We start from the raw sequence: 142,818 nt of genomic DNA on the forward strand, positions 1-142,818 counted from the left end.
TCTGAACAATTTTGTATCATCTGCAAATTTGATTATCTCACTCATCGTATTTCTTTCCAGATCATTTATAAATATATTGAAAAGTAAGGGTCCCAATACAGATCTCTGAGACACTCCACTGTCCACTCTCTTCCACTGAGAAAATTGCCCATTTAATCCTACTCTCTGTTTTCTTTTAGCCAGTTTGTAATCCACGAAAGGACATCGCCACCTATCCCATGACTTTTTACTCTTCCTAGAAGCCTCTCATGAGGAACTTTATCAAACACCTTCTGAAAATCCAAATACACTACATCTACCGGTTCACCTTTATCTACATGTTTATTAACTCCTTATTACCGCACTACCAATTTGGTTAGCTTCCCTAATTTCTCTTAGCATTTCATTGTCAGTCTCACCATCTTGACCAGGTGGACGGTAGTATACCCCTATCACTGTAGTCTTCCCCGACACACAAGGGATTTCTACCCATAAGTATTCAATTGTATATTTAGTCTCATGCAGGATGTTTATCCTGTTGGACTCTATGCCATCCCGGACATAAAGCGCCACACCTCCTCCCGACTGCTCCTCTCTGTCATTGCGATATAATTTGTACCCCGGTATAGCACTGTCCCATTGGTTATCCTCTTTCCACCATGTCTCTGAGATGCCAATTAAGTCTATGTCATCATTCACTGCTCTACACTCTAATTCTCCCATCTTACTTCTTAGACTTCTGGCATTAGCATACACACATTTCAAAGTTTGTTTTTTGATTGTATTTTTATTCTGCTTTTTAATTGATAGGGATAAGTTAGAATTTTTTAGCTCAGGTGAGTTTTTAGTTACAGGCACTTGGACTACTTTTCTAATTATTGGAACCTCACTGTCGGGATGCCCTAATTCTAATGCATCATTAGTATCCTTTAAAGATACATCTCTCCGAACCATGCGCTGCTGAGCGACTGTCGGCTTTCCCCTTTGTTCTAGTTTAAAAGCTGCTCTATCTCCTTTTTAAAGGTTAGCGCCAGCAGTCTGGTTCCACCCTGGTTAAGGTGCAGCCCATCCCTTCGGAAGAGACTCCCCCTTCCCCAAAAGGTTCCCCAGTTCCTAACAAAACTGAATCCCTCTTCCTTGCACCATCGTCTCATCCACGCATTGAGACTCCGGAGCTCTGCCTGCCTCTGGTGACCTGCGCGTGGAACAGGGAGCATTTCAGAGAATGCTACCCTGGAGGTTCTGGATCTAATCTTTCTACCTAAGAGCCTAAATTTGGCTTCCAGAACCTCCCTCCCACATTTTCCTATGTCGTTGGTGCCCACATGTACCATGACAGCCGGCTCCTCCCCAGGACTGTCTAAAATCCTATCTAGGTGACGCATGAGGTCCGCCACCTTCGCACCAGGTAGGCAAGTTACCAGGCGATCCTCACGCCCACCAGCCACCCAGCTATCTACATTCCTAATAATCGAATCACCAACTATGACGGCCGACCTAACCCTTCCCTCCTGGGCAGTAGGCCTTGGGGAGATATCCTCAGTGCGAAAGGACAATGCATCACCTGGAGAGCAGGTCCTTGCTACAGGATCCTTTCCTGCTACACCAGGTTGATGCTTTCTGATCATGAGACCTTCTTCCTCCAAGGCAGCACCAGGGCTGCCAGTCTGAAGTTGGGACTTGACTACTATGTCCCTGAAGGTCTCATCTATATACCTCTCTGTCTGCCTCAGCTCCTCCAGGTCTGCCACTCTAGCCTCCAGAGATCGGACTCGTTCTCTGAGAGCCAGGAGCTCTTTGCATCGCATGCACATGTACAACTTCTCACCGGCGGGTAAAAAATCATACATGTGACACTCGATGCAAAAGACTGGGAAGCCCCCCTCTTGCTGCTGGACTGCTGCCTTCATCTTAAATTTGTTCAGTTCCTAGTTAAGTTTTAGGTTGCTATGGGTGTAGGATTGCGTATGATTAGGGTCCTTTAAATGTAGTACTGTATTCACTATATATAGATCTGGGACCTACAAGGGAATGATCAATCTCTTGATAAGGTTTGTAAATAAATTTCATTTTATTAAACTTTCTGAATTGCTTTCCAGGCAAAATTGCCCAAACTAATGTATATCAAACACCAACAAACAAACACTAATGAAACAATATTGTAGAACATCCAATAAAAACTTTAAAAAAAATTATTTACACTAAAGAATTATTCTTTTTTTTTATATATCAAAAAAAAACCTGGTTACTGACAAAAATACATAAACTGTTCCAGTGCAATAAAGACAGAAGTAATCACAAAATATATTTCTACTGTTATGGAGTCTCAGTTTAGTGGACCCTTGGGCCGACCTGCAGGAGACTGGGAAAGGTATTCAATGTCTCTGCTGCACCGCAGGCTGGGAGGCAGATGTTCAGGCAGGACGTAGATGCTCTTCACCCTGGAAGCTGGTACTCCCCCGGGAGGAGCCCGTAGGAGCCCGGCCGCTGGGACTTAGGCGAGCTGATAAACTAGAGACTGGAATGAGCAGGCTGAACAGGACTGGGAACTGGAACCAGACTAGGACAGTAGACAGGAACTGTAGCAAGACTCGGGTACTGGAACCAGGCAGGAACTGTGGCAGGCAAGCAGTAACCAAGCAGGTACTGTAGCAGGCAAGCAGGAACTGTGGCAGTCAAGCAGTAACCAAGCAGGTACTGTAGCAGGCAAGCAGGAACTGTGGCAGTCAAGCAGTAACCAAGCAGGTACTGTAGCAGGCAATCAGGAACTGTGGCAGGCAAGCAGGAACCAAGCAGGTACTGTAGCAGGCAAGCAGTAACCAAGCAGGAACTGTGGCAGGCAAGCAGGAACCAAGCAGGTACTGTAGCAGGCAAGCAGTAACCAAGCAGGAACTGTGGCAGGCAAGCAGGAACCAAGCAGGTACTGTAGCAGGCAAGCAGGAACTGTGGCAGGCAAGCAGGAACCAAGCAGGTACTGTAGCAGGCAAGCAGGAACTGTGGCAGGCAAGCAGTAACCAAGCAGGTACTGTAGCAGGCAAGCAGGAACTGTGGCAGGCAAGCAGGAACCAAGCAGGTACTGTAGCAGGCAAGCAGGAACTGTGGCAGGCAAGCAGGAACCAAGCAGGTACTGTAGCAGGCAAGCAGGAACTGTGGCAGGCAAGCAGGAACCAAGCAGGTACTGTAGCAGGCAAGCAGGAACTGTGGCAGGCAAGCAGGAACCAAGCAGGTACTGTAGCAGGCAAGCAGTAACCAAGCAGGAACTGTGGCAGGCAAGCAGGAACCAAGCAGGTACTGTAGCAGGCAAGCAGGAACTGTGGCAGGCAAGCAGGAACCAAGCAGGTACTGTAGCAGGCAAGCAGGAACTGTGGCAGGCAAGCAGGAACCAAGCAGGTACTGTAGCAGGCAAGCAGTAACCAAGCAGGAACTGTGGCAGGCAAGCAGAAACCAAGCAGGTACTGTAGCAGGCAAGCAGGAACTGTGGCAGGCAAGCAGTAACCAAGCAGGTACTGTGGCAGGCAAGCAGGAACTGTGGCAGGCAAGCAGGAACCAAGCAGGTACTGTGGCAGGCAAGCAGGAACTGTGGCAGGCAAGCAGTAACCAAGCAGGAACTGTGGCAGGCAAGCAGGAACCAAGCAGGTACTGTGGCAGGCAAGCAGGAACTGTGGCAGGCAAGCAGGAACCAAGCAGGTACTGTGGCAGGCAAGCAGGAACTGTGGCAGGCAAGCAGTAACCAAGCAGGTACTGTGGCAGGCAAGCAGGAACTGTGGCAGGCAAGCAGGAACCAAGCAGGTACTGTGGCAGGCAAGCAGGAACTGTGGCAGGCAAGCAGTAACCAAGCAGGAACTGTGGCAGGCAAGCAGGAACAGAGCGAGTTCCAAGGCAGCTCCCTCTGGGGCACGGAGCAACAGGGGACCAGTAGGTAAGCCCGTTGCAAGGCAAAGACTGAGTGTCCGCGGCCGGCTTATCAAGGCCGCGGTGTCTGACGTCAGGAACTGTGTGGAGTCAAAGTGGCGGGAAATGGCCTAGAAAAGTGCCCAAGTGGCGCACACGCCTAGAGGCAGGGCATCCATGGGGAGGCGTCCCAATGGCATGGGCGCCACGGGGACGCCGCCAAACAGGCCACGAACCAGGCCACCCGAAGCGGGAACAGGTCCAGGAGCACGGAGGTAAGGGTCTGGTCGCAGCGCTCGCGGCCAGAACCGTAACATCTACAACAGAATCAAAACAAATATATAATAAAATACTTTTTAGTTATTTTTTATTTATATTCTGCCTTTCAGACACTTCAAAGCGGATTACTTTCAGGTACTCTAGGATGTTAGAACAAATAACATCATACAACAAAACAAATAAAACTAAAACATAATAAAATAATAAGACAGACATTACAATGTTAAAACACATCCATACCCAGGACTGAATGAATTTTACTCTGATCCACAACCATCATTCTCAATCAATTTTACACGAGATTAACCATAAATAAATAAATGTAGAAATTAAGGGGAAGATTTTAATTGGTACTCGCACGGCGTACATTTGTGCGTGCTTCCCGGCGTGCACAAATGTACGCCCGATTTTATAGCATGTGTGCGCAGCCGCGCACACATGCTATAAAATCAGGGGTTGGCGCGCGCAAGGGGGATGCACGCTAGTGCATCTTGCGCACACTGAGCCCTCGGGGAGACCAGCTGGGTTTTCCCATTCCCTCCCCCACCTTCCCCTCCCTTCCCGTACCTGTCCTGCCCCCCAGCACGAAAAAAACCCACCCCTGTACCTTTATCCCACAAGATACGCCTGCCAACTGCCAGCATGGGATCCCCCGGCCCAGCAGCCGTGTGGAGTCCTTGGCCACGCCTCCCGCCCCGCCCCCAGGACTCACACGCATCCCAGAGCTTTAGGCCCGGCACACGTAGGCCTTCTAGAATCTGCCCCTAAGATTGCAGCATTGGTATTGGCTAATAGATTGAGTCTTGTAATCACAGATTTAATTCTACCAGAACAGGAGATATTTGTTTGTAGTCATCATGATCACTGTAATCTTTGCAAGTTAATTTATGCTCTGTGGGACAAGTCCTCATTGCATACATGTGGTCTAATCATTATTTTAGATACAGAAAAGGCCTTGATAAGATACAGTGAAGTATATGTTTGGGTTATTGGGGAAATATAGCTTTGGTGAGCCTTTCTTGCAGTGGATAACACTCCTATATTCTGATCCCCAGGTGAGAGTGTTATTTAATGGTTGGATATTTAACCCATTCAGGGTATTGAATGGCACCAGACAAGGCTGCTCTTCATCTCTACTTATGTGTGATAACAGCAGAACCCTTGGCAACTAAACCGATGATTTGTTTGTTCACCGATATTTTCTTATTTGTAGGAAACCCATCTGACTTGCTTAAAATTATTTTCTCTTTTCCAAGATTATGGTTTGTTTGCTGGGCTTTCTATTAATTTTACCAAAGCTGAAGCACTATCTCTAGACAAAGAAATGAAGGATCAGTCGCAGGGTTTTTTTTGCCTTTGAAATGGTCTTTTTCAGGTTTGACGTATTTAGAGTTAAGATTTTCTTCCTGCCTTAATGATATTTATGATCTTAATATTTCACCAGTTTTAGATATCTTGCAGCAACAGTTACAAGCATGGCTGGAATTGTCGCTTTCTGTTAGGTAGATGTACCCCCTTCAAAATGATGTTATTGCCCAAATTTCTCTACAGGATCCAGATGCTTCCTTGTTGGCTGTTATGTAAAGACCTCGTTAGTTGAAGCCTATGGTTTCTAATTTCTTGTGGAGAGCTAAATCCAAGAGAATTAGATATTCCACCCTAATGTCAGATTTTACATATTAGAATGCAGCTTGTCAAGTGAGATTTGGATAGTGATGGATTACTGAATGCTATCAATTCTGTATCTCGGGCTTGGTGAGCACCATCATGTTTCCACTTTCATCTTGGGGTATGTTGCATTCTCCTGACTCAAAAGTGCCTGTAGCTTTGAGATCTGCTATTTAAAAAAAACCATGGAAATATTTTTGCACTTGGTGGGGTCTGCTTAAACTACTTCGAGTTTTTTTGCCACAAGTGGGGAATCTACAGTTCCTTCCCGGCCATGATAATACCCGTTTTATGTTTCCTGGCGTACAAGGGGAATAAGGAATATTTCACATCGGTATTGTTTATTCTTTTGAGCAACTGCAATCGGCTTTTTCTATTCCCAGACAGCATTTTTATGTTTACTTGGCCCGTCACTCTCTTTCGAGGCTCCTGCCACATTGTCCTGTGCTTTTCCATTCTAATTTGAGTTAGTGGGACATAAATCTAATCAGATTTCTGTCTGGTAGAAGATGTGGTCTGAAAGATCTAGTAATGCTGCTCTTTCTAGACTTGCCTAGCAATGGAGGATGGAAATGGGAACTGAAGTTACTACTGAGAAACTCATTTAATAGTTTTACTATTGCCAATGATGTTAAGATATGAGAAATGTAACTTAAAATCTTGCATAGAATTTATTTTTCAGCAAATAAAAGACATGAAATGGGTTGGATTGACCTAATTTGTGTATTAAATGTAACATGGTCAAAGGTACATTACCTGATAATTTCTTATTCTGAATTAAGTTATATGATTTCTGGGACATGGTTCTCACTAGTATAGAGAAACTGATTTTGGTTAAATCAATCTTTTTTAGAGGAGGTATTATTGAGTTCAATGTCTTGGACAGCTTTAATTCTAAAAGGATTCCCCAAATTTGTCTGTGTTGCTATTTTGCAAGCGAAATTATATATCTTGTTCTGGATTCACAGTTCTCCTGCATCAATTCAACTTTGATACATGCAAATGCTTGATTCAATACTGTTTGAGAGATTTCTGATAAATGTTTTCATCCAATTTTTCAATTTTATTTGGTAGCATGGGATACATTTTGTGATATTGTACCAGACTGATTTAAAGATTAGTTATAAGAGATTGTAAGGTTCCTGAAAATATTGCATTTTGCTTGCATTAGTTGTGTGTATAGTTAGTCTTCTTGTGTCTATGTGGCTGTCTTATTATTATGAGTGAAGAAAAGTGGAAAACAAATGTGACCAGTATAATGTAAGCTTTATGGCTGTGATTCTGTATTGATTATACTTATTGCATTTAATCAGTATTAAAAAAAAAAAAAAGAGAAAACATGTCAATTGAAATCCAATTTGGACTTCTCTCTAAACTAATATTTTAAATAAAGTAGAATTGCTTACCTGTAACATACATACATAAGTGACAGACACTTCAAGGTAAAAATTGAAAACCACGAATCTGAACTAATCGATATCACAAGGGGCGTACCCCAAGGCTCCTCCTTATCATCCACCCTCTTTAACATATACCTCCTCCCCCTTTGCCAGCTACTCTCAAATCTCAACCTCCCACACTTTGTCTACGCAGACGACGTGCAGGTTCTTATACCTATAACCGATTCCATCACCAATGCCCTAAAAAGATGGGATAGTGCCCTCGCATCCATCAACTGTCTCCTTACTCAACTCAACCTAGCCCTAAACACTAATAAAACTGAAGTCATGATCATCTCACCCCAATCCATCAGCCAATTCACCCCCTCGCTCCCTACCTTCTCCCAAACCGTAAGAGACCTAGGCATCACACTTGACCCCCATTTCAGCCTTCAGAAATTTATCTCCTCCCCCATCAAAGACTGTTACTACAAACTACACACCCTCAAAAAACTTAAACCCATCCTGCATTTCAACGACTTTAGAACTGTCCTACAAGCCCTTATATTATCCAAAATAGACTACTCAAACGCTTTACTCCTAGGTCTCCCGAAGAACAGCCTTGCCCCCCTTCAGCTACTTCAAAATGCAGCCGCACGTGTATTAACCGGCTCCCGTAGAAAAGAACACATTACACCTGTTCTCAAACAACTTCACTGGCTTCCCATCACTGCCAGAATTCAATTTAAAACTCTCACCCTCATACATAAAGCCGTCCACAATCCTGACATGCTCTGGTTCTCAGACAGTTTACACATCCACGTCTCCCCCAGACCTACCAGAACACCCTACACTGCAAATATTCACACTCCCTCTCCCAAACTCTTCCACCTAACAACCACCAAACAACATGCGATATCACTAGCTGGACCCTCTCTATGGAACTCTATGCCCACCCACCTACGCCTTGAGACTTGCTCCAAAAAATTCAGACAAAATCTCAAGACTTGGCTTTTTACACGAGTCTACACATGAACCCCCCTTCTATTCACCCCTTTCTCCTTCACCCTTCCCCCCCGCCCCCCAAGCATATGACCGAATTCCCTTCCTTACTTAACTCTCTCCCCCTAATATTTTATTGTAAATAATATACTTGTATTTAATTATTTTATTGCGTTTATCTTTTTGTACAGCATTACCTTTGTCTCTCCCCCCCTACCAAATTCTCTTATCAGTTTCATTGTAAAGCCCCGTTGGCTAATTTTTTGTTCCATGGAAACCGATGTGATGTTTTCTTAACGAATGTCGGTATACAAAAACTTGAAATAAATAAATAAATAAATAAATAAATAAATAAATAAAATAAATAAACAGGTTGTTGTGGGTTCTTTTGGGATCTGCTAGTATTTGTATTTGCCCTGTGGTCTGTATTATTGAACTGACTAAGAAAAATGACATGACTCACTGTGTCTTTTTTGTGAAATGAGAAACTAATTTTAATGTACATGTGTAAAACAAAACTAATACTTATGAGAGCGAACCAGAACCTTTCCTGCTAAAGTTAAGTCCATTTTGGTTGTTATCTGTTGTTATCTGTGCTTAGAAGTAGGGCATTATATCTGCCAAAACTTGTGCACTGTCTTTAAAAAAAAAAAAAAAAAAGCACAACTGTAATAGATATTTGGGAGGGCTGTTAGTCTGCTTTACCTGTTTCAGCCATTAGTTCAAAAGCAGCCCCTTCCTCCTTAGCCTGGGTTTGTAAGGCGGGGCAGTAATTGGATTAAGTTGCCAGAGCCTCAAGTGCATTGGGAACTGAATTCACTTTGGAGCTGGGATCTCAAACGAACCAGAACCTTTCCTGCTAAAGTTAAGTCCATTTTGGTTGTTATCTGTTGTTATCTGTGCTTAGAAGTAGGGCATTATATCTGCCAAAACTTGTGCACTGTCTTAAAAAAAAAAAAAAAAAAAGCACAACTGTAATAGATATTTGGGAGGGCTGTTAGTCTGCTTTACCTGTTTAATACCCTCCCACCCTACCCCTATACCCACCCACCCCTAGGTTTGTGTTTCTTATATAACCTGCCTAGATTCATAAATGGCAACAAGGTAAATTAGTATTTCCATAATTGCTATTCATCAAACGTCAAAACTTACCAAAATGAGGACTATCCAATGTAACTGCTGTGGAGCCTTTATTCTGAGGGAAAGCATCTGGAAACTTAGAGCTTGCCCAATTTGTGCACAACTCTCTTCCTTGAAAAAGGAGCTGAATGAGGTTAAAGCTCAATTAGCTTCAATTACAAGAATTACACCCACATTGCATTACTCAGAAAATAATTCCCCAACATCACAGAAAAACCAAGAGTCAAGAAAAGGAGATTCATTAGGCTCAGGTAGGAACCACAGTCACCCATTCTTGACATATGGACAGCCAACAGGTACACCCCCCCACTCAAACAGGTCATTAAGAAATTCTTTAATATCCAGGATTACAGTGGGCTCTGGTAGAATTAGACCTGTGATGAGGAGACACACAATGTACCAAATGCAAAAAGAACAACAAGCCTTCTCTATATTAAAAACTGAAGAAGTTCTTGAGAAAAACCTTGAAGTGTTACCAGAAAAGAGAAAACAAACACAATGCATGCAGAATTTCAAGATCCATAAACAAAAGAAAAATCTAATTGAGATGGATAACTCTGTCAACAGTGGCACAACTGCAAAAGGAAAGAGTGAAGTGAATAACAAATCTCAAATAAAATCTCATAAGGAGTCCAGGAAAAGCAATAACCTTAAAGAGAGTACCTGGAAGGCTATGACCACAAATGCTCATAGTTTGGGAAATAAAATCCCAGATCTGCAGGCCCTAATGGCTGAGGCAGAATTGGACATTGTTGCTATCACAGAGACATGGTTCACAGAATCTCATGATTGGGATACAACAATACCAGGCTATAATTTGTTAAGGAAGGACAGAGAGGATAGAAAAGGGGGAGGTGTGGCTCTTTATATCAGAAACAACATCCAAGCATCTGAGCTGCAAGGAAGTTGGGGCAAGGAAGAAGCAATATGGGTCGACCTAAAAAAAGATGACGGAGCATCCATTTATATTGGAGTGGTTTACAGGCCTCCAAACCAAAAGGAAGAGCTGGACAGAGATCTGGTTGAAGACATCCATAAGATAGGTAAGAAGGGAGAAGTGGTGATCGTGGGTGACTTTAATATGCCAGATGTAGACTGGAAAATCCCATCTGCAGAAACTAAAAATAGTAGAGCAATAGTGGATGCCATGCAAGTATCTTTGTTCAAACAAATGGTATTGGAACCCACGAGAGAAGGAACTATACTCGACTTAGTGCTCACTAATGGAGATAATGTCTCCGATGTCCAGGTGGGCACCCACCTCAGCACCAGTGATCATCAAACGGTATGGTTTAATATCACTAAAAGAATAGGGAAAAGAACCACAAAGACCCGAGTTTTACAGTTCAAAAACACGGACTTTGAGGAAATGGGTAAGTACCTGGAGGAAGAACTAAAAGGATGGGAGAACGAGAGAGATGTGGAGCAGCAGTGGACCAATCTAAAACGAGCAATCACCAAGGCAACTACTCTATATGTTAGAAATGTAAAGAAAAGCAAAAGAAAATTGAAACCTATCTGGTTCTCAAAGGAGGTGGCTGACAAAATTAAAGCTAAAAGAACAGCATTCAAGAAATATAAAAGATCCCAAAGGGAGGAACACAAAGAAGAATATTTGATTCAACTGAGGGAGACAAAGAAATTAATCAAGTTGGCAAAAAGTCAAGCGGAAGAGAGGATTGCCAAGGAGATAAAAAATGGTGACAAAACATTTTTCAGATACATCAGCAAAAAGAGAAAGGTCCAAAGTGGTATAGTGAAATTGAAAGGTGATAATGATCAATTTGTGGAGAGAGACGAAGAAATGGCAGAAATATTAAATGAATACTTCAGCTCTGTGTTCACTAAAGAAGACCCTGGAGAAGGACCATCTCTACACAACAAGAAACTGGAAGGAAATGGAATAGATGAAAATCCTTTTACAGTAGAAAATGTGTGGGAAGAGCTAAAGAACCTGAAAGTGGACAAAGCCATGGGGCCTGATGGGATTCATCCAAGGATATTGAGGGAGCTCAGAGATGTTCTGGCGGGTCCGCTGTGTGACCTGTTCAATAGATCCCTTGAAACGGGAGTGGTGCCGAGTGATTGGAGAAGAGCGGTGGTGGTCCCGCTTCACAAGAGTGGGAACAGGGAGGAGGCTGGCAACTACAGACCGGTTAGCCTCACTTCGGTGGTGGGAAAAGTAATGGAGTCACTGCTGAAAGAGAGAATAGTGAACTATCTACAGTCCGGAGAATTGATGGACCAGAGGCAACATGGATTCACCAGGGGAAGATCCTGTCAAACAAATCTGATTGACTTTTTTGACTGGGTAACCAAGGAATTGGATCAAGGAAGAGCACTCGATATCATATACTTGGATTTCAGCAAAGCCTTTGATACGGTTCCGCACAGGAGACTGGTGAATAAAACGAGAAGCTTAGGAGTGAGTGCCGAGGTGGTGACCTGGATTGCAAATTGGTTGACGGACAGAAGACAATGTGTGATGGTAAATGGAACCTTCTCTGAAGAGAGAGCGGTTTTAAGTGGTGTACCGCAAGGATCGGTGTTGGGACCGGTCCTGTTCAATATCTTTGTGAGCAACATTGCGGACGGGATAGAAGGTAAGGTTTGTCTTTTTGCGGATGACACTAAGATCTGCAACAGAGTGGACACGCCGGAAGGAGTGGAGAGAATGAGACGGGATCTAAGGAAACTGGAAGAGTGGTCGAAGATATGGCAGCTGAGATTCAATGCCAAGAAGTGCAAAGTCATGCATATGGGGAGTGGAAATCCGAATGAACTGTATTCGATGGGGGGGGAAAGGCTGATGTGCACGGAGCAGGAGAGGGACCTTGGGGTGATAGTGTCTAATGATATGAAGTCTGCGAAACAATGCGACAAGGCGATAGCAAAAGCCAGAAGAATGCTGGGCTGCATAGAGAGAGGAATATCGAGTAAGAAAAGGGAAGTGATTATTCCCTTGTACAGGTCCTTGGTGAGGCCTCACCTGGAGTACTGTGTTCAGTTCTGGAGACCGTATCTACAAAAAGACAAAGACAAGATGGAAGCAGTACAGAGAAGGGCGACCAGGAAGGTGGAGGATCTTCATCGGATGACGTACGAGGAGAGATTGAAGAATCTAAATATGTACACCCTGGAGGAAAGGAGGAGCAGAGGAGATATGATACAGACTTTCAGATACTTGAAAGGTTTTAATGATCCAAAGGCAATGACAAACCTTTACCATAAGAAAAAAATCAGCAGAACCAGGGGTCACGATTTGAAGCTCCAGGGAGGAAGATTCAGAACCAATGTCAGGAAGTATTTCTTCACGGAGAGGGTGGTGGATGCCTGGAATGCCCTTCCGGAGGAAGTGGTGAAGACCAGAACTGTGAAGGACTTCAAAGGGGCATGGGATAAACACTGTGGATCCATAAAGTCAAGAGGCCGCCAATGAAGAGTGGGTAACTCGCCAGAATGATGGCTACTGCCTGGACACAATACCCTTATTCAATAAACATACACATGGTTACTGTGACTCCAACATCAATCTAAGCTTCAACAGCAAGAGGAAATGTGGAAAAAAGGATTTGCACTCACAAAGCCGGGAGTAGCTGGCTTGATACGGCGGTTACTACCCCAAACCAAATGTGCCTGATACTTCACTTTCGATGCACATCCAGCATAGCTCTCTGCTCCAACGGCAGGGGAGAAGAAAAACTGATACTTCACGCATATCCAGCATAGCTCTCTGCTTCAACGGCAGGGGAAAAGAAAAACTGATACTTCACGCATATCCAGCATAGCTTCAACGGCAGGGGAGAAGAAAAAAGGATTCGCACTCACAAAGCGGGGAGTAGCTGGCTTGTTACGGCGGTTACTACCCCAAACCAAATGTGCCTGATACTTCACTTTCGATGCATATCCAGCATAGCTCTCTGCTTCAACGGCAGGGGAGAAGAAAAACAACCAATAAGGGCTGAATAACATAGTCTGGGTTAAAACAAATAAGCATGGGTGTAGCTTGCTTATTGCGGCGGTTACTACCCCTATTACCCCTAACTAATCAAGCTTGATATTTCACTTGGATGCAGCTCCATCACTGCTCTCTACATTAATGGTGGGGGAGGAAGGGAAATAGAACCAAAGAGCTAAGAGAAACAGATAAGTATGGGAGAAAAAATGTGTGAAGCTTGCTGGGCAGACTGGATGGGCCGCTTGGTCTTCTTCTGCCGTCATTTCTATGTTTCTATGTTCTATGTTAAGCAGTAGTGAAAATACAGCAAATTATTATATATACACAACAGGTGTTTATGAGAACACCTGAGACAAAATGATAAAACACAATATGCAAAAGTAATTTCCCCAACTAATAGTTTGTAATTTATTTAATTTATTTATTTATTTAACTTTTTATATACCGTCGCTCAAAAGCCATCGAAACGGTTCACAATAAGTAAAATTAAAACATCATATATAGTAAAAATAAAACTTAAAACTTAAAAAACTATCCCTCTTACATAAAATTACTATTATACCTAAAATATTCCTAAAAACTTAACTCTTATCATGTTCTTCATCACTCCAGATTCTCCTTCAGTGAGTAAAAACATATCTAAAATCCTAATATACTCTTTAAAACATAGTTCTGAACATATCCTACATCTTTCCAATATCCTTCTTCAGAGGGTCAGGCATGTCTAAAATTTATATCTACTTCTATTAAAGTGGAATCTTTGTATTATCTCGTAAAGCCTTACAGGCTGTTACTATATTCTAAAACATAGGAAACAACTTTAGTCTGAATATCTTGAATTAAACTGTGTAGGCCTTGGTAAAGAACCAGGTCTTAAGCTCCCGCTTGAACTTCTTAAAGTTTGATTCCAACCTCAGTGTAGCTGGGAGCGAGTTCCAAATTCCCGGGCCAGCCAGAGATAATGCTCTTTCTCTAACCTGATTCAGATGTGCTGACTGGACTGATGGTAAAGAAAGCAAGCCCTTATTTGCTGAGCGCAAATTCCTTTGGGGGACGTGCAATTTAATGGCTGCGTTCAGCCAGTCTACCTGGTCTGCAAAAATTAATCTATGTAAGATACACATAGCCTTGAATTTAATTCGATGCTCTATTGGCAGCCAGTGCAATTTAGTTAATATAGGTGTAATGTGTTCATTCTTCCTACCCCTGTCAAGATTCTGGCTGCCGCATTCTGCAATACCTGCAATGGGCGAATCAAAGATGTCGGTAGCCCCAACAAGAGGGAGTTACAGTAGTCCAGGCTCCCAAATATAAGGGCCTGTACTACTGTTCGAAAATCACTAGCCTCCAACAATGGACAGTGGTATAGGGCATGCCCAGCAAAAACTGTCACTGTTATCTGAAGGGCATCTCCTTACCCCCAGACCGGTGAATCAGCAAAGTGAGTTCTTGTTTTGGATACAAAATCAGCACTGGAGACCTCCCCAACCTTAGTTCTCAGCAGGGAATCTGCCTGGGGTTTTATACCTCTTAGGACTACTCATGCTCAGAAGGATTCTCTTTGTTCCCTTCTTCTGAAACACTGCCACGCTAGGACTTCTCACTGCGTATGTACCTTTGTGATCACCGTATTGTCTGCCCTGGGTAGTTGCCAGTAGAGATGCGAATCGTGTCCTCGATCGTCTTAACGATCGATTTCGGCTGGGAGGGGGAGGGAATCGTATCGTTGCCGTTTGGGTGTTTAGAGTATCGTGAAAATCGTTAAAATCGTGAACCGGCACACTAAAACCCCCTAAAACCCACCCCGACCCTTTAAATTAAATCCCCCACCCTCCCGAACCCCCCCCCAAATGCCTTAAATTACCTGAGGGTCCAGCGGCAGTCCGGAACGGTCTCCTGCAATTGAATCATGTTGTCTTCAGCCGGCGCCATTCTGCGCCGCCATTTTGCAAAATGGCGGCACAAAATGGCGGCGGCCATAGACCAACACAATTCGACTGCAGGAGGTCGTTCCGGAACCCCGCTGGACTTTTGGCAAGTCTTGTGGGGGTCAGGAGGCCCCCCCAAGCTGGCCAAAAGTCCCTGGGGGTCCAGCGGGGGTCCGGGAGCGATCTCCTGCTGCGAATCGTTTTCCGTACGGAAAATGGCGCCGGCCGTATGCGTATGGCCGGCGCCATTTTCCGTACGGAAAATGGCGCCGGCCATACGCGTACGGCCGCCGCCATTTTGCAAAATGGTGGCACAGAATGACGCCGGCTGAAGACAACACGATTCAATTGCAGGAGACCGTTCCGGACCGCTGCTGGACCCCCAGGTAATTTAAGGCATTTGGGGGGGGGGGTTCGGGAGGGTGGGGGATTTAATTTAAAGGGTCGGGGATGGGTTTTAGGGTGTTTTAGTGTGCCGGTTTTCCTGCCCTCCCCCTTCCCCCAATTTAGCTACGGACCGCCGCTGGACCCCCAGGTAATTTAAGGCATTGGGGGGGGGGTTTCGGGAGGGTGGGGGATTTAATTTAAAGGGTCGGGGGTGGGTTTTAGGGTGTTTTACTGTGCCGGTTTTCCTGCCCTCCCCCTTCCCCCGATTTACGATTTTTTGACGATAAATCAGGGGAATTGGTATTGTATCGTGGCCCTAACGATTTTTGACGATTTAAAATATATCGGACGATATTTTAAATCGTCAAAAAACGATTCACATCCCTAGTTGCCAGAGGTGACCTTGACTGGGCCAGAGAAAGGGAAAAGAATCTGTGGGTGAAGGATGGGGAACTGTGTGTCCAGGCTACTTCTAGCAAAGGGAGAGAAGAGAGGGAGATAAAAAAGAGCAGGGAGGGGGCTGCTTATAGCCCACAAGCTTGTGTGTTATCTTCTGCTATGCAGCGCTCCCTACTAGCCAAGTGCTGGCCTGGTGCACAGCAATGGAGTCTGAACTATACTTTCTGTAACAAGATGGACAGAGGTGGGGGCCAGAGGAGACTCACAGCACAAAGCAAGAACTGCCTCACAGTGACACAAAACTATATGCAATCATTATATAAACTATATGACTGTACTTTCTCTCAAAAAGACAGAAAATTATTATACATTAATACATAGATGTTTTCTGAGGTGTTGGTCGTCACACATGGGCGACATCATCAGATGGAGCCCCGATGTGGAAAACGTATCTCAAAGTTTCTAGAACTTTCACTGGGCACACTGAGCATGCTCTATACCACTGTCCACGCAGGGTCCCTCCTTCAGTCTTGTAACACAGTATTAGAATTTAAACAAAAAATAGGAGAAACCCTACTCCATGGGGTGATGAGCAGGTTTTGTGAGGACTGACATCCTGCTGTTCTCAGAGAACACCTGTTACAGGTAAGAAACTCTGCTTTCTCAGAGAATAAGCCAGATGGCAGAGCTCACACATTGGTGAATCCCTACCCACAGGCTAATCCCCAATACAAAAGAGAACCAATACTCAACAAGGTGCTAACTGGCACAACGACAGTGCTGTTGGTAACAGAGGGGGCCTGAACCCAAACACTGGGCCCTAGGCAGAGAGAGTTGGGTTCTACACCTCAAAAAGATTCTAGAGGACAGACTGGCTGAATCTACTGTCATGTCAGCCACCCCTGTCTAAACAAGAGTGCGATGTGAATGTGTGGAGAGAACTCCACGTCGCAGCCTTGCAAATCTCCTCCTCAGGAGCTGCTCACAAGTGGGCCACAGACCACAGACCAGCTGCTATGGCTCTGAGCCTTGACATGACCCCCAAGATTCAGTCCCACCTGGGCATAACAGAAGGAGATGCAATCTGCTAGCCAAATGGATAGCATCTATTTGACAATGCCCAACCTATTCTTATCAAAAGAAATAAAAAGTTGGGTAGATTATCTATGGGCTTCTGTCCCCTCCAGATAGAAGGCTAAGGCTTGCTTGCAGTTCAAACTGTGCAGTGCTTGATCACCTTGGTGCGAATGGGGTCTGGGAAAGAATGCTGGCATAATGGTTGACTGGTTAAGATGGACGTTTGTCACTACCTTAGGCAGCAACTTAGGGTATGTACTCGACAACCTGTTATGATCAAACAGTATAAGGTGGATAGGTCACTAAGGCCTGGAGCTCACTGACCCTTCGCACTCAGGTGACCACCAAAAATAGGACTTTCTAGGTCAGGGACTTCACAAGTATGTAGTGGCTCAAAAAGAGCATTCATCAGCTGAGCTAACACCACACTGAGGTCCCAGGACACAGCACACAGCACAAGGCCTTAGGATAGGCTTCAACTGAAGTAGGCCTCACATGGAAGTATAACCATAGGCTGTACAGAGATGAGCATCTACACCCTGGTGGTATGCGCCAATTACAGTCAGGTAAACTCTAATGGAACTGGTGTAGAAGGTAAATTAGCAGATTTTATGTGGGGCAGGAGAACGGATCTAGGGCCTTCTGCTCATACCACAAGGAAAACCTCCTCTACTTCATTCCATACGGACTTTCTAGTGAAAGGCTTTCTATAAGCCACCAAGAGACTTGAGACACATCCTCTGAAAGATAATAAGAACATAAGAAATTGCCATACTGAGTCAGACCAAGGGTCCATCAAGCCCAGCATCCTGTTTCCAACAGTGGCCAATCCAGGCCATAAGAACCTGGCAATTACCCAAACACTAAGAAGATCCCATGCTACTGATGCAATTAATAGCAGTGGCTATTCCCTAAGTAAACTTGATTAATAGCCGTTAATGGACTTCTCCTCCAAGAACTTATCCAAACCTTTTTTGAACCCAGCTACACTAACTGCACTAACCACATCCTCTGGCAACAAATTCCAGAGCTTTATTGTGCGTTGAGTGAAAAAGAATTTTCTCCGATTAGTCTTAAACGTGTTACTTGCTAACTTCATGGAGTGCCCCCTAGTCCTTCTATTATCCGAAAGAGTAAATAACCGAGTCACATCTACTCGTTCTAGACTTCTCATGATCTTAAAGACCTCTATCATATCCCCCCTCAGCCGTCTCTTCTCCAAGCTGAACAGCCCTAATCTCTTCAGCCTTTCCTCATAGGGGAGCTTTTCCATCCCCTTTATCATTTTGGTAGCCCTTTTCTGTACCTTCTCCATCGCAGCTATATCTTTTAGCACCCTCTTCAGTCTACATAACCGGCACCCTCTTCAGTCTACATAACCGTGCTACATAACCACGGCATGTATATATATATAATCCTTGTATATAATCCTTGGCATACAAGCCTGGTGTATAAACCTTGTATATAATCACTTTTGTAATATAATCACTGTATAAAAATCCACTGTATATTGAAACCAACAGTTGAACTGACCTCCTTCTCCCTCTAAGTAACCAAACTATGTCCGAGCGCGTCATCCCCTACCGCTATACCTCTTTATCTCAACCTCTGATTCCTTCCACCTCCAAGTTATTTCCCCCTGTTTTATTGTAACTTTGCCTCTGCTTCCGTGTTAAGTTATCAAAGTTCCATTGTAAACCGATTTGATATTTTTATGAATGTCGGCATAGAAAAGTTTTTTAATTAAATAAATAAATCTTTTTTGAGATGCGGTGACCAGAATTTATTTATTTATTTATTTATAGGTTCTTTTATACCGAGGTACGTAAAGGAATACATCACCTCGGTTTACAGTGAAACAATAATTTAGCAACCAGCTTTACATATAACAGATAAAACAGTAAAACAATTAACAGAAAAGAATTGTACACAGTATTCAAGGTGGGGTCTCACCATGGAGCGATACAGAGGCATTATTTATTTATTTATTTAAGGTTTTTATATACCGGCAATCATGAAAAACATATCTTGCTGGTTTACATAAAACAGGAGTACAGTAGATACATCAAACTGTGGCAGAAGGTACAGTTACAATTAACAAGGGTAGCAGAACTTGGAGAAGGAGGAAAAGAGAGGTTAGATTAGTAACAATTAAACAATATACAATTATGACATTTTCCGTTTTATTCACCATTCCCTTTCTAATAATTCCTAACATTCTGTTTGCTTTTTTGACTGCCGCAGCACACTGAGCAAGAGCATAAACATGGGCAAGAGCATAGAAGGGTCTTTCCAAACAGTCGGGTTATGAAGTGGTCCATACCAACATTCACACATACTGCTCTGCACAAGGTACCCGGTTCCAGGATGGGATTTTAGGCCAGGCCTGGACTGCTGCCATCCCCATCCTGATGCCTTATGCAACCTGTAGCCCTGATTACAATGGGTAGAATCAGGGACTGCACTGGGATGTACATTAAGAACCAGGACTGGTCTAAGCTCTCCCTCCTGGAACTGGGTAACCTGGCAGCTCTGCACATCAGAACAGATCAACCTTCCTGTGCTTTTCAGTTCCCTGACTCACAGTGAAGCTGCTTCTGCTACCAAAAAATAAACCATTCCATATTATACCCTCAAATACCACATCTGGAGCTGCCTCTCATTTCAGGATAGGCTGATCCAGTCCTGGTTTTACCCATAGCCTGCAAGGAGATGTAGATTTTGGTTTTCCTTGTAAAAGCAGGCTGACAGGTCCCTGCATGCCACAGTGGGGCTAAAACCAGGACTGGATCAGCCTGTTTGGGTTGACTTGAAGCCAGTTGGCAACCCAAAGTGCAGGGTCTCCTTTCCCTGGGTTTCTGCACAGACACTGAGGAAGCAGCAGTGTGTTTCAGATGCCACTGGATCCATCTGGTGACCCAGTCTGAAATGGGACCTCTCTCCACCGTGTGATTAACAGGAGCTAAAATCTGCCTTGGTAGCCATCCAAAGGCTGAAACCATTTACAAATGCAAACAGGGTCACCACTTCAGTAACTATGATGCTCCCAAAAAAAAATAAGACAACAGCTCCATGCATGTGGATGTGGATGGCGTCATCTCTAGGAGAGGTGTTAATCCATGCTACATGGAGTGAAGAAATAGCAAGGCAATTTTGGGTTTTGTTCACTCACATTTCGACCTGGTTTCCCCCATCAGTGCAGCGCAGCCCTTGGGCTGGAGTATTTTGCCTTTCTGGCTGTGTTTTGAGAGTCACTTTAAAGGCAGCACAGCAGCCTGGAAAGACAGCAAAGGCAGCTACAGATGTGCATTTGCAAAGACCCTTCCATGCCATTAAAAAGGTGAATGCCCTGATTCAGTGCAGATCCATTTTCTGTGCATCTGGCAGCTGGCACTTTTGGGTCCGGCATCGTTCAGGTAAGCGCAATCTGATTCTGCCAAAATGGTAAACCTGCAACACATACAGAGAGAAAAGTCACTGCAAGGGAACGCTGAACACACTTTAAAGACAAAAAAATAAAGAACCAAATAATGAGAGATAGCGAAGACTTTAAGGGACCTAAAAACGTGAAAATGTAAAACTCTGAAGTTGCTGGCAGAATTCAATCAAAAAATAGTCTTTGGTTAATGTTGGCTGGCAGCGGTGGGATTGTAGGGAGCTGACCCCACTAGAAGGACCGGACCACTTACACTGGTTGGACAGAAAGGCTCTTGCTGCTTTACCACCCAGAAATTATTGCACCCCCACTGTCCCCACCCCCCATCAGCTGCCTCGACCCGTAAGCTTTTCCTTCCCTGAGTCTGCAGGGCTGGAAGGAGCGACCATCAAATCATAGGGGAGGAAGGCATTACTGGCGACGATCAGTCACTCAGAAAGCTCCCTCACGTCCCTCCCACCTTCTGCATTTAGAGGGGAATTTTGTAGCAAGCTGCATACACTTTGGAAGGACCGGGGGAGCCTGTCTCGCTGGGCCCATGATAATGTGGGCGCCAGCCGGGCTCCTCCGGTCGTATGCGCGGGCAGGGGGGGGAGGGGGGTGGGCCAGGACGCGCGTCCTGGCCCGCCCCCTCCCCCTGCGCTGACTCGTCCGTGGCGTCATGGGGCCGACCATATGATTTTGGATTGGTCGGCCGCGCCGCATCATGGTAGTTTAAATCTGGTTTTAAAAGGAGCGGAGCTGTTGGGCCCGCCCCTTTTGATGCGAGCAGCCGGCCTGATCCCCGCCCTCCCTCCCTCCCTCCCCTGTTTTTTTTTAGGTGTTATGGGGCTGGTTTGTCGCAGCTTGGGGGGATTATGCGGAGTGACCAGAGCCAGGACTCAGTTGGGGTGGGGTTCAGAGCAAGGAACTCGCTAGGTGGCGGGCTTTCTTGTCTCTGGCTTCAGCTGCGTGTGACTGGGTTCAGTCTCATGCTGGGGACCCCTTGCTGGGGGCTGTAGTGGGGGTCCCGGTTAGCGGCGGGATGCTGCTGGTTTGTGCAGGTTTGGTGGCCTGCGGAGGGGTCATTGTGCTGGGATGTGGTAGATGACCCCGGGATGGGAATTTGGAGTGTTAAGTTGGCTCTGGTGGTTATTGTATCAATAAAGCTGCGGCCTTGTTTGAATTCCAGACGGTTGTTTGTGTGTTATTTATATAATAAGGTTGTAAGGAGCTGAGGGGAGGGGACCATCAGTGCTGGCTGCCCATATTATCAGGCTGTAACTGGAGGTCCCATTTCCTGTGGCAGAATTTTCAAGAATCTGCAGCAATTAAGTGGCTCGTTTGCATAATTTTGCATATATTTCCAATTTAAATAATGTTTTTACTTTCTAACAATAAAGTTGTTTTGTGACGTTTCTGTCCAGCTAATTTATTTGTTTCTTTATTAGATGAGAACAAGATCTCAGTGATGGGGGCTGGAAGGGGGTAAGGAACCTGGGAATAGGAGGAGAAGAGGCTGAAGAGAAGGAATCTTAGGTAGGAGTAATGGGACAGAGGAGGGAGAGGATGGAGGGGGAGAGCATGGAGGAGGGAGAGGAAGGAGGAGCAACGGGACGAAGGGGGGAGAGGATGGAGGACGAAAAAGATGGGGCATTCTGGGAGATGAATGGGAAGAAAAGAGGAAGAGGAGAGATGAGGGGTCAGGAGTGGGATGGAGGAGGATGGAGGAGGAAGGATCAGTGATGAGAAGCAGGAGGGTTGAGAATGGAAGAGGAGGGGAGAGGGAAGGAATCCACAACCCCCACAATCCTACCTCCACCCCCTCCTTTCCCTTCTCTCCCCTCACTCTCCCCCCACCCAATCCCCTCACTCATCCTGATTCCCTTTCTCCATCCCCAGTTCATGTCCTCCCTTCCCCACCCCTAGTTCTCACCGTCCCTCCCTCTCCCTGACACCATTTCTGGTTCACTCTGTCCCTCCCTTCTTCCCAATCCCCGGTAGATTCTCCTCCTTCCTTTCCCCCCACCTCCTGCCGAGTCACACCTCGGCCCCCCAGGATCCCCTCATTCAGTTAAACAGGAGCCGGGGCCGGCCGTCCCTGCAGCCCCTCAGGCGTCTCCCTCTCCTCCCCCGTCAGGCCCGGGCGTCTCACTGTGAATCAGTGGTTCGAGGCTCAGGCCCAGCAGGATAGGAGAATCAGGAGCACCAGAGGCGATGCAAGGCTGCCGTCCCCTCCTCCTGATTACCTGAACGAGGGGGTGAGTGAGGGGATCCTGGGGGCGCAGGGGCCTCTCACACTCCCAACCAATGATTCTCTGCTCATTTCCTGCCCAGCAGCCTGGGAAATGTGGCTTTTTTTTTTTTAAGAAGATCTTTGGTCTCCCATAGCAATTTTCTGTGCTAAGTTTTGTAGAGAGAATTGATGCAGATGCTTTATAAAAGAAGAAATTAGACGTGCGAGTCCCAGCCCCACCCAGGCTCCATCCCCTACTCTCGCATACAGTGTGGCTCGCACGTAACTTAGCGCCCGCATTGCTCGCAGCTCTCTAATGACCGATGTGACTGTGGATAAAGCAGCGCCCGAGCTGCTGAAGTCCCTTTGAAAATGACTCTCTGTGACTTACAGGTTATTGAACTGCGATCCATCCGGCCATCTCCACGGCTGCCCTTGCTCTCTTCTCAGGCCGATCCAGTGATCGGAGCGACCTTTATAGCGCATGGTGAAATTCTGGAGGAAATAAAAACAGGACTCAGAGCATCTCCTTCATGTGAGCGTTTATTATCAGAGGGAGGGGCTCCATGCAGCCTGCACTTTCATATTAAAGGTACAGCTGTGTTTCCCCATAGGGGACAGAAGTAACTCAGACTGCTCATTCCAGCCTCAACAACCTCTCTCCATGCTCCCTCCCCCTCTGGCTCTCATCAGGAGTCAGAATGCACACCTGACTTCCTTATTCAGCTCCTATCATGTACTGCCCACCTCCTCACGCCTTCCCCATCCACTTCTCATAAGAAATCATCCTGCTTGGAGGCGAAAAAGGATGGAGCAAGACCTTCTGCAACAGAGTGATTCCGGGGGTCAGACGAGTATCTGGCCCCGACGGCACTCTGCCGCGCTCCCTGTGACGTCATCGAGGAGGGACCGACAGGAACTTTAAAAGTCAGCCCACCTGCGGCACGCAGCCAACGCCGGCGCGCCACCCAAGCCGAGCACGCCTAAGGGGTGCACAGCTTTGTTTGGGAGATCCGCTTTGTACCGTGACTAACATGAAAATTCGCCTCAGGTAGGCTATTTTTTACACGTCTTTTCTTTTTTCATATAACCTCGAGTAACCTCCAATTACTTCTACTGATTTAAGTAATTGTAAAGCAGATTATGTGCTACCTTTAATGATTTATTCTGAGAAATATAATGCCTCATACCGCCCGCAAAAGAAGAGCAAAAGAAAGGATGGAGCTTGCCAATCCCTCGGTAGCCTCAGTTTGCGGGCCAATGGATGCACATGTGCAGCAGAGCAATAAATCGGATGGGTCGCTGTTGGTCAAGGGGGGATGTATGTATTCAATCATCCCCCTCACAAGACCTCTTGACATCATTATCCCCAATTTATAGGTAACCACCAATGAACCCTGTAACCTTCAGGACCCGGGATATACTGTTGGAGGGTTTACAAGCGGAAAGCGCTGAATTAAGGCCACGTGTAGGTCCAGTTAATCCTGATGGTAAGAACATAAGAACATAAGAAAATGCCATACTGGGTCAGACCAAGAGTCCATCAAGCCCAGCATCCTGTTTCCAACAGTGGCCAATCCAGGCCATAAGAACCTGGCAAGTACCCAAAAACTAAGTCTATTCCATGTAACCATTGCTAATGGCAGTGGCTATTCTCTAAGTGAACTTAATAGCAGGTAATGGACTTCTCCTCCAAGAACTTATCCAATCCTTTTTTAAACCCAGCTACACTAACTGCACTAACCACATCCTCTGGTAACAAATTCCAGGGTTTAATTGTGCGTTGAGTAAAAAAGAACTTTCTCCGATTAGTTTTAAATGTGCCCCATGCTAACTTCATGGAGTGCCCCCTAGTCTTTCTATTATCTGAAAGTGTAAATAACCGATTCACATCTACCCATTCTAGACCTCTCATGATTTTAAACACCTCTATCATATCCCCCCTCAGTCGTCTCTTCTCCAAGCTGAAAAGTCCTAACCTCTTTAGTCTTTCCTCATAGGGGAGTTGTTCCATTCCCCTTATCATTTTGGTCGCCCTTCTCTGTACCTTCTCCATCGCAATGATATCTTTTTTGAGATGCAGCGACCAGAATTGTACACAGTATTCAAGGTGCGGTCTCACCATGGAGAGGAGGAGCAGATAAGCCCCACAGAGGGACTATTAAGCCTGCCCATAGGAGGGAATGGATTGCGACTTCAGAAACAAAGTACTAATGGTGAAGAGTTTTTCTTAAGAGAATATGATCCACCAGTCTTGAAGAAGCCTGAGACTGTTACTTTGGATACTATCTGGAAAGCGATTTTGAGTATGAATAACTCAATGGTTATACAGATTAATCCAATTGTTAATAAAATAAATAAGATACAGGAAAGAGTAATTAACTTAGAAAAATTCAGGAAAGTAATATTGACTGAAGTTGAACAAGTGAAATCAAAAAGTGTTAAATGGAAACCTGTACAGGATGCAATGTTAATTGAAAATCAGATGTTGCAAATGAAAATAGAAAATTTGGAAAATACCAACAGGAAAAAGAATTTAAGATTTATAAATTTCCCAATGTTACCATATATGACTCCCAAAGACATGTTTAAGAAATATTTAATAGAGGTCTTAAAAATCTCTGAGGAAACGATTCCTCCAATTGCAAAAATTTATTACTTAAAACCTTATGAAAAAACAAGAAGGACCCATTACAGGCCAAGAAGGTAAACAATCTATGGATAGAATATCTGTAAATGTAGATATTTCGCAATTGCTAGAGACATCTGATACAGAGTTAGTGCAAGCGACAACTTTAATAGTCTCATTTGCTTTGGAAGTAGATAGAGACTGGATACTTAAGTTATTTTTCAAACATCGTCTTGCTGAATTTTTCAAATTAAAAGTTAGAGTGTACCCAGATGTGTCCAAACAGACACAAAGAAGGGGACAGCAATTCTTATTACAAAGATCAAAGGTTAATCAAACTGGAGGAACATTTTTAGTGAGATTTCCATGCAAGTGTTGTATCAAGTATAAAGGCGAATCATATGTTTTTTTTACTCCATCATAATTATCTTTATTCTTAAGTGATAAATCACCTTTGGAGTAAAAAAAATAATTTTGTCCTTTTTTCCTTGGCGTAGTATCCCCCCCGTCCAACTATGGGATTTAGGCATCCCAAGTAATATATATTAAATCTGCTATAATTCCTGCTCTTACAACTATGTCTGAGTTGAAAATGACTAAGTTAAAATATTATTTGATCTTAAATCAGTATGCATTATTGTGGACTACCAGAAAAAAAGAAGTGTTGTAATTGAGGTATAAATCAAGAATAATGGAATTGTATAATTCTTTTTTTCTATTTTATACAAGAGTTTCTTGTAATTGTTGAATTTAAAACTGATAAATAATTAAAAAAAAAAAGAAATCATCCTGCTTAACTTTTCTGCATGCTCCATCCAGGCTGCCCTGCCCTTCAGTCCAATAAACCACCAGATCCCACCTACTCCTTATTAAGCAGCCTACTTTTCAAATAAATTATCTACAGACACAGGAACAAGATGAGGGTGAAGAGCAGGATGGACTGCACAGCCCAGGAGCCGCAGCTGGAAAGGAGGATACAGGAGACACAAAAACCTCCCGCACCAAAAGTAATGATGCATTAGAATTAGGGCATCCCGACAGTGAGGTTCCAATAATTAGAAAAGTAGTCCAAGTGCCTGTAACTAAAAACTCACCTGAGCTAAAAAATTCTAACATCCCTATCAATTAAAAAGCAGAATGAAAATACAAACAAAAAACAAACTTTGAAATGTTTGTATGCTAATGCCAGAAGTCTAAGAAGTAAGATGGGAGAATTAGAATGTATAGCAGTGAATGATGACATAGACTTAATTGGCATCTCAGAGACATGGTGGAAGGAGGATAACCAATGGGACAGTGCTATACCGGGGTACAAATTATATCGCAATGACAGAGAGGAGCAGTCGGGAGGAGGTGTGGCGCTTTATGTCCGGGATGGCATAAGAGTCCAACAGGATAAACATCCTGCATGAGACTAAATACAAAATTGAATCTTTATGGGTAGAAATCCCTTGTGTGTCGGGGAAGACTACAGTGATAGGGGTATACTACCGTCCACCTGGTCAAGATGGTGAGATGGACAGTGAAATGCTAAGAGAAATTCGGGAAGCTAACCAAATTGGTAGTGCAGTAATAATGGGAGATTTCAATTATTCCAATATTGACTGGGTAATATCAGGACATACTAGAGAGAAAATTCCTGGATGGAATAAATGACATTTTTATAGAGCAATTGGTTCAGGAACCGACGAGAGAGGGAGCAATTTTAGATCTAATTCTCAGTGGAGCACAGGACTTGGTGAGAGAGGTAACGGTGGTGGGGCCGCTTGGCAATAGTGATCATAATATGATCAAATTTGAATTAATGACTGGAAGGGGGACAGTAAGCAAATCCACAGCTCTCGTGCTAAACTTTCAAAAGGGAAACTTTGATAAAATGAGAAAAATTGTTAGAAAAAAACTGAAAGGAGCAGCTACAAAAGTAAAAAATGTCCAAGAGGCGTGGTCATTGTTAAAAAATACCATTCTATAAGCACAGTCCAGACGTATTCCACACATTAAGAAAGGTGGAAAGAAGGCAAAACGATTACCGGCTGTTGTGATCCTGCCCGCAAGGAGCGTGAGCAGGCTCTTACCTTCTCACAGCCAGTCGGGCTGCTGACGCTGCTGCTTGCTTTCTCCCTGAATCAGCTGGGGCTGCCCCCGCAGCTGTTCCCATGCGGTTGGCTCCTTTGTTCCTGCCTTCTCCCGACCTGCTGCTGCGATCCCGGGCCCTTCAGTCAGCAGGCCGTCTCTGCTGGTGCCTGCTACAGCCTGGGTCCTTGCCTGGCTGGGAAGCAGTCCCTGCCGGTGCTTGCAGCCTGCTACAGCTTTCCACTCTGCCTGCAGTCTTACCTCTCCTCCTGGGGCTGTCCTCACGGCATGGAGCCGTTCCTGCAGTCAGCCCTTCCCCCGTTTCCTCTGCAGCCAGCCTTACCTCTTCCTGCTTCAGTCCTTGCAGCTGGGAGCTGCTCCACTGACCTGCCTTCACCCAGCTCCAGCCCAGGGCTGCTCCACTTCTTCCCTGGCCTTCCACGTGGCTGAGGACACCACCAGCTTCCAGCTCTTCTCTCCAGCTCCCTAGGGCGCGGGCACGCGCCTCTCTGCTCCTCTTCAAGGGCCAGCCAGGTGTGGCCCCCTGCTGACCCCTCCCTGGGCATTGTCCACCTCAGCCCTACTAAAGGGCTCAGCTTTCAGTCTGTCTTTGCCTTCGCAAGGAGTTGGTCACTCCTGAGATCCTTCGTTCCAGGAAGTCGTCCATGTTCCAGCACTTCTGCAAGGTCCTGTGTTGCTTGTTACCTGTCGGAGCTCCTCGTCCAGTCCTGATGTCTGCTTGCAGTTCCAGTCCCAAGGTCTGTCTTTTGATCCAGTACTTGTGTTCCAGTCCTGATGTTCCTGCTGTTTCAGATGTCCATGTTCCAGCCCTGAGGTGTGTCTCCTGTTCCAGTATCCGTGTTCCAGTCCTGTTGTTCCTGCTGTTCCAGATGTCCTTGTTCCAGCACTGAGGTCTGTCTTAATCCTTGTTCCTGATCCTGATGCTTTAACCTGCCTTGAAGCTGCCAGGAGTGCAGCGTATCCTTGCCTTGAAGCTGCCAGGAGTGCAGCAACCTGCTCTTCCCTGTGCTCTCCCGATCACAGGGTGGTCCGCGACTCAGTCCCGCGGGTGGTCTGAGTAGGGCGCCCTGAGGGACAGTGCTCTTGTCTTCCTTCAGCCCTCATTCCTGACTCCACCTTGTGCATCCAGTACCTCGTCCTGAGTCCACGTCTGTGCCTGTCCACGTCTTTGCATCCTGCACCTCGTTCCCGAAGTCCACGTCTATGCCTGAGTCTACCTCGTTCCTGAGTCTCGTCTGAATCCATGTTCCAGTCTTCACTGCCCTGGCCTCCATCCGGCCTGCCGCTTCGTGCCCTACCCTGCGGCAGGTCCAAAAGGGCTAGGAACGGTCGGAGGACTGTTCACAAGACCAACATTGCGTTGTTGGGTCTTCCGAAGCGTGCAGGTCCGGAGGAGGGCCTGTCTTCCATGTCACTCCAGCCCTGCTCCCGTCCAGCCCATGCTTGGGCATGCCACGCCTCCCGCGGCACCTCTTCAGAGCCCTCTGGGGTCGAGCCGTGGCCCAAGGACACACATCACCCAGGAGTGGGATCGCTCTCCTAGCGCTCCACAACACCGGCATGGTTAAAAGGGGAGGTGAAAGAAGCTATTTTAGCCAAAAGACCTTCATTCAAAAATTGGAAGAAGGATCCAACAGAAGAAAATAGGATAAAGCATAAACATTGGCAAGTTAAATGTAAGACATTGATAAGACAGGCTAAGAGAGAATTTGAAAAGAAGTTGGCTGTAGAGGCAAAAACTCACAGTAAAAACTTTAAAAAATATATCCAAAGCAGAAAGCCTGTGAGGGAGCCAGTTGGACCGTTAGATGATCAAGGGGTTAAAGGGGCACTTAGAGAAGATAAGGCCATCGTGGAAAGATTAAATGATTTCTTTGCTTCGGTGTTTACTGAAGAGGATGTTGGGGAGGTACCCGTAATGGAGAAGGTTTTCATGGGTAATGATTCAGATGGACTGAATCAAATCACGGTGAACCTAGAAGATGTGATAGACCTGATTGACAAACTGAAGAGAGTAAATCACCTGGACCGGATGGTATACACCCCAGAGTTCTGAAGGAACTAAAAAATGAAATTTCAGACCTATTAGTAAAAATTTGTAACTTATCATTAAAATCATCCATTGTACCTGAAGACTGGAGGATAGCAAATGTAACCCCAATATTTAAAAAGGGCTCCAGGGGTGATCCGGGAAACTACAGACCGGTTAGCCTGACTTCAGTGCCAGGAAAAATAGTGGAAAGTGTTCTAAACATCAAAATCACAGAACATATAGAAAGACATGGTTTAATGGAACAAAGTCAGCATGGCTTTACCCAGGGCAAGTCTTGCCTCACAAATCTGCTTCACTTTTTTGAAGGAGTTAATAAACATGTGGATAAAGGTGAACCGGTAGATATAGTATACTTGGATTTTCAGAAGGCGTTTGACAAAGTTCCTCATGAGAGGCTTCTAGGAAAAGTAAAAAGTCATGGGATAGGTGGCGATGTCCTTTCGTGGACTGCAAACTGGCTAAAAGACAGGAAACAGAGAGTAGGATTAAATGGACAATTTTCTCAGTGGAAGGGAGTGGGCATTGGAGTGCCTCAGGGATCTGTATTGGGACCCTTACTGTTCAATATATTTATAAATGATCTGGAAAGAAATACGACGAGTGAGATAATCAAATTTGCAGATGACACAAAATTGTTCAGAGTAGTTAAATCACAAGCAGATTGTGATAAATTGCAGGAAGACCTTGTGAGACTGGAAAATTGGGCATCCAAATGGCAGATGAAATTTAATGTGGATAAGTGCAAGGTGATGCATATAGGGAAAAATAACCCATGCTATAGTTACACAATGTTGGGTTCCATATTAGGTGCTACAACCCAGGAAAGAGATCTAGGTGTCATAGTGGATAACACATTGAAATCGTCGGTGCAGTGTGCTGCGGCAGTCAAAAAAGCAAACAGAATGTTGGGAATTATTAGGAAGGGAATGGTGAATAAAACGGAAAATGTCATAATGCCTCTGTATCGCTCCATGGTGAGACCGCACCTTGAATACTGTGTACAATTCTGGTCGCCGCATCTCAAAAAAGATATAATTGCGATGGAGAAGGTACAGAGAAGGGCTACCAAAATGATAAAGGGGATGAAACAGCTCCCCTATGAGGAAAGACTAAAGAGGTTAGGACTTTTCAGCTTGGAGAAGAGACGGCTGAGGGGGGATATGATAGAGGTGTTTAAAATCATGAGAGATCTAGAACGGGTAGATGTGAATTGGTTATTTACTCTTTCAGATAATAGAAGGACTAGGGGGCACTCCATGAAGTTAGCATGGGGCACATTTAAAACTAATCGGAGAAAGTTCTTTTTTACTCAACGCACAATTAAACTCTGGAATTTGTTGCCAGAGGATGTGGTTAGTGCAGTTAGTGTAGCTGTGTTTAAAAAAGGATTGGATAAGTTCTTGGAGGAGAAGTCCATTACCTGCTATTGAATTCACTGAGGGGTAGATTTTTAAAAAAAGCGCGTTCGCGTACTTTTGTTTGCGCACCAGGCGCAAACAAAAGTACGCTGGATTTTATAAGATATGTGCGTAGCCGCGCGTATCTTCTAAAATCCTGGATCGGCGCGCGCAAGGCTGCCGATTTTGGGCAGCCGGTGCGCGCCGAGCTGCGCAGCCTGTCTCCGTTCCCTCCGAGGCCGCTCCGAAATCGGAGCGGCCTCGGAGGGAACTCTCTTTCGCCCTCCCCTCACCTTCCCTTCCCTTCCTCTACCTAACCCACCCCCCCCCCCCGGCCCTATCTAAACCCCTCCTTACCTTTGTCCGTAGATTTACGCCTGCGAGAAGCAGACGTAAATCTACGTGCGCCAGCGGAGTGCTGGCGCGCCATGCTCCGACCCGGGGGCTGGTCCGAAGGCCTGGACCATGCCCCCGGGGACGGCGCCACGCCCCCGGTCCTGCCCCCGAAACACCGAGTCATCGGGTCCCGCCCCCCGACACGCCCCTTCCGAAAACCCCGGGACCTACGCGCATCCCGGGGTTCTGCGCGCGCCGGCGGCCTATGGAAAATAGGCCGCCGGCGCGCAAGGCCCTGCTCGCGTAAATCCGGGCGGATTCACGCGAGCATGGCTTTGAAAATCCGCCCGTTAGAGAATAGCCACTGCCATTAGCAAGGGTTACATGGAATAGACTTAGTGTTTGGGTACTTGCCAGGTTCTTGTGGCCTGGATTGGCCTCTGTTGGACACAGGATGCTGGGCTTGATGGACCCTTGGTCTGACTCAGTATGGCATGTTCTTATGTTCTTCTTATGTTCTTATAAATACCAAGGAGCACTGCCATTGCCCTGGAAATGAATGCACCTCCTCCCCAGGCTGCTGTGGGAGGGACCCCTCACACTCACCAGTTCCTGCCGGGTCTCGATGTGAGCGAGGGAGGCGCTGTGAGAGGTGCAGAAGCTCTGGGCCTTGTCCCAGTCTGTGCTGTTCTCAGAGAAAAAGTAACATTTCCCTCTGTACCAGATCCAGCCGTCTGCACAGTGATCCGCAGGAAGATGGACTGAGGAATCAACAGAAACTTCACTTAGTTTAGCTAAAAATAAGAGAATAATTCCAGCACAGACAAGTTAGGGAACACAAGCACTGAAGCAAATTAAACAAACATCTCGCTTTCCCCTCGAAAAAAAGAAAAGCTTTTGTTATGTTTAATTATATTACTTTAAGTGTACATTCATCCTTTTGCTATGTATTTTGGGAGGGAAAGCAGTGCAAGGCAAACTATGAGAGTAAACCATAGGACATAGTAATGAAGACAGAAAAAGACCAAACGGTCCATCCAGTCTGCCCAGCGAGCTTCACAATGGTAGTAACTGTTTCTCCCTGCCGGTTACCCCCAAGCATTATGTTAAGGGTCGCAATATTTACACTGTAAACCCAGCACCTCTCAAACCCATTGCATAATTCCTGCTAGCAACTCTTATACAGGGGGAGCAGCCCTCATTACAATTCAGACGGTGCTGCTGCTGGAACGGGCTTTGCTTATGGACTTGCCTGTAGGAGCAGTCGTGCGCTTCCTCCCTAATGTCTGCCTATCAGTATCCCAGAGCATAAAAGTCAGGGCCCAGGATTGGCCGTCCTCTGAATCCAAGTCCCCTTTTACCCTGCACATCATTACAGCCTTACAATCCCCAACAACCACTAAGATCCCAAAATAAGGGTTTACTGTCTGTCCCCAACATACCAAGCACACACCTGACACAGGTAAGAGACCAAATCTGTGCCACTCCCTACCTGGAAGCTACGTCTGACCCCTGACAAAAAGAAATTTAAACGGACGTCGTCCTCATGTTTCTCACAAATCCCGAACAATCTCTTGGGGCTTCACTGAGTCTCTCATTACAGTTTGGGCAGTTTGAAGGCCTCGAGATTAATGAAGGAAAATCAGGAGCCACAGCAGCTGCATTGGCAGGGCCTTTTCCCTTTGAAGTGGAAGGACTTTGGAAGAAAAATCAGGGATACCATCTATTCAGCAAATATCCAAGCATTGCTCGCAGGCACCGCTGCCCCCCTGGATAGCCGGATACCATCTATTCAGCAAATATCCAAGCACTGCTCGCAGGCACCGCTGCCCCCCTGGATAGCTGGATACCATCTATTCAGCAAACATCCAAGCACTGCTCGCAGGCACCGCTGCCACCCTGGATAGCTGGATACCATCTATTCAGCAAATATCCAAGCACTGCTCGCAGGCACCGCTGCCCCCTGGATAGCTGGATACCATCTATTCAGCAAATATCCAAGCACTGCTCGCAGGCACCGCTGCCACCCTGGATAGCTGGATACCATCTATTCAGCAAATATCCAAGCATTGCTCGCAGGCACTGCTGCCACCCTGGATAGCTGGATACCATCTATTCAGCAAACATCCAAGCACTGCTCACAGGCACCGCTGCCACCCTGGATAGCTGGATACCATCTATTCAGCAAATATCCAAGCATTGCTCGCAGGCACCGCTGCCCCCCTGGATAGCTGGATACCATCTATTCAGCAAATACCCAAGCACTGCTCACAGGCACCGCTGCCACCCTGGATAGCTGGATACCATCTATTCAGCAAATACCCAAGCACTGCTCACAGGCACCGCTGCCACCCTGGATAGCTGGATACCATCTATTCAGCAAATACCCAAGCACTGCTCACAGGCACCGCTGCCACCCTGGATAGCTGGATACCATCTATTCAGCAAATATCCAAGCACTGCTCGCAGGCACCGCTGCCACCCTGGATAGCTGGATACCATCTATTCAGCAAATACCCAAGCACTGCTCACAGGCACCACTGCCACCCTGGATAGCCGGATACCATCTATTCAGCAAATATCCAAGCATTGCTCACAGGCACTGCTGCCACCCTGGATACCATCTATTCAGCAAACATCCAAGCATTGCTCACAGGCACCGCTGCCCCACTGGATAGCCGGATACCATCTATTCAGCAAATATCCAAGCATTGCTCACAGGCACTGCTGCCACCCTGGATACCATCTATTCAGCAAACATCCAAGCATTGCTCGCAGGCACCGCTGCCACCCTGGATAGCTGGATACCATCTATTCAGCAAGTATCCAAGCACTGCTCGCAGGCACCGCTGCCACCCTGGATAGCCGGATACCATCTATTCAGCAAACATCCAAGCATTGCTCACAGGCACCGCTGCCCCACTGGATAGCCGGATACCATCTATTCAGCAAACATCCAAGCACTGCTCGCAGGCACCGCTGCCACCCTGGATAGCCGGATACCATCTATTCAGCAAACATCCAAGCACTGCTCGCAGGCACCGCTGCCACCCTGGATAGCCGGATACCATCTATTCAGCAAACATCCAAGCATTGCTCGCAGGCACCACTGCCACCCTGGATAGCCGGATACCATCTATTCAGCAAACATCCAAGCACTGCTCACAGGCACCGCTGCCACCCTGGATAGCCGGATACCATCTATTCAGCAAACATCCAAGCATTGCTCACAGGCACCGCTGCCCCACTGGATAGCCGGATACCATCTATTCAGCAAATATCCAAGCATTGCTCACAGGCACCGCTGCCCCCCCTGGATAGCCGGATACCATCTATTCAGCAAATATCCAAGCACTGCTCACAGGCACCGCTGCCCCCCTGGATAGCCGGATACCATCTATTCAGCAAATATCCAAGCACTGCTCACAGGCACCGCTGCCCCCCTGGATAGCCGGATACCATCTATTCAGCAAATATCCAAGCATTGCTCTCAGGCACTGCTGCCACCCTGGATACCATCTATTCAGCAAACATCCAAGCATTGCTCGCAGGCACCGCTGCCACCCTGGATAGCTGGATACCATCTATTCAGCAAGTATCCAAGCACTGCTCGCAGGCACCGCTGCCACCCTGGATAGCCGGATACCATCTATTCAGCAAACATCCAAGCATTGCTCACAGGCACCGCTGCCCCACTGGATAGCCGGATACCATCTATTCAGCAAACATCCAAGCACTGCTCGCAGGCACCGCTGCCACCCTGGATAGCCGGATACCATCTATTCAGCAAACATCCAAGCACTGCTCGCAGGCACCGCTGCCACCCTGGATAGCCGGATACCATCTATTCAGCAAACATCCAAGCATTGCTCGCAGGCACCACTGCCACCCTGGATAGCCGGATACCATCTATTCAGCAAACATCCAAGCACTGCTCACAGGCACCGCTGCCACCCTGGATAGCCGGATACCATCTATTCAGCAAACATCCAAGCATTGCTCACAGGCACCGCTGCCCCACTGGATAGCCGGATACCATCTATTCAGCAAATATCCAAGCATTGCTCACAGGCACCGCTGCCCCCCTGGATAGCCGGATACCATCTATTCAGCAAATATCCAAGCACTGCTCACAGGCACCGCTGCCCCCCTGGATAGCCGGATACCATCTATTCAGCAAATATCCAAGCACTGCTCACAGGCACCGCTGCCCCCCCTGGATAGCCGGATACCATCTATTCAGCAAATATCCAAGCACTGCTCGCAGGCACCGCTGCCACCCTGGATAGCCAGATACCATCTATTCAGCAAACATCCAAGCACTGCTCACAGGCACCGCTGCCACCCTGGATAACCGGATACCATCTATTCAGCAAATATCCAAGCATTGCTCACAGGCACCGCTGCCCCCCTGGATAGCCGGATACCATCTATTCAGCAAATATCCAAGCACTGCTCACAGGCACCGCTGCCCCCCTGGATAGCTGGATACCATCTATTCAGCAAATATCCAAGCACTGCTCACAGGCACCGCTGCCACCCTGGATAGCCGGATACCATCTAATCAGCAAATATCCAAGCACTGCTCACAGGCACCGCTGCCACCCTGGATAGCCGGATACCATCTAATCAGCAAACATCCAAGCATTGCTTCCAGGCACCGCTGCCACCCTGGATAGCTGGATACCATCTATTCAGCAAACATCCAAGCACTGCACACAGTCACTGCTGCCATCCTGGATAGCCGGATACCATCTATTCAGCAAACATCCAAGCACTGCTCACAGGCACCGCTGCCACCCTGGATAGCCGGATACCATCTATTCAGCAAACATCCAAGCACTGCTCACAGTCACTGCTGCCACCCTGGATAGCTGGATACCATCTATTCAGCAAACATCCAAGCGCTGCTCGCAGGCACCGCTGCCACCCTGGATAGCCGGATACCATCTATTCAGCAAACATCCAAGCACTGCTCACAGACACTGCTGCCACCCTGGATAGCTGGATACCATCTATTCAGCAAATATCCAAGCATTGCTCACAGGCACTGCTGCCACCCTGGATAGCTGGATACCATCTATTCAGCAAACATCCAAGCGCTGCTCGCAGGCACCGCTGCCACCCTGGATAGCCGGATACCATCTATTCAGCAAACATCCAAGCACTGCTCACAGACACTGCTGCCACCCTGGATAGCTGGATACCATCTATTCAGCAAATATCCAAGCATTGCTCACAGGCACTGCTGCCACCCTGGATAGCTGGATACGATCTATTCAGCAAACATCCAAGCACTGCTCGCAGGCACCGCTGCCACCCTGGATACCATCTATTCAGCAAACATCCAAGCACTGCTCACAGGCACTGCTGCCACCCTGGATAGCTGGATACCATCTATTCAGCAAACATCCAAGCACTGCTCACAGGCACTGCTGCCACCCTGGATAGCTGGATCCCATCTATTCAGCAAACATCCAAGCACTGCTCACAGGCACCGCTGCCACCCTGGATAGATGGATACCATCTATTCAGCAAACATCCAAGCACTGCTCGCAGGCACCGCTGCCACCCTAGATAGCTGGATACCATCTATTCAGCAAATACCCAAGCGCTGCTCGCAGGCACCGCTGCCACCCTGGATAGCCGGATACCATCTATTCAGCAAACATCCAAGCACTGCTCTCAGGCACTGCTGCCACCCTGGATAGCTGGATACCATCTATTCAGCAAACATCCAAGCACTGCTCTCAGGCACTGCTGCCACCCTGGATAGCTGGATACCATCTATTCAGCAAACATCCAAGCACTGCTCTCAGGCACTGCTGCCACCCTGGATAGCCGGATACCATCTATTCAGCAAACATCCAAGCGCTGCTCGTAGGCACCGCTGCCACCCTGGACAGCCGGATACCATCTATTCAGCAAACATCCAAGCGCTGCTCGCAGGCACCGCTGCCACCCTGGATAGCCGGATACCATCTATTCAGCAAACATCCAAGCACTACTCGCAGGCACCGCTGCCACCCTGGATAGCCGGATACCATCTATTCAGCAAACATCCAAGCACTGCTCGCAGGCACCGCTGCCACCCTGGATAGCTGGATACCATCTATTCAGCAAACATCCAAGCACTGCTCACAGGCACCGCTGCCACCCTGGATAGCTGGATACCATCTATTCAGCAAACATCCAAGCACCGCTCACAGGCACTGCTGCCACCCTGGATAGCCGGATACCATCTATTCAGCAAATATCCAGGCACTGCTCACAGGCACCGCTGCCACCCTGGATAGCTGGATACCATTTATTCAGCAAATATCCAAGCACTGCTCACAGGCACCGCTGCCACCCTGGATAGCTGGATACCATCTATTCAGCAAATACCCAAGCACTGCTCACAGGCACCGCTGCCACCCTGGATAGCCGGATACCATCTATTCAGCAAATATCCAAGCACTGCTCGCAGGCACCGCTGCCACCCTGGATAGCCGGATACCATCTATTCAGCAAATATCCAGGCACTGCTCACAGGCACCGCTGCCACCCTGGATAGCTGGATACCATCTATTCAGCAAATATCCAAGCACTGCTCACAGGCACCGCTGCCACCCTGGATAGCTGGATACCATCTATTCAGCAAATATCCAAGCACTGCTCACAGGCACCGCTGCCACCCTGGATAGCTGGATACCATCTATTCAGCAAATATCCAGGCACTGCTCACAGGCACCGCTGCCACCCTGGATAGCTGGATACCATCTATTCAGCAAATATCCAAGCACTGCTCACAGGCACCGCTGCCACCCTGGATAGCTGGATACCATCTATTCAGCAAATATCCAAGCACTGCTCACAGGCACCGCTGCCCCCCTGGATAGCCGGATACCATCTATTCAGCAAACATCCAAGCACTGCTCACAGGCACCGCTGCCACCCTGGATAGCTGGATACCATCTATTCAGCAAACATCCAAGCACTGCTCGCAGGCACCGCTGCCACCCTGGATAGCTGGATACCATCTATTCAGCAAATATCCAGGCACTGCTCACAGGCACCGCTGCCACCCTGGATAGCCGGATACCATCTATTCAGCAAATATCCAAGCATTGCTCGCAGGCACCGCTGCCACCCTGGATAGCTGGATACCATCTATTCAGCAAATATCCAAGCACTGCTCTCAGGCACCGCTGCCCCCCTGGATAGCCGGATACCATCTATTCAGCAAATATCCAAGCACTGCTCGCAGGCACCGCTGCCACCCTGGATAGCCGGATACCATCTATTCAGCAAATATCCAGGCACTGCTCACAGGCACCGCTGCCACCCTGGATAGCTGGATACCATCTATTCAGCAAATATCCAAGCACTGCTCACAGGCACCGCTGCCACCCTGGATAGCCGGATACCATCTATTCAGCAAATATCCAAGCACTGCTCGCAGGCACCGCTGCCACCCTGGATAGCCGGATACCATCTATTCAGCAAATATCCAGGCACTGCTCACAGGCACCGCTGCCACCCTGGATAGCTGGATACCATCTATTCAGCAAATATCCAAGCACTGCTCACAGGCACCGCTGCCACCCTGGATAGCCGGATACCATCTATTCAGCAAATATCCAGGCACTGCTCACAGGCACCGCTGCCACCCTGGATAGCCGGATACCATCTATTCAGCAAATATCCAAGCACTGCTCACAGGCACCGCTGCCACCCTGGATAGCTGGATACCATCTATTCAGCAAATATCCAAGCACTGCTCACAGGCACCGCTGCCACCCTGGATAGCTGGATACCATCTATTCAGCAAATATCCAAGCACTGCTCACAGGCACCGCTGCCACCCTGGATAGCCGGATACCATCTATTCAGCAAATATCCAAGCACTGCTCACAGGCACCGCTGCCACCCTGGATAGCCGGATACCATCTATTCAGCAAACATCCAAGGACTGCTCACAGGCACCGCTGCCCCCCTGGATAGCCGGATACCATCTATTCAGCAAATATCCAAGCACTGCTCGCAGGCACCGCTGCCACCCTGGATAGCTGGATACCATCTATTCAGCAAATATCCAGGCACTGCTCACAGGCACCGCTGCCACCCTGGATAGCTGGATACCATCTATTCAGCAAATATCCAAGCACTGCTCACAGGCACCGCTGCCACCCTGGATAGCTGGATACCATCTATTCAGCAAATACCCAAGCACTGCTCACAGGCACCGCTGCCACCCTGGATAGCTGGATACCATCTATTCAGCAAATATCCAAGCACTGCTCACAGGCACCGCTGCCACCCTGGATAGCTGGATACCATCTATTCAGCAAATATCCAAGCACTGCTCACAGGCACCGCTGCCACCCTGGATAGCCGGATACCATCTATTCAGCAAACATCCAAGGACTGCTCACAGGCACCGCTGCCCCCCTGGATAGCCGGATACCATCTATTCAGCAAATATCCAAGCACTGCTCACAGGCACCGCTGCCACCCTCGATAGCTGGATACCATCTATTCAGCAAACATCCAAGCACTGCTCGCAGGAACCGCTGCCACCCTGGATAGCTGGATACCATCTATTCAGCAAATATCCAAGCACTGCTCACAGGCACCGCTGCCACCCTGGATAGCTGGATACCATCTATTCAGCAAATATCCAAGCACTGATCACAGGCACCGCTGCCACCCTGGATAGCTGGATACCATCTATTCAGCAAATATCCAAGCACTGCTCACAGGCACCGCTGCCACCCTGGATAGCTGGATACCATCTATTCAGCAAATATCCAAGCACTGCTCACAGGCACCGCTGCCACCCTGGATAGCCGGATACCATCTATTCAGCAAACATCCAAGGACTGCTCACAGGCACCGCTGCCCCCCTGGATAGCCGGATACCATCTATTCAGCAAATATCCAAGCACTGCTCGCAGGCACCGCTGCCACCCTGGATAGCCGGATACCATCTATTCAGCAAATATCCAGGCACTGCTCACAGGCACCGCTGCCACCCTGGATAGCTGGATACCATCTATTCAGCAAATATCCAAGCACTGCTCACAGGCACCGCTGCCACCCTGGATAGCTGGATACCATCTATTCAGCAAATATCCAAGCACTGCTCACAGGCACCGCTGCCACCCTGGATAGCTGGATACCATCTATTCAGCAAACATCCAAGCACTGCTCGCAGGCACCGCTGCCACCCTGGATAGCTGGATACCATCTATTCAGCAAATATCCAAGCACTGCTCACAGGCACCGCTGCCACCCTGGATACCATCTATTCAGCAAACATCCAAGGACTGCTCACAGGCACCGCTGCCCCCCTGGATAGCCGGATACCATCTATTCAGCAAATATCCAAGCACTGCTCACAGGCACCGCTGCCACCCTGGATAGCTGGATACCATCTATTCAGCAAACATCCAAGCACTGCTCGCAGGAACCGCTGCCACCCTGGATAGCTGGATACCATCTATTCAGCAAATATCCAAGCACTGCTCACAGGCACCGCTGCCACCCTGGATAGCTGGATACCATCTATTCAGCAAATATCCAAGCACTGCTCACAGGCACCGCTGCCACCCTGGATAGCTGGATACCATCTATTCAGCAAATATCCAAGCACTGCTCACAGGCACCGCTGCCACCCTGGATAGCTGGATACCATCTATTCAGCAAATATCCAAGCACTGCTCACAGGCACCGCTGCCACCCTCGATAGCTGGAGGTCCTTATTGCTTTCCATGCTGTGCAGGATACTTCTTTTCAAGATGGCAACGTCTTCCCAAATGGCTTTCCATCCCTCTGGGTTAATAAATATGATCAGAAACGTTTTGGAAAGGACGCGTAGTCTTTGTATTTGGAGGGGATCCCTATGGATGTCTGAATCAAACTTTTGGATAAAGGAGACCTGGGGTGCCTGAGTATCCAGCTTTATAACTTAGCGAGTGCACTGTGACGTGGGGGCTGGGTATTTGCTACTTCTCACTTTACCCCAGTCATCAGTCTCTTGGACTGGTTGAAGTACTTTCCTTAAATCCCCTACTGCAACTGGACACCCAATACATCCCACCTCCTCTGAGCTCCCACCTACTTGCGGGAAGGCCTGGTTATTACCGTATAAGAAGGTCACCACACGGGCAGATCATCATCCTTACTGCCTGTAGCAGATAATGCATTATTTCAACCGGGGATGGGAGCTTCAGTTATTAAAAGTTGGCACAGGCTTGGTCTCATTAATATATCTCAACTGTTTGCTGCCTCTTCCGGCGTAATCTTCAGCTATCAGGAATTGAGACAGCAATTCTCATTACCTCAGTCAGATTATTTTGCCTTCCTGCAGCTACGACGTTTTGTTCTCAGTCGGCGGGATGATTTCCCACAGTCTGGATCTTCTAAGTCCCTTCCAGAGATGGCCCAGCTGGGACAGCACCAGCGTCCTTCAATCGTCAGCTTTTCTAAACTTCTCTTTTCTCTGGGAAGGTTCAGACGTCATCTCCACTCTTTACCAGAAAGTGGTCAGAGTGGCACCTTTAAGCTTTCCTTCTCTGAATTTCAGAGCAGCTTTCCCTGTATTCATGAACGGGAAATATTCTTTTACAGCAGACACAGGATAAATTCTTAGGGCAAGTCTATCTTACATCTCCTTATGGCGTTTCTGTCCCCGTCCAATCTGTCTAAATTATGTCCCAAATCTCAAACTGATCTTGGCACATTTTACCACTGTTTTTGGGATTGCCCAACAATCTCTACCTTTCAGGGGCCAGTTGATCATAAATGTACTTTTATCTGGGGGGGAGGGGGAGGGGGAAGTAGCTTTAGATCCAAATTGTTGGTTATTTGGGATCCCTAAAATGGTGCATTCTGTGGGAGTACGGAGACGATGTTATTCATTTGCAAAGCAGGTTTGATGGCTGAGAAAGTGATAGTAATGCACAGTCCTAGCGTGGAACATTGGTTTCAGAAAATGGTGAATCTCTTTTTGCACGAATACTTAATTGCCCGAGACATTCTAAAACGAGATTTGTAGGTATGTCACGTATCTGGTCGGGCTTCCAGGAGTATCCCCTACTGCGAGAAATATGCTAAGTATTCTGTAAAGCCGGTAAACACTTTCTCTTACTTGATTCTTAAGAACATAAGAATATGCCATACTGGGTCAGACCAAGGATCCATCAAGCCCAGCATCCTGTTTCCAACAGAGTCCAAAACCAGGCCACAAGAACCTAGCAAGTACCCAAAAACTAAGTCTATTCCATGTAACCATTGCTAATGGCAGTGGCTATTCTCTAAGTGAACTTAATAGCAGATAATGGACTTCTCCTCCAAGAACTTATCCAATCCTTTTTTAAACAGAGCTACACTAACTGCACTAACCACATCCTCTGGCAACAAATTCCAGAGTTTAATTGTGCATTGAGTGAAAAAGAACTTTCTCCGATTAGTTTTAAATGTGCCCCATGCTAACTTCATGGAGTGTCCCCTAGTCCTTCTATTATCCGAAAGAGTAAATAACCGATTCACATCTACCCGTTCTAGACCTCTCATGATTTTAAACACCTCTATCATATCCCCCCCTCAGCCGTCTCTTCTCCAAGCTGAACAGCCCTAACCTCTTTAGTCTTTCCTCATAGGGGAGCTGTTCCATTCCCCTTATCATTTTGGTCCCCCTTTTCTGTACCTTCTCCATTGCAATTATATCTTTTTTTGAGATGTGGCGACCAGAATTGTACACAGATTCAAGTGCGGTCTCACCATGGAGCGATAGAGGCATTATGACATTTTCCGTTTTATTCACCATTCCCTTTCTAATAATTCCCAACATTCTGTTTGCTTTTTTGACTGCTGCAGCACTGCACCGACGATTTCAATGTGTTATCCACTATGACACCTAGATCTCTTTCTTGGGTTGTAGCACCTAATATGGAACCCAACATTGTGTAATTATAGCATGGGTTATTTTTCCCTATATGCATCACCTTGCACTTATCCACATTAAATGTCATTAATTAAAATGTCATTAATTATCCACATTAAATGTCATTAAATGACAAAGAATCTCACTCCATTCCATCAAACCAAGGCGTACCTCAGGGTTCGTCACTTTCCCCTACCCTGTTCAATATATATCTACTCCCTTTATGCCAGCTACTCAATAGTCTCAATCTCACCCACTTTATATACGCGGACGATGTTCAAATCATAATCCCCATCTCGGACCCCATCTCTACTCTAAATTTCTGGAACAACTGCTTACAAGCCATCAACCTTCTGCTCTCTAGTCTCAACCTGGTCCTAAATATTTCCAAAACGGAACTACTGGTTATCTCCCCTAGTGACAACAACCCCCTCGCAAATAATGCTTGCACCCCATTAGCAAACCAGGTCAGAGATCTTGGGGCCACCCTTGACTCTAGAATGAATTTCAAAAAATTCATTAACGCCACAACCAAAGAATGCTTCTTCAAGCTACAGGTCCTGAAGCAACTTAGACCGCTCTTACACTTCAAGGATTTCCGTTCGGTGCTTCAAGCCATACTGTTTTCAAAGATCGACTATTGTAACGCTCTATTACTTGGTCTCCCCGCTTCGTCCACCAAACCTCTTCAGATGCTGCAAAACGCAGCGGCTAGGATCCTTACAAACACTCGTCGCAAGGACCATATCACACCAATCCTAAAAATCCTACACTGGCTGCCCATCCAATATAGAATACTTTTCAAGGCTCTCACCATCATCCACAAATCCGTCTACCAGCAATCCACTCTCCAACTCACCTTCCCACTCGAATTACATACTTCAGCAAGACCGATCAGAACTGCCTACAAAGGTTCGCTCAAGGCCCCCCCCAACAAATCATCTGTCCACAACTCTATTCACAAGCGAGCTCTTTCAACAGCAGGTCCACTACATTGGAATTCACTTCCCCAAGACTTACGCCAAGAACAATGCCATTCAACATTCAGAAAGAAATTGAAAACCTGGCTGTTCGCAGAAGCCTACCGCTGAAGGATCTCCTCAACCATCACTGTCTCTCATTCTCCCACCCCTCCTTAATCCCTAACCCCCCACCCAACCTCACCCTTTCCTTCTCCCACTGGACATACCATGCTAATAACTGCCTAGGATAAATCTATGTTTACGTATCTTATAGTTTTGGTTGATTATATATATATATTTATCTCTCTCTAATTGTTTCTTAGTTTAAATTCTGTACTGTCTTCCATTGCCCAGGTTTTACGCTCCCTGTTTAATGTAACTTTACTTTCTACCTTGATGTTAATTGGTTTCCCCTCAGTTACATTGTAAACCGGTACGATAAGACCTAGTCTTGAGCATCGGTATAGTAAAAGAAATTAAATAAATAAATAAAATAAAATAAATGTCATCTGCCATTTGGATGCCCAATTTTCCAGTCTCACAAGGTCTTCCTGCAATTTATCACAATCTGCTTGTGATTTAACTACCCTGAACAATTTTGTGTCATCTGCAAATTTGATTATCTCACTCGTCGTGTTTCTTTCCAGATCATTTATAAATATATTAAAAAGTAAGAGTCCCAATACAGATCCCTGAGGCACTCCACTGTCCACTCCCTTCCACTGAGAAAATTGCCCATTTAATCCTACTCTCTGTTTCCTGTCTTTTAGCCAGTTTGTAATCCACGAAAGGACATCGCCACCTATCCCATGACTTTTTACTTTTCCTAGAAGCCTCTCATGAGGAACTTTGTCAAACGCTTTCTGAAAATCCAAGTATACTATATCTACCGGTTCACCTTTATCCACATGTTTATTAACTCCTTCAAAAAAGTGAAGCAGATTTGTGAGGCAAGACTTGCCTTGGGTAAAGCCATGCTGACTTTGTTCCATTAAACCAGAGCTTTCCAAACTGTGTGTCGGGACACGTTAGTGTGTCGCCTGCAGTGTGCAGGTGTGTCGCGCAAGCCCGGTCAACTCTGATGCGAGTTTGGGCTTTTTTTTTTTCTAGAGATTCACTTTTATTTTTCAGTTTATGGGTTGCTTATTATTGGGTGATTTTTGCTGTCAATTGCGTTTTTTTGGGGGGCTTGGTGGGTGGAACGAGCCCAGCCATCCTTGCATTGGCTGCTGCTGCCAATGAGGCCTGGCCATGAGGAGTACTGACTGCAAGCAGCAGTGTCTGGTGATCATGGAAGGGAGTGAAGCACTTAACTGGCAACAATCAAAAAGACGAGGTACATGAGTGTGGGGGCCAGACATGTGCTGGGGGGAGAGAGATGAGTGAGTGGGGGGCAAATGTGCTGGGGGGACAGACATGTGCTTGAGGGGGAGAGATATGAGTGTGTGGGGGCCAGACATGTGCTGGGGGGAGAGAAATGAGTGTGTGGGGGACAGACAATTTGTTTTATTATTGTTTCTCATAAATTATAACAATAACATGAATCTTGGAATATATATTTTTAATATAAATTTAAGGTTTTCATGAGATAGGTTGTGTCGTGAAACATTTTATTTATGTATATATTTAAGGAAACATACATAAATTGTCGAAATATGTTTCGTTCGTTTAACCTTTAACCTCTGGTTTACTAGTAGACTGAATTACCGTGTCGTGAAATTATGTTTGTCTAAAAAGTGTGTCACCAACATGAAAAGTTTGGAAAGCTCTGCATTAAACCATGTCTTTCTATATGTTCTCCGATTTTGATGTTTAGAACACTTTCCACTATTTTTCCTGGCACTGAAGTCAGGCTAACCGGTCTGTAGTTTCCCAGATCGCCCCTGGAGCCCTTTTTAAATATTGGGGTTACATTTGCTATCCTCCAGTCTTCAGGGACAATGGATGATTTTAATGATAGGTTACAAATTTTTACTAATAGGTCTGAAATTTCATTTTTTAGTTCCTTCAGAACTCTGGGGTGTATACCATCTGGTCCAGGTGATTTACTACTCTTCAGTTTGTCAATCAGGTGTACCACATCTTCTAGGTTCACCGTGATTTGATTCAGTCCATCTGAATCATTACCCATGAAAACCTTCTCCATCATGGGTATCTTCCCAACATCCTCTTTAGTAAACACCGAAGCAAAGAAATCATTTAATCTTTCCGCGATGGCCTTATCTTCTCTAAGTGCCCCTTTAACCCCTTGATCATCTAACGGTCCAACTGATTCCCTCACAGGCTTTCTGCTTCGGATATATTTTAAAAAGTTTTTACTGTGAGTTTTTGCCTCTACAGCCAACTTCTTTACAAATTCTCTCTTAGCCTGTCTTATCAATGTCTTACAATTAACTTGCCAACATTTATGCTTTATCCTATTTTCTTCTGTTGGATCTTTCTTCCAATTTTTGAACGAAGATCTTTTTGCTAAAATAGCTTTTTTCACCTCCTCTTTTAACCATGCCGGTAATCGTTTTGCCTTCTTTCCACCTTTCTTAATGTGTGGAATACATCTGGACTGTGCTTCTAGAATGGTATTTTTTAACAATGACCACGCCTCTTGGACATTTTTTACTTTTGTAGCTGCTCCTTTCAGTTCTTTTCTAACAATTTTTCTCATTTTATCAAAGTTTCCCTTTTGAAAGTTTAGCACGAGAGCCTTGGATTTGCACACTGTTCCTTTTCCAGTCATTAAATCAAATTTGATCATATTATGATCACTATTGCCAAGCAGCCCCACCACCGTTACCTCTCTCACCAAATCCTGTGCTCCACTGAAAATTAGATCTAAAATTGCTCCCTCTCTCGTCGGTTCCTGAACCAATTGCTCCATAAAGCTATCATTTATTCCATCCAGGAACTTTATCTCTCTAGCATGACCCAATGATACATTTACCCAGTCTATATTGGGGTAATTGAAGTCTAAAAGTACATGGTGAGCAGAAACTGCACTATAGCAAAATCGCAGAATACATAGGTGCAGTCAAGAATTTAAGTCCTGACAAAGTACTCACAATCGAGTGTATAAGTACTTGTTTTTATTCTTCAATATGGCAACTCCTCTGATTCATACAGGCAGTGAGTTAATGGCGTCCCCCGACACGGTTCCCGTGTTTCGCCGCGGGCTGCATCGGGAGGGCTCGCCAATAGGGGTTCAAACAATAGCTGTAAGACATAAGTGTACATCAGGACGGCAAAATAGGACTTATTTATTTATTTTTATTTTATTTTATTTTTTAATTTTATATACCGACAGCCGTTTGCACATCGTGCCGGTTTACAGATAACTTACAAACCAAAAAATATATAGGCAAAGCCTTTACAAGGAACAGTGTGTAACAAACAATAGTAACAGAGTAAATAACTTGATAACTAAGGGAGGGAGGGGTGGGGGTGATTGCGACAAAGGAGGGGGTAGGGGGGGGGTGAGAACAGATACATGAGGAAAAAATATGTACAGGGAATCAATGGGGAAATGATATGTACATAGGCTATATACAAAATTTGTCTAAGCGCATGGCCAACAGTGAAAGAAGTGAGAAGATGTGTGCGGTTCTGCTAGGTGGCAATTTATTATGTGCAGGAGGTTAAGTGTGGGGGTTTGTAGTTCCTTCGAGAGGGTGGGTGGGGGGTCCTGTAGTGGGGGTGTTGATATGAGAGGGAGGTTGGGTTTGAGTGCTAGTAGGTGATGGTGATGATTGGGGGTATGCTTGGAGGAAGAGCCAGGTTTTGAGTTTCTTTTTGAAGGTGAGTGTGGAGATTTCGGTGCGTAGGTCAGGAGGCATGGAGTTCCACAGGGATGGGCCTGCGAGGGAAAGGGCCCTATTGGTGGTGGAGATGAGTCTTGTGGATTTTATGGAGGGGGGAATAAGGGTTCCACGAAGAGAGGAGCGGGTGGGTCTTGTGGAGATACGAGGTAGAAAAGGTGGGTTTAGCCAGTTGTAATGTTCGTTAATAATACTTTTGTGGATGAGGGTAAGGGTCTTGTATATAATTCGTGATTGGATGGGAAGCCAATGGAGATTAATGAGGGTGGGAGTAATGTGATCTTTCTTATTGACATTGGTGAGGATGCGTGCAGTAGCGTTTTGAAGGAGTTGGAGAGGTCTGATGTGGGTAGCAGGGAGTCCAAGTAGGAGTGCGTTGCAATAATCAATTTTTGAAAAAATTAAGGATTGAAGTACTGTGCGGAAATCATGGAAGTAGAGGAGGGGTTTGAGTTTTTTAAGGGATTGTAGTTTGAAGTAGCAGCTGCTAAGGATAGATTTGATATATGGTTTGAAGGTTAGTTGGTTGTCAAGTATAACACCCAGGTTTCTTGTGTTAGAGAGAAAGTTAGGAGGCTGGAGAGTGGAGGGACAGGGTATGGGTGCATGTCTAGAGGAGATGAGGAGGAGTTCAGTTTTTTGCGGGTTAAGGGCAAGGTGCATGTCGGTGAGTAGTTGGTTTATGGAGGCGAGAATGGTGTTCCATGTATGGAGTGCAGTGAGTACAGTGTTTGTGAAGGGAATGAGGATTTGTACATCATCTGCGTAGATGAAGTGTGTAATACCAAGGTTGGAGAGGAGGTTTGTGAGGGGGAGCATGTAAATGTTAAATAGGGTGGAAGAGAGGGAGGATCCTTGGGGGACGCCACAGTCGAGATTAACAGGGGGGGATGTGAAGTTGTCGGTGAGGACTGTGTAGGTGCGGTTTTGGAGGAAGGACTTTATCCAGGAGAGGGCAGTACCTGAGATACCTATACTGGTGAGAGTGTTGATGAGGATGTTATGATTTACGGTATCGAAGGCGGCGGATATATCTAGCATGGCAATGAGATAGGAGTTTCCGGCATCCATTCCTTTGATGATGGTATCGGTAAGGGAGAGGAGTAGGGATTCCGTGCTGAGGTGTTTACGGAAACCATGTTGTGTTGGTGGGAGTATGTTGGATTGTTCTAGGTGGTCAGAGAGGCGGGAGTTTACTAGTTTCTCAATGATTTTGGAGAGGAAAGGGAGATTGGAGATAGGACGGAGGTTGGATAGGTTGGAAGGGTCAAGGGAGGGTTTTTTTAGGATGGGTTTGACCACGGCTTGTTTCAGGGAGTTAGGTACCTGACCGTGTTCTAGGGAGCAGTTCACGATTTTGGAGAGTGAAGTGGCTATTGTTTTAGGAATAGCGAGTAGTAGTTTAGTAGGGATGGTTTCTGAGGGGTGGGAAGAGGGTCTCATCTTTTTTAAGATGTTTTCTATTTCTAGTGTTGAGGAGGGTTCAAAGGAAGAGAGGATGTTGGGTGTGTAAGGGGTGGGGGGGGTTATACTATTTGTGTTGGGGGAATTTTTGGTATTAGGGGTAAACTTGGCGGTGATGTTAGATATTTTGTTCTTAAAGAAGAGGGCAATTTCATTGCATCGGGTCTGTGTGGAGGGGACTTGGGGTGTAGACACGTTGGATTTGGTAAGATTTGAGACTAGGGAAAAAAGTGCCTTTGGATTGAATTGGAGGTGGTGAATTTTCTTGGCATAGTATTCCTTTTTTGTTGTTTGAATGGCGTTTCTATATGCATGCATGAGTTGGTAATAGATGGTTTTTGTGGCAGTAGTGGGATGTTTGCGCCAGTGTCTTTCTGCTGTTCTAAGTTGGATTTTTTGGGTTTTGAGTGTCTGGGTATACCAGGGTTTTTTAGATAATTTAGATTGGGTGATTGTTTTTTGAATGATTGGGCATAAGTTGTTAGCGATTTTCTGGGTAGTTTCTGTCCAGGAGGATATGGCACTATCTGCTGTCTCTAGGTCAATGTGATTTGGGATGTTGGAGCAAGCCGTAGCAAGCGTCTCTATAGGGCAGGTTTTACGAAATTGGAAGGATTTAGGCTGGGGAGGAGAGGAGGTGGAAGGGGTTGGTAGAGAGAGAGTTGTGTTAATGATGGAATGGTCAGACCAGGGAACAGGCAGGCATGTGGGGGAGTGGATGACGTTGATGAGTGAGTTGGTGAAAATGAGGTCAAGGGTATGACCAGCTTTGTGGGTTGGGGAGTGGATAAGTTGGGTAAGGCCCATTGCGTCTAAGGATGAGATGAAGGCTTCGCATGTAGGGGATTGTGGGGTGGAGTCGACATGCAGGTTAAAGTCGCCAAGGAGTATCGTGGGGATGTCGGGAGAGAGGGAGATGGTGAGGAGTTCGATGAGGGGGGAGGGGTCTTTTTCTAGTAGACCAGGAGGGGTATATATAAGGCAGATTTGTAGAGATTGTGATTTGAAGAAGCCTACTTCGTATTGGTTGGGAATATTGCAGGTTTGTGAGGTGAGCTTGAATTCTTTTTTGGCTATGAGGAGTAGGCCCCCTCCTCTTTTCTTTTTTTCGGGGGATGGAGAAAATGTCATAGGTGTCAGAAGGTAATTGGTTAATGAGGGGGGTGTCGCAGGGTTTGAACCAGGTTTCAGTTACTGCAAAGATTTCTGGTTTGGAATCAGTTAGAATATCATGGAGGAGGTGTGTTTTTTGTTTTAGGGATTGGGCATTAATGAGTAGAAGGGAAATGAGGGAGATGGTGAGGGCTTGGGAGGTGGGAGATATGGGGATGGAGGTCGGACGCCTTTTTTGAACATTTCATGTGGACAAAGGTTATAAACATTATAACATACCTGACAGCAAGATGCCTTAGAAGTGACAGGGAGCGCACTACCCTTAAACACTGACAGGTATTTAAAGCTGATTTTAGGCGCCAAATCAGGAGGACAACCCACGTGGGAGCTCACGGCCCCGTTCATTGGTTGCCATTCCTGTACTGCAGCGCTGCAGGACTATGGGAACCATCCGATCAAATAGAGAACTCTGCACAGAAAGACCACTTTAAGTAAAAAGAAACCACTCAATATCTCGGTTCAAACCCTTGGGGGATACTGAGTCTAGAGTAAAAATCCAACGTTGTTCAACCCGGCCCAGCTGTTCGGCATAGTTACCTCCTCGGGGGGGCCGTGGAAAAACCTCAAGAACACTATAAAATAAATCTGAAAGAGTGTGTGATTTTTTTACCCAGTGATCCACGAGGGGTTCTTTTTCTCGCGAATGGCGGATGTTCGAGCAATGCTCTATAATTCGAGTTTTTACCATGCGAGAAGTTTTCCCTACGTAAATCAGCGGGCAAGGACAGGTGATAACGTAAATGACTCCAGATGTGGTACAATCAGAGTACGACTGTAACTCAAAAATTCTCTTAGAAACAGGGTGGCTAAAACTGGTGGATGGAGAAGTGTGAGAGCATGCAATGCATCGGCCACATGGATAATGGCCAATTACATTATCCAGATTTCTAGACACAGGGATGTCAGTATGGATCAATTTATCACGTAAATTTTTGCCTCTACGGAAGGTGAATCTAAGGGGGCCTGGAAACAAAGTGTGTAGAGATAAAGCCTCCCAGTGTCTACGGATCATTGTAGTGATCTGCCGGCTGAGAGTCGAAAAAGGCAAAATGCAATTTGTAACTGACTGATCATCCCGGGATGATGGTAAAAATAATAAATCACGATTCGTATGTAAAGCGCGCTTCATTGCTCTTTTAACAACATACCTCGGGTACCCACGTGATATAAATCGAGAGGACATGATTTGGGCTTGTTTAATAAACTCGCTCCTGGTAGTACACAGTCTGCGAAGCCTGAAAAATTGCCCTGTGGGGATGTTCCTTCGTAGTGTGCTAGGATGACAGCTGTTAAAGGCCAAAAGGGTATTCCTGTCAGTTTCCTTACGGTGGATGGTGGTCGAGAAGTGGCCACCGTCCACCGAAACAAGGACATCCAAGAAAGCTATCTGGGTCCGGTGTGTGCAAAAATTAAACTGTAAATTGGGATCACACGTGTTGAGCCAATCAATAAACATAAAGAATTGGATTTCCGTGCCTTGCCAGAGTAAAAAAATGTCGTCAATATAACGAAGCCACACTGGTACATATTGAAAACCTTCACCTTGGTACACAAATAAGTCCTCAAATTCGGCCACAAACAAGCAGGCCAGACTCGGGGCCATTGTAGAGCCCATTGCGGTCCCTTTAATCTGGAGATAGAATGTGTTACCAAACCGAAAGAAATTTTTGGTAAGCGCCAATGTGGCTAACGTGACTAGCAGGGAGGTGGGGACACGTTGTGGGCCAGCACGAGAATTCAGAATTTTTTCTATAACTTGTAAAGCGGCGGTTTGAGGGATACTTGTGTACAAAGACACAATATCTAGCGTGACAAAAAGAAACGGCTCGCTAGGGACTGGTGTGTTATCCAAAATAGTGATGAAGTGTGCAGAGTCCCTTATATATGATCGGATGCGGGGCACAAAAGGTTTAAGGAACAAGTCCACAAATTGGGACAAGGGTTCTAAAAGCGAACCAATACCTGCCACAATTGGACGACCAGGCGGGTCCTGTAAGCTTTTATGTACTTTAGGCAACGTGTAAAAGACTGGTGTAATGGAATGCTCTTGTGTGAGAAATTTAGCCTCACGAGGGGTCAGAATATGACGGTCTAATGCTGCTTCAACCACCTGTTTAATTTGTTCAAGCAACCGAGGAGTGGGATCCTCGGGTAATGGAAGGTAAAAGGAGGTATCGTTAAGTTGTCTCAAGGCCTCAGACATATACTGGTTTTTATCCTGAATAACAATGCCTCCACCCTTGTCAGCGGGTTTGATAATAATAGACAGATCTTTACATAATGAAGAAACGGCCTGATGTTCAAATCTGGAAAGATTAAACTGAGTATAATGCCGGCTTGAAACAAGATCCGTCATATCCTGATCTACCAACCGCTCAAAAGCCGCAATGAGTGGATCACCAGGGCCTGGAGGCACCCATCTAGATCTCATACGGACTAAGGACATATCAGGGCTGGGTGGAGCATCCGCAAAAAACAATTTAATCTTTAGTAACCGGCAAAAACGGTATAGATGTATTTTTAAGTCAAATAAATTACATTTCATAGTAGGCACAAAAGAAAGTCCCTTAGACAATACTCCCAATTCGGAGGCAGATAAGAGTCGTGAAGATAAGTTAAACACAGCAGGAAGGAAACTGTAAGGAAACTGTAAGGAAACTGACAGGAATACCCTTTTGGCCTTTAACAGCTGTCATCCTAGCACACTACGAAGGAACATCCCCACAGGGCAATTTTTCAGGCTTCGCAGACTGTGTACTACCAGGAGCGAGTTTATTAAACAAGCCCAAATCATGTCCTCTCGATTTATATCACGTGGGTACCCGAGGTATGTTGTTAAAAGAGCAATGAAGCGCACTTTACATACGAATCGTGATTTATTATTTTTACCATCATCCCGGGATGATCAGTCAGTTACAAATTGCATTTTGCCTTTTTCGACTCTCAGCCGGCAGATCACTACAATGATCCGTAGACACTGGGAGGCTTTATCTCTACACACTTTGTTTCCAGGCCCCCTTAGATTCACCTTCCGTAGAGGCAAAAATTTACGTGATAAATTGATCCATACTGACATCCCTGTGTCTAGAAATCTGGATAATGTAATTGGCCATTATCCATGTGGCCGATGCATTGCATGCTCTCACACTTCTCCATCCACCAGTTTTAGCCACCCTGTTTCTAAGAGAATTTTTGAGTTACAGTCGTACTCTGATTGTACCACATCTGGAGTCATTTACGTTATCACCTGTCCTTGCCCGCTGATTTACGTAGGGAAAACTTCTCGCATGGTAAAAACTCGAATTATAGAGCATTGCTCGAACATCCGCCATTCGCGAGAAAAAGAACCCCTCGTGGATCACTGGGTAAAAAAATCACACACTCTTTCAGATTTATTTTATAGTGTTCTTGAGGTTTTTCCACGGCCCCCCCGAGGAGGTAACTATGCCGAACAGCTGGGCCGGGTTGAACAACGTTGGATTTATACTCTAGACTCAGTATCCCCCAAGGGTTTGAACCGAGATATTGAGTGGTTTCTTTTTACTTAAAGTGGTCTTTCTGTGCAGAGTTCTCTATTTGATCGGATGGTTCCCATAGTCCTGCAGCGCTGCAGTACAGGAATGGCAACCAATGAACGGGGCCGTGAGCTCCCACGTGGGTTGTCCTCCTGATTTGGCGCCTAAAATCAGCTTTAAATACCTGTCAGTGTTTAAGGGTAGTGCGCTCCCTGTCACTTCTAAGGCATCTTGCTGTCAGGTATGTTATAATGTTTATAACCTTTGTCCACATGAAATGTTCGGCTATAAGTCCTATTTTGCCGTCCTGATGTACACTTATGTCTTACAGCTATTGTTTGAACCCCTATTGGCAAGCCCTCCCGATGCAGCCCGCGGCGAAACACGGGAACCGTGTCGGGGGACGCCATTAACTCACTGCCTGTATGAATCAGAGGAGTTGCCATATTGAAGAATAAAAACAAGTACTTATACACTCGATTGTGAGTACTTTGTCAGGACTTAAATTCTTGACTGCACCTATGTATTCTGCGGTAATTGAAGTCTCCCATGATTACCGCACTACCAATTTGGTTAGCTTCCCTAATTTCTCTTAGCATTTCACTGTCCGTCTCACCATCTTGACCAGGTGGACGGTAGTATACCCCTATCACTGTAGTCTTCCCTGATACACAAGGGATTTCTACCCATAAAGATTCAATTGTGCATTTAATCTCATACAGGATGTTTATCCTGTTGGACTCTATGCCATCCCGGACATAAAGCGCCACATCGCCTCCCGGGTGCTCCTCTCTGTCATTGCGATATAATTTGTACCCCGGTATAGCACTGATGGTCTCTCTTGTGTTAGTTGTGCTGGATTTCTTTTGCCCTTCTGTTTATCTCATCCTATGATAGGGCCTCCTTCAGCACAAGGCCTGTTTTTACCACAGGGGCGGGAGGAGACATTTCATTCAAACACTCCAGGTCTGTTCATTTCACTAGCTCATGGGGGCAGAGTTGATGGACTCACTGACTCTTTTCTAGCGCATGACCCTGTGCAACTTTGATTTGATTTTCTTTCATATGGTCCCTTGGGGGGGGGGGGGGGGAGATTGCTTGTTTGATTGCTCCCACAAACCGTGTATAATATGTAGCAACCACAACTGATGTTCAGATACCGTTATTCCTAATGTGTGTTTGTTCATTTAAAAATCTAATAAAAATATAAAGAGCTGAAAATAGGGCTCTTCAAAAACACAAAGAACGTAACTCAATTAGAAGAAAGGAGTCTTTACATTGACACTTAATGAACTAAACCACCACATTCTCAAATAATTCCCACTCAGATATCCTCAACCTAAAGTGAAGAAGGATTATTTCTGCATCATGAACTATGCCTGTCACTCTCCATGGCATCTACTATTCCTCTTTCAAGTATCGACCTGAGTCAGGAATGTATTGATCTGACCCCATGAATGTACAGAGCTGTATTATGATGTCTCTTATGAACCGTTGTGATCTTTAATAGGAATGATGATATATAAAAGGCAAAAATAATTAAATGGAGCGATGTTGCAGTTGTGTCTCGAGCATCAAGGATAATTGGTTATGGGGAGTAACTGGTGAGGCGTGCAGGTCACCCCCATGCACGCTTTTCTTCATCTCCATCCTCCAGCCTTTAGGGATCCACAGTGTTTATCCCATGCCCCTTTGAAATCCTTCACTGTTTTCATCTTCACCACCTCCTCCGGGAGGGCATTCCAGGCCTCCACCCTCTCCGTGAAGAAATATTTCCAGACATTGATTCTGAGTCGTCCTTCCTGGAGTTTCATTTTGTGACCCCAATTTCTACTGATTTCTTTCCAACGGAAAAGGTTTCACGATCGTGCAACGTTAAAACCTTTCAGGTATCTGAAGGTCTGTATCACATCTCCCCTGCACCTCCTCTCTTGCAGGGTGCACCTATTAGATCCTTCAGCCTCTCCTCATAGGGCTTCCGATGCTGACCCCACACCATTTTGGTCTCTTCCTTGGACCGCCTCCATCCTGTCTCTATCCTTTTTGAGATATGAGAACCAGTACTGAACACAATACTCCAGGTGAGGCCTCACTGAGGGCCTGTACAAGGGCATCACCACCTCCTTTTTCTTAATGGTTATTCCTCTTTGCAGCCAGCACTTTTCTGGCTTTAGCTATCACCTTGTCACATTGCTTTGCTGCGGTCACCCAAGGTCCCTCTCCCAGTCCATGTACATCAGTCTTATATCCCCCATCATACAGCTCTTTGGGATTACCGCACCCCAAATGTATAACTCTGCACTTCTTGGCACTGAATCCCAGCTGCCAAATCCTCAACCAGTCTTCAAGTGTCCTTAAATCACTTTTCATTTTCTCTACTCCTTCAGGTATGTCCACTGTGTTGCAGATCTTAGTATCATCCACAAATAAGACACTTTACCTTCTATCCCTTCCACAATGTCACTCACAAAGATAGTGAACAAAATTGGTTCCTGTGACACTCCACTTAACACCATTTTCGCTTCAGAGTAGCTTCCATTTACCCTCACACGCTGTCTCCTGTCACTCAACAAATTTGTAATCCATTCCAAAACCTTGGAGGCTACTTCCAAAATTTTCATTTTATTTACAAAGCTCAATGCTCTGACAGAGCTGCAAAAGAAGCTGCAGATGTTCATTTCCAAAGTTCCTTCCTTGCTGTTTCTAAAAAGATCTGTATCTGTCTGTCCCCTGATCCCTCCAGTCCTAGAGGTGACAGGCTCTGTATCCCTGCACCCATCCCCTGATCCCTCCAGTCCTAGAGGTGACAGGCTCTGTATCCCTGCCCCCATCTCCTGATCCCTCCAGTCCTAGAGGTGACAGGCTCTGTATCCCTGCACACATCCCCTGATCCCTCCAGTCCTAGAGGTGACAGGCTCTGTATCCCTGCTCCCATCCCCTGATCCCTCCAGTCCTAGAGGTGACAGGCTCTGTATCCCTGCGCCCATCTCCTGATCCCTCTAGTCCTAGAGGTGACAGGCTCTGTATCCCTGCGCCCATCTCCTGATCCCTCTAGTCCTAGAGGTGACAGGCTCTGTATCCCTGCTCCCATCCCCTGATCCCTCCAGTCCTAGAGGTGACAGGCTCTGTATCCCTGCACACATCCCCTGATCCCTCCAGTCCTAGAGGTGAAAGGCTCTGTATCCCTGCACACATCCCCTGATCCCTCCAGTCCTAGAGGTGACAGGCTCTGTATCCCTGCACACATCCCCTGATCCCTCCAGTCCTAGAGGTGACAGGCTCTGTATCCCTGCTCCCTCCAGTCCTAGAGGTGACAGACACTGTATCCCTGCTCCCATCCCCTGATCCCTCCAGTCCTAGAGGTGACAGGCTCTGTATCCCTGCCCCCATCCCCTGATCCCTCCAGTCCTAGAGGTGACAGGCTCTGTATCCCTGCTCCCATCCCCTGATCCCTCCAGTCCTAGAGGTGAAAGGCTCTGTGACCCTGCACCCATCCCCTGATCCCTCCAGTCCTAGAGGTGACAGGCTCTGTATCACTGCTCCCGTCCCCTGCTCCCTCCAGTCCTAGATGTGACAGGCTCTGTATCCCTGCACCTGTCCCCTGAGCCCTCTAGTCCTAGAGGTGACAGGCTCTGTATCCCTGCTCCCATCCCCTGATCCCTCCAGTCCTAGAGGTGACAGGCTCTGTATCCCTGCCCCATCCCCTGATCCCTCCAGTCCTAGAGGTGACAGGCTCTGTATCCCTGCTCCCATCCCCTGATCCCTCCAGTCCTAGAGGTGAAAGGCTCTGTATCCCTGCACCCGTCCCCTGAGCCCTCCAGTCCTAGAGGTGACAGGCTCTGTATCCCTGCACCCGTCCCCTGCTCCCTCCAGTCCTAGAGGTGACAGGCTCTGTATCCCTGCACCCGTCCCCTGAGCCCTCCAGTCCTAGAGGTGACAGGCTCTGTATCCCTGCTCCCATCCCCTGATCCCTCCAGTCCTAGTGGTGACAGGCTCTGTATCCCTGCTCCCATCCCCTGATCCCTCCAGTCCTAGAGGTGACAGGCTCTGTATCCCTGCTCCCATCCCCCGATCCTTCCAGTCCTAGAGGTGCCAGGCTCTGTATCCCTGCACCCATCCCCCGATCCCTCCAGTCCTAGAGGTGACAGGCTCTGTATCCCTGCTCCCATCCCCTGATCCCTCCAGTCCTAGAGGTGACAGGCTCTGTATCCCTGCTCCCATCCCCTGCTCCCTCCAGTCCTAGAGGTGACAGGCTCTGTATCCCTGCACCCATCCCCTGATCCCTCCAGTCCTAGAGGTGACAGGCTCTGTATCCCTGCACCCGTCCCCTGATCCCTCCAGTCCTAGAGGTAATGGACACTGCCTACATTAACCCATCCCAAGCTCTCCAGTTTCCTAAATGCTTTTTACAATAACTATTTTCTATCTTGTTACAGTTGGAAGTTTGGTATATTTTCTATTTTCCTCTTTCCCTTATTTATTTACTTACTACTTCAGGCAAGCTGCTGGAATTTCATTAGTCCGTGCAGTGTGCATTTTGGCCCATGCACAACATCTGGAGTAACTCCCCATTTTTGTACCCTGTGCATGTGAGCATCTGTGTGAGCCCCAGCATGAACAGTGATTGAAGTCCTGTTTTCTCAGACTTCTGTTTGGGAACCAATCCCCACAGGTTTGGGTACTGTGCAGCAAGGCACAGGAGCTGGGCATCCAGATGTTCAGGAAACAGTTTTAGTAGGTTTGGTAGCTGTTTTCTAAATTTGTGGTAAGAGGTTGCTGAGTGTTGGATTAAATATGGGGAGTGATGCACTCTCTAGTCAGGACAGCAGAGAATCAAAGAGGGAGGAGACATAAGGTGACTTGGATGAGAAGGGATTATGCTATAAATCAGTGAAGTGTTTCTGGCTGCAGCTGGGATATAGAACTGGGCAGACTGGATGGGACAATTGGTCTTTATGTGCTGTTTTATGCTGTTCCTGTGTATTAAGGTCTCTGTCTGCAGCTCAGAATAAAATATTCACACGTGTGCCACTAGGTGGCGATGGTGCTTCTCGTCAGACCCAGGACAATCAAACTTCATCTTTCCTGGGTGCCCTGCACGTTGGTCTCAGACAGCTGAGGCAGTGTCGCACTGTGTAAAAACAGGACAGGCAAAGGCCCCTCCTGCACATGCAACAAAATCCTCGTAACAGAAAGCAGGCGAGCAGCCTGCAACCACGTTTGGACAGCAACAACCCTTAGCTTCTTTTATTTGTGCTGTATTATCTTGTGGATCTCTTATTTATATTTGGGGGGGTTTCTAACTCATTTTGTCAGGCGATTCGTCAAGCCTGAACAAATAAGATAAATGCGTGCAAAGAAAATCCTCTCTCTCGAAGAGAGAAAATGAGAAATAAAGGGGTCTGTAGGAAGAACTGCCCCCCCATCCCCAGCCCCCCCCAAACGGGGTTCCATAAAGAATAACACTGCCCACCTCCCAGTTCTGATCACATGAAGAACTGACCCCTTTCCCCCTCCTTATTGGGGGGCGATTCTGCCTCAAATCCATAGAAAGTAAAATGGTAACTCCCAGCAGGAGGAGGATAAAGCTGCTCGCATTTACCCAAGGTGCAAGCCTGAGACTAGCGGAGCCTGCAACATCTCACTCTCTGCATACTGACCTGCTCTCTGTCCACTGCCCCGCTCGGATGAAGCTTTACATCCTGAAAGGCAACAAATGCCATAGGTTAGTCCAATGGGGATCTGGCCTGCAATCTGTTTGCTGACCTTAAACCCCTGTAAATTGTCCTTTCCTTTCTGTCATACAGGGGCAGTTACTCAGCACTGTGGTGCTCTCCCTCCCGCTGTGCGGTGCTGTGTACAGAGAGCGTCCCGGTGCCTCTCACTTACCTGCCAGGACTATTATACCCAGAATGACAGCCAGAGATAGAGCAGTAAGTAGCACCAGAGTGATCACGGGCACGGGAAACCTTCTGAAGAGGATGTCTGCCTGTCCTGAAACACAGAAAGGAGAGAGAGAGAGAGAGAGAGTGAGAGAGAGAGAGAGTCACTGGTTGTAAACAGACCTGGAACGGCTTTGGATCATCTTCACATCTCTCCAAGGAAAAGCCTCATAACCTGCTGAGTGTGCAAGAGGGCGGCAGCTTCCTGACCCCCTCACTCCTGACACAGGACCCACACACTGTGCAGCCCTCTCAGTGCCAGCGCTGTGCCCACGTGCCCCTGTTCCTACTGCTTATTATCCTCTCTTATTAACAGCTATTTTATTTCTTAGAACTGTTACTTTGAAGAGGGTTAGGGATTGAGAGGATAAACTGAATCATCTTGTCTTAGGACCGCTCTCCTTGGCTGTAAGGTCTCTCTTGCAGTTGCCAAGCTCACTCCAGGTGCACTGTGCCCAGGCTTCTGATGACAAACAGCAGTGAAGCATCCCCCAAGTCACTGAGGTTCTTAAAAGGGGACTGTGGAAGCCTGGAAAGAGCTTTATAGTGTTTGAAACCTCACGGTCACTTCTACCACTGAACTGGAACCAGAAGAGATTTAGTGATTTCTATTGATGGAATAATGAAAAAATGGCAGCTCTGAGACTTAAAACAAAAGTCAGTGAAAAATCCATGGGGCTTTGTCTGCATAAATGTTTTCCACTTGTCACGAGTCAGTCCCTGAATCATGGATTCAGCCTCCATGAGGTATAACCAGTCCTAGCTTGTGAAATGAAGCCTGGGAACGAGGCTTGCAGTTTATCTAAGGGCAGGATTCGCTATAGGCTACAAGTTATCTGTAACCTCCCATCTTTCTTTGTGTAACCCACCCTGAGCTCACCTTTAGGAAAAGGCTTAGAAATAAATAAATCTTAAGTATTCCCTCTGCCAAGAGCTATTTGGATAATAAAACTGAAAGAATAAATAATTCTAAGCAATTTAACATAAAAACATCAGAATATACAGAAGCAGAAAAACATGAAGGACCAGATCAATGTTAACATGGACCTGATGAGTACCTGCCTGCGCATGCCTGCTCTGTAACCAGCCCTACCCTCGCCTCGAGGAGTCACAATTATGAATGTCACTTTATATCATGAAAGAATAAATAATTCTAAGCAAATCTAACATAAAAACATCAGAATATACAGAAGCAGAAAAACATGAAGGACCAGATCAATGTTAACATGGACTTGATGAGTACCTGCCTGCGCATGCCTGCTCTGTAACCAGCCCTACCCTCGCCTCGAGGAGTCACAATTATGAATGTCACTTTATAACATAACATAACTCAGTGACACAGAATGACGGGGCATCCAGTCTGCCGCGCAAGCTTCTCATGGTAGTAACTGCCGCTCCGTGCAGGTTACCCCCAGGCCTTCCTGGTAACTCAGACAATGCTGCTTGAACGTGGCCATAAACGCAGTCCTAACGTCTGCAGATCAGTATCCCAGAGCATAAAAGTCAGGGCTTGGTGCCGGTCGTCCTCTGAATCCAATTCCTCTCTTACCCCCGCTGTGATCTATAAATGGGACCAGGGCACAGACAATGAGCAAATAAATAAATGAAGCTGGTGGTGCACCCGAGCCTTTAGGATCCCCACACCCAGGTCCTGAGAGAAGTGACCTGCGTGGGGTCTGGGACACTGAGCTGCGTCTCTGGCTAATTCTCAGGTTCCCCCAATAGAGGGGATCACAGCCAGTGCAGACCCCAGAGGCTTTTCCTCTCTTTGGGCTGCATTTTCGGAGGGTTTACAAGGGACAGGTGAGGTGCGAAGGTCCCAGGGCTTTACTAAAGGGGCGGGAGGTGTGGGTGGGGTAGGGGCGGGGTCAGAGGCTGCTGGCACAGTGGGGAGGTAGGGGAAGGGAAGGTAGGGAACAGGGAAGGCAGCGGGCTGAGTGCAGCCCCTTGCACATGCCGACCCCCGATTTTATAACTTGCCTGAGGTAATTCCTGTCAGGATACAGGAGGCAGGGAGACCTTTTAAAATCTACCCCATTGAGCGCTGGAAGCTTAAGAGCATTTTGCAAACAAAAGATCCCCAAGAGAGAGGGGGGTGGTAACAGCAGGGCTCTCCCAGCCAAGACACCACCCTGAGTGCCACTGTCTCAGCAGCTCTGAAGTTATCCACCACGGTGTGCGCTGGCAAAACTGAAAACCAATAAAATGCAGGGAGAGAGCCATCCCCATCCCACCCCCCAAATAATATCTTATGAAAGGCCCTGTCGGGCTGTGCCCTCCTCATCCCCAACTCCTCAAATATAAACAGGAATCCCCCCCCCCCCCCTCATCCCAGGGCATCAAAATCATCAAAGCAGGCTGTGCGCTCTCTTGCCCCCCCCCCCAGTGTTTACTACATGGCAGTGCCCCCATCCCCTTCCCCCGACACCTTAGATAACTTTGCCCTGCTCCTGGCGCCTCCGCTCTATGAGAAACTGAGCTGGAAGCCTATGATTACATTAAGTTTATGGCTCTGGTGCTGCCTCTAGCTCTGGTGAGATTAGAACTCGCATCTCCAAGTTTCAGAGCTTTCCATCTGTGCTAAACTGCTGAAGGAAACGTTACCATGAGACAGCGCCCAAACCACGAAAATAAGGAAGCTCCCACCACAGTGCAACGTCCAGGACCTCATTACTGGAAGTAGCAAGAGATTGCTCAATCGTGGAGTCTGATTCCTCCCCTATCAGTGAATGCACAGCCTGCATGGGGACCTCCGAGCCAATCTGGTCTGCAGCCCGGACTTCACATCCTTTCCCTCTGACCCCACCCTCATAGCTCCGGCTCCAGCACTGCTGTCATTAGCAGGCAGTGACCCCAACCAGAGCAGGGCAGGGAGAGTCTCAGGTGTGAGAGTGAGGGGAGCAGTAAGGCAGTGACTGCCCCTCTCCTCTCTCTGAGGGTCTCAGGTGTGAGAGTGAGGGGGAGCAGTAAGGCAGTGACTGCCCCTCTCCTCTCTCTGAGGGTCTCAGGTGTGAGAGTGAGGGGGAGCAGTAAGGCAGTGACTGCCCCTCTCCTGTCTCTGAGGGTCTCAGGTGTGAGAGTGAGGGGGAGCAGTAAGGCAGCGACTGCCCCTCTCCTCTCTCTGAGGGTCTCAGGTGTGAGAGTGAGGGGGAGCAGTAAGGCAGCGACTGCCCCTCTCCTCTCTCTGAGGGTCTCAGGTGTGAGAGTGAGGGGAGCAGTAAGGCAGCAACTGCCCCTCTCCTGTCTCTCTGTCTGAGGGTCTCAGGTGTGAGAGTGAGGGGAGCAGTAAGGCAGTGACTGCCCCTCTCCTCTCTCTGAGGGTCTCAGGTGTGGGAGTGAGGGGAGCAGTAAGGCAGTGACTGCCCCTCTCCTCTCTCTGAGGGTCTCAGGTGTGAGAGTGAGGGGGAGCAGTAAGGCAGTGACTGCCCCTCTCCTCTCTCTGAGGGTCTCAGGTGTGAGAGTGAGGGGAGCAGTAAGGCAGTGACCGCCCCTCTCCTCTCTCTGAGGCTCTCAGGTGTGAGAGTGAGGGGGAGCAGTAAGGCAGTGACTGCCCCTCTCCTCTCTCTGAGGGTCTCAGGTGTGAGAGTGAGGGGAGCAGTAAGGCAGTGACTGCCCCTCTCCTCTCTCTGAGGGTCTCAGGTGTGAGAGTGAGGGGGAGCAGTAAGGCAGTGACTGCCCCTCCCCTCCCTCTGAGGGTCTCAGGTGTGAGAGTGAGGGGGAGCAGTAAGGCAGTGACTGCCCCTCTCCTGTCTCTGAGGGTCTCAGGTGTGAGAGTGAGGGGGAGCAGTAAGGCAGCGACTGCCCCTCTCCTCTCTCTGAGGGTCTCAGGTGTGAGAGTGAGGGGGAGCAGTAAGGCAGCGACTGCCCCTCTCCTCTCTCTGAGGGTCTCAGGTGTGAGAGTGAGGAGAGCAGTAAGGCAGCAACTGCCCCTCTCCTGTCTCTGAGGGTCTCAGGTGTGAGAGTGAGGGGAGCAGTAAGGCAGCAACTGCCCCTCTCCTGTCTCTCTGTCTGAGGGTCTCAGGTGTGAGAGTGAGGGGAGCAGTAAGGCAGTGACTGCCCCTCTCCTGTCTCTGAGGGTCTCAGGTGTGAGAGTGAGGGGAGCAGTAAGGCAGTGACTGCCCTTCTCCTCTCTCTGAGGGTCTCAGGTGTGAGAGTGAGGGGAACAGTAAGGCAGTGACTGCCCCTCTCCTCTCTCTGAGGGTCTCAGGTGTGAGAGTGAGGGGAGCAGTAAGGCAGTGACTGCCCCTCCTCTCTCTGAGGGTCTCAGGTGTGAGAGTGAGGGGAGCAGTAAGGCAGTGACTGCCCCTCTCCTCTCTCTGAGGGTCTCAGGTGTGAGAGTGAGGGGGAGCAGTAAGGCAGTGACTGCCCCTCTCCTGTCTCTGAGGGTCTCAGGTGTGAGAGTGAGGGGGAGCAGTAAGGCAGCGACTGCCCCTCTCCTCTCTCTGAGGGTCTCAGGTGTGAGAGTGAGGGGGAGCAGTAAGGCAGCGACTGCCCCTCTCCTCTCTCTGAGGGTCTCAGGTGTGAGAGTGAGGGGAGCAGTAAGGCAGCAACTGCCCCTCTCCTGTCTCTCTGTCTGAGGATCTCAGGTGTGAGAGTGAGGGGAGCAGTAAGGCAGTGACTGCCCCTCTCCTCTCTCTGAGGGTCTCAGGTGTGGGAGTGAGGGGAGCAGTAAGGCAGTGACTGCCCCTCTCCTCTCTCTGAGGGTCTCAGGTGTGAGAGTGAGGGGGAGCAGTAAGGCAGTGACTGCCCCTCTCCTCTCTCTGAGGGTCTCAGGTGTGAGAGTGAGGGGAGCAGTAAGGCAGTGACCGCCCCTCTCCTCTCTCTGAGGCTCTCAGGTGTGAGAGTGAGGGGGAGCAGTAAGGCAGTGACTGCCCCTCTCCTCTCTCTGAGGGTCTCAGGTGTGAGAGTGAGGGGAGCAGTAAGGCAGTGACTGCCCCTCTCCTCTCTCTGAGGGTCTCAGGTGTGAGAGTGAGGGGGAGCAGTAAGGCAGTGACTGCCCCTCTCCTCTCTCTGAGGGTCTCAGGTGTGCGAGTGAGGGGGAGCAGTAAGGCAGTGACTGCCCCTCTCCTGTCTCTGAGGGTCTCAGGTGTGAGAGTGAGGGGGAGCAGTAAGGCAGCGACTGCCCCTCTCCTCTCTCTGAGGGTCTCAGGTGTGAGAGTGAGGGGGAGCAGTAAGGCAGCGACTGCCCCTCTCCTCTCTCTGAGGGTCTCAGGTGTGAGAGTGAGGAGAGCAGTAAGGCAGCAACTGCCCCTCTCCTGTCTCTGAGGGTCTCAGGTGTGAGAGTGAGGGGAGCAGTAAGGCAGCAACTGCCCCTCTCCTGTCTCTCTGTCTGAGGGTCTCAGGTGTGAGAGTGAGGGGAGCAGTAAGGCAGTGACTGCCCCTCTCCTGTCTCTGAGGGTCTCAGGTGTGAGAGTGAGGGGAGCAGTAAGGCAGTGACTGCCCTTCTCCTCTCTCTGAGGGTCTCAGGTGTGAGAGTGAGGGGAACAGTAAGGCAGTGACTGCCCCTCTCCTCTCTCTGAGGGTCTCAGGTGTGAGAGTGAGGGGAGCAGTAAGGCAGTGACTGCCCCTCCTCTCTCTGAGGGTCTCAGGTGTGAGAGTGAGGGGAGCAGTAAGGCAGTGACTGCCCCTCTCCTCTCTCTGAGGGTCTCAGGTATGAGAGTGAGGGGAGCAGTAAGGCGGTGACTGCCCCTCTCCTGTCTCTCTGAGGGTCTCAGGTGTGAGAGTGAGGGGAGCAGTAAGGCGGTGACTGCCCCTCTCCTGTCTCTCTGAGGGTCTCAGGTGTGAGAGTGAGGGGAGCAGTAAGGCAGTGACTGCCCCTCTCCTCTCTCTGAGGGTCTCAGGTGTGAGAGTGAGGGGAGCAGTAAGGCAGTGACTGCCCCTCTCCTCTCTCTGAGGGTCTCAGGTGTGAGAGTGAGGGGAGCAGTAAGGCAGTAAGGCAGTGACTGCCCCTCTCCTCTCTCTGAGGGTCTCAGGTGTGAGAGTGAGGGGAGCAGTAAGGCAGTGACTGCCCCTCTCCTGTCTCTCTGAGGGTCTCAGGTGTGAGAGTGAGGGGAGCAGTAAGGCAGTGACTGCCCCTCTCCTGTCTCTGAGGGTCTCAGGTGTGAGAGTGAGGGGAGCAGTAAGGCAGTGACTGCCCCTCTCCTGTCTCTCTCAGGGTCTCAGGTGTGAGAGTGAGGGGAGCAGTAAGGCAGTGACTGCCCCTCTCCTCTCTCTGAGGGTCTCAGGTGTGAGAGTGAGGGGAGCAGTAAGGCAGTAAGGCAGTGACTGCCCCTCTCCTCTCTCTGAGGGTCTCAGGTGTGAGAGTGAGGGGAGCAGTAAGGCAGTGACTGCCCCTCTCCTGTCTCTCTGAGGGTCTCAGGTGTGAGAGTGAGGGGGAGCAGTAAGGCAGTGACTGCCCCTCTCCTGTCTCTGAGGGTCTCAGGTGTGAGAGTGAGGGGAGCAGTAAGGCAGTGACTGCCCCTCTCCTCTCTCTGAGGGTCTCAGGTGTGAGAGTGAGGGTGAGCAATAAGGCAGTGACTGCCCCTCTCCTCTCTCTGAGGGTCTCAGGTGTGGGAGTGAGGGGGAGCAGTAAGGCAGTGACTGCCCCTCTCCTGTCTCTCTGAGGGTCTCAGGTGTGAGAGTGAGGGGGAGCAATAAGGCAGTGACTGCCCCTCTCCTCTCTCTGAGGGTCTCAGGTGTGGGAGTGAGGGGGAGCAGTAAGGCAGTGACTGCCCCTCTCCTGTCTCTCTGAGGGTGTCAGGTGTGAGAGTGAGGGGGAGCAATAAGGCAGTGACGGCCCCTCTCCTCTCTCTGAGGGTCTCAGGTGTGGGAGTGAGGGGAGCAGTAAGGCAGTGACTGCCCCTCTCCTCTCTCTGAGGGTCTCAGGTGTGAGAGTGAGGGGGAGCAATAAGGCAGTGACTGCCCCTCTCCTCTCTCTGAGGGTCTCAGGTGTGGGAGTGAGGGGAGCAGTAAGGCAGTGACTGCCCCTCTCCTCTCTCTGAGGGTCTCAGGTGTGAGAGTGAGGGGGAGCAATAAGGCAGTGACTGCCTCTCTCCTCTCTCTGAGGGTCTCAGGTGTGAGAGTGAGGGGGAGCAGTAAGGCAGTGACTGCCCCTCTCCTGTCTCTGAGGGTCTCAGGTGTGAGAGTGAGGGGAGCAGTAAGGCAGTGACTGCCCCTCTCCTGTCTGAGGGTCTCAGGTGTGAGAGTGAGGGGAGCAGTAAGGCAGTGACTGCCCCTCTCCTCTCTCTGAGGGTCTCAGGTGTGAGAGTGAGGGGAAGCAGTAAGGCAGTGACTGCCCCTCTCCTCTCTCTGAGGGTCTCAGGTGTGGGAGTGAGGGGGAGCAGTAAGGCAGTGACTGCCCCTCTCCTGTCTCTCTGAGGGTCTCAGGTGTGAGAGTGAGGGGGAGCAATAAGGCAGTGAGTGCCCCTCTCCTCTCTCTGAGGGTCTCAGGTGTGAGAGTGAGGGGAGCAGTAAGGCAGTGACTGCCCCTCTCCTGTCTGAGGGTCTCAGGTGTGAGAGTGAGGGGAGCAGTAAGGCAGTGACTGCCCCTCTCCTCTCTGAGGGTCTCAGGTGTGAGAGTGAGGGGAGCAGTAAGGCAGTGAATGCCCCTCTCCTCTCTCTGAGGGTCTCAGGTGTGAGGGGGAGCAGTAAGGCAGTGACTGCCCCTCTCCTCTCTCTGAGGGTCTCAGGTGTGAGAGTGAGGGGGAGCAGTAAGGCAGTGAGGGCATTTGTCCTCTCTCTCTCCGACAGTCTCAGTCTCTGGAGCTCTGTCCTGGCTGTCTCAGAGTTAGTGACAGAGCGAGAGCTCTTACCATGGTGGCTCCTGGAGGTTTCTGCGTCCCTGATGCCTTTCTTGGGTAGAAATTCCTCATCTTGAGGGGATGTGACAGGATCTGCGCCGTGTCCCATGCTCGTGCGCTCTCTCTCCCGATGCCTTTCTGACTCTGCTTCCTGGCAGTTTGCGTTCTTAGAACTGACAGAGAGGGTGGGACTTGTTGTTGCAGAAAGTGAAAGAGACTGAGGGGTGGCTCCAGGCTCTCTTCTAATGGGAAGGGTGTGAGACATGAGGAGAGCAGCAGAATAGCAGGGTAGAGGAGGAGCAGCGCTCATCCTGAGCTTCTCTTTTTAAGGCAGAGTCAGAATTGCCAGAACTCCCAGACCCTCCCCAGACACTTTGTGACCCCCAGACCCGGTGCCTTTTATGTTAGTTGGTACTTAGCACTGATGTGGGGGGGGGGGGGGGGGGAGCCCCTGTCAGTGACCGTCAGTAAGTCTGGAGGGAGGGAGGAGTCACACACAGGTCACAGTCCTGGAAGCCTTGCAGGCTGGGAGGATGGAGGAGAACTGAAAGCAGTGACAGCAGGGACACTGCTCGGCCCATTCAGGGTTTCTTTACCTTTCTCCCCTCCCAAACTGCTAAACCTGCCAAATGAGGGGTTTTACATTAAGGCCACTGCTGCCCATTATTAGAGCAGTGAGAGCTGAACGGCAGTGTCCCAGTGCGAGGAGAGGCAGAAAGCCTGGGAAAGCTGAAAGCAGCAGAGAAAGGAGGAGACAAGAGGAGGACATTTCCTGTGTGGGAGACCGAGAACCGGTGCCTGGGGCCGCAGGGAGTCAAATAATTGTTTTTAGAACTATTTCTATCTCTATTTTTTTATGCATCCCCCACTTCCTAAAAAAGTGTTCTGCAAGCACCAATAAATGTAAATGGGAACAAGAACAAAGCAGTAGAGGTAAATAAATACTTTGAAGGGGAATCGCCGATGGCTGGCGAGGGCACAGGCAGGAGTGGGGTGGATGCTGCGCCATTTACTGAAGAAAGGATTTCTGCCAAACTAGCAAAACAGCAAGCAAAGTCCTGGGGTCCGGTGAGGAGCTTCCTGGGATATTACAGGGGTCAGAGAGGGTCTGCAGCGCTGCTGAAGGATTTGTGCTGAACTAGCAAAACAGCAAGCAAAGTCCTGGGGTCGGGTGAGGAACCTCCTGGGATATCACAGGGGTCAGAGAGGGTCTGCAGCGCTGCTGAAGGATTTGTGCCAAACCAGCAAAACACAAGCAAAGTCCTGGGGTCGGGTGAGGAACCTTCTGGGATATCACAGGGGTCAGAGAGGGTCTGCAGCTCTGCTGAAGGATTTGTGCCAAACCAGCAAAACAGCAAGCAAAGTCCTGGGGTCGGGTGAGGAAACTCCTGGGATATCACAGGGGTCAGAGAGGGTCTGCAGCTCTGCTGAAGGATTTGTGCCAAACCAGCAAAACACAAGCAAAGTCCTGGGGTCGGGTGAGGAACCTCCTGGGATATCACAGGGGTCAGAGAGGGTCTGCAGCTCTGCTGAAGGATTTGTGCCAAACCAGCAAAACAGCAAGCAAAGTCCTGGGGTCGGGTGAGGAACCTCCTGGGATATTACAGGGGTCAGAGAGGGTCTGCAGCACTGCTGAAGGATTTGTGCCAAACTAGCAAAAGAGCAAGCAAAGTCCTGGGGTCGGGTGAGGAACCTCCTGGGATATTACAGGGGTCAGAGAGGGTCTGCAGCTCTGCTGAAGGATTTGTGCCAAACCAGCAAAACAGCAAGCAAAGTCCTGGGGTCCGGTGAAGAACCTCCTGGGATATTACAGGGGTCAGAGAGGGTCTGCAGCGCTGCTGAAGGATTTGTGCCAAACTAGCAAAAGAGCAAGCAAAGTCCTGGGGTCGGGTGAGGAACCTCCTGGGATATTACAGGGGTCAGAGAGGGTCTGCAGCTCTGCTGAAGGATTTGTGCCAAACCAGCAAAACACAAGCAAAGTCCTGGGGTCGGGTGAGGAACCTCCTGGGATATTACAGGGGTCAGAGAGGGTCTGCAGCTCTGCTGAAGGATTTGTACCAAACCAGCAAAACACAAGCAAAGTCCTGGGGTCGGGTAAGTAACCTCCTGAGATATTACAGGGGTCAGAGAGGGTCTGCAGCTCTGCTGAAGGATTTGTGCCAAACCAGCAAAACAGCAAGCAAAGTCCTGGGGTCGGTGAGGAACCTCCTGGGATATCACAGGGGTCAGAGAGGGTCTGCAGCTCTGCTGAAGGATTTGTGCCAAACCAGCAAAACACAAGCAAAGTCCTGGGGTCGGGTGAGGAACCTCCTGGGATATTACAGGGGTCAGAGAGGGTCTGCAGCGCTGCTGAAGGATTTGTGCCAAACCAGCAAAACACCAGCAAAGTCCTGGGGTCGGGTGAGGAACCTCCTGGGATATCACAGGGGTCAGAGAGGGTCTGCAGCGCTGCTGAAGGATTTGTGCCAAACCAGCAAAACACAAGCAAAGTCCTGGGGTCGGGTGAGGAACCTCCTGGGATATCACAGGGGTCAGAGAGGGTCTGCAGCTCTGCTGAAGGATTTGTGCCAAACCAGCAAAACACAAGCAAAGTCCTGGGGTCGGGTGAGGAACCTCCTGGGATATTACAGGGGTCAGAGAGGGTCTGCAGCTCTGCTGAAGGATTTGTGCCAAACTAGCAAAACACAAGCAAAGTCCTGGGGTCGGGTGAGGAACCTCCTGGGATATTACAGGGGTCAGAGAGGGTCTGCAGCTCTGCTGAAGGATTTGTACCAAACCAGCAAAACACAAGCAAAGTCCTGGGGTCGGGTGAGGAACCTCCTGGGATATTACAGGGGTCAGAGAGGGTCTGCAGCGCTGCTGAAGGATTTGTGCCGAACTAGCAAAACACAAGCAAAGTCCTGGGGTCGGGTGAGGAACCTCCTGGGATATCACAGGGGTCAGAGAGGGTCTGCAGCTCTGCTGAAGGATTTGTGCCAAACCAGCAAAACAGCAAGCAAAGTCCTGGGGTCGGGTGAGGAACCTCCTGGGATATCACAGGGGTCAGAGAGGGTCTGCAGCGCTGCTGAAGGATTTGTGCCAAACCAGCAAAACACAAGCAAAGTCCTGGGGTCGGGTGAGGAACCTCCTGGGATATTACAGGGGTCAGAGAGGGTCTGCAGCTCTGCTGAAGGATTTGTGCCAAACCAGCAAAACACAAGCAAAGTCCTGGGGTCGGGTGAGGAACCTCCTGGGATATTACAGGGGTCAGAGAGGGTCTGCAGCTCTGCTGAAGGATTTGTGCCAAACCAGCAAAACACAAGCAAAGTCCTGGGGTCGGGTGAGGAACCTCCTGGGATATTACAGGGGTCAGAGAGGGTCTGCAGCTCTGCTGAAGGATTTGTGCCAAACCAGCAAAACAGCAAGCAAAGTCCTGGGGTCGGGTGAGGAACCTCCTGGGATATTACAGGGGTCAGAGAGGGTCTGCAGCTCTGCTGAAGGATTTGTGCCAAACCAGCAAAACAGCAAGCAAAGTCCTGGGGTCGGTGAGGAACCTCCTGGGATATCACAGGGGTCAGAGAGGGTCTGCAGCTCTGCTGAAGGATTTGTGCCAAACCAGCAAAACACAAGCAAAGTCCTGGGGTCGGGTGAGGAACCTCCTGGGATATTACAGGGGTCAGAGAGGGTCTGCAGCGCTGCTGAAGGATTTGTGCCAAACCAGCAAAACACAAGCAAAGTCCTGGGGTCGGGTGAGGAACCTCCTGGGATATCACAGGGGTCAGAGAGGGTCTGCAGCGCTGCTGAAGGATTTGTGCCAAACCAGCAAAACACAAGCAAAGTCCTGGGGTCGGGTGAGGAACCTCCTGGGATATCACAGGGGTCAGAGAGGGTCTGCAGCTCTGCTGAAGGATTTGTGCCAAACCAGCAAAACACAAGCAAAGTCCTGGGGTCGGGTGAGGAACCTCCTGGGATATTACAGGGGTCAGAGAGGGTCTGCAGCTCTGCTGAAGGATTTGTGCCAAACTAGCAAAACACAAGCAAAGTCCTGGGGTCGGGTGAGGAACCTCCTGGGATATTACAGGGGTCAGAGAGGGTCTGCAGCTCTGCTGAAGGATTTGTGCCAAACTAGCAAAAGAGCAAGCAAAGTCCTGGGGTCGGGTGAGGAACTTCCTGGGATATCACAGGGGTCAGAGAGGGTCTGCAGCTCTGCTGAAGGATTTGTGCCAAACTAGCAAAAGAGCAAGCAAAGTCCTGGGGTCGGGTGAGGAACCTCCTGGGATATCACAGGGGTCAGAGAGGGTCTGCAGCTCTGCTGAAGGATTTGTGCCAAACTAGCAAAAGAGCAAGCAAAGTCCTGGGGTCGGGTGAGGAACCTCCTGGGATATCACAGGGGTCAGAGAGGGTCTGCAGCTCTGCTGAAGGATTTGTGCCAAACTAGCAAAACAGCAAGCAAAGTCCTGGGGTCGGGTGAGGAACCTCCTGGGATATCACAGGGGTCAGAGAGGGTCTGCAGCTCTGCTGAAGGATTTGTGCCAAACTAGCAAAACACAAGCAAAGTCCTGGGGTCGGGTGAGGAACCTCCTGGGATATTACAGGGGTCAGAGAGGGTCTGCAGCGCTGCTGAAGGATTTGTGCCAAACCAGCAAAACACAAGCAAAGTCCTGGGGTCGGGTGAGGAACCTGGGATATTACAGGGGTCAGAGAGGGTCTGCAGCGCTGCTGAAGGATTTGTGCCAAACCAGCAAAACACAAGCAAAGTCCTGGGGTCCGGTAAGGAACCTCCTGGGATATTACAGGGGTCAGAGAGGGTCTGCAGCGCTGCTGAAGGATTTGTGCCAAACCAGCAAAACACAAGCAAAGTCCTGGGGTCGGGTGAGGAACCTCCTGGGATATTACAGGGGTCAGAGAGGGTCTGCAGCGCTGCTGAAGGATTTGTGCCAAACCAGCAAAACACAAGCAAAGTCCTGGGGTCCGGTAAGGAACCTCCTGGGATATTACAGGGGTCAGAGAGGGTCTGCAGCGCTGCTGAAGGATTTGTGCCGAACTAGCAAAACACAAGCAAAGTCCTGGGGTCGGGTGAGGAACCTCCTGGGATATCACAGGGGTCAGAAAGGGTCTGCAGCTCTTCTGAAGGATTTGTGCCAAACCAGCAAAAGAGCAAGCAAAGTCCTGGGGTCGGGTGAGGAACCTCCTGGGATATTACAGGGGTCAGAGAGGGTCTGCAGCTCTGCTGAAGGATTTGTGCCAAACTAGCAAAAGAGCAAGCAAAGTCCTGGGGTCGGGTGAGGAACTTCCTGGGATATCACAGGGGTCAGAGAGGGTCTGCAGCTCTGCTGAAGGATTTGTGCCAAACTAGCAAAAGAGCAAGCAAAGTCCTGGGGTCGGGTGAGGAACCTCCTGGGATATCACAGGGGTCAGAGAGGGTCTGCAGCTCTGCTGAAGGATTTGTGCCAAACTAGCAAAACAGCAAGCAAAGTCCTGGGGTCGGGTGAGGAACCTCCTGGGATATTACAGGGGTCAGAGAGGGTCTGCAGCTCTGCTGAAGGATTTGTGCCAAACTAGCAAAACACAAGCAAAGTCCTGGGGTCGGGTGAGGAACCTGAGATATTACAGGGGTCAGAGAGGGTCTGCAGCGCTGCTGAAGGATTTGTGCCAAACCAGCAAAACACAAGCAAAGTCCTGGGGTCCGGTAAGGAACCTCCTGGGATATTACAGGGGTCAGAGAGGGTCTGCAGCTCTGCTGAAGGATTTGTGCCAAACCAGCAAAACAGCAAGCAAAGTCCTGGGGTCGGGTGAGGAACGTCCTGGGATATCACAGGGGTCAGAGAGGATCTGCAGCGCTGCTGAAGGATTTGTGCCAAACCAGCAAAACACAAGCAAAGTCCTGGGGTCCAGTAAGGAACCTCCTGGGATATTACAGGGGTCAGAGAGGGTCTGCAGCTCTGCTGAAGGATTTGTGCCAAACCAGCAAAACAGCAAGCAAAGTCCTGGGGTCGGGTGAGGAACGTCCTGGGATATCACAGGGGTCAGAGAGGATCTGCAGCGCTGCTGAAGGATTTGTGCCAAACCAGCAAAACACAAGCAAAGTCCTGGGGTCCTGTGAGGAACCTCCTGGGATATTACAGGGGTCAGAGAGGGTCTGCAGCTCTGCTGAAGGATTTGTGCCAAACCAGCAAAACAGCAAGCAAAGTCCTGGGGTCGGGTGAGGAACCTCCTGGGATATTACAGGGGTCAGAGAGGGTCTGCAGCGCTGCTGAAGGATTTGTGCCAAACCAGCAAAAGAGCAAGCAAAGTCCTGGGGTCGGGTGAGGAACCTCCTGGGATATCACAGGGGTCAGAGAGGGTCTGCAGCGCTGCTGAAGGATTTGTGCCAAACCAGCAAAACACAAGCAAAGTCCTGGGGTCGGGTGAGGAACCTCCTGGGATATTACAGGGGTCAGAGAGGGTCTGCAGCTCTGCTGAAGGATTTGTGCCAAACCAGCAAAACACAAGCAAAGTCCTGGGGTCGGGTGAGGAACCTCCTGGGATATTACAGGGGTCAGAGAGGATCTGCAGCGCTGCTGAAGGATTTGTTCAAATCTTTGGAGGCAGGCGCAGGTCCCCACGGGACTGGAGAAGGGAGGGTGTGGCCCTTCTTCATAAACGTGGGGAGAGAGAGGAGGCCGGTTACTCTAACCTCCATGGTGGGAAACGTAATGGAAGGAAGAGATGGTGAACAGAGCAGGTTGCAGGACCGGAGGCAGCGAGGAGTGACCAGGGGAACATGGTGTCAGAGTAATCTGCTAATTACAAAGGAAGCTGAAGATCCCGATGTTTTTAAGAGCATTAACATCGGAGATGGCCTATTGCCGGCCCCTTTTTCCCTGGACGAACCTGCCTGGGGAGTGGATAGGGACAGAGTATACAGAGGTTCACCTCAGCCCCCCTGGCGTTGATATCTCCGATGCCAGCGTGGATGGAGTAGACATTTTGGAACCAAAGAGCTTCTCCATCTTATTCAGCCAAGCATGAGGGCCCTTGGGGGTCATCTGATCCCACAACTGACACCCTCGGACATCGTGCGGTGCCCCCAGGCAGAGGATGCAAACCTCGTGTGGATCAGTAATCGACATGGTCTGCGGGCACTGGGGGCACCGCCAAAAACCAGACGACACCATGAAAAATATCTGCCGATTGGCCGGCGGCCCCCGAGGAGCGATACACCAGGAAGGAATAAATAAATAAATAAACAAACCTGCCACACTGTCGCAGGGACACCGACCGGAGAAGGGGGAACCAGACGATGAAGAACGGGAAACAAATTTGCCAAAAAATATTTACCACAAGAGCAGAGCTCCAAACAGCGAGGCAACTAACACCACGGAAAGAAAGAGATTGAAGGGGGACCCCGCCTGGACAGTGGCGTGCTGACATAACAACGTTTTCCATTCCAGGCTGCATCTGATCATGTCACCCAGCTTGTGGCCTTTCTTCATAAGGAGCAGGGAACCATAGCCCGGTTGGTCTAACTTTGATGGTGGGAAAGTGAATGGAGACTCTAGTGCAGGAAGTGATAGTGAAGAAGAGAGCACATTATTTTTTATTTAATTCTTTTTATATACCGATGCTCAAGACCAGGTCTTATCGTACTGGTTTACAATAAACTAAGGGGGGGTAAACCAGTTAACACTGAGAGCAAAAAGTTACATTACAACAGGGAAAGTGGAACAAGGATGCTAGAAAAAAAGGATAGGTTAACAATTTCTAACTGGAGAGCGGTGCATGTGAGCAGAGAACAGTTGCTTACATGGTAAACTATATACATTTTAAACAGAGGAGTCAATTGGTCACGTTATATAAGAGCGTAGTTATATAAGACCGTGAGAGTTACCATAAGACTTGCAGGACCGGAGGCAGCATGGGGTGACCAGAGGAAGATGGTGTGAAACTCATCTGATCATTGCTTTGATCCGGTGATTAAAGAGTTAAATCAAGGCAGTACCAGATTAAGGCTCTTAGGGGGGAGGAAGTACCCAGAGTTTGTGATGTGGTCCACACATGGCCAGCAGATACAATGAAGGCAGGGTTATGTCATTAGTGAATTCAGTGTTCACCCCTAGAAACCAGCATGTAAATAGCCCTGTGAAGGACTGCCAGCCCCGTCTCTCCTTCTCCTGCTCCCTTCCAGCACCGTCTCTGCCTGGCCTTTCACTCCCTCCCTCAGCCTGTGGGCTCTGTAGCAAACATTCAGTCATCGGTATAACATCCTGACACACCACACCCCTAAGCTATTTATAATGCTTTGCTTTCAGGCGCTGGAATGTAAGCGAGTGGGTAATGTTACAGCTCCATGAGATGTAAAGGTTCTTCACTAAGGGGCAGATTTTAAAAGGCCCGCGCGCCGGCGGCCTATTTTGCATAGGCCGCCGGCGCGCGTAAAGCCCTGGGACGCACGTAAGTCCCAGGGCTTTCGAAAAGGGGTGGGAGGGGGCGTGTCCGGGGCGTTCCCAAAATGACGCTGCGTTTCGGGGGCGGGCCCAGGGGCATGGCGCCGGCCCGGGGGCGTGGTCGAGGCCTCCAGACCAGCCCCCGGGACCGGAGGACAGAGCGGGGCTGCCGGCCGGCGCGTGCAAAGTTACGCCTGCTTTCAGCGGGGTAGATTTTAAATACTTGCGCGATCGCATACTTTTGTTCGCGCACCAGGCGCGAACAAAAGTACGCTGGATTTTATAAGATACACGCGTAGCCGCGCGTATCTTATAAAATCCAGGGTCGGCGCGCAAGGGGGTGCACATTTGTGCAACCTGCGCGCGCCGAGCCCAGCGCGGCCTGCCTGTTCCCTCCGCCCTCCCCCCACCTTCCCCTACCTAACCCACCCCCCCCCCCGGCCCTATCTGACCCCCCCCCCTACCTTTGTCGGCAAAGTTACGCCTGCTGAAAGCCCCCGAAATGCCCCGGGACTTACGCGCGTCCCGGGGCTTTACGCGCGCCGGCGGCCTATGCAAAATAGGCGCGCGGGCCTTTTAAAATCCGCCCCAGCAGGCGTAACTTTGCCGACAAAGGTAGGGGGGGGTTAGATAGGGCCGGGGGGGTGGGCGAAGGAAAGTTCCCTCCGAGGCCGCTCCGAAATCGGAGCGGCCTCGGAGGGAACAGGCAGCGCGCGCAGGTTGCACAAATGTGCATCCCCTTGCGCGCGCCGACCCCGGATTTTATAAGATACGCGCGGCTACGCTCATATCTTATAAAATCCAGCGTACTTTTGTTTGCGCCTGGTGCGTGAACAAAAGTACGCGATCGCGCAAGTATTTAAAATGTACCCCTAAGAGTCTTCTGCCCTTCTGTGATGTTAGAAGGGACCTTGATGAATTAGGCCATAAGTTTCTATTTTCCTTCTTTAAACTGCACAGTCATATTCCCCAGCCAGAAAATGAATCCAGCTGTTTTATTTTATTTATTTAAATACTTTTGATATACCGATACTCAAGACTAGTGTCTTATCGTACCGGTTTACATTGAAACAAGGGGTAACCAATTAACTAGGAAGATAAAGTTACATTGAACAGGGGTTTACAGAGTGGGAGAGCAGAGAGTAAAGCATACGATTAACATAATAAATTATAACATAACTAAGTTTAACAGCTGTGAAGCTGTTAAATAATAAGCTGTGAAGTCAAACCTATGTTTTCAGTAAATAAAACCCATTAATTTTCTTCAGGCTTAAGAATTTAAAGCAGAAAAACCTCATATACTAAGATGTACTTTTAAAACTAATAAGAAAAAATATTTTTTACTCGATGCATAACTAAGCTCTGGAATTCATTGCCAGAGGATTTGGTGAAAGCTGTTAGTGTAGCTGTGTTTAAAAAAGGTTTGGACAAGTTGCTGGAGGAAAAGTCCATTAACCATTATTAAGGTAGAGTTGCAGCAATCCTCTGCTTATTCTTGGGATAAGCAGCTTGGAATCTCTCTACCTCCATGGGATCCTGTCAGGTACTTGTGACCTGGATTGGAAACAGGATACTGGGCTTCATGCATGTTTTTTGTGACCTAATATGCCAAGTCTTATTGCTTTTATGAATACTCAAGTATTGGAAAGCACATCTGTCCCATCTGAAACTCAAAAATAACTCTTACTCTGCTGCTCCTGTGGATGGGAGTAGGATAGTGGATGATGACAAAAAAGGCAAAAATCCCCATCCCTTCTGCCCAGTTATCTTTGTCTGCATGGCTAACGATAGATCCCAGCTGCTAGCCACAGAGCATGACCACCTGCAGGATTTCTTCTTCTTCAGGTCACACTTTTATGTTTTCCTCCTTGGTATTGTATGAACTCAGGTGGAAAAGCAGAGCTGATTCCCTTGTAATTCCCTCCAGCACCCACTTTTCCCTTGCCTGACCACAACGCTCAGGTCATTAATCAACTTTTCTATCGACGTGGCCATGTGGATAGCACAGAGTTCATTGATCGTCTTGCCCCTCATATTGCTGATTTCTGAATGGGATTCCACACTTCTGGCTGTGCCTAATTCTCTAGCACCCTTTAAAGCCTTAGGTCCTTTCCCTAAAACACTAGGATTTTGGCTTACTCTGTGTCTCTTAGAACCACTAAACAGGCCCTGAGAAAGAGTGAGCGCATTGGGGTAAACATCGCACTCCAGGCTCTATTTCTATCTATTGTAGGCGGCTTCATGACTATAAAATGCAAACTCTAGAAGCTAAAAGGAATTACTACTCCAGTGAAATGAGGGTGATTGGGTACAATTCACAGGCTCTTCTCCTACTTCTTCAGTATCTGATATTCCTTCTCTAAGCATTTCTCTCTGAAGATGGAAAAACTTAGTGCAGGAGGGATATCAGAAAAACTAAGAGGCTCCTTATTTTACATTGTAACATGGTAACTTAAATGATAAATTAGGAAGATAAATATACATAATAACTTTGAAAGGTTAATTTACATACAAGGCCGATACAGTAAGGACGCGTAAGAAAGAGTGCGGCAGTGCCGGGCGCACCCTCGTTTGCTGCGCGCGCAATTTGGTTCACATAGCGCCCGATACAGTGTTCAAATCAGACACAAATGCAAGCGCCGTTCAAAGGGCGTCCATGAAGCGGTAGGCGGGTGCAATCCATTTTACTGTATAGAGAGGTATACAGCGCCCGTACAGGATCCCGGGTGCGCTGATGTTTTAGCTGAAAGAATTTAAAGATTGTTTGGAAGCAGTGGCTTCATAGTTAGGAAAACGTAAGTTAGCTTTAGGGTGGATCAGAGGAAAGACAAGAAATGAATGGTGGGGAAATGATTATTCCTATTGGTCAGGAGGCCCATAATTTAGGAGCGGCGTTAGACACAAGGGTAATGTTGAAGCCACAGATCCAAATGGTGGTAGAGCTGCTTTTCATGGTTAAGGCTGGCTCGCCAGTGAAAACCAATGTTATCGGAAACTGACTTATGGACTGTAGTTCAGTCGTTGGTTATTACTAAAATAGATTATTGTAATTCCCTGCACATAGGATTGCCTCAAAAACTGTTAAGGCAATTAATTTAGTATGGGACAGAATGTGTGATTAGGAGAACGTCCTACTATGCACATATAACACCAGTTTTAAAAGATCTACATTGGTGGTCAGTGGCTGACAGAATAAAATTTAAATTCCCTGTACGTACCCAGATCAGTCCCGACTCCTGGGTTTTGCCTCCCTTCCAGCAAATGGAGACAGAGAGAGTTTCACAGACACTGCCTCTTAACCCAGTGCTCCACCTACAGCTCCTCAGTATTTCTCTGTCTCCAGCAGATGGAGGAAGTGCAAAACCTGCAGTTCTGTACCGGGACCAAAAGCAAAAATAAATAACAAAGATTGAGAGCTCGTGGTCGCCTGGGAGGTTGTGAGGTCCTGGGGGGACCATCCCTCCAAGTCCTAGATGTTAATGAGCAGGGGTTGGGGACCCCAAATTTGCTCCTGCTGGTGCTCTGGGGGTGATAAACAGGGGACATAAAGAGAGCCTGTGCCGTTCGGATTACAGGAAAGTATTCTGCCTGCCTTCTTTGTTCTGGGGTAAAGTTGTGTTTAAAAAAAATAAAAAAGATTTGAGACAAGTCGGGCAGTTTCGGGAGCTCTCTCTCTGGCAAGCTCCGGTCTCTCAGCGCTCTCGGGCAGCAGGGTTCACTCCCTGTCAGCTGCATTTCACTCCAGGCTTTGTCCCTTCTCAGGCGCAACAAGCGCGGTCCGTTCCTCGCCCTCTGCTGCACCTCTGCCGCTGTCCCTCGGGTGGGGAGAGCTTTGCGATCAGGCACTTATTCCCGGCGGGGAGGGCTCCACTCGGGGGACGACGTTGGACTTTGCCCGGCTGCGTGAATCGTGGCCTTCACAGGCTGCTCCTCCCGGCGGGGCCGATCCATTCCCGGTGATCGCAGGAACGGCGGCCATCTTAAGTTTCTTTCACGCGCTCGGGGCAGAGAGCAGCAGGGGGAGGGGATCTCCCACAGACGCTGTCGCCGGCGGAGGTTAGCCCGGGGGGGGGGGGGGGGCATAGGGGGGTTGGAGGAGGAAGAGGTCGATCCCTCTCCTTCCCCGAGTTCGTGTCACTCAGGCTCCAGGCCCTTTTTATCCCGGGGGGGGGGGCTAAGCGTATGGGCCCTTCTGCAAGAGGCTTGGCTGGGGAGCCCCCCCCAGAAAAAGGGCCATGTATCAGAGGCACCCGGGGCCCATAGGGTCCATCCGGTCCAGACCCCTGAGGGCCACAGGCCCATGGGGCCCCATTTGTCGGGGGATCCAGTTTCGAGGCCCTCCTTCCGGACCCCACGGATGATTTCTCACTCTTGATGGTCCAGGACCCTGAGAGGGACCCCCCAGAGGCCCCGCCTTCCCTGGAGGGTGATGATCCCAGGGAATCCGTTTCTTTCAAAGGCAGGAACTTAGCCCCCTCATTCCGCACGTCCTCGAGGAGTTGGGAATCAAAGCCCCGCGGGAGGACCCAGTTCTGGACTTGGTGGACCCGGTCATGGCTGAACGGTGAGGGCCGGGACCACGATCCCTTTTTCAGCTGGAAGGACAGGGGTGAAGGAACGTCCCCGCCTCAGCAGCACAGGAGGACATTTGAGTTGGGACTTTGCTTGTTTGCCGAGGCCGGGATTTGCTGTAGCGCATCCTAACAGGGCCCTGCACATTGCATGGATTTGTGATCTGTTTATATATTTTATTTTTAGTGCGATAATTAAAAAATTCAATTTAAGTAAAACTGTCAATGAGCCGTGCAAGTTTCTTATTGAAAGGGGAAATGCTTGCAGCCTTGAACATTGCACGTCGGACCCTTGTAACACAACAGAATCAGTTCTACGGACCTATCAGCAAGTATTGCACATAAATCCCCCACCCAACCAGTCCGATCTTCCTCCAGGAACCCCTGCTAGGGGGAGAGACCTCTTATAGGAAAGAAACCACCAGAAGTTCATCAGATCAATAAGATGTCCTGACACCCAGTGCGCTGATCCCTCCCCGTTACCCACATTTTCTGGCTTGGTGAAATGTTTAGGATCTGAAGGGTTAAAGTGAAGCTGTTACTAATCCTTTTCTGCATCAGCACCCAGCAGTGACATCTGTGGTTTCTAGAAGCTGAGAGAACCCAGGCCTGTGCCCAACATCCTGTGAGAGAGGAGAGGGGGCGGCTGACCACTCTCTCATTGGACAGAGACCCAGACAACGGCTGCTCCCTGTCACCTTTACTCTCACCACTGTCTGTTTATGGTCAGTGAGGTTCCACCAGGCCCACTTCATCCTTGGTAACCACAGGAAACGAGGCCGAAGCAGTCAGAGGCAGCCACAATGGCCGGAGCAGAGCAAAAGGGCAGGACCTCCAGGAGGGTGGAAGGAATGGAGAGAATTTCCATGCACTAAACACTGCAGTTACGACCCTTGTGCATGACCGGACATCGGAGCCTCAGAGTGACCATTACCCACATCCCGTTCCACATCATGGCACCTGCACTGGGTGTTATTTCTGCCTGGACGTGGCTGGAGAGGGCAGGATCTCTGTCACTTCCCCTCTTCTACTCAACATCCCATGTAAGTGACACTGAGACTTCTCCTGTCACTGAGGTCTTGAATTTGACACTCAGAGGCTGCAGAGACAGGCGGTGTCCTGATCATTCTCCCCTACACTGCGAGGAATCCCCTGAGCTGTGTCTCCGATGGAGGGCTCCGTAGCTCTGGAACAAGAAGAGGCGCATGATGAGGGTCTCCGTTACCCCATGGGTGAGGACCAGGGCACTTCTGGGGCAGCGGCTACAGGTGAACAGTCGGGTTTTTCCATGCAGATCCAGTGCCTCGTTTTACCCACGGCAAGCATGGACTCAGTAGGGAAACATCAGAACTACAAGTCCCAGCATGCAAGGGGGCTAAAACCAGGACTGGATCAACCTGAATAAAATGGAGCCAGCCGGGACCCTTTAGTAATTGGAGCCACTTTACTTTCTAATGAAGGGAAGCAGTGGTTACAATCCAAGAGTTCAGGCACGGGAGGTCTTCCCTGGGGAGTGAGCGGCTCCCATGCAGGTATTTATTACCCATCCTTAGCAGTGATAACCTCAGTGAGTACAGGGACGTATGGGCAGTAAGGAGCCTCTCAGACAGGCGTGAGACATCGGACCAGGGCACACCAACGTCTTCTAAACCCTAAAACTGCCATTCCCTGTACGTACCTGGATCAGTCCAGACCGTGGGTTATGTCCCCAATCCAGCAGATGGAGTCAGCCAAAACCTTGAGGGGGCGTCACCATAAGTAGAACTACCCCCTCTGCAGGAGTTCAGTATCTTCTGACTCCAGCAGATGCGAGTAGGGAATTTGGAGTGCTCCCAATTCAGCATAAGCTTTTCACTTTGTCTTTGGCTGCCTTTTCTTGGGCTATTGCCTATTTCTTTGGAATCAAGTTTGAATCAAGTTTGTAAAAAAAAAAAAAAAAAAAAAAAAGGAAAGCTCTGTTTGAGTTAATTAATTAATTGAGGGGTTCAACTTTGGGGAGGCGTGGCTTACCCTCTGTTTGTGTCTCCCTTGTGTTCTATGCACTACTTACGGGGTAAGTTGCTGTTTCTTTTCCTTTCAGCCCCCCAAACACCCCTGGTACCTCGCGGAGGCCGATAGCACCGGCCTCTGCGCGCTTGCCACACTGTCAGCGGCCATCTTGAGCGCCTCGTGGGCGGCTCGGCTAGGCAGGCAGGCAGGCTTTTCCTCTTGGCGGGTAGTGTGGCCAGGAGGGCCCCCCCGCGCCTTCGGATTCCTCACGTCGGCGGGCAGTGCAGGCCATCGGGCCCCCCCGCGGCGGCGGCGTTTCGGCTCGCGGGACCCCGAGGCTCATTTTTTTATCCTTTTTGAGCTCTTTCGTTTTTCGTTTTTCGCAGTTTTTTTTTTTCGGCACTGCGATGCCGCGGCCGACGCGCTGCGCGGCTTGCGGCGAACCGGGGTCCCGCATCTCCAGGGAGGGCATCTGTGCCCGGTGTCTTCCCGGGGGGGAAGGCACCTCACAGCCTGTTGCAGATTTCTCCTTTCTCGCGCCTCTGCCCGGACGCCGGGGGCGGGGCCCTCCCCCAGGCCTGGCGGGAACGGCGGCCATCTTGAGCGCTCGGCGCCCCGAGGCACCTCAGGAGAGAGCGAATAACAGGGAGTCGGAGCCAGACTCGCCCCCGACCTTGCTGCCGGAGCAGGGCCCGCAGGGGCAGGAGAGCGCGGACGTGCCCCCCTCCAGAGCCTCCGCGGCGCGACCCGGGTTTTCCCCGGAGTTCGTCCTACTTATGCACACGGCATACCTGCAGGGTCTGGATACACCGGTGGACCCCCCCCCTGCCAAGATATGCCGAACCTCGCCTGCGGCTCCGGCCCCCCCCGTTGCGGCGGGAGTGGGGGCCCCTCGCCTTCCCGCACGTGCTCGGGTTTCGCCAGCGACAGGGGGATCGGCGCCGGACCCAGTGGACCCTGACCCGGACTTCATCGATCTGGGGCAAGGGGACGCCACGACGGAGGGGGACGACCCGCGCACGCTGCGCCTTTTCCAGAGGGAAGAGCTGGACGAGCTCATCCCGCGCATCATCCAGGAGCTGGACCTGGACCCGCCACCTGACCCGCCTGCTCCAGTAGCGCCGGCGGTGGTCACATCCTCGAAGAAGGGAGATCCGGTCCTGGCGGCCCTGCGCCCGAGGGCGAGGGCTTTCCCCATTCACGACTCGTTTCTGCAGCTCCTCACGAGGGAATGGGATACCCCCGAAGCGACTCTGAAAGTGAGTCGTGCCATGGAACGGCTGTACCCGCTACCTCAAGATTTCCTGGATCTCATCAAGGTTCCGAGAGTTGACTCTGCAGTCTCGGCGGTCACGAAGAGGACGACAATCCCGGTGACAGGGGGCACGGCCTTGCGGGATACGCAAGATCGCAAATTGGAGATCTTCCTGAAAAGAGTCTTCGAGGTCTCCGCGCTGGGTATGAGAGCAGCGATGTGCAGTTCACTCGCCCAGCGGGCAAGCCTCCTGTGGGTTCAACAACTTCTCACCTCCCAGGATCTGCCAGCGGCGGAGGCCGCCCAGGCGGACAGGTTAGAAGCTGCAGTGGCGTACGGGGCGGATGCCTCGTATGACCTGTTCCGCGTCCAGGCGAGAACTATGGTCTCGGTGGTGGCGGCCAGGCGGCTGCTGTGGCTTCGCAATTGGGCGGCAGATACGTCTTCCAAGTCGAGTCTGGGCTCCCTACCATTCAAGGGTAAGTTCCTCTTTGGAGAGGATCTAGACCAGCTCATCAAGTCGCTGGGGGAAAATGCGGTTCACCGCCTCCCGGAGGATAGATATCGCCCTTCCCGGGCGTTTGCTTCGTCCCGGACTAGAGCCAGAGCGCAGCGCCGTTACAGGAACTACAGGCCGGGAGGCTCCAGGCCGCCCGCTTCCCGGCCCCAGCCCTGGTCGCGCTCCTTTCGCGGCCGCAGGCCCGCGCGCTCCGCTCTCGGGACAGGTAACCCCCCCCCCAAGTCTTCACAATGATGCCAGAGTCGCCCACTCCACCGTCCCCAGGATCGGGGGACGTCTGAAGTTGTTCTACAAGGAGTGGGCGCGGATTACCTCAGACCAGTGGGTCTTAGACACCGTAAAGTTGGGTTACGCTTTGGAATTTGTCCGGCCACCGAAGTGTCGTTTCGTATTTTCCCCTTGTGGCTCGGCCCTCAAGCGGCAGGCGGTGCAGTCCACGCTGAACAGGCTTCAGGAGATAGGCGCTATCGCGCCCGTGCCCTTCGGAGAGGTGGGCTTGGGCCACTATTCAATCTACTTCGTGGTGCCAAAGAAGGACGGATCGTTTCGGCCCATTCTGGATCTCAAGGAGGTCAACAAGTCCCTCCGAGTGCTCCGTTTTCGCATGGAAACGCTGCGGTCGGTGATCGCAGCGGTACATCGGGGGGAGTTCCTTGCCTCCTTGGACCTCACGGAGGCTTACTTACACATCCCCATTCGGCCGGATCAACACCGTCTTCTGCGATTCAAGATACTGGACCAGCACTTCCAGTTCATAGCTCTCCCGTTCGGACTGGCGACGGCCCCACGCACCTTCACCAAGATTATGGTAGTCGTGGCTGCGGCTCTCCGGAGGGAGGGGATCCTGGTTCATCCCTATCTGGACGATTGGCTCATTCGCGCGAAATCGTTCAACCTTGGCCAGGCGGCCGTGTCCAGGGTGCTACAGTTTCTGCATTCACTGGGATGGGTGGTGAACTTCTCCAAGAGCTCCCTCGTACCCTCACAGCGCTTGGATTTCTTGGGGGCGACCTTCGACACCCGGCTGGGCAAAGTCTTCTTGCGACAGGACAAGGCGCTCTCTTTGCGGGATCACATACGACGTTTCTCTGTGTTACCGGAACCCACCTCATGGGATTACCTGCAACTCCTGGGGGTGATGGGATCCACCATAGATATGGTCCCCTGGGCGTTTGCACATTTCCGGCCCTTGCAGTGGGCGCTCCTCTCCCGTTGGAAACCGGTCTCGCAGGACTACCAGATGATTCTGCCACTTCCTCAAAAGGCCAGGGACAGTCTGGCCTGGTGGTTGGATCCGACGAACCTAGCCCGAGGCGTGTCCCTCGACTTACCGGATTGGGTGGTGGTAACCACCGATGCCAGTCTAGCGGGCTGGGGCGCTGTCTGCGATCGCAGCGCCACGCAAGGAACGTGGTCGGCGGTGGAGGCAACGTGGTCCATCAACCGTCTGGAGACCAGGGCGGTCCGGCTCGCCCTGCGGCATTTTCTCCCGCTCCTCCGAAACCGCGAGGTCAGAGTGCTATCGGACAATGCGACCACCGTGGCCTACATCAATCGCCAAGGAGGCACGCGCAGTCCACAAGTCGCGCTGGAAGCAGCGCTGCTCATGCAATGGGCGGAGCGTCATCTCGTCCGGCTGGCTGCGTCACACATCGCCGGGGTGGACAATGTTCAAGCGGACTTCCTCAGTCGTCAACGGCTGGATCCCGGGGAGTGGTCTCTGTCCGACGAGGCGACGCAGCTCCTCGTTCATCGGTGGGGGGCTCCTCACCTAGACCTGATGGCATCCGCTCTAAACGCCAAAGCTCCCCGCTTCTTCAGCCGGCGAAGAGAACGCGGTGCCGAGGGGGTGGACGCCCTGGCACTCCCATGGCCGGCACATCTGCTGCTCTACGCCTTTCCACCGTGGCCTCTAGTCGGCCGGATGCTCCGCAGAATAGAAGGACATTCGGGGACGGTGATCTTCGTCGCCCCGGAATGGCCCAGGCGACCCTGGTTCGCGGACCTGCTGCAGCTGGTGGTCGACGGCCCGATCAGGCTGGGGCATCTCCCCTTCCTCCTACACCAGGGCCCGGTATTTTTCGAGCAGGCAGAACTCTTCTGTCTTGCGGCCTGGCTTTTGAGAGGCGACGCCTCCGGCGCAGGGGGTACCCGGAGGCGGTAATATCAACGCTGCTGCGGGCGCGCAAGACGTCCACGTCGGTGGCCTACGTACGCGTCTGGAAGGTGTTCGAGCGGTGGTGTGCCAGCCAGGAAACTAGCCCCACAACGGCTTCGGTCCCTCAGATCCTTCAGTTCCTGCAAGACGGAGTGGACAAGGGCTTAGCCTACAACTCGGTGAGAGTCCAAGTTGCCGCTCTTGGTTCGTTGTTGCGTGATGGGGGTTCTCTCCTGCAGCACACGGACATTGCTCGGTTCCTCAAGGGTGTCAAGCACCTCCGGCCTCCGCTACGGGATCCCTGTCCCTCCTGGAGTCTCAACCTGGTGCTGCGAGCCCTGTCGGGGCCTCCGTTCGAGCCCTTGCGCTCCGCGACGCTCAAGGATCTCACCTTCAAGGCGGTATTTCTGGTGGCAATCTGCTCCGCTCGGCGTATATCAGAGTTACAAGCGCTGTCGTGCAGAGAACCCTACCTCCGGTTCTCCGACTCGGGAGTCTCGATCCGCACCGTCCCTTCCTTCCTACCGAAGGTGGTCTCGGCTTTTCATGTGAACCAGACGGTAGAGTTGCCGTCCTTCTCCGCTTCCGAGCCGAAGTCTCTCCGACTCCTGGATGTTCAACGCACACTGCGTATATACCTGGGGGTTACCAACGAGTTCCGGACTTCCGACCATCTATTTGTCCTTTGGTCCGGTCCGAAGAAAGGCTCCCAAGCCTCCAAGACAACCATTGCGAGATGGCTGAAGGCGGGTATTGCCGCTTCCTATGTTGGGGCAGGGCGGACGCCTCCGCCTGGCATTGTAGCGCATTCTACAAGGTCGCAAGCGGCCTCCTGGGCGGAGGCGCGCTCGGTCTCATCCCAGGAGATCTGTCGGGCGGCTACCTGGAAGTCGTTGCACACGTTCGCGCGGCATTACCGCCTACATCTCGCCTCTTCAGTCACGGGACATTTTGGTGAACAGGTTCTCCGAGCAGGCCTCGCAGGACCCCACCCGATTTAGGGAAGCTTGGGTACATCCCACGGTCTGGACTGATCCAGGTACGTACAGGGAAAAGAAAATTATTACTTACCTGCTAATTTTCGTTCCTGTAGTACCATGGATCAGTCCAGACGCCCACCGCTTTTGGGTTTCTACTCCTGCTTCACCTTGCTCATGGGAACGGTAAGGGTATCTGTACTTCACCACTTGTCAATTTTTCACTGTTGTCCCAGCATCAGCGCCTCACCAGTTGACGTGTTGTCTGTGTTGTCTCCTACCCGTTGTAGGACGCCCACTGTTAGTCTGTTATTACAGTTACATGGCTGGTTGTTGCCAATTTTCCATAAACTTGATTCAATGAGGGGGTTCGGGTTTTTCTACTCGGGCTTTGATATACTCGATACTGAACTCCTGCAGAGGGGGTAGTTCTACTTATGGTGACGCCCCCTCAAGGTTTTGGCTGACTCCATCTGCTGGATTGGGGACATAACCCACGGTCTGGACTGATCCATGGTACTACAGGAACGAAAATTAGCAGGTAAGTAATAATTTTCTTTTGCTGTGGTAGAGCCAAAGCTCTTCATGAGCACTGAGAGTGCAGCCACCTCTAGGCAGGAAACAAGGCAGCAATTAGTTATGTGGCTAATTACACTGGTAAACAAATTTCTGGGAACATTTTGTTTCTTCCACAACCTCTCGTGAAACAAGTAGATTTTAACAAGCTGCATAAAAATATGCATTTATTATGTCAGTATCACGTACCGTTTGCCAGAAAAGTGCGATATACATTAAGCATTGCTACGTGTCTATAGCAGCATCAGCTATAATGGCAATGTTGGCAGCGGAAAACAAAACTAAAAATGTTTTGCCACAGATTTAACTCGTACGCCTTCTTAATGGGTGCAGTCAAACTCCTTTTCTGTGCTTCCAGAGTAAACTCATCACAGATGTAACAAAATGTGTCACGGCCATTACGTCATTGGCGCAACGTTTCATATTGTATATGAAATTAAATCCACAAGCTTTAAACTCAGTTTTAGTGATACGATTCGCTCATTCACACAGACCTTGCATGGGAGATACAATTCGCTCATTCACACAGACGTTGCATGGGAGACCATTCATTGCCGCTGCTTCTATAAGACTACATCTTGCCCGAGCAAGTTCTGGCAGGATCAGGCAGAGTTTCTTGGTGTATTTTTTAAAAAAAGTTAGTCTATGTTACATTGCTTATGGCCATCAAAAGTACGACACAAATTTTAAAAATCATAAAAAGTACTGTCCAGGAAGAAAATATATGTACGCGAGATTATGTTTTAAAATTTCAAATTATTGTAACACAAAATTGGCCGTTTCTCAAAAACCTTACGTGATGTACAAATTTCGAAGTAATATCTGTGATCAGCATCAACAAATCTATTTGGAACACCAAAAAGCCTGAAGGAAACAAAAACTTTATATACCAGTGTTAGAGGGGGTTTGTAGAGCATTGAGGGGAATCAGGGGAGAGAGGCTGAGGAATAAGGAGTTTACGCACAGGAAGCGTAAATGACCTGCCCGTGGTCTGTGATCACAGAGACAGAGCTCGACGAGGGTGCGTGCGATTTCTCAGATCTGTTCCCCTAGGGACGTCCCTGTTTCATGGCGGCAGCTCGTCTTAGCAGCAGAAAAAGCCCCTCCAGGGCCGGTCTGGTTTCAAAGGGCGAGCACTGCCATGCGGTGGATCTGGGTTTGATTCCTGGGTCTGATTCCTGCTCTCCAGGCCGGCTGGGGCTGCTGTAGAGGCAGGAAACATCATCACTGGGGGTGGGGGATGAGGGGGGCAGGGAGTGCAAGGCATCAGGCAATGCTGACATCTGATAGCCAGGCCTAGGATCCACATTAGCCTGGATCTAGGGGGAGCTGTGGATCGTGGCCCCTGAGATAGGACGGTCACTGCAATGCAGGCCAGGATTGGAAGGAGATGTAAATGTAGGGATCGCTCCCCCATCCCTCGTGGCTGGGTTACTGTGAATGAAGCCCCCTACATCATCGTTCCTTAGAGGCCGGATCCAGCAGGAAGAAACTGTCCAGCCAAAAGTACAAAACACATCTTGAGCTTTACGATCTATTTCCACTCAGCAGTGAATGAGTGAATAAAAAGTGGTTTAACTGGGAAGCTGAGCAGTTGTGAGCTGGGAGGCCCAGCACAGACATTACACAAAGGTCTTATATTTGCTCAGGAACGTTTGCAACCAGAGGGATGTTTTTTTCCTAAAATACTAACCCCAGCCTCCCTTTCTGCACAGGTATCCAGCGGGTCCCATGTTACCCCTCGTCCCACCGTGAGCTCCTGCTCTGGAGGACCCTGGCTAAGATTCTGGGCTTATCACAGGCTGCGCTGGTGCTGATGGTGATCCTGCTCCTCCGTCTCTGTAAGGGACTGCACGGCCGCCAGTGGTTTGGCTGAGCTAAGGATGGAAGAGTGGCAGGGTCTGTCTGATGGGACAGAAAGACAGACAGACAGACATAGGGAAAGAGGGACATGGCAGGGAGAGAAAACTGAAAATGAAGGAAGAAGAGACAAAATATAAATATAGAAAATGCAGGAAGAAAAGAGGGAAGAGTTATCCAGAGAGAAAGAGAGAGACAGAGAGAGAGATACAGTGAGTGAGAGAGACAGTGAGTGAGAGAGAGGGGGACAGATACAGTGACAGAGAGAGACATACAGGGAATGAGAGAGAGATACAGTGAGTGAGAGAGAAGGAGGTGAACCCCATAGATGATTTCATATTCTCCAGCTCTGTGATGCCCTCTGCTCTTTCTTGTTACAGGTTCCCAGTGCTCCCAGCAGGAAGCACAGACACAATGTACCCCAACTGGTAGCATGAAGGAGGTTACGAGCCCTGTGACTCAGGGGGCTGCACCTGGAGCAGCAGGTAACACTCAGCTCAGGGTCCCCCTGCATATTCTGAGAGAGGTTTATGTCAGTCATCACAGGGAGTCTCTGGGGGGGGGGGGGGTCACTGCTCCCGATTCTGTCCCTGGAATTCTTGCACAATTACCTCCTCACATCCCCTTTACAGTTTAGACTTTTCTAACCTTTCCAATGAAAGGTGTCAGCCGTCACAGGGAGTCTCGGGGGGGGGGGGGGGGGGGGGGGGGGGGGGGGGTCACTGCTCCTGATTCTGTCCCTGGAATTCTTGCACAATTACCTCCTCACATCCCCTTTACAGTTTAGACTTTTCTAACCTTTCCAATGAAAGGTGTCAGCCGTCACAGGGAGTCTCGGGGGGGGGGGTCACTGCTCCTGATTCTGTCCCTGGAATTCTTGCACAATTACCTCCTCACATCCCCTTTACAGTTTATAGACTTTTCCAACCTTTCCAATGAAAGGTGTCAGCCATCACAGGGAGTCTCGGGGGGTGGGGGGGGGGGGGTCACTGCTCCTGATTCTGTCCCTGGAATTCTTGCACAATTACCTCCTCACATCCCCTTTACAGTTTATAGACTTTACCAAGTTTTCCAATGAACTGTGAGAGTTTCAGGCCCGGGGGCTGCCTGCAGTGACTGAGGTTTGTCTCCAGATGTGCTGCAGCTGCAGGGATTTGCAAACTGAATCCGCAGCTGGAGTTGGGCAGTGGGGGGACCAGTGCCAGTGCCATTGCTGCAATTTGCATATCCCTGCCCCTGCACCACGTCTGGGACCCAGAGCAGGGAGCTGCTCCAAGATGTGATCCTGAGCTAGGGATGGAGGTCACTGACTGAGCTTTGGGTCCGGGGGTCACCAGCCATGGTCACACACTTTCATGGGCTGATGCAGTCAAATGCGGTCAGTCTGGCAAACAGCTTAACGAGTGACCGGACGCGCATTTTGGATGTGCAAAGCTAACACCCAGTGAAATAAGGGGATTAGCATGTCCAAAACGCGCATCCAAACTCACGCATAGCTAATAGCGCTCCGCACATGTAAATGATTTACTAAATGCCATGCAGATGAGGCGATTAGCAGTTCGTCCCCAATGCAGAAAATTGCTGCTCTGCTAATGCCCCCTTTGTAATGCGACTAATTTATCAATAGTCCCGGAGCTGGCATTAATTCCAACAAACTGCTTTCTGCGATTCCCGTTTAAATAAATCCTGTCTCATTTTGCGGATTTCACGTGTTGCAGCAATAAACTGTCAGGAATTCCTCCATTTTACTATTTCTCCTTAAATCATGAAAGGGTTTACTTTAATTTTTCTGCAGCCATTCCCTCATCTAAGTGTGTAAGGTGTCCTCTCTGATGGGCCAGTTTAATGAGCTCTGAAGCAGCGGGAGAAATCGGATGCTTGTATTGCGTGTCCGTCCGTGAAACCCGCGCACAGCCTCGTCTCCTGGGGGCCCGATGCTTTGGAGCACTGGGGATGCAGAGTTTACCCTAGCGCGGCAGCTCATTTGATTATTGCATTGGGCTCCTAGGAGCGGTGGTTGTGGTTGTGCGCACATCAGTAAAACAGGCGCTCAGTACCAGCACCGTCTCACCACATGGTTTTATTGCATTGGCCCCTGTGTCTCTCTAAAGAAAGCAGGAACATAAGGTTTTCTGTGTGTATTGGTGATAGCAAATGACACAATCTATTCATGAAGATTTGGTGCCACCGTGTGGCCATAATTTAGAAATGCAGGTCTAGGTTAACCAGGATTTAATATGTGGAAATTCTCTCTTACACAGACTACATAATTCATATTTATTTATCGGCATTTATATTCCACTGATCCAAATAAAAAGATGCCCAGGATTGGCCATGCTTGTGAGAGCTGCTGTGGACGAGACGTATTTCTGTGTGCTTTCCCTTAATAAAGTGCAATTTATTTAGGTCACGGCTGAGAGATTTGAATCTTGGGCCAAGCAAACAGGATCAGATTTGGTCACAGCAGAATCATGAGTTACGTTTGGTTAATATTGATAAGTTACTTGGATTTTCAGAAGGCGTTTGACAAAATTCCTCATGAGAGGCTTCTAGGAAAAGTAAAAAGTCATGGGATAGGAGGTGATGTCCTTTCGTGGATTGCAAACTGGCTAAAAGACAGGAAACAGAGAGTAGGATTAAATGGGCAATTTTCTCAGTGGAAGGGAGTGGACAGTGGAGTGCCTCAGGGATCTGTATTGGGACTCTTACTGTTCAATATATTTATAAATGATCTGGAAAGAAATACGACGAGTGAGATAATCAAATTTGCAGATGATACAAAATTGTTCAGAGTAGTTAAATCACAAGCAGATTGTGATAAATTGCAGGAAGACCTTGTGAGACTAGAAAATTGGGCATCCAAATGGCAGATGAAATTTAATGTGGATAAGTGCAAGGTGATGCATATAGGGAAAAAATAACCCATGCTATAGTTACACAATGTTGGGTTCCATATTAGGTGCTACAACCCAAGAAAGAGATCTAGGTGTCATAGTGGATAACTCATTGAAATCGTCGGAGCAGTGTGCTGCGGCAGTCAAAAAAGCAAACAGAATGTTGGGAATTATTAGAAAAGGAATGGTGAATAAAACGGAAAATGTCATAATGCCTCTGTATCGCTCCATGGTGAGACCGCACCTTGAATACTGTGTACAATTCTGGTCGCCGCATCTCAAAAAAGATATAATTGTGATGGAGAAGGTACAGAGAAGGGTAACCAAAATGATAAGGGGAATGGAACAGCTCCCCTATGAGGAAAGACTAAAGAGGTTAGGACTTTTCAGCTTGGAGAAGAGACGGCTGAGGGAGGATATGATAGAGGTGTGATAAAGAATTTTCTCCGATTAGTTTTAAATGTGCCACATGCTAACTTCATGGAGTGCCCCCTAGTCCTTCTATTATCCGAAAGAGTAAATAACCGATTCACATCTACCCGTTCTAGACCTCTCATGATTTTAAACACCTCTATCATATCCAGTATAATGAAATCTTTGCTACATATTTCACCTGGGATTTAAATGTTAGGTGGGAGTCTAAAGTGACTCCCAGACATCATAGCTCATAAACATTGGAAACGTCAGTACCAGCCACTTTAAGTATTGGAAAAGTTACAATGAATCAGAGCGCAAACCCCATAATGATTCTCATTTACCCAAATTCAAAGCCAGCTTCCTTGCTGACATCCATTCATTGACTGCTAGAATACAGTCCACAGGCCCAGGTGGAATAGATAAGCTGGACTTCATCTGCATAAAACTGAAAATTGATGTTAAATGAGGCAAGTAAATTTGCCAGTGGAAGCAGATAGGAGTTACACAGAGCAGGTAAAAGCACAGAGCCCTGCGGAACGCCTGAAACGAATGGGAACCAGTCTGATTGAGAAGGCCCAGGCCTTACCTGTGGGTAATGATTTGTAAGAAAGGACTGGAACCGTTTAAGTACTCTGGGGCCTAGCCTAAGCCCTGCCAATCGGTCTCACAAAATAATAAGGTGCAGAGTATCAAAGGCAGCAGAGACATCAAGAAGGCCCATCGGATATGAGTTTCCCCTGTCTAAGCCCTGCCTCGGAAAACCCAGGGCAGATAATAATAAAGTTTCTGTTCCGTGACATGTGAGGGGTGCAATACAGAGAACTCGTCCTGAAAGTCCTGCTCCTGGTTCAAATCCACCTGCTCCAATAATTTTGCCAAATACTGCAAATTAGAAATTGGGCGATAAGTACTGGGCAGAGATCTAGAGATGGCTTTTTAATTTTAGGGTAATCATCAGCTTTCTTCATGGCTTCAGGAACAACTCCTGCTTATAATGAGCTGGAAAGCAGTTGAATAGGAAACTGCACAAACCCTGGTGAAGCAGCTTTAATCCCCCACCCCGGACAAACCTCCCCTTCAACAGCAGGAGATTTCCTAAAGTTACCTAAAGATCTGACTACATCACCTACAGTGCAATATACAATGGGGGTCAATAAGTGATTTGTTGTGGGTTAATTTTTGAGTTATGCACAAAACACAAGTTCTGAATATTTTCGAATGCTGAATCTCTAAGTTTTGTGCACACAGCTTTATGTGTTTGCAAAGTTTATCTGCACAAAAGGAGCGTCCATGGCGGCATTTCTAGTGCAGGGCTAAACTGGAGCTGGACACATGGAGGACTCTCCAGCTAAAGTTATGCAGACGTCTGCTCAGAAAAATCACAGTCCTAGGTTTACCTGAATAAAGTTACGTTCATAAGTTTATCTGAGTATATTCAGTGGCAGAGTGTGCGCGTCTGTCTCCCTGAATATCGGGGACAGGTTACGCCGCTCACCGCCTCTCTAAATACTGAGCTCATTATCTCCTGCTTCTGCTTCATTTTCTAGTGGAATTTGGTGCCAAGCTGTGTCCTATAAACTGCAGCTTTTTACTGATTTTCTGGACTAACCGATTGTTTAAAATGTGCTTACAATATTCACAGCACCCCCGTGTCCTTGTCTTCCTGGAAACGGATCCTGCCCCATGAACTGGCTCCAGCACAAGGGAAAGTGCTATTACTTCTCTAGAGACACTGAGAGGAACTGGAGCGGGAGCCGTGAGGACTGTGCAGAGAGGGACTCTCAGCTCCTGCTGATACAGGACCAGGAGGAGAAGGTGAGGAGCCATGCGTACGGCAGAAAGGTTACTCAGGGATACAGCACAGAAATCACCGAGTCCTGAGCACTGCAAGGGGACAGGGAGTGAAGGAGAAGCAGGAAAGAGGTCAGGGTTACAATGCAAGAAAGCACAAATCCAGCCCAGCAAATGTATCCTACAGATTCAATGTGATCCTTGGCTTCTGCTGGAACCTTCTTCAGAAAGAGATGATTAAGTCAGAGGACAGGGCCAAAGGGAGTTGAAATGTGAGGCTGGATATAATTCATCTTTTTCTGTATTTCTTTTTTCCTTATAAAAGATTAGGGATGCCTGACTCTTTTTACGCTTTTTATAACCTGCACACTGCATAAGATCTTTGGATTTGTGGTTTATAAATTCATAAATATCCTGCCTCTCTACTCTGCCCACACATGAGGCTGGACATCCATGGGATGGGAGCTGAGAGGATGCTTTGGGTATAAATGAATATTAATACTCCCCGAGCTGGAATGTTACTTTTCCTGGGGGCAGGGGAGCATTGAACAGGTCTCGTCTCTGTGGGATTTTCCTTGCTCGGGGCTTCTGGTTCTCAGGTTTGCTTTGTGAGATGCACAGAAGGTTTCTGTTCTGTCTTTGCACAGGATTTCATACACCGTCAGGCAGGGGACAGGTATCACTGGATCGGACTTCACATCCCAGCACCGGGGAGGAACTGGACCTGGGTGGACGGCTCCCCCTTCAATCAAACGCTGTAAGTGGCTCCCAGGATGTTTTCAAGCTCAGTTTAAGTTACGAGGGCTCTGGTTTCCCTCTCACTTCAGGGATCCCCTATAGCACATAAAGCACCGGAGGAAATCACCCAATCAGATCACTCGGGTGCATGAGGGCCCCCCCTCTGCAGACCTCATATAGCATCGGGGGGGGGGGGGCAGAGGGAGGAGGGGTCCATCCTACACCCGGCCAGAGGGGACATTTCATGTCCCCGCATTTTCAGTCTAAAAAACGTCGATCCCTTAAGCACTGCCAAAGGTAGCGCTGCCGGGCTCTTTATAAGCTGATATCATTGTTTTAAAGGAGCTTGTTTTATATGTAGGGACCTTCGTTCTCAGTTGTTGTTTTATTTTGCCTAGGATTTTCATTATTATAACAAAAAAATGACTTTGTTATAACACACAGGAGAAAATTCAGTGGAGAAGTCATTTTCCCACTGATTTTATTTTTGTCATCACATTAAAATTCCCAGGTAAAATAAAATAAAAGCTGAACAGGAAGGTCCCTATTCATACATCATAGATTTGGGGGGTTCATGAGAACCGTTCACCTTCCTTAGCTTCTTACATGATAAGAGACTGAACGTCTAGGGGCCGTCCTGCAGATGGGATCCCTTGGTCCCAGCTATGCGTAGGCTGAGCTTGACTCTTCCTCAGTCTCTCTGAGTTTAAGGACATTTACCCCAGGGAAGACCTCGGTCTCTTTGGGGTAAATTTTCACAAAGCTGCACCGTTTTATAAAGAGTCTCCCACCGGGAACTTTATCAAACACCTTCTGAAAGTCTAAATACACTGAACAGATCAGCTCATCGTTACTCGAGTGCTCGTTTATACCCTCAAAGCATTCGAACAGGCTGTAAGCAGCCCCTCCCTTTGCTAACTCCTTGCTGGCTCTCCCCATTAAGCCAGGTTTATAGGAGCAGTAAGTATACCTGGGTGACCCCTGAGGCCCTTTTTAAAAGCTGGCATTCCTGTTCGTACACCAGATCAGTCCAGACCACTCTGTTTTGCATCCCTACCAGCAGATGGAGACAGAGAACAAACCTCGAGGCACAGCTACATAACCGAGAGCACCACCTGCAGTCCCTCAGTACTTCTCCGTCTCCAGCACATGGCAGAGGTGCAAACTTGCAGTCTGATAGTTAGGGGAAAAAAGTGACAAATGGATTTTGGACCTCGGACCATCTTTTTGTGTTACTCGGTGGACCACAGAAGAGCTGCAAGGTGACTAAGAATATGGTTTCCCGTTGGTTGAAGGAGGTGATTATTTCGGCCTATATTGGTAAAGGTCGCCCGATCCCTGAGGGTCTGCGGGTGCTTTCCACTAGGGCTCAGTCATTCTCCTGGGCGGAGCGTCACTTGGTGACTGCGCAGGAGATTTGGGCAGCAACGTGATCCTCTTTGCACACTTTCACTAAACATTACCATTTGGATGTCAGGGTCCCAGAGGAGGGCGCCTTTGGGGAAAGTGTGCTGCGTGCGGGTCTTTTGGGATCCCATGCAGTATCAAGGGGCTTGGGTACATCCCACTTGTCTGGACTGACCTGGCTATGAACAGGAATGGAAACTTGGTTCTTTCCTGCTAATTTTCATTCCGGGGATACCACAGATCGGTCCAGAATCCCGGCCCATTATGATGATTATTTTGAAAGACCTCTGCTGATTCTGGATGCTGCTGCAGGATTTAAGTTTGTGCTGCAGAATATAATTGTACATAGTTCATACTTGTTTGAGATTCAAATCCCATAGTTCAGGGGTCAGTTTGGTTGGGAGTTGCAACTAGTGACCCAGCTCTTTAGAGGAAGAGATCCTGGTGGTTTGGAGTTACACATCTTGGCTTGGGTACAGGTCAATAGTGAGGGACTGCAGGTGGCGCTCTCAGTTATGTAGCAGTGTCCCAAAGTTTTGTCCTCTGTCTCCATCTGCTGGTAGGGATGCAAAACCCACTCATCTCGACTGATCCGAGGTACGAACAGGAATGAAAATGAGCAGGTAAGAACACATTTTCCTTTATATTTGTACACAGGCAGATTTGAATGATCGGTTACAGATTATCAGGAGCAGGGCTGCAACCTGGTGTTTGAGTTCCTTAAGATCTCTGGGGTGAATACAGTCAGGAACTGGAGATTTGTTACTATTTAGTTTCTCAGGTTTCTCTACCACCTCTTCCAGATTCACACTGATTTGTTTCAGTTCTTCTGAATCATCCCCTATAAAACAGTTCAGGCATTGGCATTTCCCTAACATTTTCCTTAGTAAAGCTCAAAGCAAAGATTCATTTAGTTTTTGTGCTATGGCCTCATCCTCCCTGAATAACCGTTTTACTTCCTGGCCCTCTAATGGACTTCCTGCCTCCCTGGGAAGATGCCCAGCAGTGGTGGAGGGAGGGTTAAAGCTTGGGATGGGCACAGGGTATCCTAAGTGTTGGGGCAGCGAGAGGTAAATCCTGGGGGTATCCATGAAGACAGGGGCACTCAATACCAGGGCTTAGTCTATGCAAAGTGCCACCAAGGGGGTGAGGATGTGGGGAGAGGACAGCGCTCCAGGGCCCAAGGTGCATTATAATCCGTCTCTGCTGGGGGTGAGCTCAAGCTCTGTCTGCAAGCTTTCAGTGCCAAGAAGCTGCCTAGTGATCCAGAAATAAAACCTTTCCTATGCTGCTTGCTTACCAGAAATCAATTGCCACAGATAAAGACCAAAACGGCCCGTCCACTCTGTCCAGAAGAAGGTCCAGGGCAGTAACTGCAGCTCCACGCCCGTCACCCTCTCTCCTTCTGTCTTAGGGTTATGAAATTTTTTATCCACTTCCATTTCCATCTATTTAATTATTTTGTTCTATATTTTGCAAACTCCGATCCTATCTTTCAACGCAGATCACAATGAAGCGTACGTAACTGCAATAAAACAGGTAAAGCAAAAAACCCTGAATACTGTGAGGAAATTAATAAATAGAGAGATAAAAAAGAGAGAATGCAATAAATATAACTGTGAAAATCTGCCAGAAAACTAAAATCAGGGCCGATCCTTTCCTAAACCTCAGCTCCCCCTGCTGCCCTCACCTCCTCCTCCCTCAGGCCTCCTGCTCTGCTCCCCCCCTCCCCCCTCAGCTCCCCCTGCTGCTCTCACCTCCTCCTCCCTCAGGCCTCCTGCTCTGCTCCCCCCTCTCAGGGACCCAATGACCTTTCCTAAGATCCGGCTGCTGCACTTCCTGCGTTTGCATCCTCGGTGCTGACTCCCTGTCCTGTCTCTCTCCTTCCTTTCTCAGGGTCTCTGTATCGGGGTCCACGGAACAGGGCCGGTGCGTGGTAATGGGTCACGGCAGGTTTTATTCTGACTCCTGCAGCCGTGACTATCCCTGGATTTGCCAGAAAGAAGCTGGGAAGGAGTAAAGAGCCCCAGAGCCGCTCGTGGCCTGAGGGGAAGCCACAGAACAGGAGGCCACGGATCATTTCCACCAGGAGAGCCGGACAGTAATGACCCCTTCCTTATTACAGAGGCCGCCCCTGGACTCTAAGAGAAAGGAAACGGATTTTAAAGAGGAATTACTGGAGCTCCTGTGCTGGCAGAGACTTCCCCTGTCTTCAGAGCTTTGTAAAACTTCACTTAGCTTTTGTTTTCCTTCTTCAGGCTTTTTTTCTTTTTTGTTTTGGGATTTTCTTTGTTTTGTCTTTAGTGCGAGCGATTTTACAGTAGCATAAAAAAAAAAAAAAAAAAGCTATGCTTGCACCACCTCCCCTGACCACCTGATACCCCCTTCGGCCATTCCTGGTCCTCAAAGACAGAAGGACCCTTCCCCCCTGATCTCTCCTACCACAACAATGGCACCTGCGGCCCCTCCATTCCCTCATCGCTTCCTTGCTGCAGAATTTGCAGTCAGAGCATCGCAGAAAGCAAGAGATCCCTCTAGCAGCCCTGCCACCCCCTCCTGCCCCTTCATCAGGCGGCTGCATCCTCCTCTCCTTCCACAAAACTCTCCACCCCCTCCACTGCTTGCACCGGGATCCCATGGGAAAGCAAAGATCACGGGCAGTGAGGAGCGCACAGGGGGGGTGGGGAGGTGGACAGAGGGTGCGGGACGGTAGAAGAGGGGAAGGGCAGGGTAAATGGTGCTCTGTGCAAAATCTGAAACTGGCACATCCCCCTCCCCCTGCAAAAACTATAAATAGCTCAGATTTATTGTTGTCAATATCATCATCACATAATACAAATAAGAAATATTCAGTACCCGGGCAATCAGCAAAATAACTTCCCATCCTGGACAGCAGAAAACATTCAGGCATGGAGCCTGCATCTAGGGAACATAAGGGACGGGAAATAATGGGAAGAGGAAACTTAAACCCTCCCTCCAACCTGCGGAGACTGAATGATTTCATAGAGGAAACCCCAAATCTTCAGACTCCTCTCCTCTGCCTTCTTAGGTTTGGTACCCAACATCTTAAATTCTAATCACAATAATTCAGTCATTTCCATAATTTGCTGTTTGCAGCGTCTGTGCCCAACCATTTTGATACAATAACGCCTTTGGGCTATAAGACGACTCGTAATGAAAAATAAAACCCCACATTTACTTCAGGTGCTGGGGGAATATTGATATTTACCATATCTGACACAATTTGCCTAATAACTCTCTGTCTCATATGGCAGCACCCGGTCAGTGTTACATAGAAAGATGTTGTTTCAGTTACCCCCACTATAATGTCTGCTCGCCAGGAATCAGCCAAGGTATTCTAGGACATAAGGGAAGGAGGAAATGGATAAAGGGAGGACATTGTACCTTTACTGACTTTATACAGATGCTTTAATCTCTGAAATGTTTCCAATGTGGTCTGTCAGTTCTGAGTTTGAAATTCAAATTAATAAAGCTCCCTTCTGAAATGTGCATTGTAAGAGTCCCCAGGAGGGCGCGATGGGTTACTGACCAAGGGCAAACACGAGGAAACAACCCAAGGCAGATCCATGAACTTCCTAAGAAATATTGCAGCATCAAAGAATGTGCTGAAGGGACAGGTAAGTCTCTTCCCTCCTGTGAAGAATAAATTTTAAATCCAAATGGGACACCAAACACCATTCCCAGTCTAAAACTCTATCCCAGAACCGCTCTCCTAGGGATGGCATCAAACACATTTCATATTAGGATGTCCTCTTCCTCCTTAGGGACTGACACCTTCTCAATCCTGTCTTCTCCCCCTCACAGATAAATAAATAAACTCTGCCTCTAAATTTATTTAGACGTTATACACCGTCGTTCCATATCAAGATCTCAATAGTTTATGAAATAACATTCATAATTTTCAGACATAATTAACAGATATAGAGTGAAATGCTCCAATTCAAGTTATTCTGCTAGCTAATACAAAGCGTAGAACATGTGTCAGCTGTTTACTAGTGAAAGATCTCTTTCCTTCAATATTAAGGGAATCATTTGCAATATAAAAAGTAATTTTGTGAACGGCGGCATCTTGAGAGGCGCTATTCTGCCCGTTAATGAAACAGGAAACTGCATCCAGTCCTGTAGTCTAATTTTAAATTCTTGAATTATTTATTTTATTTTATTTTGGAGTTTCTTCTATACCGATAGCCGTTTGCACATCGTATCGGTTTACGTACAACTAAGAACTGTTGGGCGTGGCCCTTACATAGAACAAAAGCAAAAGCAAAAAATGCAACATAGATACAGGGGATAAGTATGTATAAATAACAGGGACTATATAATGGAGTATCAAAAAACAGCTACACGAGGAATTATGGGAGGAATATTCCGAGCTCACCATTTAGCAGGATCTTTATGAATGTTTAATCCCAAATATCTGATTGAATCATCAGCCCACTTCAAAGGAAAGCCTAACCCAACCCCGTGAGATCTAATGATTTATCCAGGTTGAACTTACAGCCAGAAAACTGTCCATAATCACAAAAAATTATTCAGTGCTAACAGCAAATTATCTGTGGCTTCAGGTACCAACCAAATATCTGCAAAAGGAAGTGCCTTGAAAACCGCTTAATGTGCAGATTTCTCCGGTGTTGGGGAACTCAGATTCCAGTTTAAGGACTAAGGGTCCCGAAGATGAAAGTAACATTAAAGGAGAGAGAGGTCCCCCCCTGTCTACTGCATCTCGGGATCTTGAAGGAGTCTGACCATGCGCCCTTCCCCCAAATCCTTGCTTCGGGATTGGGGTCTAGAATTGTAATATATTCAAGCATGAGACCTTTGCAGTTACATAATATTGCTTCCAAAATAAGGACCCCGCGACCCTATCTGCATCGAATCCAGTAAGGATCGGCTCTGAACTTGCTGCAGATACTCTCCTCCAATAAAATAAGCAATTTGTGAATATAATATTAGGGCTCCTACCTTGACTAGAGCCAGCCTGGCCTGCAGATATTAAGGAAGGCAAACTTGGTTTAAGCCGACTAGTCAAAACTTTTGCAAAAATGTTTATATCCAGGTTCAGCTTTGAACTAGGCCGCTACGAAGCTAGAGACAATAAGTTGCAACCTGGCTTTGAGAGAACTTTTAAAGTTTCTGGCATCTCTTCAAATAAAGCTCTGACACTTTCCAAGACCGAGTACCTAATTATTTCATAAAAATGAGAATTCAGACCATCAGGACCCGGAGATTTAAAATTTTGAAGTAGAGAAAATTTCAGATGCTCCAATAGGAACAATAAGATACTGCAAGTATTGTGGAGCCAGTTGGGGTAAGGTGAGGTCAGATAAAGATAGATTTCTCTAATTAACATCCTCCCTTTCTGCAGTCTATAAAAATTGGTAGAATTCCCTAGAGCTTTCACAAATATTTTTAGAAGAAAGTAACAAGGTCACGAAATGTATCCCACAGAACAGGAATAAATGCTAGAACTAGGATGTATCGTAACTAAGGGGGTCATTTTCTATTGATATCGCACGCGAAAAGGGACTTTTCGTGTGCGATAGCTTCATAGGGGTGGAGTTGGGGTGGCGTCGGCACCGGAAGAGGAGGAGTCGGGGGTGGCACCAGGGCAGGAACCCCCAAACCCAACAATGAGTGCAGATAGAATAGGACATTGCGCCATACAACTCAGCATACAAAAAAATATTATGATTTGGTGTCATCTCAGTAACAGCAACACAGACTCCCCCTAATACCAGATGCATTGTAAAGTACAAAACCTGAAGAAATATAATATGTGTAGCAAACCTGCCCTACCATAGAAGCAGTAACTCCTACAGCAATAACCCTACCTATGCAGGCGCAGATTGCAGGAAAATATCGGCCCAGGGGATTTCTTTTAAATCTATCGCCCTCATGCACTTTCCCTGCAGCATGTATATCAACAGCTCCCAAAAGCTCGCCAAGTCAACCCTAGAACCTAGTAGCACTGAGCCAAAACATCTCCAAAATAAACTTAATCTTTCCTAAACAACTAAGAAGTTGAGGGCATTCTAGACCAGGGGTGAGCAGAGCTGCAGGCCCTGATCCATGCATGCAAATTGGTTGGGCCCCTTACACATCTGCTTATCTCTCTTACAGAGATATATCCTGGATTCCTGATCTGGCTCTTGAACCAGTTGCAAGTAATGATGCTGCCGTGTCAGACACACGCTCACTCAGAAACAGATTCTTAGACTGCAGAAACTTTACTGACACATACACTGACACACACAAAGACACATACTCTCTCAGACACAAAAACACACCCATACACACAAAGACACATACTCTCTCAGACACAAAAACACACCCATACACACAAAGACACATACTCTCTCAGACACAAAAACACTGACATTCACAAAGACACATACTCTCTCAGACACAAAAAACACACCCACACACAGAATGTGTGTGTGTGTTAGAGAGAAAGATACCAGCACACACACTCTCTCTCACAGACAAAGTGTGTGTGTGTGTCTCTCTTACACTCTCTCTGACAGACACACAAGCACTCTGACATGCTACTGTTGTGCTGCTGCTGCTTATGTGCTCACACAGTGAGCGCCCCCAGTCCGGCACTGCTGCATCATGGTGTAAAGTTCTTGCTTGCTGCCAGCCCCTCCCCATTCTGCAGCAGCCCCTCCCTTTCCCAGTCCTATTCTCTAAGAGACTCACTGGTTCCAGGGGCAGCTGCTTCTCTCAGAGCTCAGTGCAGTCACCTCAGACAGAAGCCTCCCCAACACTGCATAGGCACTTCCTCCTGGCTTACCCCCTTCCTTCCTGTGCCTGTAGCTTGCCTCTTCCTCCTGGCTTACCCCCTTCCTCCCTGTGCCTGTAGCTTGCCTCTTCCTCCTGGCTTACCCCCTTCCTTCCTGTGCCTGTAGCTTGCCTCTTCCTCCTGGCTTACCCCCTTCCTTCCTGTGCCTGTAGTTTACCTCTTCCTCCTGGCTCACCCCCTTCCTTCCTGTGCCTGTAGTTTGCCTCTTCCTCCTGGCTCACCCCCTTCCTTCCTGTGCCTGTAGTTTGCCTCTTCCTCCTGGCTCACCCCCTTCCTTCCTGTGCCTGTAGCTTGCCTCTTCCTCCTGGCTCAACCCCTTCCTTCCTGTGCCTGTAGCTTGCCTCTTCCTCCTGGCTCAACCCCTTCCTTCCTGTGCCTGTAGCTTGCCTCTTCCTCCTGGCTTACCCCCTTCCTTCCTGGGCCTGTAGCTTGCCTCTTCCTCCTGGCTCAACCCCTTCCTTCCTGTGCCTGTAGCTTGCCTCTTCCTCCTGGCTTACCCCTTTCCTTCCTGTGCCTGTAGTTTACCTCTTCCTCCTGGCTTACCCCCTTCCTTCCTGTGCCTGTAGCTTGCCTCTTCCTCCTGCCTTACCCCCTTCCTCCCTGTGCCTGTAGCTTGCCTCTTCCTCCTGGCTTACCCCCTTCCTTCCTGTGCCTGTAGCTTGCCTCTTCCTCCTGGCTTACCCCCTTCCTTCCTGTGCCTGTAGTTTGCCTCTTCCTCCTGGCTCACCCCCTTCCCTCCTGTGCCTGTAGCTTGCCTCTTCCTCCTGGCTCACCCCCTTCCTTCCTGTGCCTGTAGTTTGCCTCTTCCTCCTGGCTTACCCCCTTCCTTCCTGTGCCTGTAGCTTGCCTCTTCCTCCTGGCTCAACCCCTTCCTTCCTGTGCCTGTAGCTTGCCTCTTCCTCCTGGCTTACCCCCTTCCTTCCTGTGCCTGTAGCTTGCCTCTTCCTCCTGGCTCAACCCCTTCCTTCCTGTGCCTGTAGCTTGCCTCTTCCTCCTGGCTTACCCCCTTCCTTCCTGTGCCTGTAGTTTACCTCTTCCTCCTGGCTTACCCCCTTCCTTCCTGTGCCTGTAGCTTGCCTCTTCCTCCTGCCTTACCCCCTTCCCTCCTGTGCCTGTAGCTTGCCTCTTCCTCCTGGCTTACCCCCTTCCTTCCTGTGCCTGTAGCTTGCCTCTTCCTCCTGGCTTACCCCCTTCCTTCCTGTGCCTGTAGCTTGCCTCTTCCTCCTGGCTCACCCCCTTCCTTCCTGTGCCTGTAGCTTGCCTCTTCCTCCTGGCTTACCCCCTTCCTTCCTGTGCCTGTAGCTTGCCTCTTCCTCCTGGCTTACCCCCTTCCTTCCTGTGCCTGTAGCTTGCCTCTTCCTCCTGGCTCAACCCCTTCCTTCCTGTGCCTGTAGCTTGCCTCTTCCTCCTGGCTTACCCCCTTCCTTCCTGTGCCTGTAGCTTGCCTCTTCCTCCTGGCTCAACCCCCTTCCTTCCTGTGCCTGTAGCTTGCCTCTTCCTCCTGGCTTACCCCCTTCCTTCCTGTGCCTGTAGTTTACCTCTTCCTCCTGGCTTACCCCCTTCCTTCCTGTGCCTGTAGCTTGTCTCTTCCTCCTGGCTTACCCCCTTCCTTCCTGTGCCTGTAGCTTGCCTCTTCCTCCTGCCTTACCCCCTTCCTTCCTGTGCCTGTAGCTTGCCTCTTCCTCCTGGCTCAACCCCTTCCTTCCTGTGCCTGTAGCTTGCCTCTTCCTCCTGGCTCACACCCTTCCCTCCTGTGCCTGTAGTTTGCCTCTTCCTCCTGGCTTACCCCCTTCCCTCCTGTGCCTGTAGCTTGCCTCTTCCTCCTGCCTTACCCCCTTCCTTCCTGTGCCTGTAGCTTGCCTCTTCCTCCTGCCTTACCCCCTTCCTTCCTGTGCCTGTAGCTTGCCTCTTCCTCCTGGCTCAACCCCTTCCTTCCTGTGCCTGTAGTTTGCCTCTTCCTCCTGGCTTACCCCCTTCCCTCCTGTGCCTGTAGCTTGCCTCTTCCTCCTGGCTTACCCCCTTCCTGCCTGTGCCTGTAGCTTGCCTCTTCCTCCTGGCTTACCCCCTTCCTTCCTGTGCCTGTAGCTTGCCTCTTCCTCCTGGCTTACCCCCTTCCTTCCTGTGCCTGTAGCTTGCCTCTTCCTCCTGCCTTACCCCCTTCCTTCCTGTGCCTTTAACTTGCCTCTTCCTCCTGGCTTACCCCCTTCCCTCCTGTGCCTGTAGCTTGCCTCTTCCTCCTGACTTACCCCCTTCCCTCCTGTGCCTGTAGCTTGCCTCTTCCTCCTGGCTTACCCCCTTCCTTCCTGTGCCTGTAGTTTGCCTCTTCCTCCTGGCTTACCCCCTTCCTTCCTGTGCCTGTAGCTTGCCTCTTCCTCCTGACTTACCCCCTTCCCTCCTGTGCCTGTAGCTTGCCTCTTCCTCCTGCCTTACCCCCTTCCTTCCTGTGCCTGTAGCTTGCCTCTTCCTCCTGGCTTACCCCCTTCCTTCCTGTGCCTGTAGCTTGCCTCTTCCTCCTGGCTTACCCCCTTCCTTCCTGTGCCTGTAGCTTGCCTCTTCCTCCTGGCTCAACCCCTTCCTTCCTGTGCCTGTAGTTTGCCTCTTCCTCCTGGCTTACCCCCTTCCCTCCTGTGCCTGTAGCTTGCCTCTTCCTCCTGGCTTACCCCCTACCTTCCTGTGCCTGTAGCTTGCCTCTTCCTCCTGGCTTACCCCCTTCCTTCCTGTGCCTGTAGCTTGCCTCTTCCTCCTGGCTTACCCCCTTCCTTCCTGTGCCTGTAGCTTGCCTCTTCCTCCTGCCTTACCCCCTTCCTTCCTGTGCCTGTAGCTTGCCTCTTCCTCCTGCCTTACCCCCTTCCTTCCTGTGCCTGTAACTTGCCTCTTCCTCCTGGCTTACCCCCTTCCCTCCTGTGCCTGTAGCTTGCCTCTTCCTCCTGACTTACCCCCTTCCCTCCTGTGCCTGTAGCTTGCCTCTTCCTCCTGGCTTACCCCCTTCCTTCCTGTGCCTGTAGCTTGCCTCTTCCTCCTGGCTCACCCCCTTCCTTCCTGTGCCTGTAGTTTGCCTCCACTTCCCCGCAACCCTCCCACCTCTCCAGTGCATTCACAATGACTGCAGGCTACACAGTCTGATGCTTTCATGGTTCCCAGGCTGTGCTCTGCCTACCAACAAAGAGGTAGGCGATCTCTAATGGCCATCAGGTAAACAAAAATGAATAGATGCCTTGATCTTTTTCAAATATTTATTAAAGAAGAGACGTATAGACATATTCATAAAAATGGCCGACTCAGGCCGAGTTTCTCAGCTCAACAGCCGCTGCCTCAGGGGCTTAGACAATCAAGAATCTCAGATGAGTTTAAAATCATCAAGGGAAGGTCACTGTGAACCAACGCTGAAAGATAACTTGCAAACGCCTGTGAAGATAGACAAATAAAGAGAAGCATCACCGCTCAACTAAATCGTCAAATGAAGGGATTTATAAAGAGTGTTGGGGGAGAATAACCGATGAAGTACAACATTTGTTAAAAAGACGCCAACAGCAAGTTCATACAACGCTGGAATCCAACTGAGGGAGAACGAAAGGAAGAGCCTGTTTGATGGTCTGGTGGGGTGGAGAGAGACAGCCATTCGAGAAACAGCTTTCTAAGATAAGTAGTTCTGACTATAGATTAGAACATTGTACATCCCCTGAGGAAAGACCGTGTTAGGTCAGAAACAAAGCCTTGTCGGGTGGATAACTAACGGATGCTTTATAAGTTGGTATTAATTTAGAATATGGACTGTAAACAATATGGACAGTAACAGATTAATGGATTCGTCTAACACTCTTGAAAAATGTATGCAAATGATTTTAATATCCACAGCGCACATTTCATAAAAAAAAGATATTCACGGATGGAGGTGGATTGTTCATGATTAAAAACATCTGATACATTACAAGGTAGTAACGTCATGAGAAAATTTATGAAACGTTCCACCTTCTCCTTTAAAAATTTATTTTGCGAAAAAAATTATCTTCAAGATATTTTTAAAGTATAGTTCACAACATTAATAAAAAAAAAAAACCCCAAAAATAATAATGTGAATTACATCTAGATTGGACATTGCTTAGTGAGTTGGAGATGTTTATCTTAGGGGATGAAAATTTCAATTTTTTTTCATTCTTCCTTTTCCCAAGGATATACACAATTAAAGCTTTATGAAATCATTGTCTTAATCAGGACAGTTCTGTATCATCCTAGGTACGAAACTAAGGAGCTTACTGGTTGATAATGATTTTCTTCCTAAGGCTCTTTGCAAGGCTACTTTTATCTCTCGGTTTCTCAAGCTGTAAATAAACGGGTTTAGGAGAGGGATTGCAAAGATATAACCCACGGTTACCAGTTTTTTCTCTTTCATAGAGTCCACTGCCCTTGGCTGCACATATACGCCTACCATGGTCCCATATGACATAATAACGACCATGAGGTGGGAGGAGCAGGTGGAGAAGGCCTTGCGTCTCCCCGCTGTGGAACGGATCCTCAGGATGGCGGAGATGATGAATCCGTAGGACGTCAGGGTTAAGAGACACGGGATGAAGGCTGTAAACCCCCCTTCAGCAAAATTCATCATTTCGATGACAGACGTATCCGAGCAAGAAAGCTTCATGAGAGCCATGAGGTCACAGAAGATGTGGTCAATTACAGTGGAGTCACAGAAAGAAAACCGGGATATAACGACGGCGTGAGACATTATCTCCAGGAAACCTGCCGTCCAGGAGCCAGCTGCCAGAAGAGTGCAGACTCTCTTGCTCATGATCATGGTGTAACGCAGGGGATGGCATATCGCTACATAGCGGTCAAATGCCATGGCGGTGAGAAGAAGAAATTCCACCCCAGTCAGGGACAGAAAACAATACATCTGCAAGATACATTGACTGAAAGATATGCCCTTGCTGTCTATCAGCAGGATGCCCAGTAATTTTGGCACAGTGACAGTCAGGGAAGAGATATCCAGGGCGGACAGGTTGGCCAGGAAGAAATACATGGGGCTGTGCAGGTGCTGGTTGGCACAGATGACGTAGATGATCACGAGGTTCCCCAGCACGGCCAGCAGGAACATCAGGGTGAAGATGGTGAAGAGCGGGAGCTGCAGCTCTGGGAATTCAGAGAAGCCCAGGATCTGAAATTCTATAGCCCAGCTACCATTCCCCGTTCCTCTGCGTTCCAGCTCCATGGCGTGCCAAGCTAAGCAGGCAGGGAGAAGGTGAGAAAGAGAAAGAGAAAGACAGTGACACCAAGACCAAACCATGGAATGCAATCACAACGTCCCAGATTTGTAGCCTTGCAAAAATTGCATATTTTATTGTGAAATTGCTACCTATTTTCCTGGAGGAAATTGGGATCTTTGGAGGATTTGTGGGAGTTCTTAATGTAGTGGCAGAGGAGTTTTCTAGACTTTGCATGCCTCTTCTTCAGACACTCTAAGTCTGGAAAGCCCCCGGGCTCTCTCATCTTGTTCTCTTGGTCCTTTGAAGGGCCTCACAACTTCCAAAGACTCTGATTTTAAGAAATGCCGATTTTAAAACAATCCTGGACATCTTATTTTAAGATTCTACTTTTACCTACTTGAGGGAAGAATTTGATCTGGAAGTGTCTCAGAGTGTCTGGGCATGAAATTAGTATATTCAGAGAGGGAGAGATACAGAGGGCAAGGGAGGCAAAAGTCCAGGGTGGAGCTGGGTCTGTGGTGACACAAGATCTAATTGTAAAGCTTGGGCGTGCCAAGCAATCCATATCTGCCAACAACTGTTACCTTACAATACCCTTTTACTTTAGTTCAAGAGAGGCAAACACAGGTATTTAAAATGCTGCCTGTTAAAGCTTCTATAATGAACAAAAGTGAAGAGGAGGCAGAAGGGTCACTGCTGTGCTGCTCATCATCAGACCCCCACCCATGCAGGCATTACACTGATACACGTAAAGCATGAATACAGCACAGACAGCTGAAGAGCAGAGCTCCATCAGAGCCCCATGCAGGCATCACACTGATACACGTAAAGCAGGAACACAGCACAGACAGCTGAAGAGCAGATCTTCATCAGAGCCCCATGCAGGCATCACACTGATACACGTAAAGCATGAATACAGCACAGACAGCTGAAGAGCAGATCTTCCTCAGAGCCCCTTGCAGGCGTCACACTGATACACATAAAGCATGACTACAGCACAGACAGCTGAAGAGCAGATTTTGATCAGAGCCCCATGCAGGCATCACACTGATACACGTAAAGCAAGAATACAGCTCAGACAGATGAAGAGCAGATCTTGATCAGAGTCCTGTGCAGATTTAACACTGGTACATGTGACGAGTAAGCAGACATTTGAATTTGGCAGAATAGAAGAATCTTAAATAAATGAAGTTTCCTCTTAAATAATATTTGTATTTATTTAAGAGAAAACGCTATACAACATTCCCAAAATAATGAGATTACTGTCCATGCTGTTCAGAATATTACTTGCAGTGCCCAGTAGATACACAGCATTGGTCTTTATCAAGTACAAAGTATAGTGGCTTGTCTCCAAAATCACCCTGAAGATCAGAGTTTATCTTTAAGGGATTCAGCAACCTGGCAATCTTTCCTCTTCTGTTTGCAATTTAGCTGTAATTCATTTCCCTGAATCTCCTCCTGCCTGAAGACCTAACAATAAGAGATTCACAAATGCGTTGGATGGGATAAAAAAAAAAAGCAAACAAAACCCAAAACAAGCCAGTGAGCGAAATGGATGTGTGCAGGCGCGTCCCCACGGCAGGAAGATATTTTATGTAACAGACGAGTTGTGGTTTTCTTGTTTCTTGTTCTCATTGTAACCAGCGCTGTAAGAGGAGTGTTAAATAAAGAAATAACTCCGAGGCTGGGGGCTTTAATAAATTGCTGCATAAGATTATTTCAGAATAAATTCTAACTCCAGTTCAGTGGCACGGAAATCATTCCCTGTGATTGTCAGCACCTCCCGTCTCTCCTGAGGAAAACTACAAACAAAACTGGCGTTTTTCTTCCTTATCCCTTAACTCCAAGTCCTCCCCCTGGCCAAAGCTTTGATCCCCTTCCCTTTCCCAGGGCCAGTGAAGGTCACTGTGATGCTATCCAGGGGGTGGACGGGTCAGCTGGGATCCCGTTTTGGATCCTGTGGATCTGACCCTGACGCAGATTCAACATTTTCTGGTTAATTTATTTAAGATATTTCTATTCCGCCTGTACTGACTGTGTCATGCTAGGGGGATTACAGAGCACACGAAAAGCAATGAGTAACATAAAACTTAAAACGCATCACAAATCAGCAAACATGAAAATTACTAAACTCTATCTCGCAAAAATGCTTCTGTAACTAAGCAGGCTTGTACCGTCTTGCGAAACAGTTTAAAATCTCGAACCTCATCAGTTAAACTGTTTCAAAGCACAACACCCCTAATGGACAATGTGCATTGCTGGTATCTTGGAAATGCACGACCTTTGCTGATGGCGTCTCAAGACATTTCCCATTGACTGAACGAGGCGTTGTGTTAGGGACATAATCCTTGAAAAGATCAGTGGGAAATGATGGGGCAGCTTCATGAATGACTTAAACATAAAGGTAAACGTAAAGATCTTAAATCTTTCCGCTTATAGTCTCAATTTATCTCTCTTTTCACAATATGTAGTACCAGTTTTAATCTTACTAGTTTCTCCACCTTGTAACTTTTTGCAACTTGTATTTTAACTTATTTTATTTAAAACGTGCTTTGATTTTTAACTTCTTAATCTGATTTATCTAGTTTGTACCTCTTTATCGTCTTCATCTGTTCCTTACATGTAACTAGTATTGTTATTATTTATAACCAGTTCAATTGGTCATGTGTAAAAGCACCATTGCTTGATGTTACATTAATTGTAAACCGATGTGATGTTACTAAATGAATGTCGGTATGTAAAAGCTACAAATCAATTAATAAATAAATGTAGCCATCTGCTCCTCAGGTAATTACAGTGAAGCCGATGTAATAATGGACTTACGAGTTCACGCCGTGAGGCCTTTAAAGCCACCCTGGCCACTGAATTTTGTAGGAGCTTTAATGCTCGTGTCCTATTTTCTGGAATCCCCAAGCAGACAGAGTTTCCATGGTCCAAAGTGATTGAAATAAAAGCTTGGACCACAGCACAAAAGTCAAACTGCTCCGTTAGAGGGTCTGAGATAGCCGAGTTGTTTTAGATGGTAAGACAGTGTGTGTTTGTTGTCTATAAGTCAACAGAGGGTCAAAATGGAAGCCCGAGTTCCAAACCTGGTCAGAGAATTCAATATTGAGCCCCTCCAGCAGAATGCCAGGGGATTCCTCTGGCCGAGCTTTCTGTGAGAACCAAAGGGCCTCCGTTTTTGAAAATGTAAGGATTAAGGCATTTTCCTGCTGATAAGCAGGATTAGTGGGGTCAGCCAGTGACCTTCCAGCCCAAAGCCATTGTGAAAGATTGACTGCGTTAGACCTGTTCCTACTGGAGCTGTTTTTTAAGCCTGCACTAGAGACTGAGTTTGGTTCTGCAGGTCCGAGGGATCCCAGAACCCATCTGGTATCCTATTTCAAAGTCAGACATACAGTTTTCTGAAACAATCACATAACAAGAGGAATCACGACCCAGTTCTTTGCAAACTGTTTGGATGCTGGTGGATTCTTATTAAAGAAAAGGTCCAACCTCATCACTTACTTTCTTGTCCAATGAGCTCTGCCTCGCCGGAGTGGAGTTGGAGGAGCAGGGAGACTTTTATCGGCTGATGCACACATTTGGGACGTGATCCCTGGATTCGCAGACCTTGCTATGCATCCTTCTTCATGTTTCATTTTATGGAGAGTGTGCACATAGCCCCGATGGATTTCTCTCCGTTTCATGAAAGTTGTTTGATATTTTAATTAATGCTTTATCGGTTGAGGTCTGGTCCGCTCGTTCAAATGGGTGAAATGACTTCATGGGAGGAAAAGGCCATTGTATGGTGAGGGACGTGGCCAGGTTTTATTGTTAATATTCTGTGCTGAAGTAATTCGAGCCACAGAGAAAGTTTTTCCAGTCTGGAGAGACGAGCACAGGCAGGATCTATGAGATAAAGGTAGAGGAAAACTAATGATACCAACAGGAGTAGAGAGCCAGGAAGGAGTGGAAAACATGAAGAGGGATCTAGTGAAGCTGGAAGAATGGTCTAAGCTCTAGCAGCTGACATTTTATGCTAAAACATTCAGGGTAATTTCATTTAGGATGCAAAAACTCAAGGGAAAGTTAATTGGAAGTGAAATTCTTCTAAGCACAAAGGAAGAGAGGGATCTGGGGTGATTGTATCTGATTATGTTAAGGTGGTCAAACAGGTGGACAAAGTGATGGTAAAAACCAGAAAGATGTTCGACTGCATAGGGAGAGGACTGGTCAGCAGAAAAAGGGAGGATATATTGCCCCTGTATAAGACCCTGGGAGACCTCACTTGTAATACTGAGTACAATTCTGGAGATCTCACCTTCAGAAGGAAATAAACAGGATGAAGATGGCCAGATGGGGACTGTTAAAATGGTCAATGGTCTTTGTTCTAAAGCATAGGGGGAGAGACTTAAAGATCTAAACATGAACATCCTACAGGAAAGGTGAGATAGGGCAGATATGACAGAGATATTCAAATATCTCAAAGTTTCCATGCATAGGAGGTGAAAGGTTATGAGATGAGGGTGAAAGGGGGTAGATTCATGAAATATCTCTTTACAGAGAGGGTGGTGGATGCATGGAACGGTCTCCCAATGGAGTTGGTGGAGGCAAAAACAGTCTCTGAATTCAAGAAATCCTGGGATATAAATACAGGGGATCTCTGAGGGATGATGGGAATTGTAAGGGTTACATAAATCGGACTGATGGGGAGACTGGATGGGCCATATGGTCTCTCTCTGCAGTACAGGGGATCTCTGAGGGACGATGGGAATTGTAAGGGTTACAAAAATCGGACTGATGGGGAGACTGGATGGGCCATATGGTCTCTCTCTGCTGTCATGTCTCTATGAGTTTTAGAAATGGCTTCCAGACAAAAGCCCCGAGAGCCAGGGACAGCTGAGAGGTCCCCTCACCATGATAGATGAAGGGGACAACACCCTCAGGTGCCAGGCAGTCACATAAACCAAACACCTACACCAATTAAAAGGCAGCCATTATTATCTCACAGACGAAGAACATCTGCATCCCCGGAGCAGCCTAAAGTTTTGTAGAGGGGCTTTCAGCACACATAAGGCAATGCTCTCACCTCCTAACTCTAATGAAACTGGTCCTCTTTTCTCAGCAGATTAAATCATTGTGTAGTGCAGCATTAAAAGCAGAGGTGTAGGGAAAGTTTGCACAGAAAATGTAACTGCTAGAAAGTTGGGTTTTCACGGGGGTCCTGATTTCATGAGCAACCCCCTTTGTTCACCTACATTTTTCACCAGAAGCTTATGGCACCAGCTTTCAAATGCCAACAGTGTTTCGTATCTGTTTGTGACTTTTGACATTGAAACAACAATTAAAACATTTAAAACATGACAAGATAAACATAAAACCTAGACATGAATAGATCCTGGTGGGGGGTGGAGGGAGCTGGGAAGGGGCAGAAGGATATAAGGCTGAAATCCAAGGCTGAACTATTGTACAAAAAAAAAAACAAGCCTCAACAAGGAAATAAAAAGAAATTCAAATCTGGATCAGACATTGGGAAACACATGTAGCGGTTCCATCTCTGGTGTTTTTGTGTGCCCATGGACCCCAATACAGCCGCAGAGGAGCTCTAGCAAGCACCGAGGCAGGTAAGAGGTGCCCCAGCATGGGCTGAAGATGGAGGAAGATGACCCTAACCATGGCCACACCTGTACGCAGTAGAAAGAGACCCAAACAACGCAATGTTGGTCTCATGAATGGTCCTCCGACTACTTCAAGCCCTTTCGGACCTGCCGCACAGAGCAGCAACTGCGACAGGGTGGACGATGGTCAGAGGATGAGGACATCAAAGACGAAGACTTGAAGTGAGACAAGACTCAGGATAACTCAAAGGGATTCAGAGTTGTAGGCTAAGACAAGCCTTGGATAAACGGAGGACTCAGACAGAGTCACAGGATATGAAGTCCGACATGGAGATCTGCAGTGGTACTGCCACATCATGCGCCCTACACTACCAAGCTAGGCAGGTCGTAGACCATGCATACACGCGCCCTACACTACCATGCGAGGCAGGTCACGGACCACGCTTGAGGTCTCCCAATACAGTTGCTTGAAGAGGATATGAAGGCTCCAACAAGGCCTGAATTGAGACGCACCGGCCCAGCCAACTAAGTCAAGCACGGCCGTCAAGGACAGGATAGGCAGAGTTCATATCAAGGCGGAGGCATGTGCAAGAGGCTCCGAAGATCCGGACAGGATTGGGAAGAGAAGATTAAAACCGGGGTTCCAGCTTAGGAAGGCCTCAGGGTCCAGGGACATTCGGAGTATGGATACTGATGGTAGGAGAAAATAAAAGTCAGGATCTTCTTGGAGGTTTACGCTGCCCAGAGGACATCTTGAAGTGGAGGTCCAAAGAACAGAACATCAGCAGAACCTCTGAGATGAGGAATGGAGACATCAGGACCTGACAAGACGAAGGGTCAAGACTAGAGACCTTACGAAGATGAAGATGAAGACATGGTGAGGACATCACGAAGACATGGAATTCCAACGAAGAACAAAGTGCCTTGAGAAGCTGATGACAAGAAGTATTAGGACAATACAGTAGAGTAGTCTATGAACCCCACATCACAACTAGCATATTGATAACACTATGTATGATAAATTTACCCGTAAAAGTACTTTCAGTACATTCGGTCATGACCCACTTCTCTAAAAATTATTTTGTCTAATGATATATTGTAACCGAACCTTTGACGGCACCTGTTAGAATGTACTATAGTACACTTTTACCTACATTAAATATGTGCCTACATGTAAACCATTGCGATGGTATATAACTTAGCGACGGTATAGAAAAGATTTTAAATAAATAACTAAATAAATAAAGAAGTCCTAAGGAGGACTGGCTCCTTATGAAGGCAAGGAAGGAATGAAGACTGAAGCTTTTTATGCTGCAGAAGAGGCAGATCCAAAGATGACATCAGTAGTCACCACTCCCTCGCTGTAGCTTTAAATACTGAAGAGAGAGCCGGCCTCACCCCCTAGGAAGAAACAGGAAGCAGAGCAGGACCCTGGACAGCGGCCTTGCTGCCACGCTGAAGATTGCAGGAGCTGGGACTGGAGTTAGGCCGCAAACCAGGCCTAGGGCTGTCAGCTGCTCTCAGGCAGCAGGGAGAGCACCAGAGGAGGCTTCATGCTACAGGCGAGTCTGGGGATGTAGGCCCGCTCTCACGGAGAACCCGCAGGTAAGGCTGGCGACCTCCGGGTCGCATGGTGCGAGCTTCGGCAGCTCCCCTACGAGGAACGGCTGAAGAGGTTAGGGCTGTTCAGCTTGGAGAAGAGACGGCCGAGGGGGGATATGATAGAGGTGTTTAAGATCATGAGAGGTCTAGAATGAGTAGATGTGAATCGGTTACACAAAGTTTTATATTTGAATAAACATTTATAATATTTCACTTCTGTGCCTCAGACTGTTGTTCCTGTTTCTGCATAACCCCCTCCACACATGCACACACGCACGCACACACGCACACACCCCTCTCCGTGTCTGATATTCAGATGGAGTTTTAGACTTGCACTGACAATTTGCCCCATGTTCTGTTCTCTGAAATGAATGTGTATAAAACCCCAGTCAGGCTCATATCCGCTCGTCTCTTCAAAACTTAGCCCAGAGCTGTGAATATAGAGACCGACCCACTCGCGTGATCAGGGCACCTCAGTCTCTTCCTGTTCCAGGGAATCATTCCCAGCTCTCGCCACAGTAACTGTACGAGCCCTCTCATCGGCTGGGCCTCCCTTCTCTCTCCTCGCTCTCCCAGCTCCACCGCACAGGTAATTCCGGTTCTGCTTTGTTCCCCCAGGTGCAGTCTCCCTATGGGACCTCCCCAATTTGAATCAATCCAATGTTAGACTTCATGAAGCAGCCGACCTGCTCTCCATCCCTGGGACTGAGTGCACCACCTCTGCAGGATGCCCTGGTCCCGGCAGCCTCGGATCGCTCCTCCTGCTCCAGCCAGAGCCCACCCCTTCCAGTGGGAGTTTAGCAAATAAAAATCAGATTCATATCTGGATGCACAATGTCAATCGTCTGTTCCCCAGCTTGACATGGGACTGCTCTATCCTCACCCAGGAGCTCCTAACTATCAGGAGCACTTACAGCAGAAGAACATAAGAACTGGCCATACTGGGTCAGACCAAGGGTCCATCAAGCTTAGTATCCTGTTTCCAACAGAGGCCAAGGCAGGTCACAGGTACCTGGCAGGATCCCAAGGGGTAGAGATTCCAGGCAGCGGATTTCTGCAAGTCCACATTTAATAATGGTTAATGGGACTTTTCCTGCAGGAAATTCCTCAATGAATTCTGAACTGAGTGGTGGCCAAGCCCCTGTTTATTAGCAGAAATATTCGCACATGAGATGCTTAGGACTATTATGAATAGCAAAGATTCAAATCTCATTGTGCTAAATTTCTCTGCAATTACATTACTTTTTAAAAATAAAAGTCCACAGGCGAACAGGCACTGCAAGCAGCCCCCAGCCACACTTCTGGGCAACCTAAGGGTGGACTGAGCTTTCTAATGTGACCTGGTTGGGACCTGCTGCAAATGTTTCTTGAAGTTACAGGATGAAATCCCCCTGCCAGGGAGCAGGATTCAGATCTCTAGAGCTGAGGAATAAAACAAAGCAGATATGTGTGGTTAATTGGCCGCCCCGTGAGTGCTTTCCTCCCAGGTTTCAGCCACGGGGGACTCTGCAGACCTTCTTAACCCGGCTGATTGAGAACCTGCGAGTCTCTGCGAGGAAGCGAGCTCTCGGTCCCCGGTAAGTCAGACCCAGATGATCTCTCACTGTGGAAACTGCAGGGTTTGCACCTCCAGCTCCGTGGCTCCTGCACTGGGAGTGCTCGGACCACCCTGAGGAAGTCACCAAATGACGTGGTTTAAGCATTTCGTGTCCAAAACTTCCAGGCGGTGAGTGGGACGTGCAGGCCACCCTGGGTCCAACCTCGGAAGCCGGGGTCCAAGCCATGGGTCTGACTTGCGACTTGGTGAGATGGGATGAGGTGGCTCAAACAGGCAGCAAACGCCTGTGGCACCTTATGTACGGGCGTCAGGGTTTGAAAGCTGCAACTTTTAGTGTTTTATTTATTTATTTATTTATTTAAATAAAGAAGCAAAAGGCACCACCTCTTAAACGTTTAATGTGGCTCAATCGGTATCAAAAAAATCCAAAGGATATAACATTGTATGTATAGGTGAATAACAAAGTTTTTAAAGATGCCGCATCAGCAAGCCTGGCGACGTGTTCAACCCTACAGAGTTGAACCGTCCGGTCTTCTAATCATCTGCGGCTCTTAACGGCTGTGTAGCCTGTGAATAATATCAAAAAGGAGAACAGAATGGAGATCTTTTATGTTCCGTGCAAAGCAGCAATGAAGTCTGTGAATTAGTACTTTAAATCCATGGGTCACGGCTCGAAAGCCGGTGGCAATATTGAGCAATCAGTCCGTCTGTCCCGACTGTAACGTTAAGACAGCTGTGAGGCCTGTAAGTTTGTGCTTTACATCTATGAATCACGGCTCAAAAGCCTGTGGCAATATTGAGCAATCAGTCCGTCTGTCCCGACTGTAACGTTAAGACAGCTGTGAGGCCTGTAAGTTTGTGCTTTACATCTATGAATCACGGCTCAAAAACCTGTAGCAGTGCTGAGCAATTAGTCCGTCTGTCCCGACTGTACAGTGCGTCTCTTAACCCGACAACGGCCGGTGTTTCGCTGCTGGGTTGCAGCTTCATCGGGGGTAAATCACCTCCTTCTGTACAGATGGAACATAAAAGATCTCCATTCTGTTCCCCTTTTTGATATTATTCACAGGCTACACAGCCGTTAAGAGTCGCAGATGATTAGAAGACCGGACGGTTCGACTCTCTTGCTCCCTCGGACTCTGCTCCCCAGACATCCTCCACATACGTACACCTCTCTTCCAATTGGGGTATCGTGTGCGAGTGGGGATACCCCTTCTGAGTCAGCTTATCATGGATTATCCACTGATCAAGCCGCCTCTATTTTCACTACTCACGGAATGGAACCTGTATCTCATGCTTATAAGTCTCATACGTTCTCCGTTCCAGCCTTTCCATTCCTGTCTTTTCGCAGTTTGACGTGGGAAATACTTTCCCTCATAAATGTCATTTCTGCCAACAGGGTCAGTGAGTTACACACCTTGTAGTTACATACTCATCCGACCCTGCGTTCCTCCCTCACAGAGTGGTTTTTACGCATTCAACTTCCTATCCTTAAGACATTGCATCTCACCTTACTCAGGATATACTCTGCCCATTTTTCCCCAACACCTCTCTCTCACCAGAGCGAGAGGGTTTTTCCCACTCCTTGGACAGTAATAGTGCACTTGCATTCTATGTAGACCGCACTACACTCAATAGAAATTCCACCTAACTCTTCCCTTCTGTGACAAGAGTCAAGCTGCCAGTTCCAATAGGCAAACAGACCTATTCCTCCTAATTGACGGTCTGTATCAGGCTTGCTGATGCGGCATCTTTAAAAACTTTGTTATTCACCTATACATACGATGTTATATCCTTTGGATTTTTTTTATACCGATTGAGCCACATTAAATGTTTAAGAGGTGGTGCCTTCTGCTTATTTATTTTGATATACAGGACCAATCCAGTGCTCTTTTTGCTGTTTTATTTATTTATTTAACAGGCCTTATATACACACCGCACTCTACAAAAAATATTGCTGGGAGTGGTTTGCACAATAACATTCATAGTATAAAATATTAAATACAGCTTTCATCACAAACAATAAAAACAAGATAAAAGTTAAATATGTTGGGATTTTTTTCACTTCTGCATTCTATACTGATTTATACCCCAGAGTCATCACAATATCGCAATCCAGCATCATAACCGGTAATCACGGAGAAAGGGACTCCAGATGTTTTATTCATGTGTCGAATGCCTTTTAAATTCTGTGGCCATTCGCAGCGACTCCAGTGCACATTCCAGGGGTGAGGGCCAGCAGTGGAGAACGCAGGCTTCCGGGGAATATCTAATCTGGCAATGTTTAGTGCAGGACCTGCAGACCACAATAGCCTGGTGGGTTTGTATAATCGGCGTGATGAGGCCTTGTGAAGTAAACTGAAAATCATTACTAAGTGGGACAAGATCCCACTTTTCAACTTTATTCCGAGATTGAGTGGTAGCCACTCTTGTTTTGTGTAAATGTGTTATATTGAATACGCAATGTAATTGGCAGGGGGATATATGTTTGCCATGGCTGGTATTTGTTAAAGTACGAGCAGCTGACTTTTCAATCAGTTGTAATGCATGAATTGCCCTTGTGGGTAGTCGGAACTATATAATCAAGGTTATTTAGAATCAGAGCCCGAAGTAGTGAAAATAGTCTGTGTCAATGAGTGAGTGCATTTTATACATAAAAGAGTTTTACAACAGATGATACTTGGGGTTGCATTGATAAATTGGAATCTAGTATTACCCCTAAATTTCATGTTTTACGTACAATAGAAATACAATGGCCATCAAAAATTAAAGAATTTGGAAGACAATGTGTTGGATTGTATATCATAGAAAGAAACAGGACTTCAGTTTTGCCTGTATTAAGCTTCAGCCTGCTATGAGAGAACCAGATTTTAACTGACTTTAGTGTGACCCAGGACTGCAGATTTCCACGTGAACCCTCAAAGCTCGTGCAAAAAGAAATCCTAGATTTCCAAACACAAGGCGACCACACGCATTGACCTTAAAATTTGGATTGAGTAGCATGCTCGCGGCTCAATGTCACAATGCGTGTGTAAATGACACAGTGTGCCTGGGCAGAAACTCAGGATTTAGGGGTTCCAGTGTCTGGGAATAGGAGGTTGGGAGGTACCTCAGAACTGAGGGTTCCCAGGGTTTGGGTATCGGGAGTCTGGGAATAGGAGGTTGGGAGGTACCTCAGAACTGAGGGTTCCCAGGGTTTGGGTATCGGGAGTTAAACATGCTCTCTGGATTTTGGAGTTGTCAGGATGTTCTGGTTGTCAGAGGATGGGAAATTTCTCAGAATGTTGAGTTGTCAGTTTGTATTCTGGAGGTTAGGAGGTTTCTCAGGGTTTTGGGGTGTCAGGTTTGTATTCTGGAAGTTAGGAAGTTTCTCAAGATTTTGGGATGTTATGATTTGTATTCTAGAGGTTAGAAGGTTTCCCAGGATTGTGGGTATCAGGGTTTGTATTCTGGATGTTGAGAGGATTTTGGGGTGTCATGATTTGTATTCTAGAGGTTAGGAGGTTTCTCAGGATTTTGGGGTGTCAGGGTTTGTATTCTGGATGTTGAGTGGATTTTGGGGTGTCATGATTTGTATTCTAGAGGTTAGAAGGTTTCTCAGGATTTTGGGGTGTCAGGGTTTGTATTCTGGATGTTGAGTGGATTTTGGGGTGTCAGGGTTTGTATTCTAGAGGTTAGGAGGTTTCTCAGGATTTTGGGGTGTCAGGGTTTGTATTCTGGATGTTGAGTGGATTTTGGGGTGTCAGGGTTTGTATTCTAGAAGTTAGGAGGTTTCTCAGAATTTTGGGGTGTCAGGGTTTGTATTCTGGATGTTGAGTGGATTTTGGGGTGTCAGGGTTTGTATTCTAGAGGTTAGGAGGTTTCTCAGGATTTTGGGGTGTCAGGGTTTGTATTCTAGAGTTAGGAGATTTCTCAGGATTTGGGAGTGACAGGGTGAGGAGATATTATTCAGTCTTTGTGTAGATTTGTTTTTTTGGGGAGGGGCACAGGAAAGGGGTGTCAGGGTTTGTATATCAGTCCCTGAGAGTCCTAATGTTTGCTTTTGGTTATGAATGTCACTTGCTTCCCCCCTCAAGCAGAAAGAGAGTATCCCTGATAAACATGAGTCTTGTGACTCTGAATTAATTTTACTTTTCATTTTGACTCACAATGGATTGGACTTGGATTATTTTTCACTGAATTTATTATACTACTAAATTAATGTATTAATGAAACCTGCTCATGGTGTTGTATTTTCAGATGGGCTTCAAAGGCGGAACGGACGAAGGTTCCCCCAAGTTGGACTTCCCAGGTCTTGCTTTAATCTGCTCTTCCTTTCTCCCTGAAAACCTCTCTCACGGGGTGGAGTCTCCCCATCGGTTTCTTTTGTGCATTCCATGATAGGAATGAAGCTCACCCGTGAGCCAGGGGCGTTGGGTGCAATCTCAGGCTCTCAGATTTCTCGCCGTGTGCTAGAGAGCTTCTTTCTGAAGCTCCCAGGGTGTTCCACGTGCAGGGATTGAATCGAGCGGTGTTTGGACATTTTCGTAATCAGGCCGGTGGTGCCTACAATCAGTGGGGCTTTTTCTGTAGCTTTCTGCCACCTTTTCTTGGTCTTCGGTTGCATCCTTTGGTGCCTGAGGATCTTTTCTCTCCTCATACATTGCACAGCACAGTCGCTGGGTACTGACACTTCTATCCCCAGTGCTGTTCTTGTGCTTTTCTCCTTTACCACAACGTCCGATTTTCTTGCATTGAGCTTTTCATCGGCTGGAATAGGAATGCCCCAGGTGATCAACGCTTCTTCATTCTCTACAATTCTGTCTGGGTCATCATCCCTGTGTTTTCTCGTACAGCGATTTTTATAATGTTTACAGAGTTTCCAGCGGATGAGCCCTGCCACCTTGTCGTACCTTTCTTTCTGCAAGCTTTGTCAGGGCTGATGCAAGGGTATTAGGCATCCTAGGTGAACCTTCAAACTCGCACCCTGCCTCTTACACTCCTGCCTGCTGGGGGCAGCTCTGGAACAGGATCCCCCTGCCTTGCCCTGCTCGGTATCCACCCCTCACTCTTCTCTCACCCTCTGGTGGCATCGGCCTCCCTGTTCCCCACAGTGTCTATCCCCCCTGTCCAATATTCCTTTCTCCTCCTCTCCACAGCATCTTCTTTCTCTTTCTCCACCCACCTTCACCTGCCCAGCACTCCCCCTCTCTCCACAACTCTCTGACCTATCTAGCTTCCTCTGTCTCCATCTACTTGATATCCATTACCTTCTCTCTTCTGGTTCTAAGGAGGTTTTTGCCAGCCCAAAAATGTTCACGCCCTAGGTGCCTGCCTATTTTGCCTAATGGATGAAGCAGTCCTGGGACTTGCAACATCAGCAGATCATCTCCAGCAACGAGATGAAAACCGGCCTCCAGTTCCATGCTCTGCTCACTGACTCTGCTCCCCGTGCCCATCCTCCCCATCACCTTCAGTAATCTATGCAACATTTATTCATTTACAGGCATTTCTATTCATTGATCCAAACTAAACGTTCTGGGCAGATTGCAATAGCTTTTAGAGATAAAACATACAAAATGCAAAAAAACTGGTCACTCAGAGCTACAGCTTCAAGGGTTAATTCTCCCGCCCTCTGCTGTGTCCCCAGACCATCCCGGAACCTGAATCATTGCCTGATTATGAAAGGATCAAGCTTGTATATTACTTAATGTTTTCCAAATGAAATAAGCATTTTATAATATAACAGAAGTGGGGTAGAAAATAAATAGAAAACCCTTTTCTGGAACGAAAAACATGGAAGTTTTGTCAAAACTTAAAACCTAATACACTTCTAACATTTCTCTTTACTGCCTGTAGGTGGGAAAGTTTAGCAGAGATGGAGTTTGAGGTAATTTTGGCGTGGGATTATTTGTTTCCAGCTGATCAAACTGGGCAGAAGTTGGGGCACCAGCTGTTTGTTTAGTATCAATGGACTGGAGAGCAGTGTTTCTCAAACCAGTCCTTGGTACTCTGAAAATGTACACAAAGTGTCAGTGAGAGTGCCAGGATTGGAACTCAGTCACAAGAAGATAAATTAACTCCCCAGGATCATACACAGAGAGTCAGTAACAGAGCTGAGGATTAGAGCTGACATTCAGGGAGATAAAGGGCCCCCTCCAGCATCGCACACAGTCAGTGACAGAGCCGGGGATCAGAGCTGACACAAAGGGAGATAAAGGGCCCCATCCAGCATTGCACACAGTCAGTAACAGAGCCGGGGATTAGAGCTGACGCACAGGGAGATAAAGGGCCCCCTCCAGCATCGCACACAGTCAGTGACAGAGCCGGGGATTAGAGCTGCCGCACAGGGAGATAAAGGGCCCCCTCCAGCATCGCACACAGTCAGTGACAGAGCCGGGGATTAGAGCTTCCACACAGGGAGATAAAGGGCCCCTCCAGCATTGCACACAGTCAGTGACAGAGCCGGGGATTAGAGCTGCCACACAGGGAGATAAAGGGCCCCTCCAGCATTGCACACAGTCAGTGACAGAGCTGAGGATTAGAGCTGACATTCAGGGAGATAAAGGGCCTTCTCCAGCATTGCACACAGTCAGTGACAGAGCTGGGGATTAGAGCTGACATTCAGGGAGATAAAGGGCCTTCTCCAGCATTGCACACAGTCAGTGACAGAGCTGGGGATTAGAGCTGATGCACAGGGAGATAAAGGGCCCCCTCCAGCATCGCACACAGTCAGTGACAGAGCCGGGGATTAGAGCTGATGCACAGGGAGATAAAGGGCCTCCGCCAGCATCGCACTCAGTCAATAACAGAGCCGGGGATTAGAGCTGATGCACAGGGAGATAAAGTGACTCCTCCAGCATCGCACACAGTCAGTGACAGAGCCGGGGATTAGAGCTGATGCACAGGGAGATAAAGGGCCTCCTCCAGCATCGCACTCAGTCAATGACAGAGCCGGGGATTAGAGCTGATGCACAGGGAGATAAAGTGACTCCTCCAGCATTGCACACAGTCAGTGACAGAGCCGGGGATTAGAGCTGATGCACAGGGAGATAAAGGGCCCCCTCCAGCATCGCACACAGTCAGTGACAGAGCTGGGGATTAGAGCTGATGCACAGAGAGATAAGGGCCTCCTCCAGCATCGCACACAGTCAGTAACAGAGCCAGGGATTAGAGCTGATGCACAGGGAGATAAAGTGACTCCTCCAGCATCGCACACAGTCAGTGACAGAGCCGGGGATTAGAGCTGATGCACAGGGAGATAAAGGGCCTCCTCCAGCATCGCACTCAGTCAATAACAGAGCCGGGGATTAGAGCTGATGCACAGGGAGATAAAGTGACTCCTCCAGCATCGCACACAGTCAGTGACAGAGCCGGGGATTAGAGCTGACGCACAGGGAGATAAAGGGACTCCTCCAACATTGCACACAGTCAGTGACAGAACCGGGGATTAGAGCTGACGCACAGGGAGATAAAGGGACTCCTCCAACATTGCACACAGTCAGTGACAGAGCCGGGGATTAGAGATGACGCACAGGGAGATAAAGGGACTCCTCCAACATTGCACACAGTCAGTGACAGAACTGGGGATTAGAGCTGATGCACAGGGAGATAAAGGGACTCCTCCAATATTGCACACAGTCAGTGACAGAGCTGGGGATTAGAGCTGACGCACAAGGAGATAAAGGGACTCCTCCAACATTGCACACAGTCAGTGATAGAGCCGGGGATTAGAGCTGATGCACAGGGAGATAAAGGGCATCCTCCAGCATTGCACACAGTCAGTGACAGAGCTGGGGATTAGAGCTGACGCACAGGGAGATAAAGGGACTCCAACATTGCACACAGCCAGTGACAGAGCCGGGGAGTAGAGTTGCAGCACTCAAGTGATTTTCCAGAGTTACACACAGAGTCAGAAACAGAGGAGAATCTTGACTTTATGGTGCAGGGCTCTGATCATTTATTTATTGCGTTTGTATACCATCATTCTGTGACCACTCATAACGTTTGATCATGGATCCATACCTTCTCCCCAGAAGCAGTGGCTGGTGGTGCTGATGATTTTAAGGTCAGGCAGCTCCGTGGTAGCATACATGTATGTGCTAAACAAGAGCTGTTCTTATTCCAATCCATCTTCCTCTTGGTTCATTCCCCCAACAGATCAAGAACATTGAAATGATAGGAAAGGCGAACAAGACCTCAGTCTCAGAATTCATTCTCCTGGGATTCTCCGACCTCCCTCACCTGAAGTTCATCATCTCTGTAACTGTTTTTGGGATCTTCATGATCTCTGCCCTGGGGAATGTGGGGTTTTTAACATTGGTGTGTGCTGACTATCGTCTACAAAAGCCCATGTACTTCTTCCTCAGTAACTTGTCCATCTTGGACATCTGCAACACTTCCGTCACTCTCTATACGCTGCTGGACAACCTCATCACGGGGAATAAACTGATCACGTTCTCTGCATGTATGGCTCAGCTCTACTTTTTCATGGCTTTCACAAGTACTGAATGTTCCCTACTCAGCACCATGGCCTATGATCGTTACGTAGCGATTTCTAACCCCTTGCGTTATGCGCTCATCATGAACAAGAGGGCCTGTGCTCTGTTGGCCTCTGCTGCCTGGACACTTGGCTTTCTGGATGTGATGCCCCACTTGGTGTTGACATCTCACTTCTCCTTCTGCAACGCCAATGAAATCAACCATTTCTTTTGTGATTCTGAGGCACTGGTGGAGCTCTCCTGCAGCGACAGGAGCAGCATTGAAACCTTGATATTTGCCGAAGGGGTGTATGTGGGATCTATTCCCTTAATTCTAACCCTCACATCCTACGTCTATATCATCTCCGCCATCCTGAGGATTCGTTCTGCGGAAGGGAGGAGCAAGGCCTTCTCCACCTGCTCCTCCCACCTCACGGTCGTTATTCTCTTCTATGGGACCACAATCTTTTTCTACATGCGACCAACCTCTGTGTATTCACCAACACAAGACAAACTATTCTGCTTACTGTACATGGGGCTGATTCCGATGTTAAACCCCATCATTTATAGCCTGAGGAACAAAGATGTGAAAAGGGCCCTGAAAAACTTCAGCGGTAGGAGAAATTATATGGGTATTAGGCGACATTGTTTGTCACATTGTTAAAAATAATTCATGTCTTTTAATGGAAGGTTCAGGTAGCCCATGTCAACATGAATGTACATTTATTTGCAGGTGCATATTAAGAGCGATTTTGAAACTGTTTGCATTGGAGCAAAGACCGTGTGTTTGATGGCTTTGCATCAGTTCTCAAAGGGCAAGTATGCACGTACAGTATTTTCCCTTTGACTACCTGTGATCTCTTGCACTAACTTTTTCCTGTGAGTAGAATATTGCTAAAAAAAAGTCCACATGTCAGTTTGAAAACGCAATCCACGTGCATGCTTTTCCTTCCCCCAAGGTAAACATGACTCCTCTCAATGAAAACTAAAATACAGAGCACAACTGGACCTAGGGAAACCAATAATGAACTTGCTGAAGACACGAGGTCGCGCCCCGAGAGCCTCTGCATCCTCCAAGATATCGGATTGAGGAGTCCTAACTTAGTAAACTTTCCCCACTGACTGTGTCATTGTCTTTTAATTCCATCGCGCCATTGGTCTTCTGACCTCTTTCCGTTTGATCCTTTCCCCGTTACACCTGTACTCCTATCGATGCTTACATTCACTGTAAACTTACAAGCATGGGGGAAAAAGTGCCCTGTTTTCTTGCATTATGTTTTCATAGCCCCTACCTGAAAAAAACTACTTCCTGCCCAATCAGAAATCCCTCCCCTTCTGTCCCTGTACTTCCTTTCAGTTGCACCCATTAACATATTTTGGTTGATTTCTATACTAAGAGTCTGGCTCACTAATTTAGCTTTTCCCCCATAGACAGAGAATGGGAGAAGAGTCTTAGTGAATCAGGTCCCAAGCCCCAAGAATACTGCAAATAAATAAATAAATATATGGTAAATGTATTTTCTTTAGTATAAAACCTCCTTCCACTCCATGAGCTATAGAAGGAGATGTCCCTACAGAGTCCGCAGGCATTAACATGTATGTACACTTTTATTTCCTATCTAATTAAAGATATCACAACGTGTAAAACTATATCTAATTTTTCCATGGGACCAACAATCATACGCTGTGATTTTTCAGACAAATATTGACCTTTTAATATAAAATAGTTATGTGCAATTATACTTTTGTAGGGTCTTTAGTATGGACTGGCCAGCAAATTCTCAATGACATGGCCAACGGGCATCTCATGGTCAACTAACAGACAAATGGATATCAGCGTACGCGCTAATCCAGATGAAATAGGCAGCTAAGTCTACATCCTAAACATGCAGCCTTTTCCCATGAGGGTTATATCAACATACATTTCATAGATTAATAGGAATAAATACGCAAGATGTGCACACCTGCTAGTTTTAAGTTATTAAAAAACAAAAAAACATGGTCTTGTATCTGAGACTCAAATCGCAAATAAAAACAAGCACACAACAGAAATTGGTTGTTCTGAGACTTCCCCTCAGACCCACACATCCTCTTCATAGCTTGTCCACCACCTCCCTCCCTCCTCACCCTGATACATGATGCCATTTTGAAAGTACTTTGCCAGTAAAGAAGTTTCTAAACTCTACTCCAGCTTGCACCACAAAAAGTGATGGTGACCCTGAGCGACATTGCTACGCTAAACCCAACCATCCATTTTTAAAGCCAACATATAGCCAAGAAGAAATTGGAAAAACTGAAGACTACCATGTTGCTGACAGTTCATTGGGCTTCATTGGATGGGGCATCATCATTGTTACCAACATGGGGGGTATCTTATTGTCTCTTATTCAGCAGCAAATGTCTTTTGAGCATATACACTCTTTTCCTGCAAGCAGAAATCTGCTGTGGCCAGGAAGTGCTCAATGTAAGAATCAAGCAAGCACTCCCAGTTTTTGCCTACAGGACTTTTTTTTTTCCCCTTCCAGATGTTGTAATGATTTACATTGATGAGGGGGAAAAGATTCCATTTCAAAACAACGTGACCAAAATGACGTGCAGGCTCCATGTGACGACATGCTATGGTGTAAAGAGTGATAGAAAGGCCTGATCCATTGAGATCTTTTCCCAGAGACGCAGAATGAATGAATCGTGGTGAATAAGGTCACACATAATAATAGTAATCAATGCATGTCAAAGAAAGTCGTAGCATCAAAGATGCCTACTTGGTACTGATATGCAAATAACTTTCTGAGCTCTCCTTTTGGATTCTGCTGTACAGGAAAGGGTGCGTGTGAGGTGAGGGCAGTGTTTATCATTTGTATAGGTGATTCTCTCAGAAGTATTTGACAAGGCCCTTGAAGAGCATGGATAACCTTGGGTTTCTTTGTCTTGCACATTTACGAAACAGATAAATAATTATGAACCTTACAGTGCTCCAGAGATTATGTCTCATATGCCCATAAAATACATTTAAGTGGTTTTCCTCCTTTGTTGGTAGAGACCGCGTTCACAGCCAAGGTAAGTCATGCCAAAAAAGCATGAATTTCTTTGTTTGCTTCTTTTTTCTTCACAGTGATCCCATTGTTATTGATTTTTTTTATTTCACTTGGGTTAATGATCCATAGCATAGACTTCACAACACTATTTACCATACCTGAGCCTCCCTGGATGGAGACCTTGCATCGATTTGTCAGTTTTGAGAGAGAACATCAGCAGGTAGAGAAGAGCTTTTGACCTTCCAAGAGATAAGAATGAAATTTAACTTAGCAACATCTCAGAGATTTAAATGGCTTCAGTCGAGGTACTGCTTGTTAACATGCAAATGTGGTATTCAATATTCATGCCTTGCAAGTGGTACCAGGGATTTTTTAAACTTGGGCTAAGGTACTGGCAACCTCTAAAGTGGCGTTGGGGGCTCTACCAATGTTTACAGAAAGCACTTATTTGGCGTTGCCAAGGGGTGAAAAGAGTGGGAAAAGGACTGAGACATGAAATCTGTACAAACAATGACTGTTTTGCGGAGTAAGTCGCTGCTGGTCTCCATGTTTGCATCCCTTGCTCAGATGTTGTATTTTATTGCACATAGGGCAGTCTGGACACGGGTAAAACTCTCCAAACTCTGTACTCAGACAGAAAATAAATCTTGCTTTTTTGCTGCACAGAGATCTGGCCATTCTTACAGATGTTATATTTCTGTAACATGAAAGGGGATTTGGAAGGGGATTCAGGGAAGGATTACGGATATATTGTCTATCCAATGTGTACTTTCATTTTAAATTATTATTTGGAAATAGATTGTCATTCTGCTTTAGTTTGAAATTGATAGATATTTCGCTATCTTTACTCTTCAAACTCTTTTGTTGCAAGTGGAGGGATAGGTCCTTTCTAGAGATATGGACTTGGTGGAATATAACATGTTTACTGTACAAACATGAAGCTGCCGTAACTGAAAAATATTACAGACATGGAAAAGTTCAGGAGATCTGGAAGCCAGTAGATCCTAGGTGCTGCAATTGCAATCTTTTGAGTTCAATCATTATACAAAATGTTATTACAATATGATCACAGTTTCCTTCCAGATGAGTTGATGTTATGTTCACTAAATGGATATTGTATTTAAGAAACCCTGCAAATTTATTAAAAATATATGAACACATAAAAGCAAATGAAGACCTTGCGAGAAAAGATTGCTTATTTCAGGATGCTCTGCAGGCTGTGGTGCCTTTTATCAGATCTATGTAACAATTATCCCAAGACGATGTAGTATGTGAGCTGTGGAGACTGCACCCGGGTCTCCGCTTCAGATGATTCTATGCATGTAAGCTTTCCATGCCTCTGACCTAGATCCCTTTTGCAAAGAAGATTGAACATGATTTTTCCAGACCACAGGGATCCTTTCTTCCATTGTGTTTTGTTTCAGGAGAGCAATTATGGGAAATCCACAAGGTTTTGGTAACAGACAGGCAAAAGTGGAGGGAGCATAGGTTCCAAGGAACCAGCCGAAGCAATTATGTAAGGTCTTTGAAGCCTACTGTACTCAGAAACCCAATGTCACTTGTACGAGGAACATTATAGACAGGAGGCACGAGCTCTGGGATGTATTATGTAAGGTCTGAAGCTTACTGTACTCAGAAACCCAATGTCACTTGTACGAGGAACATTATAGACAGGAGGCACGAGCTCTGGGATGTATTATGTAAGGTCTTTGAAGCCTCCTGTACTCAGAAACCCAATGTCACTTGTACGAGGAACATTATAGACAGGAGGCACGAGCTCTGGGATGTATTATGTAAGGTCTTTGAAGCCTCCTGTACTCAGAAACCCAATGTCACTTGTACGAGGAACATTATAGACAGGAGGCACGAGCTCTGTGATGTACTAAGTGTCAAATCCTGAAAGTTTCCAGAAACATGTGACATTAGTCCAATATAAAAAAGGCTTTTATTATCATTTATTTATTTATTTATTTAGAACTTTTCTATACCGACTTTCCAATAACAGAATTACTGATCAATTCGGTTTACATTTTGAACAATAACAGTGACAAGAGAATGTCTTACAAAAAACAGGTAGAAATAACTTGGAGATAAATATATGGGTTAACTAACAATGAGATACTAACAGTGAGATACACTATAAAATATACATAGCGTAATATAGGCAGAAAAACATCGGTGTGGGGTTGTGCAAAGTCTAATGTTATGGGAAAGCTTCATAGGATACTTCATAGGATACAATCATAGGATACTTCATAGGATACAATCCATGCCTGCGGGTGCATTTTATTAAGCAAGTGGATTCTCAGGAAATGTTTTCTAATCTCAGAAAATCTAAATTCCTGTGCAGAAACCAAGTTTGCAACATTTGCCCATGTTTGTCCTGATGAGCAGCTTCCATGTTTCCCCATCTCCTAGAACAATTTCATAAATGCCAGCAATATTTGTTCCCCAAACTTTTGAAACAACTTAATGTACCTGCTTATAACTCACCTTGAGCTACCAATGAAAAGGTACGAGCAAAGCTGAAACAAATAAATATCAGCGACATAATACTGCGGCCTGGTACTGACTGAGGATAAAGCAAATGAGTAAAATGCAAGAAGCTGTGTGCATTTTTACGTTCATTCCCTCTTGTGTGTGTGTGGGTGCTGCTGCTGATAATTGTTGTGTCTGATTTCGATTACCTGTTTCAGAGGTTGCACACCGTGAACAGGTGATGGAGAGACCCATGAAGCTACCGAGGCAGATATTTGAGATTATTAAAGCAGGGAAGTGTCCTTACTTGTGAGCTGCAAATTGGTCTTAAATCAAGTGAGAGGTGCTAGATCCTAAGAACATAAATATAAGACTTGCCATACTGGGTCAGATCAAAGGTCCATCAAGCCCAGTATCCTGTTTCCAACAGTGGCCAATCCAAGTCACAAGTACTTGGCAGGATCCCAAGGCGTAGAGAGATTCCAGGCTGCTTATCCCAGGGATAAGATGTGGATTTCCCCAACTCCATCTTAATAATGGTTAATGGACTTTTCCTCCAGGAACTTGTTCAAACCTTTTTATAAATGCAGCTACACTAACAGCTTTTACAACATCCTTTGGCAACAAATTCCAGAGTTTAATTATGCATTGAGTAAAAAAATAGTTTCTCTTATTTATTTTAAATGTATCACCCAGTAACTTTATTGTGTGTCCCCTGGTCTTTGTACTTTTTGAAAGAGTAAATAACCGATTAAGATTTCTTCCACTCATTATTTTATAGACCTCTATCATATCTCCCCTCAGCCGTCTCTTCTCCAAGCTGAAGAGTCCTAACCTCTTTAGCCTTTCCTCATAGGGGAATTGTTCCATCCCTTTTATCATCTTGGTCGCCCTTCTCTGTACCTTTTCTAATTCTGCTATATCTTTTTTGAGATGTGGTGACCAGAATACTCAAGATGAGGTTGCACCATGGAGTGATACAGAGAGACATTATGATATTCTCTGTTTTATTCTCCATTCCTTTCCTAATAATCCCCAGCATTCTGTTTGTGTATGATATATGAACACAAGATGAGGTTGCACCATGGAGTGATACAGAGACATTATGATATTCTCTGTTTTATTCTCCATTCCTGTCCTAATAATCCCCAGCATTCTGTTTGTGTATGATATATGAACACAAGATGAGGTCGCACCATGGAGTGATACAGAGACATTATGATATTCTCTGTTTTATTCTCCATTCCTTTCCTAATAATCCCCAGCATTCTGTTTGTGTATGATATATGAACACAAGATGAGGATGCACCATGGAGTGATACAGAGACATTATGATATTCTCTGTTTTATTCTCCGTTCCTTTCCTAATAATCCCCAGCATTCTCTTTCCTTTCTTGGCTGCTGCTGCTGCACACTGAGCAGAATATTTCAACGTATTTTCAATGGTGACACCTAGATCCTGTTCCTGAGTGGTGACTCCTAATATGGAGCCTTGCATTTTGTAGCTAATTTGTTTCTCTTCCCTAACTGCATCACTTTTCATTGTGCACATTAGATTTCATTTGCCATTTGCATGCCAAGTCTCCAATTTTTCAAGGTCCTCTTGCAATTTGCACAATCCTTGGAGTTTAACAATTTTGAATAATTTTGTGTCAATGGAAAACTTGATCACTGCACTTGTTATTCTCGTTTCCAGGTCATTTATAAATATATTAAAAATCTGTGGTCCCAGAACAGATCCCTAGGACACTATTCACTATTCACCATTTTCCATTGAAAAAGTAACCATTTAGCCCTACTCTGTTTTCTACCTTTTAACCAGATGGCAATCCACAATAGGCACTGCCCCCTTTTACAGATGCAAAGGAAAAAGTACAAAATTTATATACTAACACATTTTCTTTACATAAAACTATAAAGGCATAGGAAAGAGGAGAGACTGAAAAACCAAGGTTCCCGCTTGGTGCATATCATTGTAGATTTTTGGCTGTTATCACCATCTGAAAGATATTTAGTACTCTGAGTGGGGAGATTGTTGGAGATTTTAACCTGCCGGACATAAACTGGAGAATCCCTTCTGCAGAATCAACCAGAAGTAGAGAGATAGTGGACGCCCTGCCAGGGGCTGTGTTCAAACAAATGGTAATGGAGCCCACGAGGGAGGGAGCTATACTCGACTTAGTGCTCACTAATGGAGATAATGTCTCTGATGTCCGGGTGGGTGCCCACCTAAGCACCAGTGATCATCAAATGGTAGGGTTTGATATCACAAATGGGGTACAGAGAAGTCACACGAAGACCCGAGTTTTGCATTTAAAAAATACGGACTTTCTTTCTTTCTTTCTTTATTTATTTATTTATTTAAGGTGTTTTGTATACCGTCATTTGGTTTCGCCATCAGAACGGCTTACAGAATTGTGAAACAGGTTAGATAAACATCATCACAGCAATTTATCATGTAGTGTTAGCTGATTACATATAACATTGTTATTCCTTATATAGATTATTACATACAGCAAAGTTATTACATACAAACTGTTGTTACATATAAGGATAGTAACCGGAAAAAGGAGGAGGGACCATATAACCGAAACCCTGGCAGAATTACATTGGCTACCTATTGAACACAGAATTAAATGCAAAGCCCTATGTACCATACATAAACTAATACATGATGAGAAATTGGACTGGCTAAACACAGCATTGCGGGTGCACGTCCCACACAGAAACCTTCGATCGGCAAATAAAGCACGCTTAACCATTCCCTCAGTAAAAACAGCGAGACTAACCCAAGTGAGAGAAAGGGCCTTATCACTAGCAGGTCCCACAATCCGGAACACAATGCCCCTAGAGATCAGGTTGTAAAGAGATCTCAAAACCTTTAAGAAAAGTTTAAAAACATGGCTTTTTAAACAAGCATTTTATAAAGAGACTGGAGAATGAAAATATACAGGAATAGGCAGAAGAGCACCAGCACACAGCACTATTCCAAGAATGCGCATCTCAATAATCTATGAACTCAGAGCGCATGGAATAACTTGCTGGTGCAGCGGTTACTACCCTTAACCAAGAAGCTTTGATACTGTTGATGAAATTGTAACATTGCTTTCTGCTTCAACGGCAAGGCATAACGGGGAATTGGATTAAAACACCAACCAACGAGGACCCTGACTTTTACAGTGTGGGAAATTGATAAGTATGGGGTAACCAACAAGGCAGTCTGGATGGACCATTTGGTCCTTTTTGCTAACATTTCTGTGTTTCTATGGGAGACTTGGGAGGTATGGCACAAAGAGTAAGGAAGGCACATAAGGTTGGGCGAGATTTAATACCATTTCACGGTATGTATGGGTAGGAAAGGGATTCAGATCAGATGGGTAGAAAACCTTGGGACTATGACTGCCAACAATTCTGCCAGGCTGTCCAAAGATGGAAAGGATTGGCCAATGAGAGGCCAGATATTTTATCTGAACAACAGGACAAGGGAGGAGTAATTACTAGAAGTGACTGGAGGGTGGGAGGAAGCCACAGGAAAAGATTCTAAGGGTTACACCTGAAAACGATTCGTTTATTTAAACATTTATATTCCGCCAACCCACAAATCTTGGCAGAGTACAATATAAGCGAAAATAGAGTAGAGGTGTATCTTGAGATGAATTCTCCAATTTAAGAATGTTGTATTTGAGACCGGATTTGAGCATGGATCATATGAGGGACCATGCGTAGAGAACGAAAGGTACAGGGAGGGGAGTAGAAGAGGAGAGGAGGATGGAGGATCACTCCAACAGTTGCATTTTAGAAGTGAAAGAAATTGCAAGTATTACACAAGGTGCGCTCATGTTTATGAAAGGAGAAATATGTAGACACAACAGAAAGGGAAATTTTACTGTAAGGAAGAAAGATTGTAAGGGTACGGAAATCAGTTTAGTGGGCATATAGGGTTTTAACTGGTACATTAAATACATCACTGAGAAGAACATGCTGCAAAGACAACCAGAAGGCCTAACTTAATGGATGCAAATTTGTACTTATTCAAATACACTTTGTAAACCATGTCAGTTTATGTGGAAGACATGAATGGTGATTCCTGAAGGAAACCAATGGCATATTCAACTTCTATTCTTTGTTTCTACAGGTGTGATGTTTGTGCAAGAATCCTAATCTTCTGCTCTTCTGAACAACAGGACCAAACGATGGGGAACAAATGGAGAAGCAGAAACCACACGGTTATGACGGGATTCATCATTCTAGGGTTTTCCAATGTCCAGGAGCTGCAGTCTCTCATCGGCTTCCTGGTTTTAGTCATTTATCTGCTAAACCTGATGGGGAACCTCACCATTCTCATCATAATCCACTTGGATCCTCACCTGCACACCCCCATGTACTTTTTTCTTGGTAACTTGTCCATCTTGGACATGTGCTATGCAACAGACACGCTCCATAAGATTCTGGACGGCTTCCTCACTGGCGACAAGTTTATATCTTTCCATGCATGCATGGTGCAGATGTACTTTTTTACGACTTTCGCGTGCTCCGAGTTCTACCTTCTCTCAGTCATGGCTTACGACCGGTATGTGGCCATATGCAATCCATTACGCTATTCGCTCATCATGAACAAGAGGGTCTGCATACTGCTAGCAACTGTGTCCTGGTTAATTAGTTTTTCTGGGTCGGTGCCGTATCCTCTGATGGTCTCCCGGTTATCTTTCTGCAAATCCAACGAAATCAATCATTTCTTCTGCGACCTCACAGCCCTGCTGAAGCTTTCCTGCAGCGACACCCTCCCCGTTGAGCTTACGGTTTTAATAGAAAGTGGGATTTTTGGGATGAGCCCCTTTCTCTTAACCCTCACATCCTATGTCTACATCATCTCTGCCATCCTGAGAATCCGTTCCACGGAAGGCAGGAGCAAAGCCTTCTCCACCTGCTCCTCCCACCTCACGGCCGTTATCCTCTTCTATGGGACCGTCATGTGTACATACCTGAGGCCAGCCTCCATGTATTCCCTGAATCGAGATAAACTGCTTGCTCTTTTGTACACAGCCGTGATCCCAATGTTAAACCCCCTTATCTACAGTCTGAAGAACAAGCAAGTCAAAGATGCCTTAAAGAGAGTAGTGAATGGAAAAATATGTTCCTTCTGCAATGCCAAAGCAATGATACATTAGAAACTGTGCTGATTTGTATGTTATTAAAATATTTGAAATGCTGTGCATTACTGTTGCCCAACTTTTGACTTTTAATGCTTTTTGCTTGAACAGATTCATGTCGTTTGACGAAGATATAGACGGACACGGCGCATGGATGCTGATGGGCGAGTGGGTGGAACCCCCGCTATGTTCCAGAAAAGTACTGAATCCAGCCATAGTTGTCAATGAAGACCACATCATGTTGGTTTTGCAATAAAAATCACTGTTACATGCCACACGCAGTTCAAAGTCTATTTATCGATAATATTAGTGCTTACAGAGAAGAAAGTGTAAGGGAATTTATTATTTCCGAGGCAGATTAAACATGGCTCAATTGGAAGATTTGGAAACAAGGATTTTGTGCCTAGTGTAGAAGGGCGTACCGGGTACAATAACAATTTGTAAAATTTGTCTTGGAACACCTTAGAAAGGTGTTTCTTAGTAATATGCCATGTTTTCTTTGAAAAGGCCACTAAAGCTCAGGAAACGGAAGAGGCCCAATGGACCAGTGGGGCTGCAATATGTGGCCACGCAGAGAATCAGGGTAGGACTCTCAGCTAAGGTCTTTTGTTTCCCCGGGTTGGTCGGGGTTGGGGATGCATTATGGAGGCCGCATTCACATCCTTGTTGGTGATGGGGGGGTGGGAAGGAACTCAAGCCGTTGTTCCACAGTGACACCCAGTGGTTGGGTTTAAGGTCTACGATTGGAGGGTTCTGGAAAAGAGCCCTGGTGCATGGCCAAGGACTGTAGCTGCTGGGCTTAAGTGAGTTGGAAGGGGATCGGAAACAGGAGAAAAGCCCTGGGTGGGTGTGAATGACGGCTCCTGGTGCCACAGCCTAACGGAGTCCATTTCTGATAGAGCTGGAAGCCCAAAGGAGCAGGAGCAAACAGCTGGGCAAAATAACTCAGGACAAAGGTTCTTCTCTGTGAATAAAGGTGCAAACGTTAAGAAGGCAGCCATAATCAGGACGTGTGCACACATTCGCTCAGTAAGCTGGGACCCAGAAGGGTAACTGGGAAGGATGAGGGACTATTCCTTTGGAAAATGGCAAACTCGTTACTTCTAGGATGAGACCTGCCTCCAAAAAAGGTTTCCAAAGCTCCCACCCGTCCATCTCCTGTCAAACCAATGGCAGAGGGCCTAGGCCACAGCCTGCACCTGATGTAGGACTGCATGCAAGGGCCGGGCCAGTACCACTTTCTGCCTCCCTGCCCATGTGTGCGATTGGGGCCATGCATCTTGTCATTAGCAAGGGAAGCTGGGACCGGCACGGCCAGGGAGGGGTTAACTGGGGGGAGACTTTGCTTTCCAGCATTACTTTCGGCCATGCTATTATCATTTGCTGATTTAAAAAATGAATAAGTCACAAAAGAGACACAGTTACACAGAAACGATTAACCTTATGTTGGCGCGTGCAGTTCTGCAGTCGAAAGTATTTTAATAGGCCCCACTGTGCGTTTCCTCCGTGCGAGAGCTAATTACTGAAGTCTGAAAGCGAGCGAGCGCTGGCTGCATAATGAAGCCCAGAGCGCATTCTGCAAATTAGTCCTCATTACCTGCAGGTTACTGCTTCTGATACAAACTCACAACTTAAAATAACTCACAGGAGAAAGCTGCTCAGAAGCTGAATACCTGGGCATCCGGCCCGAACCCTTCCACACAGAGGGCCAGAAAAATCTGGGATAAGTTGTTTCAAAATACACTGAATCTTGTCCTCTACTTAAGACATTTATTGTTCACAACATCCAAACATATTTGATCAATATGAAATACAATAAAAAAAAAGTCATAAACAGAAAAGAAAAGCTGCCTACAATTAAACACAACTCCATGTACTGCCATGAACACTGCAAGTCACACATCATGCACAACTGTCAGAGCTGTGTAATTGTGTGTGGGGGGATAGGGCAGGAGTGAGGGGCATTGGCAGAGCTGTGTGTGAGGGTCTCAGTACTGGAATAGCAGGGGGTGCTGCAGGGCAGGAGTGAGGTGCATTGGCAGAGCTGTGTGTGGGGGTCTCAGTACTGGAATAGCAGGGGGTGCTGCAGGGTAGGAGTGAGGTGCATTGGCAGAGCTGTGTGTGAGGGTCTCAGTACTGGAATAGCAGGAGGTGCTGCAGGGCAGGAGTGAGGAGGTGCATTGGCAGAGCTGTGTGTGAGGGTCTCAGTACTGGAATAGCAGGGGGTGATGCAGGGCAGGAGTGAGGGGCATTGGCAGAGCTGTGTGTGAGGGTCTCAGTACTGGAATAGCAGGGGGTGCTGCAGGGCAGGAGTGAGGTGCATTGGTAGAGCTGTGTGTGGGGTCTCAGTACTGGAATAGCAGGGGGTGCTGCAGGGCAGGAGTGAGGTGCATTGGCAGAGCTGTGTGTGAGGGTCTCAGTACTGGAATAGCAGGGGGTGCTGCAGGGCAGGAGTGAGGTGCATTGGTAGAGCTGTGTGTGAGGGTCTCAGTACTGGAATAGCAGGAGGTGCTGCAGGGCAGGAGTGAGGAGGTGCATTGGCAGAGCTGTGTGTGAGGGTCTCAGTACTGGAATAGCAGGGGGTGCTGCAGGGCAGGAGTGAGGTGCATTGGCAGAGCTGCGTGTGAGGGTCTCAGTATTGGAATAACAGGGGAATACTGCAGGGCAGGAGTGAAGTGCATTCACAGAGCTGCGTGTGGGGGGGGGGTCTCAGTATTGGAATAGCAGGGGGTATTGCAGGGCAGGAGTGAGGTGCATTGGCAGAGCTGTGTGTGTGTGTGGGGGGTCTCAGTACTGGAATAGCAGCAGGTGCTGCAGGGCAGGAGTGAGGTGCATGGGCAGAGCTGTGTGTGAGAGTCTCAGTACTGGAATAACAGGGGGTGCTGCAGGGCAGGAGTGAGGTGCATGGGCAGAGCTGTGTGTGAGGGTCTCAGTACTGGAATAGCAGGGGGTGCTGCAGGGCAGGAGTGAGGGGCATTGGCAGAACTGTGTGAGAGAGTCTCAGTACTGGAATAGCAGGAGGTGCTGCAGAGCAGGAGTGAGGTGCATTGGCAGAGCTGTGTGTGAGGGTCTCAGTACTGGAATAGCAGGGGGTGCTGCAGGGCAGGAGTGAGGAGGTGCATTGGCAGAGCTGTGTGTGAGGGTCTCAGTACTGGAATAGCAGGGGGTGCTGCAGGGCAGGAGTGAGGTGCATTGGCAGAGCTGTGTGTGAGGGTCTCAGTACTGGAATAGCAGGGGGTGCTGCAGGGCAGGAGTGAGGTGCATTGGCAGAGCTGTGTGTGAGGGTCTCAGTAGTGGAATAGCAGGGGGTGCTGCAGGGCAGGAGTGAGGTGCATTGGCAGAGCTGTGTGTGAGGGTCTCAGTACTGGAATAGCAGGAGGTGCTGCAGGGCAGGAGTGAGGAGGTGCATTGGCAGAGCTGTGTGTGAGGGTCTCAGTACTGGAATAGCAGGGGGTGCTGCAGGGCAGGAGTGAGGTGCATTGGCAGAACTGCGTGTGAGGGTCTCAGTATTGGAATAACAGGGGAATACTGCAGGGCAGGAGTGAAGTGCATTCACAGAGCTGCGTGTGGGGGGGGGGTCTCAGTATTGGAATAGCAGGGGGTATTGCAGGGCAGGAGTGAGGTGCATTGGCAGAGCTGTGTGTGTGGGGGGGGGTCTCAGTACTGGAATAGCAGCAGGTGCTGCAGGGCAGGAGTGAGGTGCATGGGCAGAGCTGTGTGTGAGAGTCTCAGTACTGGAATAACAGGGGGTGCTGCAGGGCAGGAGTGAGGTGCATGGGCAGAGCTGTGTGTGAGGGTCTCAGTACTGGAATAGCAGGGGGTGCTGCAGGGCAGGAGTGAGGGGCATTGGCAGAACTGTGTGTGAGAGTCTCAGTACTGGAATAGCAGGAGGTGCTGCAGAGCAGGAGTGAGGTGCATTGGCAGAGCTGTGTGTGAGGGTCTCAGTACTGGAATAGCAGGGGGTGCTGCAGGGCAGGAGTGAGGAGGTGCATTGGCAGAGCTGTGTGTGAGGGTCTCAGTACAGGAATAGCAGGGGGTGCTGCAGGGCAGGAGTGAGGTGCATTGGCAGAGCTGTGTGTGAGGGTCTCAGTACTGGAATAGCAGGGGGTGCTGCAGGGCAGGAGTGAGGTGCATTGGCAGAGCTGTGTGTGAGGGTCTCAGTAGTGGAATAGCAGGGGGTGCTGCAGGGCAGGAGTGAGGTGCATTGGCAGAGCTGTGTGTGAGGGTCTCAGTAGTGGAATAGCAGGGGGTGCTGCAGGGCAGGAGTGAGGTGCATTGGCAGAGCTGTGTGTGAGGGTCTCAATACTGGAATAACAGGGGGTACTGCAGGGCAGGAGTGAGGTGCATTGGCAGAGCTGTGTGTGAGGGTCTCAGTAGTGGATAGCAGGAGGTGCTGCAGGGCAGGAGTGAGGTGCATTGGCAGAGATGTGTGTGTGTGTGGGGGGGGGTCTCAGTACTGGAATAGCAGGGAGTGCTGCAGGGCAGGTGCATTGGCAGAACTGTGTGTGAGAGGTGGTATTAGCACAACAGATCATAAAAATGCAGTTAGATACTCATTACTTAGCTTGCAACAAGAATCAATGGATGATTTGTATCAGAAACAGCTTGAAAAGCTTAAAAAATACAAATGCAGCCTGCAGATGTTACACCGGTTTTGAAAGCAGATTTATATGTGACATTAGCATTGCAAACTCTTGCAAAACCTCCCCACAGCCATTTACCTCTGCTAATCTGTGTGCAGGAAGTTTACACACCCACTTACCTCTGCTAATCTGTGTGCTGGAAGTTTACACACCCACTTACCTCTGCTAATCTGTGTGCAGGAAGTTTACACACCCACTTACCTCTGCTAATCTGTGTGCTGGAAGTTTACACACCCGCTTACCTCTGCTAATCTGTGTGCAGAAAGTTTACACACCGATTTACCTCTGCTAATCTGAATTACCATCAGCATCTGAAGACCACAGTGAATAATCTATGAAGTTTGAAAAAAGTTATCGGGGTTGATGCTGTTGAGACTGTTTGTCTATCGGAAGCCATTTGAAGGATTGTTCTTGGACTTCCGGATGATGTCGAATTAACAATGAGCTTTTGGTTATGAGCAATATTTAATTAATGAAGCGGATATAGAGACCGGGATCATGTGCAGGGTGTATAACAACGAGAACACATATTCAGTGTGCATAACAATGAGAATATATGTCCATCATATACATAATACATGATTGTAAATTTCACACATTTTGTATGTAGGCGTTCAGCCAATATATAAATATTTGTATGGTCTATATGTATTTCCTTTGGGGATAATTGTCATGTGTTGGGCATACTAACATTGGGTGGTATAGGTATATATTTAAATTGTTTATGTGATGTCCTATAGGCATTGGGGTGATTTTATATGAATGAATGGTATGAATGGTTATAGAGTGTTAATGCGTCATTGATGGGTTTTAATATATGAAGTCTGTAAGCACATGTAGGTTCTAGTCAAAAACATTAAAAAAATTTTTGTGAATAAAAATTATTTGAAAA

The 142,818-nt window shown here is 47.9% G+C and overlaps 5 protein-coding genes across 9 annotated transcripts; 3 read left to right on the forward strand and 2 right to left on the reverse strand.

Annotated features, from left to right (window-relative positions):
- Positions 1–19,217: 19,217 nt before the first annotated feature.
- On the reverse strand, positions 19,218–67,999 carry LOC115081657 (C-type lectin domain family 2 member D-like). Of its 2 annotated transcripts, XM_029586081.1 has the most exons (6): positions 67,832–67,999; positions 59,989–60,093; positions 59,760–59,801; positions 31,854–32,008; positions 23,130–23,233; positions 19,218–20,537 (listed from the first exon to the last, which is right to left on the reverse strand). In XM_029586081.1, exons 1-6 carry the CDS (start codon positions 67,926–67,928, stop codon positions 20,420–20,422), a joined length of 621 nt encoding a protein of 206 aa, XP_029441941.1. In that variant the 5' UTR covers positions 67,929–67,999; the 3' UTR covers positions 19,218–20,419. The 2 variants fall into 2 exon arrangements, with proteins under 2 accessions (XP_029441941.1, XP_029441942.1); XM_029586082.1 differs by lacking the exon at positions 59,760–59,801 and having other exon boundaries at positions 67,832–67,998.
- A 12,327-nt stretch (positions 68,000–80,326) lies between these two features.
- LOC115081653 (killer cell lectin-like receptor subfamily B member 1B allele C) lies at positions 80,327–100,883 on the forward strand. Of its 4 annotated transcripts, XM_029586076.1 has the most exons (7): positions 80,327–80,788; positions 89,986–90,111; positions 90,511–90,615; positions 95,084–95,256; positions 95,880–95,989; positions 97,941–98,000; positions 99,274–100,883. In XM_029586076.1, the coding sequence occupies exons 1-6, from the start codon at positions 80,599–80,601 to the stop codon at positions 97,966–97,968; spliced, it is 732 nt and encodes a 243-aa protein (XP_029441936.1). In that variant the 5' UTR covers positions 80,327–80,598; the 3' UTR covers positions 97,969–98,000; positions 99,274–100,883. The 4 variants fall into 4 exon arrangements, with proteins under 4 accessions (XP_029441936.1, XP_029441934.1, XP_029441935.1 ...); XM_029586074.1 differs by lacking the exon at positions 97,941–98,000; XM_029586075.1 differs by lacking the exon at positions 97,941–98,000 and having other exon boundaries at positions 80,649–82,063.
- A 7,567-nt stretch (positions 100,884–108,450) lies between these two features.
- Positions 108,451–109,406, reverse strand: LOC115081643 (olfactory receptor 8D4-like). The gene is made up of 2 exons (XM_029586066.1): positions 108,627–109,406; positions 108,451–108,519 (listed from the first exon to the last, which is right to left on the reverse strand). Exons 1-2 carry the CDS (start codon positions 109,404–109,406, stop codon positions 108,451–108,453), a joined length of 849 nt encoding a protein of 282 aa, XP_029441926.1.
- Positions 109,407–113,808: 4,402 nt separating this feature from the next.
- On the forward strand, positions 113,809–129,267 carry LOC115081644 (olfactory receptor 1019-like). Its single transcript, XM_029586067.1, has 5 exons — positions 113,809–113,828; positions 118,091–118,180; positions 124,000–124,030; positions 126,301–127,234; positions 129,146–129,267. Exons 1-5 carry the CDS (start codon positions 113,809–113,811, stop codon positions 129,265–129,267), a joined length of 1,197 nt encoding a protein of 398 aa, XP_029441927.1.
- Positions 129,268–136,326: 7,059 nt separating this feature from the next.
- Positions 136,327–137,301, forward strand: LOC115081645 (olfactory receptor 1052-like). Its single transcript, XM_029586068.1, has one exon. The coding sequence runs from the start codon at positions 136,327–136,329 to the stop codon at positions 137,299–137,301; it is 975 nt and encodes a 324-aa protein (XP_029441928.1).
- The last annotated feature ends 5,517 nt before the right edge of the window (positions 137,302–142,818 follow it).

The sequence above is a fragment of the Rhinatrema bivittatum genome, unplaced genomic scaffold (genome assembly GCF_901001135.1).
Source record: "Rhinatrema bivittatum unplaced genomic scaffold, aRhiBiv1.1, whole genome shotgun sequence".
Taxonomy (NCBI): Eukaryota; Metazoa; Chordata; class Amphibia; order Gymnophiona; family Rhinatrematidae; genus Rhinatrema; species Rhinatrema bivittatum.

Coding starts and splice junctions, on each gene's coding strand:
- LOC115081657 (XM_029586081.1), bottom strand. CDS start 67,928: ATGGGACACGGCGCAGATCCTGTCACATCCCCTCAAGATGAGGAATTT. Junction 59,802..59,988: donor GGGTATAATAGTCCTGGCAG/GTAAGTGAGAGG, acceptor GTTGCCTTTCAG/GATGTAAAGCTTCATCCGAG. Junction 20,538..23,129: donor GGATCGCAGTTCAATAACCT/GTAAGTCACAGA, acceptor TATGTGTTGCAG/GTTTACCATTTTGGCAGAAT.
- LOC115081653 (XM_029586074.1), top strand. CDS start 80,599: ATGGTCCAGGACCCTGAGAGGGACCCCCCAGAGGCCCCGCCTTCCCTG. Junction 80,789..89,985: donor GACCCGGTCATGGCTGAACG/GTGAGGGCCGGG, acceptor CTTTCTGCACAG/GTATCCAGCGGGTCCCATGT. Junction 90,112..90,510: donor GATCCTGCTCCTCCGTCTCT/GTAAGGGACTGC, acceptor TTCTTGTTACAG/GTTCCCAGTGCTCCCAGCAG.
- LOC115081643 (XM_029586066.1), bottom strand. CDS start 109,406: ATGGAGCTGGAACGCAGAGGAACGGGGAATGGTAGCTGGGCTATAGAA. Junction 108,520..108,626: donor TTATGTCATATGGGACCATG/GTAGGCGTATAT, acceptor GTTTATTTACAG/CTTGAGAAACCGAGAGATAA.
- LOC115081644 (XM_029586067.1), top strand. CDS start 113,809: ATGAACATCCTACAGGAAAG. Junction 113,829..118,090: donor ATGAACATCCTACAGGAAAG/GTGAGATAGGGC, acceptor CTTTCCTCCCAG/GTTTCAGCCACGGGGGACTC. Junction 118,181..123,999: donor AAGCGAGCTCTCGGTCCCCG/GTAAGTCAGACC, acceptor TACTGCCTGTAG/GTGGGAAAGTTTAGCAGAGA.
- LOC115081645 (XM_029586068.1), top strand. CDS start 136,327: ATGGGGAACAAATGGAGAAGCAGAAACCACACGGTTATGACGGGATTC.